This window comes from Anastrepha ludens, chromosome X (assembly GCF_028408465.1).
Source record: "Anastrepha ludens isolate Willacy chromosome X, idAnaLude1.1, whole genome shotgun sequence".
Classification (NCBI taxonomy): domain Eukaryota; kingdom Metazoa; phylum Arthropoda; class Insecta; order Diptera; family Tephritidae; genus Anastrepha; species Anastrepha ludens.
Genome location: NC_071503.1, coordinates 25,096,398 through 25,240,576, shown reverse-complemented (window position 1 = coordinate 25,240,576; position 144,179 = coordinate 25,096,398). Strand labels below are relative to the sequence as shown.

At 35.1% G+C, this 144,179-nt stretch overlaps 1 protein-coding gene across 1 annotated transcript; it reads right to left on the bottom strand.

Moving 5' to 3' along the window:
* Positions 1-30,470: 30,470 nt before the first annotated feature.
* LOC128869829 (uncharacterized) lies at positions 30,471-123,159 on the bottom strand. The gene is made up of 9 exons (XM_054112431.1): positions 122,923-123,159; positions 110,202-110,453; positions 94,268-94,519; positions 84,792-85,043; positions 67,347-67,598; positions 57,827-58,078; positions 40,544-40,795; positions 31,433-31,684; positions 30,471-30,641 (listed from the first exon to the last, which is right to left on the bottom strand). The coding sequence occupies exons 1-9, from the start codon at positions 123,157-123,159 to the stop codon at positions 30,471-30,473; spliced, it is 2,172 nt and encodes a 723-aa protein (XP_053968406.1).
* Positions 123,160-144,179: the final 21,020 nt, after the last annotated feature.

Below are 144,179 nucleotides of genomic sequence, written 5' to 3'. Positions count from 1 at the left end.
TTGCTCCGCGTCGTGTGCCATATAAGATGAGGCAAGCCATATCGTCCTTCCGCAGGACTCCACTGCCGTGACTACGTTATCCGCATCGCTAAATTGTATTAGTAAATATACATTAATACATTTCTTTACTAGTATGCACGACCTGGGTTTACCTTTGTCAGTGACATAGACCAATTTGTTCTCTCTGCTGCTCAAACCGCAAACCCGATCTTTTACGACCCATGGTTCTTGGATGAGCACGATGTCCTCTTCTCTTTCTGCGAGACGGAGGATGAGTGCGGCTGAGGCCGCCTTACTGTGGTGAAGATTGATTTGTACAATCGTCACCATCGCTATTATAGGTTATTGAAGGGCAGCCAACTACGGTTTGGTCTGCGTTCTCTTCATCGGATGTAGGGGGGAGAGACTCCTCATCCTCCATAGCATAGAGATCGGAGTATTCCCCCTCCATGTCCTCTAAGGTAACCCTTTCGAAGAGTTCGCCTACCATGCCGGAGTTGGAAACCACCTCATCGTTGTCTGTGACAACCTCGTTTGCTTCCGCAGATGAAGTTATATTTTCTGCGGAGGTGCTCTTGCTAGCTACATCCTGTCTGTAGACATGGAGAGTCAGCGTTTGGAAGCTGTAATTGATCTTCCATTTCCTGTTGGCAAGTGGGTCCAAAGATTCCTCACTGAGGATTATCACGGCCAGTCTCCTCTTGCCGTCCACTTCGCCAATCTTTGCTACCTTCCAGTCGCTGGTAGGTAGTTCGGGGTTGCCTAGCTTTATTAGATCCAGGACTTCCTCTGGATCAGAATGGAAGTCTGGTATCCAGGCTCTAGATCTTGGCCGGTTGGGAATGTCTTCTCGGCGGACCACATCAAGGCGGGCCCCCGGCCAAGGTTCCCCTATGCGATTAATCGCTAGGGTGTATAGGTCCACGGAACGTTGTTCAGCGCACCTTATTAATTTGACGCGGGATTGAAACCATCCCGCATCCGAGCAGCTGGGTGGAGGTCCTGGATTTTCTTTCAGGATGTCCCTATACACCTTCCAGAGGCTCCTATTGATTAAGTCCCAGTTTGCTTGAGAGATCGCACCATCATGGGAACTGCGATCAATCACTGCCCGTACATGGCTTCCTTTCGCTACTTCCGCGAAAGACCTCTTCGGTGTGACTTTGGTCATTTGAGTGGCGGACACCTTGGTTCTTTTGGCTTCAGCCGATGTCCCTTCACTCGATCTCTTCCGCTTGCCTTGTGCGGAGTCCATTTTGGCCTTCTCCCGGTGTTCGGTAATGAAGGCTTCAGCCCACGCCTTGGAGTCTGACTGTTCCTCCGTCAGATCCTCTTCTCTAGTGTCCTTCAGTCTCTCCAGGATTCTGAAGGCCGATCGCCTGGTACGATAGTACCTTTCTGACGCACTTATTTGCTTCCGGGGGTGGGTACTACCCGGGGCAGTGATAGTGCCAGAAGGGCAGACATCGGAAGCCATTGGCTTAGCCATGTGGTCCGATGTTGCCGACGTTGATGGGGGTGTTTCTCCTTTCGGAGTTCCCGTGTCACCTGGACTGACAGGGACAGCAAGGTCTGCTTGTCTTTTGACAGGGCAGCTCTTGCTTCCCAACGATTTTGTTGCGAGGGGGGGTCTATTGCTGGCACCAGACGTTGATGGAGTGTCATCCTCAACTTGTCTTAGGACAGGGTTGGGATTGTTGCCAGTGAAAGGTTTCGCTGCCGTAGAGGCAGTCCCTGAAGGGACGGAGCGGGAGTTAGGCCCTGGCTTGGCCACAGGCTTCACTCCGCTTACATTAGTGGTCTTCCTTATTGAAAGACCTGACCTTCCTGAGGGATTTGGTCTTTATTTGTGGGTGCCTTGGTTGTCCGAGGCTAGGTTTTTTTTAGAATTCATTTTATTTCATAATCGTCCGCACTGCTCGACGTGGCGAGCGTGGCGGACTAGGATTTTTTAGGGGGGAGAGGGGAAATGTCGACCATGGCAGTCCCCTCTACCATGGCAAGGTCATTCTACCTCCTGAGGTGACCCAGTTTCAGAAGGGCGCCGTTAAAATACAGCCGGATACCCCTGGCTGCAAACCATCCATTGGGCACGGTGACGCATAACACCCTGGATTAGGGGGTACAGGAGAGGAGATGATAGGATACCAGGTTAGGGATAGCAGTGGGGAGATCGTCGGTGCGGTACTCTCCGCATGGTGATTGACTGTCCTCCGCCGTTTTCCGGATGGTTGGCCAGCCAATACCCATGTGGAGCTTCCCTCTTAGTTCGTGGTGGGTTAACCCTCATGATATGGGGGCTAAACCAGCACTTAAGCCTCATCCCCGCGGCAAGGAGACCAACATGATGAGGTTCAAAATTGTTGCTTCAATGACGTTATTAATCAATCTCTTAACTGTTAATCGAGTGCCATTACATAGTTGTGGTTGATTTATGTTTCTCAACATAATAATCGGTGCTCCTATTTTCAAGTTTAGCATGTGTGGCGGTAATCCAGGTAAATCAAAGGAACTCAAAAATTCAGTGGGATAATTTACAATATCACCTTGATTTGTAACAGTGTCAACGGATCGATATCTTTGTTCTGGACTTGGTATGTTAGCCAAAACAGCCGCATTCATTTCATTCACATCTTTATTTTTGCCAGTCATGATGGCTCGTTCACTAAACCAATCATGATTTTTGTAATTTTGAGGCAAATTTGGGAAAATACTTTGAATTAACTGTTCTTTCGTTTGACTTATTTGACAAAAGTTTGGTTGTAAAGTTATTAAGCCAGTTAAATTATCAACAGGAACTTTGCCATTTCCAATATCCAATAATTGCTGTGAAAATTCAGCACCTGATGGATCCTTTTGCATTAGAACACGTACATTTGTAGTTAGTTTGAGTGTTTGAACATGTCTCCACAAATATGATGATTTCAAACATGCAGCCAATTCATCTGCTACAGTTACTCGAGGAATAACAGGCAGTGTTTGTCTAAAATCACCTGCCAGCAGCACTAAGGCACGACCAAACATTTCATTTTTACTACGTAAATCTCGTAATGTCCTATCAAGCGCTTTCAGTGACTTTTTATGTGCGGAGAAGGAGAAGATAACTGTTCTATTCCCCCCGCTTTAACCCAGCTATGTGTTCAGGTGCAAATGACTTTTTTGCGTGAAGTCTGATATAAAATAAGCTCTATTTGGTCTTCTTAAATTTATATAAACTTTTCCAGGCGAAGTAAAAAAACTGACATATACATATTTGCTTCAACCGTATATTTGTGAGTGCACAGGTAATACGTAAATATATAAATGATATTGGTAATATCTCATATTAGCATAACCTTTCTGCAAAAAATTAAGGAAACGATCACCAATCACGCCGGCAATGATACAATACATTTTTCACTATAACTGACTTCAGATTAACGTTTATATAATAAGCGTATATGTAACATTTTAAAATTTTTTTAGAATTTTTTTTTTTAATTTTTAATAATAAGTGGTCTTCCTCTTCCTATAGCTATTCCTTTTCCTCTTCCATCTCCAGCTCCATTTCCTTTCTTTATCTTGGAAACGGGCAGTAAAACTTACTTCACTTAAAAGCTTTCATCAACAGCTTCCATCTGATACCCATATTGTACAAACACATCCAAGGGTACCTTGGTCCACCTTTTCGCCTATATCTCGAGACCCTGGTCACTCAGAGACCTAAAAAATACTCTGTATTAAAGCACTCATCAGTAGCTTTGATTTGATACCCACAATGTAAAAACACACAACGTTTTGGCCTTCGGCAGCGCCACCTGGTGGCAAGTGGAATCAACAGGCATATTATACTAACCTTCACCGTATATATATATATATATACCAAATTTCATAATAATCGGCCCAGACACACACGACCCAAATGTATTCAATTCTAATGAATGCTATGTACAGTGCCGGACTTACACAAAATGCCGCCCTGTGCACCATGAAGAATGCCGCCCTAATTTTTTAAATTTGTGTGTGCGTGTTTGTATTGTAGTACAGAAAATCGTCGACTACACAATAAACAGGTGTAACAAAACAAATTTAAATGAACGTTCTGCACTGCAGTTTGTTGACGCTAATGTGTTAAATATTCGATATGCTATCTTCACATATGGAAACTCAGTGTATAACTCGTTCGTCCGCAGACGATTCAGCGAGTTACGTTCTATTTTTCGTTCAGAACAGTACGCGTGAAAGCGAATAATTTCGTCAGTGAATGAAATCTCAAGGTCTGAAGTATAAGCTTTTCTCAAATAACGCGATCTTTCACGAAGCTCTTTCAAATTTAAACCTCCAAAATCAGTAATCACTGCAAATTTCTCGTACTATATATCTTTTCATATGCTTGGCTTCTCTTTCTTAATTCTGAATCAACGTTGTCTAGTATGATATTGAAGGTATTTATTCGAAAATTATCGCTTCCGGTCAATTGATTCGTCAGCTTGTTACTTTCTTCTTCTTTTTCTCGAAACAGTCGTCTGGTATTCTTGACTCTCTGACATGTTTAACGCTTCTTTTTCATAAACTTCAAATTGTATTCGTGTATCTGCTACTACTTTTATCAGTCCACGATAGTCATTAATTACATCAATAATGTTGATTTCAACTTTCTGTAATCTCTTACTAACAGCGTGGAATCGTGATAGTAAAAAATGCCAAAGAATGTGCATGACTGTTATCTCAAGTCTCTCTAGTTGAATCCTCAGTCCTCTAGCTTCTTGTCTCGTTATAGCATTCTCAGTTACATCTTCCTCGAATAAGATCAGAGTTTCAATGATTTTGCCATAGTGTTCATAGAGTATTTTTACCGCATCCTGACGAGACGACCATCTTGTTGCTGACAAAGATTTCAATACGATTTATTTTTACACATTGGGCTTGTAGAATTGCCCAACGACTAGTAGATGCTGTGAAAAAATTGTATAATGCTTGAACTGTATCAAAGAAAGAAGCGGCTTCTGTACAACTTTCGACTGCGTGAACTCCAACTAAATTCAGCGAATGGGCTGCACAAGGAGCGAGTTTTGCAAGATCGTTGATTTTTTTATCTTTTGCTTGTAAGCCCGAATAAATGCCAGAAACGTTGCTTGCGTTATCGTACGACTGACTTCGACAGTTTGCTATATCAAGGACCAAAAATTCTAAAGCAGATGTTACGGCTATTAACAAATCTTCAGCTTTGTGTCCATAAACATTAAACACCTTTCTACAGGTGTTCTATATTTTTGTACATATCTGAGGACAAATGTCAGTTGATCAACGTGTGATATATCCGGTGTTGAGTCTACAATTACACTAAAATACTTGGCTATTTTGACTTCTTCAACTATAATAGATAATACTTCATCTACCAACAATTGTATAAGCCCTTCATAGATGGTTTTTGATAGATAGCTTGTACTTCCCGATTCTTTGTTGCCATATCTTCTTATATGTTCTTCTGAAAATGGATCAAATAATGCCAGCAATTCGATAAGCATCAGAAAATTGCCATTATTTGGTGAGCCGAATTTTTTATTACTTTCCCGGAATGGAAACCCACGTGAGGCTAAAGCTTTCGGAACAACAACAACTCTGACGGTATAGATTGCTAAGTTTAGACAGCTAGCTATAAGTAATTCTGAGTTATAATGAGCTTGTAGTTTTTGAAATGTAGTCAAACTCTGTCATAAAGATTCAAGGTGTTTTTTAAATTATGAAAACAAAAGGCGCGGGTATTGTAATAGCGGCTAATGTGGGCCAATCTTTTTTTACCGACTAATGTTTTATAAAATGGTAATCGTTGACAAAATATTTTGTTACATCAATACGGTTATCTATGTATTATTAAGAACATATGTTTAAAAAAAAGTATTTGAATGCTTTTACTGTATGCACCTGCTTTCTAACCTTGTTTTAGAAGGACTGTCGGTTTTTAACAATTTAATATACAAAGTCGAATGAGTGATGTATTTTTTCCTGCGCCACTTCGAAATATTTTTGTTATTGCGAATTAAATCAATTTTTATGCCCTAGAGAAGTCAATGAATAAAATCGCTCTGGCGGATATTGTGGGCCACATATTATATGTATAACAATAAATAACGATTATTTCTGCGTGCATGAAGGTTTCTGAAGATAGAATTGCACACAAACTTCTAATTACAACAATTATCATGAATCGACATTGTTTGATAAGTAGTTCTCAACAGTAATAACAGTTTTTGTCACTCGAATCATATTGTATATGTTTATATTATATTATATGAAAAAAAAATACTTAATTTTTCATACACACTAATGCATGCATTCAAGAGATTTTACGTAATTTAAGTAAAAATGTTATTTTATACATTAAAACCGTGACGTTTTTCAATAAAAGGTTTGCTTTCCCACAATTTCCGACACTGTCGGGTAATGTGGGCCAAAACACTTTTTTTTGGAACGTATAATTAACGTTCAGGAATTAACTTTTCTATTCTTACAATTATTTCTCGCATAGATGTATGATTAAACTTTCACTCACTGTTAGAAACTTTTTCGAGATCAGCTTCTTATTTTCTCCATAAACGTTTTCCCTAAAGTGGCCCCTAATACCCGCCGCTCCTGGAGTATAAATTTTTTTTTTTAATTTTCTTCTCCAAATTTTGCCGCCCTTCTAGAATCTGCCGCCCTGTGCGCAGGCACTGTTGGCACTTAGTGTAAATCCCCCACTGGCTATGTGCGGTACAAAAAATACGTGCGGCAAATAGTAAAAACACACTCACTTAATCGACGCATCGCACACACACGCGTTATCGGATTTCAACCAAACTTCACAGAAACCTTTGCCAAAGCAACACCAACAATGTGTGAAACTTTCATTGTTTTCCTTACACGCGTTGCTGAGATTACCCCGGACAAATGCACACTTTTTTTCGGCTTAATTTTTATATATATAGATTAAAGGTACATATTTAATTCGCATGAGCATACAGTTGCAGAAAGTACCATAAGTAGCTTATAAAAAAGTTCTGTGTCGGACATTTCAATACTAGGAGAAAGTTTCGAAACAATTATTTTATGCTCTCTGGTAGTAGGTAAATAGTTAATTAGTATATTACTTTACTTATGTAGTTCTTTAATTCATAAAAACTGCACAAAAATATATGCATATATCTGCAAGGTTAGAAACTTACTCTGAAATCGGAGTTTTGAAGGTTACTGTACTTACAATGAATGTTCGCTGGATTTCTTAAGAAGTTTTACCGTAATATTTTCTACTGTGGCAAGTTCACATATATACACACATCATTACATATACATATATGCGCATATGTATATAAATACACATATTTAAATTTACATATGCCATCTTTCTGTGTGCCTGGTAATGAATGAGTTCTCTATGAAGGATTTTGATTTCGTTGAAGGGAAACAGACAGACATATTAATATTTGCATGCGAATTGCTCAGCGCTGTTCATACCAACAGCACAATGCTGTGCCTATGAGTGCGCGCTGGATACCTTGGAAAATTTTTGCAAACCGTAATATATTTTCAGTGGCAAGTGCACACGGCCTCATATATACATATGTGTAAATTCACAAATTTAAATTTGCATATGCTATCTTCTTGTGTGCCTGCTAATGGAGCGTTTTCTATAGAGGATTTTGATTTGGCTCAACAAAGTTTTACAGAGCACCTTAGACAGACATAATATACAGAGATAATGAAGTTAAGAAGCCTCACGAGCTACGAATAGTGTGAATTGTCAAAAATGAACTCTAACCACCGCCGGGGTGTGGTGAAACTTTTAACAGAGCTGATTACAGCGATTTCTCGCTTTGCTCTGCACAGTTTTTGGCTTCTGTAGAAAATCAAATTGACGAATAGCCGACGGCATTTTGCAAAGAATTTGCTTGTGCATTTCTATGTTCCCTTGATAAGCGAATATTTATTCAATTTATATTTTCAAACAAACTTAAATGATTGATGAATGAAGAATATAATGACTTGAATATTTATTTTATGCGCCAACATTGAAAATCAAAGTAACTTTAATGTTTGTTGATTTAATTTAAAAAGAAGAATTTAATCAATATACATAATAAAACGATCTCACAGTTAGGTATGTGAGCGTTTTAGTAAATTTAAAACTATACAAATTTGATGAAAATTTTGACAAATTTTTTTTGTCGAAATTAATTTTAGACGATAATTCATAGAGCATACAAGTGTTTTGGTATATTGATATATGTGTATGTATACAATATATGTATATCAATATATACATAAAGGTTGTCAAAAAAGTCTTGCGGTATTTTTATTGAATTTTCAATTGTTCATAAAATTGGTTATAATAATGCGATTTAAGTCAAATATGCGCGGTTTTGTTCGATGACGAGTTCCCAACGAGATGCCAACTTCGTAATGCCCCTCTTATAGAAGCTCGCTTCCCTATTGTCAAAAAACTCGGAGAGCCAATTTTCACAGGACTCTCTTGTGGACAACTTCCGACTACCAAGCTCGTTCGCCATGGACAGAAATAGGTGGTAATCACTTGGTGCGAGATCCGGACTATACGGTGGATGCAAAAGAACCTCCCATCCGAGCTCCCGGAGCTTCTGGCGCGTCACCAAAGATGTGTGTGGCCTGGCGTTGTCCTGATGGAAGACAATTCGGCCTCTGTTGATCAAAGATGGCCTCTTCTGCATTCAAGCGGTCCAGTTGTTGGCAGTACAGGTCCGAATTGAGCGTTTGGCCATAGGGGAGCAGCTCATAGTGGATGATTCCCTGCCAATCCCACCAAACACACAGAAGAACCATCGTGGCCGTCAATCCAGGCTTGGCCACCATCTGGGCAGCTTCACCGCTTTTCGACCACGACCGTTTGCGCTTCACGTTGTCGTAAGTGACCCACTTTTCATCGCCAGTCACCATCCGCTTCAAAAACGGGTCGATTTTGTTGCGATTCAGAAGCGATTCGCATGCATCCATACGGGCAAAAATGTTTTTTTACGTCAAGTCGTGTGGCACCCATACATCGACCTTCTTTTTGAATCCAAGCTTCTTCAATTGGTTTATAACGGTTTGATGACTCATGCCCAGCTCTTGGCCGACGCTACGGCTGCTACTATGCCGGTCTCTTTCGATCAATTCAGCGATTTTATCGCAATTTTCGACGACAGGCCTTCCGGACCGTGGCGCATCTTCGATCACCTCTGCACCAGAACGAAAACGTTGAAACCATCGTTGTGCGGAGGAAATGGAAACTGTATCGGGTCCATAAACTGCACAAATTTTATTGGCAGCATGAGATGCATTTTTGCCTTTATCGTAGTAGTACTGTAAAATATGCCGTATTTTCTCTTTATTTTGCTCCATGTTGGCGACGCTATAGCTCACGAACGACTAAAAGCAAACAACAATTAATCAAACACGTGTTAGCACGTGAAAAGAGCTTTCCAAAAAGCTCTAGCGTGAACCGATGCGACGAATACAACTAGAACTACGCGCTTGCAAAGACAAGCTTGCGGAAATACCGCAAGACTTTTTTCAATCTATATATATTAAGTTAGTTATGTTTGTGCAAAATTTCAATTGCATCTTCAATTCTTATATTGTTACATATTTCCATCATGCCCGAAAGCGGCCCAAACCATCAAAGACCCGCCACCGGGGTTTCGCTTATGGCGCGTTTGCCGTGGTTGCCTAAGGGCCCGCCAATATTTCTGGCAACCATCTGGCCCGTCCGAAAATAAATGTTTCGGAATTCGTTAGTCCAAAATTTATATTTTCCGGCAAATGCTAAACGAGCCGTAATGTGACGTGCTAATAGTCTTGGTGCCGGTTCCCGCAAACAATATTTAAGTGTTCCGCCCTCGACCAAAATTTGATGTATTCGTCTATGGCTGACCTTACGACTTAAATGGTGTTTGATTTCCTTGCCAGACATTTCTTTTTGAGCAGCCATACGACGAATTTCTCGTTTGCATCTGCTGTCGATGTTAGTTGGCCTGCCGCTTCGTTTGAGTTGACCATATGTTTCTGGATTTTTAAGAAAGTTGCTGATGGTATTCCTACGCCGACTTACTCTAGTAACAATTTCACTTAGCTCTTTATTCAGACCACGCTCTTCTTTAGATAAATATCTTCCACGTGGCATTCTACAGATTAACCCATCAATAATTCAATTATTCTTTGTTCGAAAGAAGTACTTTATTTTATTTACATTTTTCTTTATGATATCAATGCAAATAACACAAAATTTTTAGATAACTTGCTCTCTGGGCTTGCCAAATCAATAGTTACTTATTTCATATGAAAACTAAATCTCGCAACACAAATTTATAATAACTGTACTAAGAATAATAACTAAAGATGAATTATGGCAGTGAATAGTTAAGTTGAATTGCAAATACAGACTTTGGCATACGAAACAAAAATGTACCATAGTAACGGTAAGAGAAAGATATCGGCTTAAAAAACTTTGCACATATACATACTTATTTCTGTGAGGTATTTGTGTTCTGAACTTCCAGCAAAACAATGCATATTTGTATAAGTTAACGCTACTTATGCTGAAAGTTCATCCACTACACGCGTTCCCGTTGCTCGACCCTTTCGCATACGCTATGTCTGTAATGCTGAAAACAGTGAAGCCCGTAAACGCAATTCCGACCCAGCTATTTCGATCAAACTAATGAGAACTCCATGTAAATGAAAAGTTCCTTCCTTCCGTATCGTAGTGCCGTAGATTTTATTTCACGATTATTAAAAAAATTCCGTAATTCCGACCCAGCTGATTGCTCTCTCACCACACAGTGTTGCCAAGCAGTACATTTCGAAATCATTTACAAAATAAACTTAGAAAAATGATAATTTTTGTTAAAATAGCTTAAAAATACTGTTGAATAATGTTAATTATAGATAAATGAACTATTTGCATTTGTTGGTTTTTGGCTTTGGTTGATTAAACAATGAAAAATTGTAACTGATAACGCGGATGTGTGAAAAAGTGTGTAAGAAAAAATATCAATGGCAACATTGTGTAGATACAACCAAACACATACAAACACAAACCGATGTATTGTGTAGATACAACCAAACACATACACACACAAACCGATGTATTGTGTGAATATTATATGTAATTAAAAGAACGCAGTTGTTCTCGGGGGTGAGTTTTTGTGCACGGTAAGGGCATGCGGTAAGGGATTCCGTGCGGTTCTCACTGTTTTCAGCATCATAAACCGTGGGAACGGCAACAAGTGAAATTCCGCGAATATGATCACGCTGCATAACAGGTAAATGAAGGAATGCATAGGCTAAGTTAGCTTTAAGAAATTTTGTAAAGTTCAGTTCAAATTTGAGAGCTGTGAAAAGAAGACGGAGTTTGCTCCGTAAAAAAATTATTTTTTTAAATAAATTAATGTGGTAATAATTAATTGGCGCCCAACGTGGTAGGAGTATTTGTAAAAAAGACAAACAAGTCAAAATTTTTGAGTGCCTAAGACGACCTCAACTAGCTCCCCGCACCTCAAATAGTTACAACGACTAAAATTTTTGCGTGCCTAAGACGAACTCAAGCAGCTCGCCGCACCACAAATGTGCCGAAACCTTTGAGAAACCAAAACAACTTCCTGCATAAGGACACCTGTACTGCAGTCATTCTGTAGCATCCGTTCGCAGACGCCCACACAATTTGGACTTCGATAGACCCCTAGTAGCTGTTAAACCTTCAAAAAGGACCTCCTACGAAAGCCTGTGCTGGATTATTGCTGTACTTATATACATTAAGATAGCGAATAAGAAAAGTGAATAAGAAATAAAAGTGAAAATATTGTGAAAAACAAAATTATAATTAAAAAATTAAAGGAGTATTTCAAAGTAAAGTAAATTAGAGGAAAATAATATTAATTTCCTGAGAAAGAAAAATTAACAAGGAATAGTAATAATTGCGGATTTTATATAAATTAAGATAGCGAATAAGAAATAAAAGTGCAAATATTGTGAAAACAAATATAATTAAAAAGTTGAAGGAATATTTCAAAGCAAAGTTAAGAAAAAAAGTAAACAGTTAAATTAAATTTTTATAAAACCTTTGTTAAATTTATATATATATAATGAGTAACCCTAACAATCTCATTAGGCCCGCAGTCCTTAACGCACCAAACAAATCAATCCCTCCAAATCCCAATACTATACCCGGCCTCAGTGAATTTATTACCAATATAGTAACAAACGTTCTTAGAAACACCGGAAGAGAAGCCATAGGGACGGACCAAATAATTAATCCTGACCATCTTAATAATTTAAACGAACTAGACAAAATACCGCGGCCGCCGTAGCCGAATGGGTTGGTGCGTGACTACCATTCGGATTTCAGAGAGAGGACGTTGGTTCGAATTTCGGTGAAACACCAAAATGCAGGAAAAGTTTTTTCTAATAGCGGTCGCCCCTCGGCAGGCATAGGCCAACCTCCGATTGTATTTCTGCTATGAAAAAGCTCCTCTTAAAAATATCTGCCGTTGGGAATCGGCTTGAAACTATAGGTGCCTCCATTTGTGGAACAACATCAAGACGCACCCCACAAATAGGAGGAGGAGCTCGGCTAAACACACAAAAAAAGGTGTACACGCCAATCTATACTATAAATGTCTGTACGTTGTCCGCGCATCACTACGAAACGACAACACCAAATGACTTAAAAATGTTTATACATTCATATTTTCACCCAATGAAGGTTATAGGCATGTTTTTATGATGGAACTCCCTTCCCACAGCCCATTGGCCGCGCCACCACTCTCATTCGTCACTAATAATCGAATATTTGCTTAGATTTAATCAAAAAATTCTTAGTTTTTCCTATTTCCCATTATTTATAGCACACTCTACACTTCATAATCCGCATAACCTGTTCAACTATGTCCCAAATGAAATGTTCAAAAACGGTTTGAGATAGGAAATTAATAAAAATAATTTTGCTTGGTATTTTTCTGATTGGTTATTTTGATTTTATTCAACGAGGCATAGCAACAGATGCAGGGTATTGTAATATTATGGTTATTAATAAAAACTTATTTTCTATGAAATTATTGTTTGTAATCCTTTTTTATACATATCCTAAATCCCTCAAAACTACTCCTACGCGAGCGGGGCTGCGGGTTAAAGCTAGTTATATATATACATATATATATAGACAAAATACCGAATATTGTCAGGTCTATAAGGGAACTTTCAAGAAAAGGAGATGAATTTAATTTATGGAGGAAATCGGTAGAAAGAATCCTTAAGATCTACGAACCATCTGTAAGGAACACCCAAATTCTATATCATTTTAAGTGTCATTCGAAACAAAATTATCGGCGAAGCTGAGGCTATTTTGGAGTCATACAATACTCCATTGAATTGGAAATCCATACTTAAATGTCTCACACTTCATTACGCGGATAATCGCGATATATCAACTTTAGAATATCAAATGACCCCCCTAGTACAAGGCAATCAATCTGTACAAGAATATTACCAAACAGTTTACGAACATCTATCACAAATACTAAATAAAATAGGATTTATGGACATATCCCATTAAGCAACCTGCCTCCTTACACAAACTTATAGGGATAAAGCCCTCGACACGTTCATACATGGACTAAGAGGAGACCTTCTAGGCCTACTCGGAATGCGAGAACCTGTTGACTTACCACAAGCACTCCACCTGTGTTTAAAACTTGAAAACCAAAATTACCGTACGAACTGTGCTTGTAATAACCAAAATAGAAAAAGTTTTCAGAACCAAGCACCACCAGTGCCACCAAGAAGGTTCAACCAGCATACTCCACAAAGACAACAAACATTTTACCCCTAGTTAGCCTACATCCTGCAACCGCAAAATAATACTATCCATAATAATAATTTCCAAAGACCCTTCTTTAACCAAATCAATAATAATCGTACACAATTCGCACCACCTCGAAATTTTGCACCGAAACCCCAGCAAAAACCAGAGCCAACACACCATACCCCGAAGACACTCCAACATTACCCGAATACGTCGACCCTATGAGAAAGTATAACATAGGAGAAGACAACCAACCGGATTTCAAGAACCAATTTCAGGACGTTGATTTTACAGACATTAATTTTTTAGAAACGATTTTCTGTTGTGACTATTCTTTCGGTCTGTCAAACACGCACGTGTTCCTCTTCAAATCGCTTTACGTATTAACTTAACTTTTATCAAAGTATATCAATACAAGTGTTATTGTGTAGTAATATTAAGAATGGCCCCCGAGGTTTGCGTTGCTTGCCTCGGGTCCCCAGTCAAAAAGGAAAAAACCAACATATACCCCAATAAACTTCCCTGACTTGCCGCAGTTGAAAAAAGAAAACCCTAAATTTCTCACAATTCGTGCTGCTGATGCAAATAAACCGATTTCCAAATACTCGTGTTTTGCTGTGCATAAAGCGCTAGAATCCATAAGTAAGGAAATAATCTCAATATCTGAGCTACGTGACGGTAACCTATTGCTTTTGGTTAAAAACTCCCAAATAGCACAAAAATTCATTTCCACTAAAAAACTATTGTAATTGGTGTATGTGATATTGTAGTGAGTTACCATGAAAACCTGAAGAGCTCAAAAGGCACAATTTTCGCACCATGCTTAAACAATGTGGACGAAAAAGAGATTATTGAAAATATGAGCGCACAAGGTGTCACAGACGTTTATAAATTCTCAAAACTGAAAAATAATGTATCACAATATACAGGAACCGTACTTCTCACATTCAACCTCTTCAAGCTCCCAGAAAAAGTCGAAGTATCGTGGCGTATTGCAAAAGTCAAACCTTATTACCCAAATCCCATGAGGTGTAAAACCTGTCAGCTTTTAGAGCACACAGCTAAACGCTGCAACAATGCACCCTCCTGTCAATCATGCAATTTTCCCCTCACCCACCACCATGTTCACGTATCTACTGTGCAAATTGTGCAGACGATCATCCATCCTCTTCTAAATCATGCCCAAAATATATGCAATCTAAAGAAATATTGAAAATCAAATGTCAAAACAAATGCTCAATGCGCGAAGCACTTAAACTCTATAAGGAACAGACACCGACCACACTCAGAGGCTCATTTGCTGCTGTTGTAAGCGAGTCCCAAAATCTGAGCAAGACCGAACAAAGCAAAACTAAACCCCCTGCCGCTTTAGCACCTAGCCCATCAAGCAAATCACCTAGCACAGCTTCGCTTAATGCTCACTCCGACACCTTAATACAACCGAACTCAACTTCATCCAACACCACAACAGAAAATAACAAGAACCCCCAAATAAGCAACTCTCAACCATCTATTGATTCACTCAATATTCCTTCTGGTACTTCATTCCAAATAAACTCAGATTAAAGCAGTCTTGTCTCAGAAAACAATAACGACCTCGTAAGCAAAACAATGCCGTCGTTTGTACCAAATGAACTCAATTTCAACTCTCACCCTCAATTTTCACCACATACACCACTTCTCTTAGACTCCACTCTCTCCCATATTCTCAAACAAGCTCAAAGTATACAAACTGCATACGTTCCACATTCACACACATCACAGCCATCCAACTCTTCAGCAATCAATCAAATACTAAGCCAAACTCAATTCGATGCTAATAACATCCACGATCAGACGATGTCAGACAATGGTCAGACAATGTCACACAGCGATCCTCAATATATGTAATCATTTCAATCAATTTAACTACAAAGCATTCTCAATGTTTAAGGTTTTACAGTGGAATCTGAAAGGTTTTTACAATAACTACACTGAACTAGAGCTTCTGATAAAAGAGCACTCTCCAAGCGTTATCGCGCTCCAAGAGACTCATTTAGCTGTCGACAAAACAGCATCCGTTCCGAAGCAATTTCAAAGCTATTTCCTAAATCTCCCCCATAACACTCAAAGTAAGCAAGGCATTGGACTAACTATCTCTATCTCTGTCTCTATTCTTCTCTATCTCTTTCTCTGATACTTTTCTCCCTCCCTTCTTGACTATCTACCACCTTTCCAGAGCTTTAAATACAATGGGCTCTTTAGCCTGAGTGTTTTAGGAGCCACCAAATCTCCTGGTGCTCCTTGGCTCGACCTTTTCAAATTCAAATTCAAGCAAGGCATTGCCGTGTTGATTAAGAAAAATATCCCACATAAATACGTCCACATACAGTCTAATATCGCTGTTCTTGCAATAGAAATAACACTCAGTTTTAAGTTCACAATTGAAAATTTATATTTACCACCTCAAGAGAACTTCACTCTTAAAGATTTAAGCAATATAGCCCGATCTATACGAACTCCAGTAATAATTGTTGGTGACTTTAATGCTTGGAGTCCTCTTTGGGGCACCCAAATTTGTAATAAGAGAGGTGAAATCGTAGAAGACTGGATTTTGTCCGAAAATTTTACAGTACTAAATGATAATAAACCTACACACTTCTCTACGCATTCCTCATTTAGCAACAAGATCTAACAATATGCTCTACAAACATAGCATCTAAGCTCTGCACCAATACCTTAGATGAGCTATACGGTAGCAATCACTACCCTATTGCAACAACTGTGCACGCAAGGACTATTCATAACATTACCGCATGCCCCCAAATTCTTGAAAGACAAAGCGGACTGGGAAAATTTTAGATGTAAGGCTACCCAACTTTCCAATGAATTAGATACCTCCAATAACATTAACCGTGAGGCATCATTAATCACGAAAATTATACGCAACGCAGCTCATCACTCTATTCCTCAAACGTGCAGGAAAATGCATAAAAACTGTGTGCCTTATTGGAACAATGAACTCTCCAAGCTAAGGAATGTAAAACAATTTTTCTGGGCCGAAATAAAAAAAAAATAGGTCAAACGAGTCACGTACAAAAAAGCCAATGCTATGTTTAGGAAGAAATCAAAGCAAGCGAAAAGAGAATGCTTAAATAAATTTTCCGAGAAAATTAATCACAAAACAAGTACAAAAAAAGCCTGGGCTGATATAAAAATGATCTCAGGCTCTTATAAACAAACAACTATAACCCTGGTGAACGGTCCGAATGGTCCTATACTTAACCTTAAAGAAATAGCTGATCATTTTTCCATGGTTTGGTCTAAATCTCGCAAGACTCGAATTTCCACTAAACTTTCATTTCTACAAAAAAAGAATATTTAGCGAAGTCTAACGGCATTCATACCTCCTCCACTGCCGTCTTTGAAAATGAAATTGACCTCATTGAGTTTGAATCAGCCCTTGCGTCGATGTCAGGTAAAACCCCAGGTGCAGACAGAATCTCATTTCCCATGCTACAAAAATTGCCTTCTATTTTAAAACTCAGAATAATAAGGTTATACAATAATATCTTGATGCAGGGAGTATATCCACATTGTTGGAAAAATGCTATTGTTCTACCTATACCAAAATCAAATAGTATATCACCGGAAGTACTGGGTTACAGACCGATTTCCCTGCTTTGTTGTCTAAGGAAACTCCTCGAGAAAATTGTTTCTAAACGTATATCTTGGTATGCGCTGAAACATAATTTAATAAATTCACAGCAAGTCGCATATAAACAAGGACAAGATACCATGGACGCTTTGCTCGTCTTTGATAATTATGTATCCTCCGCACTGTCAAACAGAAAACATGTTTCAACCTTAAGCCTGGACTTCGAAAAAGCCTTTGACCGTGTTGGTATACACATGGTTCTACGTCAAATTGAAAAATGGAATATAGGTTGCAACATATACAACTTTGTAAAAAGTTTTTTATCAAACCGCAAATTTAAAACTAAAGTACAATAAATTCAACCTTTTCTAACATTTACGATCTGTACAACGGTATACCACAAGGTTCTCCGCTCTCAGTAATTTTGTTTGTTATAGCATTTAACGAAATAAGCAACATAATATCCAATTATAAAAATGTCTCCCATATTTGTTACGCCGACGATGTTCTCATTTTCACTAAAGTAAACGATTTAAACGTTGTTAAAAACGACTTCCTTGATGTACTTTCTGCCATTTCGAGCTGGTCTAATTGCTCTGGTACTAACATAAACACAGTAAAATGCAAATTGTTTCACATCTGTCGTAAACACAAATGTGGTGGCATAAAATTGGAATATAATAATGTGGGTATTGTAAATACAAGGTGGCGCAAAAGTAACCTTGCGATGTTTTTTGGCTGTAATTTAAAAAAAAAATTAAAAACTTTGATTCTTCTTGTGAATTATTTTTATTTGGTCTTTTAATTTTTTTTACATCAAGTCGAGAATATGACGTCATGTAAATGGCCGCCGCCACAGTTGATTGCCATTTGATCCCTTTTTATGGCATTTTCCATCACTTTGGCCAAAACTTCCGGCGATAGGTCTTCACATTCTTGGCGGATATTGTCTTTAAGAGCTGCAAGAATCTGAGGCTTGTTGACATAAACCCGCGACTTCAAAAAGCCCCACAAAAAGAAGTCTGGAGCTGTCAAATCAGGCGATCTTGCTGGCCAGTGCAAATCGCCAAAACGGGAGATTAGGCGCCCGGGAAATGCATCCTTCAGCATATCGGTTGTGGCACGTGCAGTGTGTGCCGTTGCACCGTCCTGTTAGAACCACATGTTTTCCAATCCCAATTCATCAAGTTGCGACAAAAAGAACTCGTTGATCATTGCTCTGTAGCGCTCACCATTCACAGTAACCGTTTGGCCCGCGACGTCTTCGAAGAAAAAAGGTCCGATGACTCCTCCAGCGAAAACAGCACACCATACAGTGACTTTGAGCGAGTGTAATGACTCTTCGTGGGTTACACGCGGATTTTCAGTTCCCCAGAAGCGTAAGTTTTGCTTAGTTACGTACCCGCTAAGATGGAAATGGGCCTCACCACTCATGATTATTTTTGATGAAAAATCATCTTCCTCTTGGTGGTGATTAAGGATGGCTTGAGCGTATGTTAGACGCGATTGGCGGTCAGCAGCTAACAGCTGATGCACCGTCAGGACTTTGTACGGAAACATCTTCAAATATTGTACCAAAATTCGCTGTAAAGACCGTCGACGGATACCCATTTGCGTGGCACGTCGTCTGGTCGATGTCGACGGCGCTTCCATGACATCATCGGCGACAGCAGCAATATTCTCTGCAGAACGGCTACTCCGGGGTCTGACACGCCTGGCGGCATCTCGTGTTGTGCCAGTCTCTTCGAGGCGAGCGGCTAAACGTCGCAGTGTTTCACCAGTAGGCGTTGGACGGCGAGGAAATTTGCGACGAAATTCACGTTGTGCCAAAGTCACCGACCGATTATTGGTCAAATAAATAGTCAGCAATATTCCGCGCTCTGGAACAGTGTAGCGTAACGTTGTTTATTAACGTGTATTTCGCATGTGTTTACTATAAAAATGTCAAAACAGAACTGACATTAGGGGCCAATCGCAAAATGTATAGCAATTTCTGATAGGAAGATTACTTTAGCGCCACCTGTTACAAATAGTCTTAAGGTTTTGGGTATTATCTTTGATAAAAGATTAACTTTTAAGGAACACTGTTTGTATGTTAGAAATCAATTGGCTGCCAGGCTTAATGTTAAATACTTAAGCTCAAAAAACTGTTTAATTAACATCTCAACCTTAGTTAATGTAACGAAATCGTTTATATTGTCAAAGATAGAGTATGGTCTTCCGGTATATGGAAATTGTTCTAAGAGCCATATAAAACTTCTCTACGCTCCCTTTCACACCGCTGTCTGCCGTAGCATCAGAGCGTTTCCTAAATCTCCAACTAAATTTATACTTGCGGAAGCTGGCTTACTTACTATTGAGGAGAGAATTGAGCTAAACACCAAGAAGCTGATACCAAAGTTGTTCCTGTCTAATAATAGGACACTTCACGAAACGGTGATTGACACAATCAATCTAAAACGACCACTGCGACGAAAATCTGTAATCGCGTATTGCATCGAATATGCTAAAGAACTAGGAATTAATGGCCCGTCACTCAGGCATAATGATAATCACCCACCGTGGTTTTTACGACAGTCGTCCTTTATTCTAGATCTCAGTAAATATCCGAAGGAAAACACCTGCCCTAGAATTTACCAATAACTATTCCGTGAATGCTTGGCACCTTTACCTCCAGAATGGAGCCTTATTTTCACTGACGGATCAAAATCAGAAGATTACATATCATTCGCGGTTGTAAAATCTAGTGGTGAAACCATGTCAACGGGACACTTACTGCCATTTTCGTATGTCTATACAGCAGAAGCCATCGCGATATTGAAAGCAATTGACTGTGCACTTAGCTCTTCATCAAAAACCATAATTTGCACTGACAGTATGTCGACTATAGCATCCATTCTAAACATAAACAATAATAACCACATCATATCGTGTATCCGTGACAAGTTAATAGCAACCCATAACAAAATTAAAATAATGTGGGTACCAGGGCATAAAGGAATCGCAGGAAATGAACTAGCAGATCTGCGTGCCAAGCTCGCCGGAAAAGAACCTTTAATCTCTTTTCAGTTCCTCGACAAGGGGTACTTGCATAATTTAATTTCTTCACAACATCGTACAAAACAAATGATTGAATGGAAATCCTTCCGACACCACTACACGCAAATTAATGGTGATAGAAATGCACCCAAGTACCCATCATCATGCCGATGCAACGATATCAAAGCTTTCGTTCGACTACGCTTAGGGCATACTATAGCCACACATTCGTATAGGCTATCTGGTATCAGCCCCCCATCATGTCAGTATTGTCCTGCGTCAACACTCTCCATCACACACCTGCTCAACGAATGTCCACAGTTCACGTCAATCAGAAGCAACATATTCAACTGCAATAACGCCATTGATCTCTTAAAAACCACTACACCCGAAAACATTGAGAAAATTGCCAAATATCTAACCCTAACGGATCTTCGTAAAGTAATTTAACTCCCTGTAGCTATAGCTCTAAGTAACGTATTGTTAGCAATTTAACTGCTATCTCAACTCAGTAATTTCCTATACTTATTATATAATGTTTCATATTCACACATACTTTTTTCATACCGGTGAGCCGAAGGCCCTGGCTTTTCTTTTTTTTGCTGTGCAATAACAATTGTATTGTTGTTTCTCATTTTATAAATAAATAAATAAATTTTTTAGAATGAATGTCTCTTCGTTGCCATACATTGAGAGCAAAACGAGCGATGAGAGATTATAAAAACCTTGATAGATATTGGTTCTAACCAGAACTACGTTCAACCTCGTTTATAAAAAAAAATTAGAAATGAAACCCCCTTAAAGCCAATTCAATAGGAGGATATATCGATGTTACTCACCACACATTTGCAAACCTCTTTAACTTAAAAGAATCTAATATACAATTTTTTATTCTACCCAGTTTAAAATCATTTCACGCCATAATGGGAAACGACTCTTTAAAAGAATTAGGTGCAGTAATACACACCAAGGATAATTGTATGACTATTAAAAACTGTTTAAGAGTAAAACTAAAAAAACAGATTTCACAAGATGTGAATTCAATCCATACACGATCGGAACATTTGACCCCAACCCAACACTCAATGTTGAGAAAAATAACTGAAATATACAAATCTTTATTTAACGATCCAGATAAAAAACCACTGTAACAGGCGAAATTAAAACAATATCAGGAACCACAGTCTAAACAAAAAACTACCCCTATCCCATGTGCCTCAAAGACCATGTCGAAAAACAAATTGAGGAATATCTCCGCGACGGTATTATTCGACCATCTAGGTCTCCATACAACTCGCCTGTATGGGTAGTACCAAAAAAATTAGATGCGTCGGGAGAGAAAAAATACCGAATGGTGATAGACTATAGGAAACTAAACTCAGTAACAATAGCCGATAAATACCCAATCCCCGAAATGAATGGAGTACTCTCAGAACTCGGAAAGAATAAATTCTTCTCAGTATCAGATATAGAGAATACAGCTTTTTCGGTGAATAATGGGAAATATGTATTCACCCGATTACCTTTCGGTCTCAAAAATGCTCCTTCTATTTTCTAAAGAGCTCTTGAGGACATTTTAAGGTATCACATAGGAAAAAGATGTTATGTTTACATCGATGATGTTATATTCAGTAAAAATTCAGCTTGACAAATGTGAATTCTTAAAAACAGAAGTAGAATTTTTAGGTTTTATTATTTCGGAAAACGGTTTCAAAACAAACCCTAAAAAAGTAGTCAATAATAAATTTTCCAGCCCCCAAAACCTTGAAAGACTTAAGACCATTTTTAGGTCTGTCAGATTTTTATCCCCGCTTCATCAGGGATTATTCCAAACTCGCGAAACGCCTGACAGCCCTTTTAAGAGGGGAGGATGGACGTGTGTCCAAGAATCGATCCAAAAATATTCAAATCACATTAAATGAAGAAGCCCTAATTGCATTAGACAAAGTCAAACTTTCTTTGACTACCGAATATATAATACTAAACTATTCCGATTTTACAAAACCATTTCAAATAACCACAGACGCATCTAACTATGCAATAGGAGCATTCCTATCTTAAAATGACAGGCCCATCGTTTTCATATCTCGTACATTAAGCGAAATAGAAGAAAACTACGCTACAAACGAAAAAGAGATGTTAGCCATCGTCATTAAACTATTTACGTAATTATCTATATTTGTCAAGAGAAGTTCAAATCTTTACGGACCATTAGCCTTTAACTTACGCCCTCAGCACTAAGAATAATAACAATAAAATGAAGTGATGGAAGACCATCCTTGAAGAGTATAATTATGAATTATACTACAAACCAGGAAAGGCAAACGTCGTAGCAGGCGCCCCATCCAGACTACCACAAATCAACCATCTAGCAAATTCAAAAAATGACAATAATTCACTAATCGAAACTATCCACAGCGACATTAGTTCTTCCCATCATTTGATACCAATAGCCCAAGAACCAATAAATGTGTTCAAGAAACAAATTTTTCTTAAAATATTATAGAAGAAACGTCTTCTTATCAATTTCAAATTATATTTCCAACTTATCGTAGGCATATCATTACTGAAACTGAATTCAAGCAACAAAATTTAATAAATCTTTTGAAAAGATATCTAAATCCATCGGTTATTAATGGCCTTCATATTGACGAGAACACCTTCCAAGCATCCAAGAAATTTAGTCAATTTATTTTAGCAACTGCATAGTAAGATTCGCACGAAACATAGTAAAAGGCTTACCTACCGAAAAAGAATACAATAATGAAATAATTAAAGAACACAAACGCGCTCATAGAAATGGTCGCAAACACAAAGCACAAATTCTAAGAACTTTTTACTTCCCACAGATGCAAGTGAAAATCGATAGAATCATTAAATAGTGAAAAATATGCAAAGAACAGAAATACGAACGACATCCTACGAAACCACTATTACAATCAACTCCTATTCCTCAATATCCAGGACAAATAGTTCACCTCGACATTTACCACACTCACAAAAAGGTATATTAATACTACGAGTAACACCCATAGATAAATTCTCCAAGTATGCCCAAGCAAAAATAGCTAACTCTAGAGCAACCCAAGATATAATACAACCCTTCAGAGAAATCCCTTTAAACTACGGAATCCCCGAAAAGATAGTCATTGATATCGAAAAATCTTTGGGATCACACCCAATAACACATTTGATACAAGATCAATTTAATATAAAAGTTTTTAAAGCACGCCCATTTACCAGTAGTGTCAATGAACAACTATTGGGGAAATCATGAGATGCATAAAAGCCGAGAAAATCCATACCTCATTTCAAGACTTATTAGAAAAATCCATGCACAACTACTACACAATTCATTCCACCACAAATCAAAAACCAGTCTAGTTATTCTTCGGAAGAAGAGTATCAACAATCCTATGCAATTCAAAAAAGATAGAAATGAAAATATTAATAGATTAAAAGCAAAATAAGAAAAGGATCTTAACTATCACAATAAAAATACACAAGTTTTTAAAGACTTTAACCCAGGAGATATTATATTTGTAAAAACCAACAAAAGAATAGGAAACAATCTTTCATGTAGATACAAAGAAGAAACGGTAAAAGAAAACAAAAATAGTACAATTATCACTCAATCAGGCAGAGCAATTCATAAAAGACTAATTACGTAATCATAAAAATTTACATAAAACAAAATAGTTATAATTATAATCCTTATAACAAAAACTAACAGTTTTCTGATTTTTATAAAGGGTGGTTAAGTTTCAAGGGCCGGTGTTTATTTTGAATAAAATATAATTTTTTTAGGAAATTATTGTCATTTCTCTTTATTATGAAAATATTGGTATGGCTGAATTACGCATAAAACAAAATTTCGGCCAAATGACCGCCGCGGCTTCGGCGGCACACCTCCATCCGATGGTCCAAATTTTCGATGACGCTGAGGCATAATTGAGGTTCTATGCCGTTAATGTGCCGAATTATCTCATCCTTTAGCTCTTGAATTGTTGCTGGCTTATCGACGTACACCTTTTCTTTCAAATAACTCCAAAGAAAGAAGTCAAGTCAGATGATCTTGGCGGCCAATTGACATCGCTGCGTCGTGAGATTATTCTGCCATCAAATTTTTCGCCCAAACGAGCCATTGTTTCGTTAGCTGTGTGACAAGTGGCACCGACCTGTTGAAACCACATATCGTCCACATCCATATCTTCCAATTCGGGTCATAAAAAGTTCGTTATCATCTCACGATAACGAACACTATTCACAGTAACTGCCTAACCGGCCTCATTTTGGAAAAAATACGGTTCAATGATGCCGCCGGCCCATAAACCGCACCAAACAGTCACTCTTTGAGGGTGCATTGGTTTTTCGGCAATCACTCTTGGATTATCATTTGCCCAAATGCGGCAATTCTGCTTATTGACGAATCCACGGAGGTGAAAATGTGCCGCATCTCTGAAGATGATTTTCTTCGATATGCATTTTGATTTGAACGTCCGTTTTCATAATAGGCCTGAATAACTTTAACGCATTGCTCCATTGTGTATCTTTCCATGGCTCAAATTGAGTTAGTCTGAAATTGAAAAATTTTAAATGAAATGCAGGAAACAGCTTGACGTTTAGGTGTGGTTCACATTCAACATCGGCCCTTAAAATTTAACCACCCTTTAGAAACAATATGACAAACAGCAAGGACATCCTACTAATACTAACCATATTCATCATGACGACCACTAGCTTAACAGACATGGAAATACTAAACTTCTCGAAAAATCATGTTATAACGATCAATGACGAACAATCTAAAATACAGGGGACATTCCAGATAATACACCATATTGACCTGGACCAATACGACAATTTTTTAAAAGACGTACTAACCTACCTCAACAAGAACATTAGTAATACTTTCAAACATAAAACCAAAACCGGAATTTAGAAATAAGAGAGCAATAAATGCATTAGGTACGGCATGGAAGTACAATGCTGGTACTTCTGATCGCGAAGATTTTGAAATGAATAAAGATCTAAACTAGGGACGGGCAGCAGAGTGGCACGCTCGCAGCAGAGCGTGCTAGCAAAGTACCAGATAAGGGGGCGACAAACTTACATCAGAAGGGTAAGCAATAGGCGTGTACGTTTATTAATCTCTTCTGAGCAACGCATATGTGTTTCTAAAGAAGGGAGTGAAGCTTTACCAATGGCAAAGTTACCAGATAAGGGGACTTCATTCCATGTTAGGGGATTTTGAAGTGTTGGGATTTGCTGGATCGTTCATATTAAATAATAAAATGCTTTTGGTTTTTTTTTTATTGGAAACGCTTCTTATATTAATTTCTATTTTATTTACATTTATAATTTTTGTAATCAAGAAGCATAGGCGACTTTATAATCAAGAAGTTTGAACATTCGCATGTCAAAGTTTCATAGTTGCTAAACTATGTGGAGAAAAATTTGTACTGACAAATCGGTGTATATTTTTCTGAATGAAAAAATTGTCTTCGTTTACATATAAGTATGTATGTATATCGTATGTTTTTATGTTAATGCATTTTTATAAAGAAATGCTGGTCACAACAGCAAACAGTAATCTCAACCAGCCATGTTTTATTTAAACAATGCATGTTATACATTTAATGTTGTTAAAAAGGACAATTTAGTTACCTGACATTGGTGGGAAAACATGTTTCCATTAAAAAAATACGGGATGTTTTCAAAAATCATTGGGGAAATTATCTTAGTAGAGTGGATATTCTTGGTGACTACTTACTTGCTCTCATATTCAAATCACACGCATATGGCAATGCGCACAGTATGACAAAGTACACAAAAATGATTAGAGAAATTTGTTTGATACCATGGAAAACAGCGGATTTTTTTCTAAAAAAAATTGGAGGAAACGTGTTAAAAGTGGGCCTACCTGGTGGCTACAAGGTCTCATGTTCGGCTACATGCAGATTACATTGTGTATTGTATGACAAAGTACATACACATTTTTTAATTTTAAATAAATAGTTCTTATTTCGAAATATCTTTTTCAACATTTAAAATAAACTATTTTCGAATGAAAGCTTTTCATAACTAGTATAATAATGTTTGCTCAAAAGATTAAAGGATAAATATATGTTAAAATTTATTATTGTTTTTTTGTTAGTAACTCTATATTGGGAGACACCTCTTGCGCTGCAGCTAAACGCAATATATTTCTTAAATTAGTATCGGATAGTCGATTTCTTAACCTAACCTTATTAAGTTTTTTAAGGTGGGCATCAACTCTTCGGATAAAAACCGCTAATTGGGCTATGTCGGATATATCTGTGCTTTCGTCAATTGCCAATGAAATCGCTGTGAATGATTTTATATATATATATATAATTGGCGCGTACACCCTTTTCGGGTGTTTGGCCGAGCTCCTCCTCCTATTTGTGGTGTGCATCTTGATGTTGTTACACAAATGGAGGGACCTACAGTTTCAAGCCGATTCCGAACGGCAGATATTTTTAAGAGGAGCTTTTTCATGGCAGAAATCCACTCGGAGGTTTGCCATTGCCTGCCGAGGGGCGACCGCTATTAGAAAAATGTTTTTCCTAATTTTGTTGTTTTCACCGAGATTCGAGCCAACGTTCTCTTTGTAAATTCCGAATGGTAGTTCACACCAACCCATTTGGCTGCGGCGGCCGCCCTTTTAATTGCGATTCTGTAATATCCGCCATTTCATCTACTCGTCTGCTTATAGTTCTACGAGATAAGCACATACCCTCATATTTCGGTTATTCTGAAGGGGACAAAATTCCTACTGCTTTTAATATACAAGACTTCACCAATTCGCCATCCGAAAATGCACCATTCTCACGAACAAGGTTTAACGCGATTTCATAAGTTGCACGCTTTGCATCTACAACGTAATCTTCGCTTTCCTAAGAAATTTAAAAAAATTTTAATAAGTTAGGCTTAAGAAGTTGTATATACTTTTCCTTTCTTCTCCTACATATTTATCATAGGGCATTGTGATTCTCCGTTTACATATTTGCATAAAAAAGTTACATTCCACTTCGGATTAAAATTTAACAATGTTCTTTTATTTGAGGTCATGCTGAACCAATTGTTTAATCGATGAAATATTTTATTTAACTTTGTTTATGTAAATTAAAAATTAAAACAGAGTAACATATTACACATTAGAAATAAATGTAAGTTTTTGTCGGCAGTTGAACACTGTGCACTTTGTTTTGACGTTCGCCGTTTCAAATTTTTAAATAGAATTTTCAACACTGCATCCACACCATACAAATACACTTAATATTAGTGGTTTTTTATGCGACAATAATATGTAACTTACGGTCTCAAAAAATATCGTCGAAATCTGAAGAAAACACGAAAAAACTGATTTTATTTATGAAATGTCAAAATTTATGAGCAAGAGTTGCCGTAGTTGTTAAATGTGGGAATCAATTTTGGACATTGTTGATTTTATTATTGATGATTTATATACATATGTATATACTCTTGGTTGTTTATTTTTATATGTAGTTGTGCATATCAGATTGTATTGGATTTAGATGGACGAAATTAGTTGTCAATCACGTCCACTTTTCATGAAAAATAAAAGAAAATATGGTATCATTCAGTAGCTAAAAATTCTGAAACATTTAACAAACTTCGGTAGCTGAGGAGAGTTTGCAGTTTTATAAAGTAATTTGCTAAAAAATTTGAAAATCTGGATTTCTTAGCTCAATTTAAAAAACATTAATTTAAAAAAAATATATCCGAACTCAAAAACCATTTAAGAAATCATAAGATAAGTGTGCGTAATTTACAGATTCGTCAGTATATGCAGTGATCAATATTATTGAAGATTTAACTGTCATTACTTTCCAATATGTAAGATTTTAATTTAATCTCATATTAAATATTTTCAGAGGCCTTAATCTTCTTTACATCTAGCAATTAAAAAACAGTATTACGAGAACTTTTGAAATGTTTTATTGCATGTTTATTGTTGTTTTTTATCTTAAATCATTATTATAATAGGAAGTGTAATATGTATTTAATTTAGTTATTGAAGAAAAATCTACCAAAAAACCTAATTTTTTAGAAATTTGTTGATATGAAGTTTAAAGTTGGCATCCCTGGTAAGAATTCATGAATAATTGCTCTCTCATTCAGGATACAAACATAGGCACAACTTGCTCAATTTTTCTGTTTCTTCCCTGTGCTTTGTTATCCCCCTTCACCTAGAACTTTTAGCACGCAGAAGCACACGCTGCTGCACAGTGCAAACGTGCTGAGTCTGCCCGTCACTAATCTAAAAAAACTAAAGGAAAATAATAATGATCAAGTAATGATTTATGAAGTTTTCAATGAAAGAATTAACAACATTACAACATTAGGAAATCAATTACTAAATTCGATAAGAAACGACAATTATGTAATAAGTACCTCTGAATCTGGAAAGTAAAATAGGAATTAATAAACATTAAGTACGTAATTAAATGAGCTATAATTGGAATTATGAATACAATGTTGTTGAATAAAAAAGAAATTGAGACAGCAATCATCAAATTAAAAGAAGAAAGAATGCCATTTGCATCAGTAGAAGAAGCATTAGGATATGCAAAAGTTAACGTAATAATTAACGTAATCGTGAATTTTATATTTGGTAAAAATACCACTAACAAACAATATTACTTATAAGAATATTATAATAAGACCAGTTAAGAGAAATAAAGAAATTACTAAACTTGATTTTGAAAAAATTCTAAAAGACAAAAATTATATATGTATATATAATAAAGAATAAATGTATGAAATAAAAAGTAATAAAAATTTGTGAGAGAAATAACATAATTGATATTAGTAACAGCACCTGCATCCTCAAATACTAAGTAGTAGAAAATCATTTTGCACAATAAGTAATAATCAATACATACCAACAATCGAGGAAATACAGCCCGGAATAGTCTTACTAAACGACTTCAATGGAACACTAAAAACGGAAAAAGAGCAGTGAACAATTACTGGTACTTATCTAATCAAGTTTCACAACACATCATTGAGCATCAATAACGAAACATTCACCAATATCGAAATGTCTACGATCATACAGCCAACACCGCAAGAAAGGGAACGCATCAACATTTTATCATTAAAGCCCTCAACGAACTACATATTAACAACACGAAAAAGATAAATCTGTTAAGAACAGATTCGACAATAAACAAGAGTGCAATGCTAGGACTAGCAATAATCTACACAGCAATAAAATAACCTTCAAATTTTGGATAAAACCCACATCAAAAATAATCATCCAAGAAGTACCAACGGAAACATTCAAATAAGTCTACATAACGTCCAGCACCTTACGGAATCGCCCAGATGCATCAATTAACACAAATAATAACCAACTATTTCTAATAAGACGATCGAGGACAATCGTTTTTAAGAAAGGAGGAGTTAACGCTACTGAATGCTGAAAGTTCATCCACTACACGCGTTTCCGTTGCTCGACCTTCTCGCTGACATTGTGTCTGCAATAAACCATGTGAACGGCAACAAGCGAAATTCCGCGAATATGATCACGCGGCTAAGTTAGCTTTAAGAAATTTCGTAAAGTTCAGTTCAAATTTGAGAGTTGTGAAATAAAGACGGAGCTTGCTCCGTAAAAAACTATTTTTAACCCTCTCATGCCCGAATTAAAATGGGCTCGGCTAAAATTTTTTTGAGTATATATATAAGATAGGATTAACATCAATATTAACTGTTCAAAATTTCAAGGTCCTAGGTGTCCTGGTTCAAGAGCTACAGGATGTTGCGTATATGCAACATTGGGCAATGGTGGTATATATTTAAAAACAAGTTTATTTCTTTTACAAATGCCGTTAATTTATACTTTATGTATGATAAGACACGAAACAGTTTTTTTGGGGATTGGAACACAAGTGCACATTACATTTGCGGCATTTACAGCTTGGAAACCCGTGCATACTCTACATCTGCCTCTTGTTCCTCATTCCGGCCAATGATTATAACCGCCAAGTCGTAGTGATTTTGGTGGGTCTTCAATATAAGCTCTTTTATAGGGATTTGATTCACATCCTGTAGAAGCAGCTGGTGATGATGGAGCTGGTGATGCTGGAGAAGATGGTGCAGTTCCTGAATTCATTATCAAAAGGAGTGATGATGGACGACCTCTCTTTTTGGCGACAGCTGTAGTTTGACTTGCGTTCAAAAGTTCGGCAGCAACATCCAATTGAAAATTTATAAGCGGCATATACTTTGATTCGCCGTTTGTATGTGCAATGTCTCTGCGGTACAACAACCAACTGTTTACTAAACTCGAATTTATGCACCAGTATACTATACGCATGTACCATTTATTTGAGCGGTGGTTGATTTTGTACAATTCAAGCAGCATGTCTGCAAGATCAACCCCTCCCATGTGTTTGTTGTACCATTACATAATTTGAAACCAGTTGTACGCTCTTATTATCATACCAACGGCAAGCAATCAAGTTGTGCGTTGCTTCAAATCTGAAATCGCTTGATCCACGTCCTCGCTTTTGAAGGATTTTCTCACTGCTTAGATCACAATTTTTCAATCGGTTGCTTCGAATTGTACCAACGGCCAGTATGCCTTTTTATTTTAGAGCACACATCAAGCTTATTGCAGAAAACCAATTGTCAAAAAACAGTTTGAAATTTTGGTTTACTGGCATATTGGATGATAAAAAAAGCACAATATCTGGTGATATTCCCAGGCCATAAGTCTTGCACGTTCCTTCTCCAATGTACAGATTAAAATCATATAGAATCCCGGACACACCAGCTCTCGTAAACATTTTGAAACCCCACTTGTGGGGCTTCAATGGCAGATACTGCTTCAAATTCCACTTCAAACTATTGAAAACTATTTTTGCCAGTACCTCCTGTGCAACGATTTCATTTTCATTCAAATCTTCAACATCTTTGCTTCCAATAATTTGGTCAATCAAACCAACTTCCACATTTTCAGCTCTGTTATCTAAATATTTCAATGTTTTCTCTATAATTTCCTCCATATTTTGATCTTCTTCTTCATCAATTTCATCGTCAGCCGAATCATCCCAATCAAATTTGGCAAATCTTTCAATCTCAGCTTGAGTCAGACCTTTTGGGCGCATCTTAGAAAGTCTATACTGAAATAAATTATATTTTTCGAAAGTTACCACAATACACTAATGTTGCATATACGCAACACGAAAATAACAAAATTATTACAGACAAACTAAATAATATTTTGATGTAGGGTTTTTTTCTAAATACTCTCTTACCTTTCTATATTTATGTAGTAATGTTGGTTTCAGGATGAAATAATTATTTTAATTATTTTTTTCCACTTTTTTAAAACACTGTTTTTTCGCAAAATCAATTTTTCAACTTCTCGCTCACAAATATAGCTACAGAGTGAAAGCGTGTACAGCTGACTGCCAAACAACTTGCTGTTTGCTCTCTCAACACAGTAAGCTATAATTTAAAAGAAAATTCAAAACAATAACTAGAAAATAACGGGAGTTAGAGGCTCGGAAACACAATGTTGCGTATATGCAACATCGGGCATGAGAGGGTTAAATAAATTAATGTAGTAATAAAACTCTCTGTAGATTTTCTTTCATTTTGTAAATATAGCGTAATATATAATTTTTCTCGTTTGTCTCTACGAAGTAGCATATGCGATCCATTTTTAGCTTCCTTATCGGTTACTTCGTCTTATATGCAATCAGGGTATCTCGAATACATGCAATCAGCGGGCTTACGTTAATTGGGTTCTGTATCGCCATTATTGTTGAGAGGCTATCGGTGCATATGGTATATTTTCATTTTGTCGTTACCGCCCATTTTGTTGCTTCTTTTACAGCATAGGCTTCAGCTGAGAAAATAGAGCAGAAGGGTGAGCACATTAGTTCGTCTTCCAAAAAAGAGGAATGTAGAGCCTATGGGAGGTGTTTGCTAGTTTTTAAGCACTTTGGTTTTATATCAAGATCGAGATGCGCTGTCTTTTGAACAACACGATGGATAGCTGATTGCTTTTTTATATGCCGTTTTCGCATAAGCGCTTGTGTTACTTTGTTGTGTATCCTGCAACAATGAGTATAAAAAAGTTTAGGTATCAGTCGTAATGTGCTCAATTCGAGTCTTTCTTGGATATGTGGCATGCCAGTTTCTGCAAGTACAGGGTGAACGATATGAAGTGTTACCTATTGAAAACACCATAACTTTTTTGGTGAAGTTAGTTTTTATTGATTTCAAAGGCAAAATTGTTCAAAAATGATTACAGTTTTAACATATCGCACTTGTTACGTTAAAGCGTAACAACTCAAAATCTGAACATTTTCAGTAGAGACGAAAAACTGTTTCCGTAAATATTAATAATATATTACAAGGAAAAAAATATGTAATTGCGCGAAAATATCATTAAAAACAATATAACGGTTGTTTCATTCTTATTTGTTTAGTAGTTGCTCTAAAATAACAAATTTTTGAGTTGTTACTCTTTTCCTGAAATTTTTTTATACACTTAGTGGTGTTATTTTGAGTTGTCTCTGTTTAACTGAAAATTCACACTAGAATTGATAAATATTATTTATAACATACAGGAATGCCAATTTATTGATGTTTAATAAAAATTACACTGGATCACAAATTTCAACTTTTCAACTGGCTGTAAACCAGTGTTATTAACATTTATTCATTTTCAGTAATTCGAAACAAAAGTTATTGCTTATTAAAAAAAATATCAATGAATTAAACTTAAATTAAGTGTCTATTAAGTTTTTATAGTACGTCTCATAAAAACTCTTTGGAATAATGTTCTTTTGAACCAGGTCTCCTATATCTCGTTTTTTAACTTCTGATAAAGGCAAATTTTCCAAATAAATATAATTTTTTTAGGAAATTATTGTCATTTCTCTTTATTATGAAAATATTGGTATGGCTGAATTACGCATAAACAAAATTTCGGCCAAATGACCGCCGCGGCTTCGGCGGCACACCTCCATCCGATGGTCCAAATTTTCGATGACGCTGAGGCATAATTGAGGTTCTATGCCGTTAATGTGCCGAATTATCTCATCCTTTAGCTCTTGAATTTTTGCTAGCTTATCGACGTACACCTTTTCTTTCAAATAACTCCAAAGAAAGAAGTCAAGTCAGATGATCTTGGCGGCCAATTGACATCGCTGCGTCGTGAGATTATTCGGCCATCAAATTTTTCGCCCAAACGAGCCATTGTTTCGTTAGCTGTGTGACAAGTGGCACCGTCCTGTTGAAACCACATATCGTCCACATCCATATCTTACAATTCGGGTCATAAAAAGCTCGTTATCATCTCACGATAACGAACACTATTCACAGTAACTGCCTAACCGGCCTCATTTTGGAAAAAATACGGTTCAATGATGCCGCCGGCCCATAAACCGCACCAAACAGTCACTCTTTGAGGGTGCATTGGTTTTTCGGCAATCACTCTTGGATTATCATTTGCCCAAATGCGGCAATTCTGCTTATTGACGAATCCACTGAGGTGAAAATGTGCCGCATCTCTGAAGATGATTTTCTTCGATATGCATTTTGATTTGAACGTCCGTTTTCATAATAGGCCTGAATAACTTTAACGCATTGCTCCATTGTGTATCTTTCCATGGCTCAAATTGAGTTAGTCTGAAATTGAAAAATTTTAAATGAAATGCAGGAAACAGCTTGACGTTTAGGTGTGGTTCACATTCAACATCGGCCCTTAAAATTTAACCACCCTTTAGAAACAATATGACAAACAGCAAGGACATCCTACTAATACTAACCATATTCATCATGACGACCACTAGCTTAACAGACATGGAAATACTAAACTTCTCGAAAAATCATGTTATAACGATCAATGACGGACAATCTAAAATACAGGGGACATTCCAGATAATACACCATATTGACCTGGACCAATACGACAATTTTTTAAAAGACGTACTAACCTACCTCAACAAGAACATTAGTAATACTTTCAAACATAAAACCAAAACCGGAATTTAGAAATAAGAGAGCAATAAATGCATTAGGTACGGCATGGAAGTACAATGCTGGTACTTCTGATCGCGAAGGTTTTGAAATGAATAAAGATCTAAACTAGGGACGGGCAGCAGAGTGGCACGCTCGCAGCAGAGCGTGCTAGCAAAGTACCAGATGAGGGGGCGACAAACTTACATCAGAAGGGTAAGCAATAGGCGTGTACGTTTATTAATCTCTTCTGAGCAACGCATATGTGTTTCTAAAAAAGGGAGTGAAGCTTTGCCAATAGCAAAGTTACCAGATAAGGTGACTTCATTCCATGTTAAGGGATTTTGAAGTGTTCATATTAAATAATAAAATGATTTTGCTTTTGTTTTTATTGGAAACGCTTCTTTGAATATTAATTTCCATTTTATTTACATTTATAATTTTTGTAATCAAGAAGCATAGGCGACTTTATAATCAAGAAGTTTGAACATTCGCATGTCAAAGTTTCATAGTTGCTAAACTATGTGGAGAAAAATTTGTACTGACAAATCGGTGTATATTTTTCTGAATGAAAAAATTGTCTTCGTTTACATATAAGTATGTATGTATATCGTATGTTTTTATGTTAATGCATTTTTATAAAGAAATGCTGGTCACAACAGCAAACAGTAATCTCAACCAGCCATGTTTTATTTAAACAATGCATGTTATACATTTAATGTTGTTAAAAAGGACAATTTAGTTACCTGACATTGGTGGGAAAACATGTTTCCATTAAAAAAATACGGGATGTTTTCAAAAATCATTGGGGAAATTATCTTAGTAGAGTGGATATTCTTGGTGACTACTTACTTGCTCTCATATTCAAATCACACGCATATGGCAATGCGCACAGTATGACAAAGTACACAAAAATGATTAGAGAAATTTGTTTGATACCATGGAAAACAGCGGATTTTTTTCTAAAAAAAATTGGAGGAAACGTGTTAAAAGTGGGCCTACCTGGTGGCTACAAGGTCTCATGTTCGGCTACATGCAGATTACATTGTGTATTGTATGACAAAGTACATACACATTTTTTAATTTTAAATAAATAGTTCTTATTTCGAAATATCTTTTTCAACATTTAAAATAAACTATTTTCGAATGAAAGCTTTTCATAACTAGTATAATAATGTTTGCTCAAAAGATTAAAGGATAAATATATGTTAAAATTTATTATTGTTTTTTTGTTAGTAACTCTATATTGGGAGACACCTCTTGCGCTGCAGCTAAACGCAATATATTTCTTAAATTAGTATCGGATAGTCGATTTCTTAACCTAACCTTATTAAGTTTTTTAAGGTGGGCATCAACTCCTCGGATAAAAACCGCTAATTGGGCTATGTCGGATATATCTGTGCTTTCGTCAATTGCCAATGAAATCGCTGTGAATGATTTTATATATATATATAATTGGCGCGTACACCCTTTTCGGGTGTTTGGCCGAGCTCCTCCTCCTATTTGTGGTGTGCGTCTTGATGTTGTTACACAAATGGAGGGACCTACAGTTTCAAGCCGATTCCGAACGGCAGATATTTTTAAGAGGAGCTTTTTCATGGCAGAAATCCACTCGGAGGTTTGCCATTGCCTGCCGAGGGGCGACCGCTATTAGAAAAATGTTTTTCCTAATTTTGTTGTTTTCACCGAGATTCGAGCCAACGTTCTCTTTGTAAATTCCGAATGGTAGTTCACACCAACCCATTTGGCTGCGGCGGCCGCCCTTTTAATTGCGATTCTGTAATATCCGCCATTTCATCTACTCGTCTGCTTATAGTTCTACGAGATAAGCACATACCCTCATATTTCGGTTATTCTGAAGGGGACAAAATTCCTACTGCTTTTAATATACAAGACTTCACCAATTCGCCATCCGAAAATGCACCATTCTCACGAACAAGGTTTAACGCGATTTCATAAGTTGCACGCTTTGCATCTACAACGTAATCTTCGCTTTCCTAAGAAATTTAAAAAAATTTTAATAAGTTAGGCTTAAGAATTTGTATATACTTTTCCTTTCTTCTCCTACATATTTATCATAGGGCATTGTGATTCTCCGTTTACATATTTGCATAAAAAAGTTACATTCCACTTCGGATTAAAATTTAACAATGTTCTTTTATTTGAGGTCATGCTGAACCAATTGTTTAATCGATGAAATATTTTATTTAACTTTGTTTATGTAAATTAAAAATTAAAACAGAGTAATATATTACACATTAGAAATAAATGTAAGTTTTTGTCGGCAGTTGAACACTGTGCACTTTGTTTTGACGTTCGCCGTTTCAAATTTTTAAATAGAATTTTCAACACTGCATCCACACCATACAAATACACTTAATATTAGTGGTTTTTTATGCGACAATAATATGTAACTTACGGTCTCAAAAAATATCGTCGAAATGTGAAGAAAACACGAAAAAACTGATTTTATTTATGAAATGTCAAAACTTATGAGTAAGAGTTGCCGTAGTTGTTAAATGTGGGAATCAATTTTGGACATTGTTGATTTTATTATTGATGATTTATATACATATGTATATACTCTTGGTTGTTTATTTTTATATGCAGTTGTGCATATCAGATTGTATTGGATTTAGATGGACGAAATTAGTTGTCAATCACGTCCACTTTTCATGAAAAATAAAAGAAAATATGGTATCATTCAGTAGCTAAAAATTCTGAAACATTTAACAAACTTCGGTAGCTGAGGAGAGTTTGCAGTTTTATAAAGTAATTTACTAAAAAAATTTGAAAATCTGGATTTCTTAGCTCAATTTAAAAAACATTAATTTAAAAAAAATATATCCGAACTCAAAAACCATTTAAGAAATCATAAGATAAGTGTGCGTAATTTACAGATTCGTCAGTATATGCAGTGATCAATATTATTGAAGATTTAACTGTCATTACTTTCCAATATGTAAGATTTTAATTTAATCTCATATTAAATATTTTCAGAGGCCTTAATCTTCTTTACATCTAGCAATTAAAAAACAGTATTACGCGAACTTTTGAAATGTTTTATTGCATGTTTATTGTTGTTTTTTATCTTAAATCATTATTATAATAGGAAGTGTAATATGTATTTAATTTAGTTATTGAAGAAAAATCTACCAAAAAACCTAATTTTTTAGAAATTTGTTGATATGAAGTTTAAAGTTGGCATCCCAGGTAAGAATTCATGAATAATTGCTCTCTCATTCAGGATACAAACATAGGCACAACTTGCTCAATTTTTCTGTTTCTTCCCTGTGCTTTGTTATCCCCCTTCACCTAGAACTTTTAGCACGCAGAAGCACACGCTGCTGCACAGTGCAAACGTGCTGAGTCTGCCCGTCACTAATCTAAAAAAACTAAAGGAAAATAATAATGATCAAGTAATGATTTATGAAGTTTTCAATGAAAGAATTAACAACATTACAACATTAGGAAATCAATTACTAAATTCGATAAGAAAAGACAATTATGTAATAAGTGAAATACCTCTGAATCTGGAAAGTAAAATAGGAATTAATAAACATTAAGTACGTAATTAAATGGGCTATAATTGGAATTATGAATACAATGTTGTTGAATAAAAAAGAAATTGAGACAGCAATCATCAAATTAAAAGAAGAAAGAATGCCATTTGCATCAGTAGAAGAAGCATTAGGATATGCAAAAGTTAACGTAGTAATTAACGTAATCGTGAATTTTATATTTGGTAAAAATACCACTAACAAACAATATTACTTATAAGAATATTATAATAAGACCAGTTAAGAGAAATAAAGAAATTACTAAACTTGATTTTGAAAAAATTCTAAAAGACAAAAATGATATATGTATATAGAATAAAGAATAAATGTATGAAATAAAAAGTAATAAAAATTTGTGAGAGAAATAACATAATTGATATTAGTAACAGCACCTGCATCCTCAAATACTAAGTAGTAGAAAATCATTTTGCACAATAAGTAATAATCAATACATACCAACAATCGAGGAAATACAGCCCGGAATAGTCTTACTAAACGACTTCAATGGAACACTAAAAACGGAAAAAGAGCAGTGAACAATTACTGGTACTTATCTAATCAAGTTTCACAACACATCATTGAGCATCAATAACGAAACATTCACCAATATCGAAATGTCTACGATCATACAGCCAACACCGCAAGAAAGGGAACGCATCAACATTTTATCATTAAAGCCCTCAACGAACTACATATTAACAACACGAAAAAGATAAATCTGTTAAGAACAGATTCGACAATAAACAAGAGTGCAATGCTAGGACTAGCAATAATCTACACAGCAATAAAATAACCTTCAAATTTTGGATAAAACCCACATCAAAAATAATCATCCAAGAAGTACCAACGGAAACATTCAAATAAGTCTACATAACGTCCAGCACCTTACGGAATCGCCCAGATGCGTCAATTAACACAAATAATAACCAACTATTTCTAATAAGTCGATCGAGGACAATCGTTTTTAAGAAAGGAGGAGTTAACGCTACTGAATGCTGAAAGTTCATCCACTACACGCGTTTCCGTTGCTCGACCTTCTCGCTGACATTGTGTCTGCAATAAACCATGTGAACGGCAACAAGCGAAATTCCGCGAATATGATCACGCGGTTAAGTTAGCTTTAAGAAATTTCGTAAAGTTCAGTTCAAATTTGAGAGTTGTGAAATAAAGACGGAGCTTGCTCCGTAAAAAACTATTTTTAACCCTCTCATGCCCGAATTAAAATGGGCTCGGCTAAAATTTTTTTGAGTAGATATATAAGATAGGATTAACATCAATATTAACTGTTCAAAATTTCAAGGTCCTAGGTGCCCTGGTTCAAGAGCTACAGGATGTTGCGTATATGCAACATTGGGCAATGGTGGTATATATTTAAAAACAAGTTTATTTCTTTTACAAATGCCGTTAATTTATATTTTATGTATGATAAGACACGAAACAGTTTTTTTGGGGATTGGAACACAAGTGCACATTACATTTGCGGCATTTACAGCTTGGAAACCCGTGCATACTCTACATCTGCCTCTTGTTCCTCATTCCGGCCAATGATTATAACCGCCAAGTCGTAGTGATTTTGGTGGGTCTTCAATATAAGCTCTTTTATAGGGATTTGATTCACATCCTGTAGAAGCAGCTGGTGATGATGGAGCTGGTGATGCTGGAGAAGATGGTGCAGTTCCTGAATTCATTATCAAAAGGAGTGATGATGGACGACCTCTCTTTTTGGCGACAGCTGTAGTTTGACTTGCGTTCAAAAGTTCGGCAGCAACATCCAATTGAAAATTTATAAGCGGCATATACTTTGATTCGCCGTTTGTATGTGCAATGTCTCTGCGGTACAACAACCAACTGTTTACTAAACTCGAATTTATGCACCAGTATACTATACGCATGTACCATTTATTTGAGCGGTGGTTGATTTTGTACAATTCAAGCAGCATGTCTGCAAGATCAACCCCTCCCATGTGTTTGTTGTACCATTACATAATTTGAAACCAGTTGTACGCTCTTATTATCATACCAACGGCAAGCAATCAAGTTGTGCGTTGCTTCAAATCTGAAATCGCTTGATCCACGTCCTCGCTTTTGAAGGATTTTCTCACTGCTTAGATCACAATTTTTCAATCGGTTGCTTCGAATTGTACCAACGGCCAGTATGCCTTTTTATTTTAGAGCACACATCAAGCTTATTGCAGAAAACCAATTGTCAAAAAACAGTTTGAAATTTTGGTTTACTGGCATATTGGATGATAAAAAAAGCACAATATCTGGTGATATTCCCAGGCCATAAGTCTTGCACGTTCCTTCTCCAATGTACAGATTAAAATCATATAGAATCCCGGACACACCAGCTCTCGTAAACATTTTGAAACCCCACTTGTGGGGCTTCAATGGCAGATACTGCTTCAAATTCCACTTCAAACTATTGAAAACTATTTTTGCCAGTACCTCCTGTGCAACGATTTCATTTTCATTCAAATCTTCAACATCTTTGCTTCCAATAATTTGGTCAATCAAACCAACTTCCACATTTTCAGCTCTGTTATCTAAATATTTCAATGTTTTCTCTATAATTTCCTCCATATTTTGATCTTCTTCTTCATCAATTTCATCGTCAGCCGAATCATCCCAATCAAATTTGGCAAATCTTTCAATCTCAGCTTGAGTCAGACCTTTTGGGCGCATCTTAGAAAGTCTATACTGAAATAAATTATATTTTTCGAAAGTTACCACAATACACTAATGTTGCATATACGCAACACGAAAATAACAAAATTATTACAGACAAACTAAATAATATTTTGATGTAGGGTTTTTTTCTAAATACTCTCTTACCTTTCTATATTTATGTAGTAATGTTGGTTTCAGGATGAAATAATTATTTTAATTATTTTTTTCCACTTTTTTAAAACACTGTTTTTTCGCAAAATCAATTTTTCAACTTCTCGCTCACAAATATAGCTACAGAGTGAAAGCGTGTACAGCTGACTGCCAAACAACTTGCTGTTTGCTCTCTCAACACAGTAAGCTATAATTTAAAAGAAAATTCAAAACAATAACTAGAAAATAACGGGAGTTAGAGGCTCGGAAACACAATGTTGCGTATATGCAACATCGGGCATGAGAGGGTTAAATAAATTAATGTAGTAATAAAACTCTCTGTAGATTTTCTTTCATTTTGTAAATATAGCGTAATATATAATTTTTCTCGTTTGTCTCTACGAAGTAGCATATGCGATCCATTTTTAGCTTCCTTATCGGTTACTTCGTCTTATATGCAATCAGGGTATCTCGAATACATGCAATCAGCGGGCTTACGTTAATTGGGTTCTGTATCGCCATTATTGTTGAGAGGCTATCGGTGCATATGGTATATTTTCATTTTGTCGTTACCGCCCATTTTGTTGCTTCTTTTACAGCATAGGCTTCAGCTGAGAAAATAGAGCAGAAGGGTGAGCACATTAGTTCGTCTTCCAAAAAAGAGGAATGTAGAGCCTATGGGAGGTGTTTGCTAGTTTTTAAGCACTTTGGTTTTATATCAAGATCGAGATGCGCTGTCTTTTGAACAACACGATGGATAGCTGATTGCTTTTTTATATGCCGTTTTCGCATAAGCGCTTGTGTTACTTTGTTGTGTATCCTACAACAATGAGTATAAAAAAGTTTAGGTATCAGTCGTAATGTGCTCAATTCGAGTCTTTCTTGGATATGTGGCATGCCAGGTTCTGCAAGTACAGGGTGAACGATATGAAGTGTTACCTATTGAAAACACCATAACTTTTTTTTGTGAAGTTAGTTTTTATTGATTTCAAAGGCAAAATTGTTCAAAAATGATTACAGTTTTAACATATCGCACTTGTTACGTTAAAGCGTAACAACTCAAAATCTGAACATTTTCAGTAGAGACGAAAAACTGTTTCCGTAAATATTAATAATATATTACAAGGAAAAAAATATGTAATTGCGCGAAAATATCATTAAAAACAATATAACGGTTGTTTCATTCTTATTTGTTTAGTAGTTGCTCTAAAATAACAAATTTTTGAGTTGTTTCTCTTTTCCTGAAATTTTTTTATACACTTAGTGGTGTTATTTTGAGTTGTCTCTGTTTAACTGAAAATTCACACTAGAATTGATAAATATTATTTATAACATACAGGAATGCCAATTTATTGATGTTTAATAAAAATTACACTGGATCACAAATTTCAACTTTTCAACTGGCTGTAAACCAGTGTTATTAACATTTATTCATTTTCAGTAATTCGAAACAAAAGTTATTGCTTATTAAAAAAAATATCAATGAATTAAACTTAAATTAAGTGTCTATTAAGTTTTTATAGTACGTCTCATAAAAACTCTTTGGAATAATGTTCTTTTGGACCAGGTCTCCTATATCTCGTTTTTTAACTTCTGATAAAGGCAAATTTTCCAAATAAATATAATTTTTTTAGGAAATTATTGTCATTTCTCTTTATTATGAAAATATTGGTATGGCTGAATTACGCATAAACAAAATTTCGGCCAAATGACCGCCGCGGCTTCGGCGGCACACCTCCATCCGATGGTCCAAATTTTCGATGACGCTGAGGCATAATTGAGGTTCTATGCCGTTAATGTGCCGAATTATCTCATCCTTTAGCTCTTGAATTTTTGCTGGCTTATCGACGTACACCTTTTCTTTCAAATAACTCCAAAGCAAGAAGTCAAGTCAGATGATCTTGGCGGCCAATTGACATCGCTGCGTCGTGAGATTATTCGGCCATCAAATTTTTCGCCCAAACGAGCCATTGTTTCGTTAGCTGTGTGACAAGTGGCACCGTCCTGTTGAAACCACATATCGTCCACATCCATATCTTCCAATTCGGGTCATAAAAAGCTCGTTATCATCTCACGATAACGAACACTATTCACAGTAACTGCCTAACCGGCCTCATTTTGGAAAAAATACGGTCCAATGATGCCGTCGGCCCATAAACCGCACCAAACAGTCACTCTTTGTGGGTGCATTGGTTTTTCGGCAATCACTCTTGGATTATCATTCGCCCAAATGCGACAATTCTGCTTATTGACGAATCCACTGAGGTGAAAATGTGCCGCATCTCTGAAGATGATTTTCTTCGATATGCATTTTGATTTGAACGTCCGTTTTCATAATAGGCCTGAATAACTTTAACGCATTGCTCCATTGTGTATCTTTCCATGGCTCAAATTGAGTTAGTCTGAAATTGAAAAATCTTAAATGAATCGGCCCTTAAAATTTAACTACCCTTTAGAAACAATATGACAAACAGCAAGGACATCCTACTAATACTAACCATATTCATCATGACGACCACTAGCTTAACAGACATGGAAATACTAAACTTCTCGAAAAATCATGTTATAACGATCAATGACGGACAATCTAAAATACAGGGGACATTCCAGATAATACACCATATTGACCTGGACCAATACGACAATTTTTTAAAAGACGTACTAACCTACCTCAACAAGAACATTAGTAATACTTTCAAACATAAAACCAAAACCGGAATTTAGAAATAAGAGAGCAATAAATGCATTAGGTACGGCATGGAAGTACAATGCTGGTACTTCTGATCGCGAAGATTTTGAAATGAATAAAGATCTAAACTAGGGACGGGCAGCAGAGTGGCACGCTCGCAGCAGAGCGTGCTAGCAAAGTACCAGATGAGGGGGCGACAAACTTACATCAGAAGGGTAAGCAATAGGCGTGTACGTTTATTAATCTCTTCTGAGCAACGCATATGTGTTTCTAAAACAGGGAGTGAAGCTTTGCCAATAGCAAAGTTACCAGATAAGGTGACTTCATTCCATGTTAAGGGATTTTGAAGTGTTGGGATTTGCTGGATCGTTCATATTAAATAATAAAATGCTTTTGCTTTTTTTTTATTGGAAACGCTTCTTTGAATATTAATTTCCATTTTATTTACATTTATAATTTTTGTAATCAAGAAGCATAGGCGACTTTGTAATCAAGAAGTTTGAACATTCGCATGTCAAAGTTTCATAGTTGCTAAACTATGTGGAGAAAAATTTGTACTGACAAATCGGTGTATATTTTTCTGAATGAAAAAATTGTCTTCGTTTACATATAAGTATGTATGTATATCGTATGTTTTTATGTTAATGCATTTTTATAAAGAAATGCTGGTCACAACAGCAAACAGTAATCTCAACCAGCCATGTTTTATTTAAACAATGCATGTTATACATTTAATGTTGTTAAAAAGGACAATTTAGTTACCTGACATTGGTGGGAAAACATGTTTCCATTAAAAAAATACGGGATGTTTTCAAAAATCATTGGGGAAATTATCTTAGTAGAGTGGATATTCTTGGTGACTACTTACTTGCTCTCATATTCAAATCACACGCATATGGCAATGCGCACAGTATGACAAAGTACACAAAAATGATTAGAGAAATTTGTTTGATACCATGGAAAACAGCGGATTTTTTTCTAAAAAAAATTGGAGGAAACGTGTTAAAAGTGGGCCTACCTGGTGGCTACAAGGTCTCATGTTCGGCTACATGCAGATTACATTGTGTATTGTATGACAAAGTACATACACATTTTTTAATTTTAAATAAATAGTTCTTATTTCGAAATATCTTTTTCAACATTTAAAATAAACTATTTTCGAATGAAAGCTTTTCATAACTAGTATAATAATGTTTGCTCAAAAGATTAAAGGATAAATATATGTTAAAATTTATTATTGTTTTTTTGTTAGTAACTCTATATTGGGAGACACCTCTTGCGCTGCAGCTAAACGCAATATATTTCTTAAATTAGTATCGGATAGTCGATTTCTTAACCTAACCTTATTAAGTTTTTTAAGGTGGGCATCAACTCCTCGGATAAAAACCGCTAATTGGGCTATGTCGGATATATCTGTGCTTTCGTCAATTGCCAATGAAATCGCTGTGAATGATTTTATATATATATATAATTGGCGCGTACACCCTTTTCGGGTGTTTGGCCGAGCTCCTCCTCCTATTTGTGGTGTGCGTCTTGATGTTGTTACACAAATGGAGGGACCTACAGTTTCAAGCCGATTCCGAACGGCAGATATTTTTAAGAGGAGCTTTTTCATGGCAGAAATCCACTCGGAGGTTTGCCATTGCCTGCCGAGGGGCGACCGCTATTAGAAAAATGTTTTTCCTAATTTTGTTGTTTTCACCGAGATTCGAGCCAACGTTCTCTTTGTAAATTCCGAATGGTAGTTCACACCAACCCATTTGGCTGCGGCGGCCGCCCTTTTAATTGCGATTCTGTAATATCCGCCATTTCATCTACTCGTCTGCTTATAGTTCTACGAGATAAGCACATACCCTCATATTTCGGTTATTCTGAAGGGGACAAAATTCCTACTGCTTTTAATATACAAGACTTCACCAATTCGCTATCCGAAAATGCACCATTCTCACGAACAAGGTTTAACGCGATTTCATAAGTTGCACGCTTTGCATTTACAACGTAATCTTCGCTTTCCTAAGAAATTTAAAAAAATTTTAATAATTTAGGCTTAAGAATTTGTATATACTTTTCCTTTCTTCTCCTACATATTTATCATAGGGCATTGTGATTCTCCGTTTACATATTTGCATAAAAAAGTTACATTCCACTTCGGATTAAAATTTAACAATGTTCTTTTATTTGAGGTCATGCTGAACCAATTGTTTAATCGATGAAATATTTTATTTAACTTTGTTTATGTAAATTAAAAATTAAAACAGAGTAATATATTACACATTAGAAATAAATGTAAGTTTTTGTCGGCAGTTGAACACTGTGCACTTTGTTTTGACGTTCGCCGTTTCAAATTTTTAAATAGAATTTTCAACACTGCATCCACACCATACAAATACACTTAATATTAGTGGTTTTTTATGCGACAATAATATGTAACTTACGGTCTCAAAAAATATCGTCGAAATCTGAAGAAAACACGAAAAAACTGATTTTATTTATGAAATGTCAAAGCTTATGAGTAAGAGTTGCCGTAGTTGTTAAATGTGGGAATCAATTTTGGACATTGTTGATTTTATTATTGATGATTTATATACATATGTATATACTCTTGGTTGTTTATTTTTATATGCAGTTGTGCATATCAGAGTGTATTGGATTTAGATGGACGAAATTAGTTGTCAATCACGTCCACTTTTCATGAAAAATAAAAGAAAATATGGTATCATTCAGTAGCTAAAAATTCTGAAACATTTAACAAACTTCGGTAGCTGAGGAGAGTTTGCAGTTTTATAAAGTAATTTGCTAAAAAATTTGAAAGTCTGTATTTCTTAGCTCAATTTAAGAAACATTAATTTAAAAAAAATATATCCGAACTCAAAAACCATTTAAGAAATCATAAGATAAGTGTGCGTAATTTACAGATTCGTCAGTATATGCAGTGATCAATATTATTGAAGATTTAACTGTCATTACTTTCCAATATGTAAGATTTTAATTTAATCTCATATTAAATATTTTCAGAGGCCTTAATCTTCTTTACATCTAGCAATTAAAAAACAGTATTACGCGAACTTTTGAAATGTTTTATTGCATGTTTATTGTTGTTTTTTATCTTAAATCATTATTATAATAGGAAGTGTAATATGTATTTAATTTAGTTATTGAAGAAAAATCTACCAAAAAACCTAATTTTTTAGAAATTTGTTGATATGAAGTTTAAAGTTGGCATCCCTGGTAAGAATTCATGAATAATTGCTCTCTCATTCAGGATACAAACATAGGCACAACTTGCTCAATTTTTCTGTTTCTTCCCTGTGCTTTGTTATCCCCCTTCAGCTAGAACTTTTAGCACGCAGAAGCACACGCTGCTGCACAGTGCAAACGTGCTGAGTTTGCCCGTCACTAATCTAAAAACACTAAAGGAAAATAATAATGATCAAGTAATGATTTATGAAGTTTTCAATGAAAGAATTAACAACATTACAACATTAGGAAATCAATTACTAAATTCGATAAGAAAAGACAATTATGTAATAAGTGAAATACCTCTGAATCTGGAAAGTAAAATAGGAATTAATAAACATTAAGTACGTAATTAAATGGGCTATAATTGGAATTATGAATACAATGTTGTTGAATAAAAAAGAAATTGAGACAGCAATCATCAATTTAAAAGAAGAAATAATGCCATTTGCATCAGTAGAAGAAGCATTAGGATATGCAAAAGTTAACGTAATAATTAACGTAATCGTGAATTTTATATTTGGTAAAAATACCACTAACAAACAATATTACTTATAAGAATATTATAATAAGACCAGTTAAGAGAAATAAAGAAATTACTAAACTTGATTTTGAAAAAATACTAAAAGACAAAAATGATATATGTATATAGAATAAAGAATAAATGTATGAAATTAAAAGTATTGTAATAAAAATTTGTGAGAGAAATAACATAATTGATATTAGTAACAGCACCTGCATCCTCAAATACTAAGTAGTAGAAAATCATTTTGCACAATAAGTAATAATCAATACATACCAACAATCGAGGAAATACAGCCCGGAATAGTCTTACTAAACGACTTCAATGGAACACTAAAAACGGAAAAAGAGCAGTGAACAATTACTGGTACTTATCTAATCAAGTTTCACAACACATCATTGAGCATCAATAACGAAACATTCACCAATATCGAAATGTCTACGATCATACAGCCAACACCGCAAGAAAGGGAACGCATCAACATTTTATCATTAAAGCCCTCAACGAACTACATATTAACAACACGAAAAAGATAAATCTGTTAAGAACAGATTCGACAATAAACAAGAGTGCAATGCTAGGACTAGCAATAATCTACACAGCAATAAAATAACCTTCAAATTTTGGAAAAAACCCACATCAAAAATAATCATCCAAGAAGTACCAACGGAAACATTCAAATAAGTCTACATAACGTCCAGCACCTTACCGAATCGCCCAGATGCATCAATTAACACAAATAATAACCAACTAGGAAACGTCGTTAGTTATTCATATCTTCGACTACGTGACCTACCCTATTTCTAATAAGACGATCGAGGACAATCGTTTTTAAGAAAGGAGGAGTTAACGCTACTGAATGCTGAAAGTTCATCCACTACACGCGTTTCCGTTGCTCGACCTTCTCGCTGACATTGTGTCTGCAATAAACCATGTGAACGGCAACAAGCGAAATTCCGCGAATATGATCACGCGGCTAAGTTAGCTTTAAGAAATTTTGTAAAGTTCAGTTCAAATTTGAGAGTTGTGAAATAAAGACGGAGCTTGCTCCGTAAAAAACTATTTTTAAATAAATTAATGTAGTAATAAAACTCTTTCTGTAGATTTTCTTTCATTTTGTAAATATAGCGTAATATATATTGTAATTTTTCTCGTTTGTCTCTACGAAGTAGCATATGCGATCCATTTTTAGCTTCCTTATCGGTTACTTCGTCTTATATGCAATCAGGGTATCTCGAATACATGCAATCAGCGGGCTTACGTTAATTGGGTTCTGTATCGCCATTATTGTTGAGAGGCTATCGGTGCATATGGTATATTTTCATTTTGTCGTTACCGCCCATTTTGTTGTTTCTTTTACAGCATAGGCTTCAGCTGAGAAAATAGAGCAGAAGGGTGAGCACATTAATTCGTCTTCCAAAAAAGAGGAATGTAGAGCCTATGGGAGGTGTTTGCTAATTTTTAAGCACTTTGGTTTTATATCAAGATCGAGATGCGCTGTCTTTTGAACAACACGATGGATAGCTGATTGCTTTTTTATATGCCGTTTTCGCATAAGCGCTTGTGTTACTTTGTTGTGTATCCTACAACAATGAGTATAAAAAAGTTTAGGTATCAGTCGTAATGTGCTCAATTCGAGTCTTTCTTGGATATGTGGCATGCCAGTTTCTGCAAGTACAGGGTGAACGATATGAAGTGTTACCTATTGAAAACACCATAACTTTTTTTTGTGAAATTAGTTTTTATTGATTTCAAAGGCAAAATTGTTCAAAAATGATTACAGTTTTAACATATCGCACTTGTTACGTTAAAGCGTAACAACTCAAAATCTGAACATTTTCAGTAGAGACGAAAAACTGTTTCCGTAAATATTAATAATATATTACAAGGAAAAAAATATGTAATTGCCCGAAAATATCATTAAAAACAATATAACGGTTGTTTCATTCTTATTTGTTTAGTAGTTGCTCTAAAATAACAAATTTTTGAGTTGTTACTCTTTTCCTGAAATTTTTTTATACACTTAGTGGTGTTATTTTGAGTTGTCTCTGTTTAACTGAAAATTCTCACTAGAATTGATAAATATTATTTATAACTTACAGGAATGCCAATTTATTGATGTTTAATAAAAATTACACTGGATCACAAATTTCAACTTTTCAACTGGCTGTAAACCAGTGTTATTAACATTTATTCATTTCCAGTAATTCGAAACAAAAGTTATTGCTTATTAAAAAAAAATATCAATGAATTAAATTTAAATTAAGTGTCTATTAAGTTTTTATAGTACGTCTCATAAAAACTCTTTGGAATAATGTTCTTTTGGACCAGGTCTCCTATATCTCGTTTTTTAACTTCTGATAAAGGCAAATTTTCCAAATAAATATAATTTTTTTAGGAAATTATTGTCATTTCTCTTTATTATGAAAATATTGGTATGGCTGAATTACGCATAAAACAAAATTTCGGCCAAATGACCGCCGCGGCTTCAGCAGCACACCTCCATCCGATGGTCCAAATTTTCGATGACGCTGAGGCATAATTGAGGTTCTATGCCGTTAATGTGCCGAATTATCTCATCCTTTAGCTCTTGAATTTTTGCTGGCTTATCGACGTACACCTTTTCTTTCAAATAACTCCAAAGAAAGAAGTCAAGTCAGATGATCTTGGCGGCCAATTGACATCGCTGCGTCGTGAGATTATTCGGCCATCAAATTTTTCGCCCAAACGAGCCATTGTTTCGTTAGCTGTGTGACAAGTGGCACCGTCCTGTTGAAACCACATATCGTCCACATCCATATCTTCCAATTCGGGTCATAAAAAGTTCGTTATCATCTCACGATAACGAACACTATTCACAGTAACTGCCTAACCGGCCTCATTTTGGAAAAAATACGGTCCAATGATGCCGCCGGCCCATAAACCGCACCAAACAGTCACTCTTTGTGGGTGCATTGGTTTTTCGGCAATCACTCTTGGATTATCATTCGCCCAAATGCGGCAATTCTGCTTATTGACGAATCCACTGAGGTGAAAATGTGCCGCATCTCTGAAGATGATTTTTTTCGATATGCATTTTGATTTGAACGTCCGTTTTCATAATAGGCCTGAATAACTTTAACGCATTGCTCCATTGTGTATCTTTCCATGGCTCAAATTGAGTTAGTCTGAAATTGAAAAATTTTAAATGAAATGCAGGAAACAGCTTGACGTTTAGGTGTGGTTCACATTCAACATCGGCCCTTAAAATTTAACCACCCTTTAGAAACAATATGACAAACAGCAAGGACATCCTACTAATACTAACCATATTCATCATGACGACCACTAGCTTAACAGACATGGAAATACTAAACTTCTCGAAAAATCATGTTATAACGATCAATGACGGACAATCTAAAATACAGGGGACATTCCAGATAATACACCATATTGACCTGGACCAATACGACAATTTTTTAAAAGACGTACTAACCTACCTCAACAAGAATATTAGTAATACTTTCAAACATAAAACCAAAACCGGAATTTAGAAATAAGAGAGCAATAAATGCATTAGGTACGGCATGGAAGTACATTGCTGGTACTCCTGATCGCGAAGATTTTGAAATGAAAAAAGATCTAAACTAGGGACGGGCAGCAGAGTGGCACGCTCGCAGCAGAGCGTGCTAGCAAAGTACCAGATAAGGGGGCGACAAACTTACATCAGAAGGGTAAGCAATAGGCGTGTACGTTTATTAATCTCTTCTGAGCAACGCATATGTGTTTCTAAAGAAGGGAGTGAAGCTTTACCAATGGCAAAGTTACCAGATAAGGGGACTTCATTCCATGTTAGGGGATTTTGAAGTGTTGGGATTTGCTAGATCGTTCATATTAAATAATAAAATGCTTTTGGTTTTTTTTTATTGGAAACGCTTCTTTGAATATTAACATCATCTTTGCAAATTTCTATTTTATTTACATTTATAATTTTTGTAATCAAGAAGCATAGGCGACTTTATAATCAAGAAGTTTGAACATTCGCATGTCAAAGTTTCATAGTTGCTAAACTATGTGGAGAAAAATTTGTACTGACAAATCGGTGTATATTTTTCTGAATGAAAAAATTGTCTTCGTTTACATATAAGTATGTATGTATATCGTATGTTTTTATGTTAATGCATTTTTATAAAGAAATGCTGGTCACAACAGCAAACAGTAATCTCAACCAGCCATGTTTTATTTAAACAATGCATGTTATACATTTAATGTTGTTAAAAAGGACAATTTAGTTACCTGACATTGGTGGGAAAACATGTTTCCATTAAAAAAATACGGGATGTTTTCAAAAATCATTGGGGAAATTATCTTAGTAGAGTGGATATTCTTGGTGACTACTTACTTGCTCTCATATTCAAATCACACGCATATGGCAATGCGCACAGTATGACAAAGTACACAAAAATGATTAGAGAAATTTGTTTGATACCATGGAAAACAGCGGATTTTTTTCTAAAAAAAATTGGAGGAAACGTGTTAAAAGTGGGCCTACCTGGTGGCTACAAGGTCTCATGTTCGGCTACATGCAGATTACATTGTGTATTGTATGACAAAGTACATACACATTTTTTAATTTTAAATAAATAGTTCTTATTTCGAAATATCTTTTTCAACATTTAAAATAAAATATTTTCGAATGAAAGCTTTTCATAACTAGTAAAATAATGTTTGCTCAAAAGAATAAAGGATAAATATATGTTAAAATTTATTATTGTTTTTTTGTTAGTAACTCTATATGAAATCGCTGTGATTGATTTTATATATATATATATATAATTGGCGCGTACACCCTTTTCGGGTGTTTGGCCGAGCTCCTCCTCCTATTTATGGTGTGCGTCTTGATGTTGTTACACAAATGGAGGGACCTACAGTTTCAAGCCGATTCCGAACGGCAGATATTTTTAAGAGGAGCTTTTTCATGGCAGAAATCCACTCGGAGGTTTGCCATTGCCTGCCGAGGGGCGACCGCTATTAGAAAAATGTTTTTCCTAATTTTGTTGTTTTCACCGAGATTCGAGCCAACGTTCTCTTTGTGAATTCCGAATGGTAGTTCACACCAACCCATTCGGCTGCGGCGGCCGCCCTTTTAATTGCGATTCTGTAATATCCGCCATTTCATCTACTCGTCTGCTTATAGTTCTACGAGATAAGCACATACCCTCATATTTCGGTTATTCTGAAGGGGACAAAATTCCTATTGCTTTTAATATACAAGACTTCACAAATTCGCCATCCGAAAATGCACCATTCTCACGAACAAGGTTTAACGCGATTTCATAATAGGACTATGAATAAGTTCGTGCGGTTTTTTCGAAATTTGAAACTTTATTGACGTAAAATGGTTACAAATTTAATATTCAAAATATTGTCCATCGCTTACTACTACTTTTTCCCATCTTTCTGGCAATTCACGGATTCCCTTTGTGAAAAATTCGGTCGGTTTTGCCGCAATCCACGAATCGATCCATTTTTTGACTTCATCGTAATTACGGAAGTGCTGGTCAGCCAGGCCATGTTGCATCGATCGGAAGAGATAGTAATCGGATGGCGCAAGGTCTGGACTATACGGCGGGTGGGGTAGGACATCCCATTTGAGCGTTTCTAAGTATGTTTTGACCACTTGTGCAACATGTGGCCGAGCATTGTCATGTTGCAAAATAACTTTGTCGTGTCTATCGGCGTATTGCGGCCGTTTTTCTCGCAGTGCTCGGCTCAAACGCATCAATTGTCGTCGGTAGACATCCCCCGTAATCGTTTCATTCGGTTTCAGTAGTTCATAATACACAACACCCAGCTGGTCCCACCAGATACACAGCATAACCTTCAGGCCATGAATATTCTGCGCCGACGTCGATGTTGAAGCATGGCCAGGGTATCCATACGTTGCCCGACGTTTTGGATTGTCGTAATGGACCCACTTTTCATCGCCAGTCACAATTCGATGCAAAAAACCCTTTCTTTTGTGCCGTTGAAGCAGTTGTTCGCATGCCATAAAACGGCGTTCAACGTCTCTTGGCTTCAATTCATACGGCACCCAATGGCCTACCTTTCGGATCATTCCCATGGCTTTTAAACGTTTGGAAATGGTTGATTGATCAACTCCCAAAGTTTTTGCAACCTCTTCTTGCGTTTGAGCCGGATCTTGATCGAGCAATTCCTCCAATTCGGTATCCATGAACTTTGGCGGCGCACCCTCGCGTTCTTCGTCTTCCAAGCCAAAATCACCACTTTTAAAGCGTGCAAACCACTTCTGGCACGTTCGCTCAGATAGAGCATGCTCACCATAAACTTCCACCAAGATACGATGACTTTCGGCTGCTTTTTTCTTCATATTAAAATAATGAAGAAGAATTCCCCGCAAAAACACATTATTTGGAACGAAATTCGACATTTTCAAGTGTGGTAAAAATATTGTTGTTTACGCTTCAAATAAAAAACTTATACTGACGTTTGTGCCTTACGACAGTAGCTCTCCAATGAATGTTTGGAAATGTGGATCGATGGAATAATAATCAAGTTACGCCATCTGTTGTAAAACCGCACGAACTTATTCATAGTCCTATTAAGTTGCACGCTTTGCATCTACAACGTAATCTTCGCTTTCCTAAGAAATTTAAAAAAATTTTAATAATTTAGATGTATGTTTTTGTCGGCAGTTGAACACTGTGCACTTTGTTTTGACGTTCGCCGTTTCAAATTTTTAAATAATATAGAATTTTCAACACTGCATCCACACCATACAAATACACTTAATATTAGTGGTTTTTTATGCGACAATAATATGTAACTTACGGTCTCAAAAAATATCGTCGAAATGTGAAGAAAACACGAAAAAACTGATTTTATTTATGAAATGTCAAAACTTATGAGTAAGAGTTGCCGTAGTTGTTAAATGTGGGAATCAATTTTGGAGATTGTTGATTTTATTATTGACTATTTATATACATATGTAGATACTCTTGGTTGTTTATTTTTATATGCAGTTGTGCATATCAGATTGTATTGGATTTAGATGGACGAAATTAGTTGTCAATCACGTCCACTTTTCATGAAAAATAAAAGAAAATATGGTATCATTCAGTGGCTAAAAATTCTGAAACATTTAACAAACTTCGGTAGCTGAGGAGAGTTTGCAGTTTTATAAAGTAATTTGCTAAAAAATTTGAAAATCTGGACTTCTTAGCTCAATTTAAAAAAACATTAATTAAAAAAAAATATATCCGAACTCAAAAACCATTTAAGAAATCATAAGATAAGTGTGCGTAATTTACAGATTCGTCAGTATATGCAGTGATCAATATTATTGAAGATTTAACTGTCATTACTTTCCAATATGTAAGATTTTAATTTAATCTCATATTAAATATTTTCAGAGGCCTTAATCTTCTTTACATCTAGCAATTAAAAAACAGTATTACGCGAACTTTTGAAATGTTTTATTGCATGTTTATTGTTGTTTTTTATCTTAAATCATTATTATAATAGGAAGTGTAATATGTATTTAATTTAGTTATTGAAGAAAAATCTACCAAAAAACCTAATTTTTTAGAAATTTGTTGATATGAAGTTTAAAGTTGGCATCCCTGGTAAGAATTCATGAATAATTGCTCTCTCATTCAGGATACAAACATAGGCACAACTTGCTCAATTTTTCTGTTTCTTCCCTGTGCTTTGTTATCCCCCTTCACCTAGAACTTTTAGCACGCAGAAGCACACGCTGCTGCACAGTGCAAACGTGCTGAGTCTGCCCGTCACTAATCTAAAAAAACTAAAGGAAAATAATAATGATCAAGTAATGATTTATGAAGTTTTCAATGAAAGAATTAACAACATTACAACATTAGGAAATCAATTACTAAATTCGATAAGAAAAGACAATTATGTAATAAGTACCTCTGAATCTGGAAAGTAAAATAGGAATTAATAAACATTAAGTACGTAATTAAATGAGCTATAATTGGAATTATGAATACAATGTTGTTGAATAAAAAAGAAATTGAGACAGCAATCATCAAATTAAAAGAAGAAAGAATGCCATTTGCATCAGTAGAAGAAGCATTAGGATATGCAAAAGTTAACGTAATAATTAACGTAATCGTGAATTTTATATTTGGTAAAAATACCACTAACAAACAATATTACTTATAAGAATATTATAATAAGATCAGTTAAGAGAAATAAAGAAATTACTAAACTTGATTTTGAAAAAATACTAAAAGACAAAAATGATATATGTATATAGAATAAAGAATAAATGTATGAAATAAAAAGTAATAAAAATTTGTGAGAGAAATAACATAATTGATATTAGTAACAACACCTGCATCCTCAAATACTAAGTAGTAGAAAATCATTTTGCACAATAAGTAATAATCAATACATACCAACAATCGAGGAAATACAGCCCGGAATAGTCTTACTAAACGACTTCAATGGAACACTAAAAACGGAAAAAGAGCAGTGAACAATTACTGGTACTTATCTAATCAAGTTTCACAACACATCATTGAGCATCAATAACGAAACATTCACCAATATCGAAATGTCTACGATCATACAGCCAACACCGCAAGAAAGGGAACGCATCAACATTTTATCATTAAAGCCCTCAACGAACTACATATTAACAACACGAAAAAGATAAATCTGTTAAGAACAGATTCGACAATAAACAAGAGTGCAATGCTAGGACTAGCAATAATCTACACAGCAATAAAATAACCTTCAAATTTTGGATAAAACCCACATCAAAAATAATCATCCAAGAAGTACCAACGGAAACATTCAAATAAGTCTACATAACGTCCAGCACCTTACCGAATCGCCCAGATGCATCAATTAACACAAATAATAACCAACTAGGAAACGTCGTTAGTTATTCATATCTTCGACTACATGACCTACCCTATTTCTAATAAGACGATCGAGGACAATCGTTTTTAAGAAAGGAGGAGTTAACGCTACTGAATGCTGAAAGTTCATCCACTACACGCGTTTCCGTTGCTCGACCTTCTCGCTGACATTGTGTCTGCAATAAACCATGTGAACGGCAACAAGCGAAATTCCGCGAATATGATCACGCGGCTAAGTTAGCTTTAAGAAATTTTGTAAAGTTCAGTTCAAATTTGAGAGTTGTGAAATAAAGACGGAGCTTGCTCCGTAAAAAACTATTTTTAACCCTCTCATGCCCGAATTAAAATGGGCTCGGCTAAAATTTTTTTGAGTAGATATATAAGATAGGATTAACATCAATATTAACTGTTCAAAATTTCAAGGTCCTAGGTGCCCTGGTTCAAGAGCTACAGGATGTTGCGTATATGCAACATTGGGCAATGGTGGTATATATTTAAAAACAAGTTTATTTCTTTTACAAATGCCGTTAATTTATATTTTATGTATGATAAGACACGAAACAGTTTTTTTGGGGATTGGAACACAAGTGCACATTACATTTGCGGCATTTACAGCTTGGAAACCCGTGCATACTCTACATCTGCCTCTTGTTCCTCATTCCGGCCAATGATTATAACCGCCAAGTCGTAGTGATTTTGGTGGGTCTTCAATATAAGCTCTTTTATAGGGATTTGATTCACATCCTGTAGAAGCAGCTGGTGATGATGGAGCTGGTGATGCTGGAGAAGATGGTGCAGTTCCTGAATTCATTATCAAAAGGAGTGATGATGGACGACCTCTCCGTTTGGCGACAGCTGTAGTTTGACTTGCGTTCAAAAGTTCGGCAGCAACATCCAATTGAAAATTTATAAGCGGCATATACTTTGATTCGCCGTTTGTATGTGCAATGTCTCTGCGGTACAACAACCAATTGTTTACTAAACTCGAATTTATGCACCAGTATACTATACGCATGTACCATTTATTTGAGCGGTGGTTGATTTTGTACAATTCAAGCAGCATGTCTGCAAGATCAACCCCTCCCATGTGTTTGTTGTACCATTACATAATTTGAAACCAGTTGTACGCTCTTATTATCATACCAACGGCAAGCAATCAAGTTGTGCGTTGCTTCAAATCTGAAATCGCTTGATCCACGTCCTCGCTTTTGAAGGATTTTCTCACTGCTTAGATCACAATTTTTCAATCGGTTGCTTCGAATTGTACCAACGGCCAGTATGCCTTTTTATTTTAGAGCACACATCAAGCTTATTGCAGAAAACCAATTGTCACAAAACAGTTTGAAATTTTGGTTTACTGGCATATTGGATGATAAAAAAAGCACAATATCTGGTGATATTCCCAGGCCATAAGTCTTGCACGTTCCTTCTCCAATGTACAGATTAAAATCATATAGAATCCCGGACACACCAGCTCTCGTAAACATTTTGGAACCCCACTTGTGGGGCTTCAATGGCAGATACTGCTTCAAATTCCACTTCCAACTATTGAAAACTATTTTTGCCAGTACCTCCTGTGCAACGATTTCATTTTCATTCAAATCTTCAACATCTTTGCTTCCAATAATTTGGTCAGTCAAACCAACTTCCACATTTTCAGCTCTGTTATCTAAATATTTCAATGTTTTCTCTATAATTTCCTCCATATTTTGATCTTCTTCTTCATCAATTTCATCGTCAGCCGAATCATCCCAATCAAATTTGGCAAATCTTTCAATCTCAGCTTGAGTCAGACCTTTTGGGCGCATCTTAGAAAGTCTATACTGAAATAAATTATATTTTTCGAAAGTTACCACAATACACTAATGTTGCATATACGCAACACGAAAATAACAAAATTATTACAGACAAACTAAATAATATTTTGATGTAGGGTTTTTTTTCTAAATACTCTCTTACCTTTCTATATTCAGGTAGTAATGTTGGTTTCAGGATGAAATAATTATTTTAATTATTTTTTTCCACTTTTTTAAAACACTGTTTTTTCGCAAAATCAATTTTTCAACTTCTCGCTCACAAATATAGCTACAGAGTGAAAGCGTGTACAGCTGACTGCCAAACAACTTGCTGTTTGCTCTCTCAACACAGTAAGCTATAATTTAAAAGAAAATTCAAAACAATAACTAGAAAATAACGGGAGTTAGAGGCTCGGAAACACAATGTTGCGTATATGCAACATCGGGCATGAGAGGGTTAAATAAATTAATGTAGTAATAAAACTCTCTGTAGATTTTCTTTCATTTTGTAAATATAGCGTAATATATAATTTTTCTCGTTTGTCTCTACGAAGTAGCATATGCGATCCATTTTTAGCTTCCTTATCGGTTACTTCGTCTTATATGCAATCAGGGTATCTCGAATACATGCAATCAGCGGGTTTACGTTAATTGGGTTCTGTATCGCCATTATTGTTGAGAGGCTATCGGTGCATATGGTATATTTTCATTTTGTCGTTACCGCCCATTTTGTTGCTTCTTTTACAGCATAGGCTTCAGCTGAGAAAATAGAGCAGAAGGCTGAGCACATTAGTTCGTCTTCCAAAAAAGAGGAATGTAGAGCCTATGGGAGGTGTTTGCTAGTTTTTAAGCACTTTGGTTTTATATCAAGATCGAGATGCGCTGTCTTTTGAACAACACGATGGATAGCTGATTGCTTTTTTATATGCCGTTTTCGCATAAGCGCTTGTGTTACTTTGTTGTGTATCCTACAACAATGAGTATAAAAAAGTTTAGGTATCAGTCGTAATGTGCTCAATTCGAGTCTTTCTTGGATATGTGGCATGCCAGTTTCTGCAAGTACAGGGTGAACGATATGAAGTGTTACCTATTGAAAACACCATAACTTTTTTTTGTGAAATTAGCTTTTATTGATTTCAAAGGCAAAATTGTTCAAAAATGATTACAGTTTTAACATATCGCACTTGTTACGTTAAAGCGTAACAACTCAAAATCTGAACATTTTCAGTAGAGACGAAAAACTGTTTCCGTAAATATTAATAATATATTACAAGGAAAAAAATATGTAATTGCCCGAAAATATCATTAAAAACAATATAACGGTTGTTTCATTCTTATTTGTTTAGTAGTTGCTCTAAAATAACAAATTTTTGAGTTGTTACTCTTTTCCTGAAATTTTTTTATACACTTAGTGGTGTTATTTTGAGTTGTCTCTGTTTAACTGAAAATTCTCACTAGAATTGATAAATATTATTTATAACTTACAGGAATGCCAATTTATTGATGTTTAATAAAAATTACACTGGATCACAAATTTCAACTTTTCAACTGGCTGTAAACCAGTGTTATTAACATTTATTCATTTCCAGTAATTCGAAACAAAAGTTATTGCTTATTAAAAAAAATATCAATGAATTAAACTTAAATTAAGTGTCTATTAAGTTTTTATAGTACGTCTCATAAAAACTCTTTGGAATAATGTTCTTTTGGACCAGGTCTCCTATATCTCGTTTTTTAACTTCTGATAAAGCAAATTTTCCAAATAAATATAATTTTTTTAGGAAATTATTGTCATTTCTCTTTATTATGAAAATATTGGTATGGCTGAATTACGCATAAAACAAAATTTCGGCCAAATGACCGCCGCGGCTTCGGCAGCACACCTCCATCCGATGGTCCAAATTTTCGATGACGCTGAGGCATAATTGAGGTTCTATGCCGTTAATGTGCCGAATTATCTCATCCTTTAGCTCTTGAATTTTTGCTGGCTTATCGACGTACACCTTTTCTTTCAAATAACTCCAAAGAAAGAAGTCAAGTCAGATGATCTTGGCGGCCAATTGACATCGCTGCGTCGTGAGATTATTCGGCCATCAAATTTTTCGCCCAAACGAGCCATTGTTTCGTTAGCTGTGTGACAAGTGGCACCGTCCTGTTGAAACCACATATCGTCCACATCCATATCTTCCAATTCGGGTCATAAAAAGCTCGTTATCATCTCACGATAACGAACACTATTCACAGTAACTGCCTAACCGGCCTCATTTTGGAAAAAATACGGTTCAATGATGCCGCCGGCCCATAAACCGCACCAAACAGTCACTCTTTGTGGGTGCATTGGTTTTTCGGCAATCACTCTTGGATTATCATTCGCCCAAATGCGGCAATTCTGCTTATTGACGAATCCACTGAGGTGAAAATGTGCCGCATCTCTGAAGATGATTTTCTTCGATATGCATTTTGATTTGAACGTCCGTTTTCATAATAGGCCTGAATAACTTTATCGCATTGCTCCATTGTGTATCTTTCCATGGCTCAAATTAGGTTAGTCTGAAATTGAAAAATTTTAAATGAAATGCAGGAAACAGCTTGACGTTTAGGTGTGGTTCACATTCAACATCGGCCCTTAAAATTTAACCACCCTTTAGAAACAATATGACAAACAGCAAGGACATCCTACTAATACTAACCATATTCATCATGACGACCACTAGCTTAACAGACATGGAAATACTAAACTTCTCGAAAAATCATGTTATAACGATCAATGACGGACAATCTAAAATACAGGGGACATTCCAGATAATACACCATATTGACCTGGACCAATACGACAATTTTTTAAAAGACGTACTAACCTACCTCAACAAGAATATTAGTAATACTTTCAAACATAAAACCAAAACCGGAATTTAGAAATAAGAGAGCAATAAATGCATTAGGTACGGCATGGAAGTACATTGCTGGTACTCCTGATCGCGAAGATTTTGAAATGAATAAAGATCTAAACTAGGGACGGGCAGCAGAGTGGCACGCTCGCAGCAGAGCGTGCTAGCAAAGTACCAGATGAGGGGGCGACAAACTTACATCAGAAGGGTAAGCAATAGGCGTGTACGTTTATTAATCTCTTCTGAGCAACGCATATGTGTTTCTAAAAAAGGGAGTGAAGCTTTGCCAATGGCAAAGTTACCAGATAAGGGGACTTCATTCCATGTTAGGGGATTTTGAAGTGTTGGGATTTGCTAGATCGTTCATATTAAATAATAAAATGCTTTTGGTTTTTTTTTATTGCAAACGCTTCTTTGAATATTAACATCATCTTTGCAAATTTCTATTTTATTTACATTTATAATTTTTGTAATCAAGAAGCATAGGCGACTTTATAATCAAGAAGTTTGAACATTCGCATGTCAAAGTTTCATAGTTGCTAAACTATGTGGAGAACAATTTGTACTGACAAATCGGTGCATATTTTTCTGAATGAAAAAATTGTCTTCGTTTACGTATAAGTGTGTATGTATATCGTATGTTTTTATGTTAAGGGGTTATACGCAGTTATGACTTTCAAAAAAATCGATTTTTTTTATTGCATTTTTGTAATGTACATGTATTGAAAAGTATACGCACGAAATTTGAAGTAGATCTAAGCAATACTTTCGGAGTTATACCTAAATATGTAGAGATGCCTCGACACGTTTTAAGGTAGGTATTGAAACTTTAAACGTGTTTTTTTCAAAACGGCATTTTTCAAGTCGGTGTACACGATATCTCGAAAACGGCTTGTTTGATCGGTCAACCGTTTTAACTCAATCTTTAAAGATACATTTTCTAGCAATTAATCGTCCCTTTTGTAAATCTGATACTTATTTTCCAGTTTATAATCAATTTACGGCCAAATTTTAACGTAAAAATCGAGATCATTTCTTTTAAAAGCTGCCATTTTGTGAAAATTCACTATTTTGATTAGCCGAACGATTAATTACTAGATAATCTAATATACAATATTAACAAAATTTGTTTGGTTTTTTGATTTCAGATAATCCAATCCTGAGTTACGATGTACACCGTAAATCGTCTTTTTTTAAAGGAGGTTCCAGAAATCGCCTGCAGCGCGCTCTATAATCAACATTTTCATAAGTAAAAAATTTTGTTACGTTCTTGAAGGATGCTTTTATAACCGTCAAAAATTTTCAAATTTAAATATTCTGAACTTTCTTCAGCAGAAATCCTTGACAACCCGTCTTTTATTTGCTTCATAACTGCGTATAACCCCTTAATGCATTTTTATAAAGAAATGCTGGTCACAACAGCAAACAGTAATCTCAACCAGCCATGTTTTATTTAAACAATGCATGTTATACATTTAATGTTGTTAAAAAGGACAATTTAGTTACCTGACATTGGTGGGAAAACATGTTTCCATTAAAAAAATACGGGATGTTTTCAAAAATCATTGGGGAAATTATCTTAGTAGAGTGGATATTCTTGGTGACTACTTACTTGCTCTCATATTCAAATCACACGCATATGGCAATGCGCACAGTATGACAAAGTACACAAAAATGATTAGAGAAATTTGTTTGATACCATGGAAAACAGCGGATTTTTTTCTAAAAAAAATTGGAGGAAACGTGTTAAAAGTGGGCCTACCTGGTGGCTACAAGGTCTCATGTTCGGCTACATGCAGATTACATTGTGTATTGTATGACAAAGTACATACACATTTTTTAATTTTAAATAAATAGTTCTTATTTCGAAATATCTTTTTCAACATTTAAAATAAAATATTTTCGAATGAAAGCTTTTCATAACTAGTAAAATAATGTTTGCTCAAAAGAATAAAGGATAAATATATGTTAAAATTTATTATTGTTTTTTTGTTAGTAACTCTATATGAAATCGCTGTGATTGATTTTATATATATATATATATAATTGGCGCGTACACCCTTTTCGGGTGTTTGGCCGAGCTCCTCCTCCTATTTATGGTGTGCGTCTTGATGTTGTTACACAAATGGAGGGACCTACAGTTTCAAGCCGATTCCGAACGGCAGATATTTTTAAGAGGAGCTTTTTCATGGCAGAAATCCACTCGGAGGTTTGCCATTGCCTGCCGAGGGGCGACCGCTATTAGAAAAATGTTTTTCCTAATTTTGTTGTTTTCACCGAGATTCGAGCCAACGTTCTCTTTGTGAATTCCGAATGGTAGTTCACACCAACCCATTCGGCTGCGGCGGCCGCCCTTTTAATTGCGATTCTGTAATATCCGCCATTTCATCTACTCGTCTGCTTATAGTTCTACGAGATAAGCACATACCCTCATATTTCGGTTATTCTGAAGGGGACAAAATTCCTATTGCTTTTAATATACAAGACTTCACCAATTCGCCATCCGAAAATGCACCATTCTCACGAACAAGGTTTAACGCGATTTCATAAGTTGCACGCTTTGCATCTACAACGTAATCTTCGCTTTCCTAAGAAATTTAAAAAAATTTTAATAATTTAGATGTATGTTTTTGTCGGCAGTTGAACACTGTGCACTTTGTTTTGACGTTCGCCGTTTCAAATTTTTAAATAATATAGAATTTTCAACACTGCATCCACACCATACAAATACACTTAATATTAGTGGTTTTTTATGCGACAATAATATGTAACTTACGGTCTCAAAAAATATCGTCGAAATGTGAAGAAAACACGAAAAAACTGATTTTATTTATGAAATGTCAAAACTTATGAGTAAGAGTTGCCGTAGTTGTTAAATGTGGGAATCAATTTTGGAGATTGTTGATTTTATTATTGACTATTTATATACATATGTAGATACTCTTGGTTGTTTATTTTTATATGCAGTTGTGCATATCAGATTGTATTGGATTTAGATGGACGAAATTAGTTGTCAATCACGTCCACTTTTCATGAAAAATAAAAGAAAATATGGTATCATTCAGTGGCTAAAAATTCTGAAACATTTAACAAACTTCGGTAGCTGAGGAGAGTTTGCAGTTTTATAAAGTAATTTGCTAAAAAATTTGAAAATCTGGACTTCTTAGCTCAATTTAAAAAAACATTAATTAAAAAAAAATATATCCGAACTCAAAAACCATTTAAGAAATCATAAGATAAGTGTGCGTAATTTACAGATTCGTCAGTATATGCAGTGATCAATATTATTGAAGATTTAACTGTCATTACTTTCCAATATGTAAGATTTTAATTTAATCTCATATTAAATATTTTCAGAGGCCTTAATCTTCTTTACATCTAGCAATTAAAAAACAGTATTACGCGAACTTTTGAAATGTTTTATTGCATGTTTATTGTTGTTTTTTATCTTAAATCATTATTATAATAGGAAGTGTAATATGTATTTAATTTAGTTATTGAAGAAAAATCTACCAAAAAACCTAATTTTTTAGAAATTTGTTGATATGAAGTTTAAAGTTGGCATCCCTGGTAAGAATTCATGAATAATTGCTCTCTCATTCAGGATACAAACATAGGCACAACTTGCTCAATTTTTCTGTTTCTTCCCTGTGCTTTGTTATCCCCCTTCACCTAGAACTTTTAGCACGCAGAAGCACACGCTGCTGCACAGTGCAAACGTGCTGAGTCTGCCCGTCACTAATCTAAAAAAACTAAAGGAAAATAATAATGATCAAGTAATGATTTATGAAGTTTTCAATGAAAGAATTAACAACATTACAACATTAGGAAATCAATTACTAAATTCGATAAGAAAAGACAATTATGTAATAAGTACCTCTGAATCTGGAAAGTAAAATAGGAATTAATAAACATTAAGTACGTAATTAAATGAGCTATAATTGGAATTATGAATACAATGTTGTTGAATAAAAAAGAAATTGAGACAGCAATCATCAAATTAAAAGAAGAAAGAATGCCATTTGCATCAGTAGAAGAAGCATTAGGATATGCAAAAGTTAACGTAATAATTAACGTAATCGTGAATTTTATATTTGGTAAAAATACCACTAACAAACAATATTACTTATAAGAATATTATAATAAGATCAGTTAAGAGAAATAAAGAAATTACTAAACTTGATTTTGAAAAAATACTAAAAGACAAAAATGATATATGTATATAGAATAAAGAATAAATGTATGAAATAAAAAGTAATAAAAATTTGTGAGAGAAATAACATAATTGATATTAGTAACAACACCTGCATCCTCAAATACTAAGTAGTAGAAAATCATTTTGCACAATAAGTAATAATCAATACATACCAACAATCGAGGAAATACAGCCCGGAATAGTCTTACTAAACGACTTCAATGGAACACTAAAAACGGAAAAAGAGCAGTGAACAATTACTGGTACTTATCTAATCAAGTTTCACAACACATCATTGAGCATCAATAACGAAACATTCACCAATATCGAAATGTCTACGATCATACAGCCAACACCGCAAGAAAGGGAACGCATCAACATTTTATCATTAAAGCCCTCAACGAACTACATATTAACAACACGAAAAAGATAAATCTGTTAAGAACAGATTCGACAATAAACAAGAGTGCAATGCTAGGACTAGCAATAATCTACACAGCAATAAAATAACCTTCAAATTTTGGATAAAACCCACATCAAAAATAATCATCCAAGAAGTACCAACGGAAACATTCAAATAAGTCTACATAACGTCCAGCACCTTACCGAATCGCCCAGATGCATCAATTAACACAAATAATAACCAACTAGGAAACGTCGTTAGTTATTCATATCTTCGACTACATGACCTACCCTATTTCTAATAAGACGATCGAGGACAATCGTTTTTAAGAAAGGAGGAGTTAACGCTACTGAATGCTGAAAGTTCATCCACTACACGCGTTTCCGTTGCTCGACCTTCTCGCTGACATTGTGTCTGCAATAAACCATGTGAACGGCAACAAGCGAAATTCCGCGAATATGATCACGCGGCTAAGTTAGCTTTAAGAAATTTTGTAAAGTTCAGTTCAAATTTGAGAGTTGTGAAATAAAGACGGAGCTTGCTCCGTAAAAAACTATTTTTAACCCTCTCATGCCCGAATTAAAATGGGCTCGGCTAAAATTTTTTTGAGTAGATATATAAGATAGGATTAACATCAATATTAACTGTTCAAAATTTCAAGGTCCTAGGTGCCCTGGTTCAAGAGCTACAGGATGTTGCGTATATGCAACATTGGGCAATGGTGGTATATATTTAAAAACAAGTTTATTTCTTTTACAAATGCCGTTAATTTATATTTTATGTATGATAAGACACGAAACAGTTTTTTTGGGGATTGGAACACAAGTGCACATTACATTTGCGGCATTTACAGCTTGGAAACCCGTGCATACTCTACATCTGCCTCTTGTTCCTCATTCCGGCCAATGATTATAACCGCCAAGTCGTAGTGATTTTGGTGGGTCTTCAATATAAGCTCTTTTATAGGGATTTGATTCACATCCTGTAGAAGCAGCTGGTGATGATGGAGCTGGTGATGCTGGAGAAGATGGTGCAGTTCCTGAATTCATTATCAAAAGGAGTGATGATGGACGACCTCTCCGTTTGGCGACAGCTGTAGTTTGACTTGCGTTCAAAAGTTCGGCAGCAACATCCAATTGAAAATTTATAAGCGGCATATACTTTGATTCGCCGTTTGTATGTGCAATGTCTCTGCGGTACAACAACCAATTGTTTACTAAACTCGAATTTATGCACCAGTATACTATACGCATGTACCATTTATTTGAGCGGTGGTTGATTTTGTACAATTCAAGCAGCATGTCTGCAAGATCAACCCCTCCCATGTGTTTGTTGTACCATTACATAATTTGAAACCAGTTGTACGCTCTTATTATCATACCAACGGCAAGCAATCAAGTTGTGCGTTGCTTCAAATCTGAAATCGCTTGATCCACGTCCTCGCTTTTGAAGGATTTTCTCACTGCTTAGATCACAATTTTTCAATCGGTTGCTTCGAATTGTACCAACGGCCAGTATGCCTTTTTATTTTAGAGCACACATCAAGCTTATTGCAGAAAACCAATTGTCACAAAACAGTTTGAAATTTTGGTTTACTGGCATATTGGATGATAAAAAAAGCACAATATCTGGTGATATTCCCAGGCCATAAGTCTTGCACGTTCCTTCTCCAATGTACAGATTAAAATCATATAGAATCCCGGACACACCAGCTCTCGTAAACATTTTGGAACCCCACTTGTGGGGCTTCAATGGCAGATACTGCTTCAAATTCCACTTCCAACTATTGAAAACTATTTTTGCCAGTACCTCCTGTGCAACGATTTCATTTTCATTCAAATCTTCAACATCTTTGCTTCCAATAATTTGGTCAATCAAACCAACTTCCACATTTTCAGCTCTGTTATCTAAATATTTCAATGTTTTCTCTATAATTTCCTCCATATTTTGATCTTCTTCTTCATCAATTTCATCGTCAGCCGAATCATCCCAATCAAATTTGGCAAATCTTTCAATCTCAGCTTGAGTCAGACCTTTTGGGCGCATCTTAGAAAGTCTATACTGAAATAAATTATATTTTTCGAAAGTTACCACAATACACTAATGTTGCATATACGCAACACGAAAATAACAAAATTATTACAGACAAACTAAATAATATTTTGATGTAGGGTTTTTTTTCTAAATACTCTCTTACCTTTCTATATTCAGGTAGTAATGTTGGTTTCAGGATGAAATAATTATTTTAATTATTTTTTTCCACTTTTTTAAAACACTGTTTTTTCGCAAAATCAATTTTTCAACTTCTCGCTCACAAATATAGCTACAGAGTGAAAGCGTGTACAGCTGACTGCCAAACAACTTGCTGTTTGCTCTCTCAACACAGTAAGCTATAATTTAAAAGAAAATTCAAAACAATAACTAGAAAATAACGGGAGTTAGAGGCTCGGAAACACAATGTTGCGTATATGCAACATCGGGCATGAGAGGGTTAAATAAATTAATGTAGTAATAAAACTCTCTGTAGATTTTCTTTCATTTTGTAAATATAGCGTAATATATAATTTTTCTCGTTTGTCTCTACGAAGTAGCATATGCGATCCATTTTTAGCTTCCTTATCGGTTACTTCGTCTTATATGCAATCAGGGTATCTCGAATACATGCAATCAGCGGGTTTACGTTAATTGGGTTCTGTATCGCCATTATTGTTGAGAGGCTATCGGTGCATATGGTATATTTTCATTTTGTCGTTACCGCCCATTTTGTTGCTTCTTTTACAGCATAGGCTTCAGCTGAGAAAATAGAGCAGAAGGCTGAGCACATTAGTTCGTCTTCCAAAAAAGAGGAATGTAGAGCCTATGGGAGGTGTTTGCTAGTTTTTAAGCACTTTGGTTTTATATCAAGATCGAGATGCGCTGTCTTTTGAACAACACGATGGATAGCTGATTGCTTTTTTATATGCCGTTTTCGCATAAGCGCTTGTGTTACTTTGTTGTGTATCCTACAACAATGAGTATAAAAAAGTTTAGGTATCAGTCGTAATGTGCTCAATTCGAGTCTTTCTTGGATATGTGGCATGCCAGTTTCTGCAAGTACAGGGTGAACGATATGAAGTGTTACCTATTGAAAACACCATAACTTTTTTTTGTGAAATTAGCTTTTATTGATTTCAAAGGCAAAATTGTTCAAAAATGATTACAGTTTTAACATATCGCACTTGTTACGTTAAAGCGTAACAACTCAAAATCTGAACATTTTCAGTAGAGACGAAAAACTGTTTCCGTAAATATTAATAATATATTACAAGGAAAAAAATATGTAATTGCCCGAAAATATCATTAAAAACAATATAACGGTTGTTTCATTCTTATTTGTTTAGTAGTTGCTCTAAAATAACAAATTTTTGAGTTGTTACTCTTTTCCTGAAATTTTTTTATACACTTAGTGGTGTTATTTTGAGTTGTCTCTGTTTAACTGAAAATTCTCACTAGAATTGATAAATATTATTTATAACTTACAGGAATGCCAATTTATTGATGTTTAATAAAAATTACACTGGATCACAAATTTCAACTTTTCAACTGGCTGTAAACCAGTGTTATTAACATTTATTCATTTCCAGTAATTCGAAACAAAAGTTATTGCTTATTAAAAAAAATATCAATGAATTAAACTTAAATTAAGTGTCTATTAAGTTTTTATAGTACGTCTCATAAAAACTCTTTGGAATAATGTTCTTTTGGACCAGGTCTCCTATATCTCGTTTTTTAACTTCTGATAAAGCAAATTTTCCAAATAAATATAATTTTTTTAGGAAATTATTGTCATTTCTCTTTATTATGAAAATATTGGTATGGCTGAATTACGCATAAAACAAAATTTCGGCCAAATGACCGCCGCGGCTTCGGCAGCACACCTCCATCCGATGGTCCAAATTTTCGATGACGCTGAGGCATAATTGAGGTTCTATGCCGTTAATGTGCCGAATTATCTCATCCTTTAGCTCTTGAATTTTTGCTGGCTTATCGACGTACACCTTTTCTTTCAAATAACTCCAAAGAAAGAAGTCAAGTCAGATGATCTTGGCGGCCAATTGACATCGCTGCGTCGTGAGATTATTCGGCCATCAAATTTTTCGCCCAAACGAGCCATTGTTTCGTTAGCTGTGTGACAAGTGGCACCGTCCTGTTGAAACCACATATCGTCCACATCCATATCTTCCAATTCGGGTCATAAAAAGCTCGTTATCATCTCACGATAACGAACACTATTCACAGTAACTGCCTAACCGGCCTCATTTTGGAAAAAATACGGTTCAATGATGCCGCCGGCCCATAAACCGCACCAAACAGTCACTCTTTGTGGGTGCATTGGTTTTTCGGCAATCACTCTTGGATTATCATTCGCCCAAATGCGGCAATTCTGCTTATTGACGAATCCACTGAGGTGAAAATGTGCCGCATCTCTGAAGATGATTTTCTTCGATATGCATTTTGATTTGAACGTCCGTTTTCATAATAGGCCTGAATAACTTTATCGCATTGCTCCATTGTGTATCTTTCCATGGCTCAAATTAGGTTAGTCTGAAATTGAAAAATTTTAAATGAAATGCAGGAAACAGCTTGACGTTTAGGTGTGGTTCACATTCAACATCGGCCCTTAAAATTTAACCACCCTTTAGAAACAATATGACAAACAGCAAGGACATCCTACTAATACTAACCATATTCATCATGACGACCACTAGCTTAACAGACATGGAAATACTAAACTTCTCGAAAAATCATGTTATAACGATCAATGACGGACAATCTAAAATACAGGGGACATTCCAGATAATACACCATATTGACCTGGACCAATACGACAATTTTTTAAAAGACGTACTAACCTACCTCAACAAGAATATTAGTAATACTTTCAAACATAAAACCAAAACCGGAATTTAGAAATAAGAGAGCAATAAATGCATTAGGTACGGCATGGAAGTACATTGCTGGTACTCCTGATCGCGAAGATTTTGAAATGAATAAAGATCTAAACTAGGGACGGGCAGCAGAGTGGCACGCTCGCAGCAGAGCGTGCTAGCAAAGTACCAGATGAGGGGGCGACAAACTTACATCAGAAGGGTAAGCAATAGGCGTGTACGTTTATTAATCTCTTCTGAGCAACGCATATGTGTTTCTAAAAAAGGGAGTGAAGCTTTGCCAATGGCAAAGTTACCAGATAAGGGGACTTCATTCCATGTTAGGGGATTTTGAAGTGTTGGGATTTGCTAGATCGTTCATATTAAATAATAAAATGCTTTTGGTTTTTTTTTATTGCAAACGCTTCTTTGAATATTAACATCATCTTTGCAAATTTCTATTTTATTTACATTTATAATTTTTGTAATCAAGAAGCATAGGCGACTTTATAATCAAGAAGTTTGAACATTCGCATGTCAAAGTTTCATAGTTGCTAAACTATGTGGAGAACAATTTGTACTGACAAATCGGTGCATATTTTTCTGAATGAAAAAATTGTCTTCGTTTACGTATAAGTGTGTATGTATATCGTATGTTTTTATGTTAAGGGGTTATACGCAGTTATGACTTTCAAAAAAATCGATTTTTTTTATTGCATTTTTGTAATGTACATGTATTGAAAAGTATACGCACGAAATTTGAAGTAGATCTAAGCAATACTTTCGGAGTTATACCTAAATATGTAGAGATGCCTCGACACGTTTTAAGGTAGGTATTGAAACTTTAAACGTGTTTTTTTCAAAACGGCATTTTTCAAGTCGGTGTACACGATATCTCGAAAACGGCTTGTTTGATCGGTCAACCGTTTTAACTCAATCTTTAAAGATACATTTTCTAGCAATTAATCGTCCCTTTTGTAAATCTGATACTTATTTTCCAGTTTATAATCAATTTACGGCCAAATTTTAACGTAAAAATCGAGATCATTTCTTTTAAAAGCTGCCATTTTGTGAAAATTCACTATTTTGATTAGCCGAACGATTAATTACTAGATAATCTAATATACAATATTAACAAAATTTGTTTGGTTTTTTGATTTCAGATAATCCAATCCTGAGTTACGATGTACACCGTAAATCGTCTTTTTTTAAAGGAGGTTCCAGAAATCGCCTGCAGCGCGCTCTATAATCAACATTTTCATAAGTAAAAAATTTTGTTACGTTCTTGAAGGATGCTTTTATAACCGTCAAAAATTTTCAAATTTAAATATTCTGAACTTTCTTCAGCAGAAATCCTTGACAACCCGTCTTTTATTTGCTTCATAACTGCGTATAACCCCTTAATGCATTTTTATAAAGAAATGCTGGTCACAACAGCAAACAGTAATCTCAACCAGCCATGTTTTATTTAAACAATGCATGTTATACATTTAATGTTGTTAAAAAGGACAATTTAGTTACCTGACATTGGTGGGAAAACATGTTTCCATTAAAAAAATACGGGATGTTTTCAAAAATCATTGGGGAAATTATCTTAGTAGAGTGGATATTCTTGGTGACTACTTACTTGCTCTCATATTCAAATCACACGCATATGGCAATGCGCACAGTATGACAAAGTACACAAAAATGATTAGAGAAATTTGTTTGATACCATGGAAAACAGCGGATTTTTTTCTAAAAAAAATTGGAGGAAACGTGTTAAAAGTGGGCCTACCTGGTGGCTACAAGGTCTCATGTTCGGCTACATGCAGATTACATTGTGTATTCTATGACAAAGTACATACACATTTTTTAATTTTAAATAAATAGTTCTTATTTCGAAATATCTTTTTCAACATTTAAAATAAACTATTTTCGAATGAAAGCTTTTCATAACTAGTATAATAATGTTTGCTCAAAAGATTAAAGGATAAATATATGTTAAAATTTATTATTGTTTTTTTTGTTAGTGACTCTATATTGGGAGACACCTCTTGCGCTGCAGCTAAACGCAATATATTTCTTAAATTAGTATCGGATAGTCGATTTCTTAACCTAACCTTATTAAGTTTTTTAAGGTGGGCATCAACTCCTCGGATAAAAACCGCTAATTGGGCTATGTCGGATATATCTGTGCTTTCGTCAATTGCCAATGAAATCGCTGTGAATGATTTTATATATATATATAATTGGCGCGTACACCCTTTTCGGGTGTTTGGCCGAGCTCCTCCTCCTATTTGTGGTGTGCGTCTTGATGTTGTTACACAAATGGAGGGACCTACAGTTTCAAGCCGATTCCGAACGGCAGATATTTTTAAGAGGAGCTTTTTCATGGCAGAAATCCACTCGGAGGTTTGCCATTGCCTGCCGAGGGGCGACCGCTATTAGAAAAATGTTTTTCCTAATTTTGTTGTTTTCACCGAGATTCGAGCCAACGTTCTCTTTGTAAATTCCGAATGGTAGTTCACACCAACCCATTTGGCTGCGGCGGCCGCCCTTTTAATTGCGATTCTGTAATATCCGCCATTTCATCTACTCGTCTGCTTATAGTTCTACGAGATAAGCACATACCCTCATATTTCGGTTATTCTGAAGGGCACAAAATTCCTACTGCTTTTAATATACAAGACTTCACCAATTCGCCATCCGAAAATGCACCATTCTCACGAACAAGGTTTAACGCGATTTCATAAGTTGCACGCTTTGCATCTACAACGTAATCTTCGCTTTCCTAAGAAATTTAAAAAAATTTTAATAATTTAGGCTTAAGAATTTGTATATACTTTTCCTTTCTTCTCCTACATATTTATCATAGGGCATTGTGATTCTCCGTTTACATATTTGCATAAAAAAGTTACATTCCACTTCGGATTAAAATTTAACAATGTTCTTTTATTTGAGGTCATGCTGAACCAATTGTTTAATCGATGAAATATTTTATTTAACTTTGTTTATGTAAATTAAAAATTAAAACAGAGTAATATATTACACATTAGAAATAAATGTAAGTTTTTGTCGGCAGTTGAACACTGTGCACTTTGTTTTGACGTTCGCCGTTTCAAATTTTTAAATAGAATTTTCAACACTGCATCCGGTTTTTTATGCGACAATAATATGTAACTTACGGTCTCAAAAAATATCGTCGAAATCTGAAGAAAACACGAAAAAACTGATTTTATTTATGAAATGTCAAAACTTATGAGTAAGAGTTGCCGTAGTTGTTAAATGTGGGAATCAATTTTGGACATTGTTGATTTTATTATTGATGATTTATATACATATGTATATACTCTTGGTTGTTTATTTTTATATGCAGTTGTGCATATCAGATTGTATTGGATTTAGATGGACGAAATTAGTTGTCAATCACGTCCACTTTTCATGAAAAATAAAAGAAAATATGGTATCATTCAGTAGCTAAAAATTCTGAAACATTTAACAAACTTCGGTAGCTGAGGAGAGTTTGCAGTTTTATAAAGTAATTTGCTAAAAAATTTGAAAATCTGGATTTCTTAGCTTAATTTAAAAAACATTAATTTAAAAAAAATATATCCGAACTCAAAAACCATTTAAGAAATCATAAGATAAGTGTGCGTAATTTACAGATTCGTCAGTATATGCAGTGATCAATATTATTGAAGATTTAACTGTCATTACTTTCCAATATGTAAGATTTTAATTTAATCTCATATTAAATATTTTCAGAGGCCTTAATCTTCTTTACATCTAGCAATTAAAAAACAGTATTACGCGAACTTTTGAAATGTTTTATTGCATGTTTATTGTTGTTTTTTATCTTAAATCATTATTATAATAGGAAGTGTAATATGTATTTAATTTAGTTATTGAAGAAAAATCTACCAAAAAACCTAATTTTTTAGAAATTTGTTGATATGAAGTTTAAAGTTGCCATCCCTGGTAAGAATTCATGAATAATTGCTCTCTCATTCAGGATACAAACATAGGCACAACTTGCTCAATTTTTCTGTTTCTTCCCTGTGCTTTGTTATCCCCCTTCACCTAGAACTTTTAGCACGCAGAAGCACACGCTGCTGCACAGTGCAAACGTGCTGAGTTTGCCCGTCACTAATCTAAAAACACTAAAGGAAAATAATAATGATCAAGTAATGATTTATGAAGTTTTCAATGAAAGAATTAACAACATTACAACATTAGGACAAATTCGATAAGAAAAGACAATTATGTAATAAGTGAAATACCTCTGAATCTGGAAAGTAAAATAGGAATTAATAAACATTAAGTACGTAATTAAATGGGCTATAATTGGAATTATGAATACAATGTTGTTGAATAAAAAAGAAATTGAGACAGCAATCATCAATTTAAAAGAAGAAAGAATGCCATTTGCATCAGTAGAAGAAGCATTAGGATATGCAAAAGTTAACGTAATAATTAACGTAATCGTGAATTTTATATTTGGTAAAAATACCACTAACAAACAATATTACTTATAAGAATATTATAATAAGACCAGTTAAGAGAAATAAAGAAATTACTAAACTTGATTTTGAAAAAATACTAAAAGACAAAAATGATATATGTATATAGAATAAAGAATAAATGTATGAAATTAAAAGTATTGTAATAAAAATTTGTGAGAGAAATAACATAATTGATATTAGTAACAGCACCTGCATCCTCAAATACTAAGTAGTAGAAAATCATTTTGCACAATAAGTAATAATCAATACATACCAACAATCGAGGAAATACAGCCCGGAATAGTCTTACTAAACGACTTCAATGGAACACTAAAAACGGAAAAAGAGCAGTGAACAATTACTGGTACTTATCTAATCAAGTTTCACAACACATCATTGAGCATCAATAACGAAACATTCACCAATATCGAAATGTCTACGATCATACAGCCAACACCGCAAGAAAGGGAACGCATCAACATTTTATCATTAAAGCCCTCAACGAACTACATATTAACAACACGAAAAAGATAAATCTGTTAGAACAGATTCGACAATAAACAAGAGTGCAATGCTAGGACTAGCAATAATCTACACAGCAATAAAATAACCTTCAAATTTTGGATAAAACCCACATCAAAAATAATCATCCAAGAAGTACCAACGGAAACATTCAAATAAGTCTACATAACGTCCAGCACCTTACCGAATCGCCCAGATGCATCAATTAACACAAATAATAACCAACTAGGAAACGTCGTTAGTTATTCATATCTTCGACTACGTGACCTACCCTATTTCTAATAAGACGATCGAGGACAATCGTTTTTAAGAAAGGAGGAGTTAACGCTACTGAATGCTGAAAGTTCATCCACTACACGCGTTTCCGTTGCTCGACCTTCTCGCTGACATTGTGTCTGCAATAAACCATGTGAACGGCAACAAGCGAAATTCCGCGAATATGATCACGCGGCTAAGTTAGCTTTAAGAAATTTTGTAAAGTTCAGTTCAAATTTGAGAGTTGTGAAATAAAGACGGAGCTTGCTCCGTAAAAAACTATTTTTAAATAAATTAATGTAGTAATAAAACTCTTTCTGTAGATTTTCTTTCATTTTGTAAATATAGCGTAATATATATTGTAATTTTTCTCGTTTGTCTCTACGAAGTAGCATATGCGATCCATTTTTAGCTTCCTTATCGGTTACTTCGTCTTATATGCAATCAGGGTATCTCGAATACATGCAATCAGTGGGCTTACGTTAATTGGGTTCTGTATCGCCATTATTGTTGAGAGGCTATCGGTGCATATGGTATATTTTCATTTTGTCGTTACCGCCCATTTTGTTGTTTCTTTTACAGCATAGGCTTCAGCTGAGAAAATAGAGCAGAAGGGTGAGCACATTAATTCGTCTTCCAAAAAAGAGGAATGTAGAGCCTATGGGAGGTGTTTGCCAATTTTTAAGCACTTTGGTTTTATATCAAGATCGAGATGCGCTGTCTTTTGAACAACACGATGGATAGCTGATTGCTTTTTTATATGCCGTTTTCGCATAAGCGCTTGTGTTACTTTGTTGTGTATCCTACAACAATGAGTATAAAAAAGTTTAGGTATCAGTCGTAATGTGCTCAATTCGAGTCTTTCTTGGATATGTGGCATGCCAGTTTCTGCAAGTACAGGGTGAACGATATGAAGTGTTACCTATTGAAAACACCATAACTTTTTTTTGTGAAATTAGTTTTTATTGATTTCAAAGGCAAAATTGTTCAAAAATGATTACAGTTTTAACATATCGCACTTGTTACGTTAAAGCGTAACAACTCAAAATCTGAACATTTTCAGTAGAGACGAAAAACTGTTTCCGTAAATATTAATAATATATTACAAGGAAAAAAAGATGTAATTGCGCGAAAATATCATTAAAAACAATATAACGGTTGTTTCATTCTTATTTGTTTAGTAGTTGCTCTAAAATAACAAATTTTTGAGTTGTTACTCTTTTCCTGAAATTTTTTTATACACTTAGTGGTGTTATTTTGAGTTGCCTCTGTTTAACTGAAAATTCACACTAGAATTGATAAATATTATTTATAACATACAGGAATGCCAATTTATTGATATTTAATAAAAATTACACTGGATCCCAAATTTCAACTTTTCAACTGGCTGTAAACCAGTGTTATTAACATTTATTCATTTTCAGTAATTCGAAACAAAAGTTATTGCTTATTAAAAAAAATATCAATGAATTAAACTTAAATTAAGTGTCTATTAAGTTTTTATAGTACGTCTCATAAAAACTCTTTGGAATAATGTTCTTTTGAACCAGGTCTCCTATATCTCGTTTTTTAACTTCTGATAAAGGCAAATTTTCCAAATAAATATAATTTTTTTAGGAAATTATTGTCATTTCTCTTTATTATGAAAATATTGGCTGAATTACGCATAAACAAAATTTCGGCCAAATGACCGCCGCGGCTTCGGCGGCACACCTCCATCCGATGGTCCAAATTTTCGATGACGCTGAGGCATAATTGAGGTTCTATGCCGTTAATGTGCCGAATTATCTCATCCTTTAGCTCTTGAATTTTTGCTGGCTTATCGACGTACACCTTTTCTTTCAAATAACTCCAAAGAAAGAAGTCAAGTCAGATGATCTTGGCGGCCAATTGACATCGCTGCGTCGTGAGATTATTCGGCTATCAAATTTTTCGCCCAAAACGAGCCATTGTTTCGTTAGCTGTGTGACAAGTGGCACCGTCCTGTTGAAACCACATATCGTCCACATCCATATCTTCCAATTCGGGTCATAAAAAGTTCGTTATCATCTCACGATAACGAACACTATTCACAGTAACTGCCTAACCGGCCTCATTTTGGAAAAAATACGGTCCAATGATGCCGCCGGCCCATAAACCGCACCAAACAGTCACTCTTTGTGGGTGCATTGGTTTTTCGGCAATCACTCTTGGATTATCATTCGCCCAAATGCGGCAATTCTGCTTATTGACGAATCCACTGAGGTGAAATTGTGCCGCATCTCTGAAGATGATTTTCTTCGATATGCATTTTGATTTGAACGTCCGTTTTCATAATAGGCCTGAATAACTTTAACGCGTTGCTTCATTGTGTATCTTTCCATGGCTCAAATTGAGTTAGTCTGAAATTGAAAAATTTTAAATGAAATGCAGGAAACAGCTTGACGTTTAGGTATGGTTCACATTCAACATCGGCCCTTAAAATTTAACCACCCTTTAGAAACAATATGACAAACAGCAAGGACATCCTACTAATACTAACCATATTCATCATGACGACCACTAGCTTAACAGACATGGAAATACTAAACTTCTCGAAAAATCATGTTATAACGATCAATGACGAACAATCTAAAATACAGGGGACATTCCAGATAATACACCATATTGACCTGGACCAATACGACAATTTTTTAAAAGACGTACTAACCTACCTCAACAAGAATATTAGTAATACTTTCAAACATAAAACCAAAACCGGAATTTAGAAATAAGAGAGCAATAAATGCATTAGGTACGGCATGGAAGTACATTGCTGGTACTCCTGATCGCGAAGATTTTCAAATGAATAAAGATCTAAACTAGGGACGGGCAGCAGAGTGGCACGCTCGCAGCTGAGCTTGCTAGCAAAGTACCAGATGAGGGGGCGACAAACTTACATCAGAAGGGTAAGCAATAGGCGTGTACGTTTATTAATCTCTTCTGAGCAACGCATATGTGTTTCTAAAAAAGGGAGTGAAGCTTTGCCAATGGCAAAGTTACCAGATAAGGGGACTTCATTCCATGTTAGGGGGTTTGAAGTGTTGGGATTTGCTAGATCGTTCATATTAAATAATAAAATGCTTTTGGTTTTTTTTTATTGGAAACGCTTCTTTGAATATTAACATCATCTTTGCAAATTTCTATTTTATTTACATTTATAATTTTTGTAATCAAGAAGCATAGGCGACTTTATAATCAAGAAGTTTGAACATTCGCATGTCAAAGTTTCATAGTTGCTAAACTATGTGGAGAAAAATTTGTACTGACAAATCGGTGTATATTTTTCTGAATGAAAAAATTGTCTTCGTTTACGTATAAGTGTGTATGTATATCGTATGTTTTTATGTTAAGGGGTTATACGCAGTTATGACTTTCAAAAAAATCGATTTTTTTATTGCATTTTTGTAATGTACATGTATTGAAAAGTATACGCACGAAATTTGAAGTAGATCTAAGCAATACTTTCGGAGTTATACCTAAATATGTAGAGATGCCTCGACACGTTTTAAGGTAGGTATTGAAACTTTAAACGTGTTTTTTTCAAAACGGCATTTTTCAAGTCGGTGTACACGATATCTCGAAAACGGCTTGTTTGATCGGTCAACCGTTTTAACTCAATCTTTAAAGATACATTTTCTAGCAATTAATCGTCCCTTTTGTAAATCTGATACTTATTTTCCAGTTTATAATCAATTTACGGCCAAATTTTAACGTAAAAATCGAGATCATTTCTTTTAAAAGCTGCCATTTTGTGAAAATTCACTATTTTGATTAGCCGAACGATTAATTACTAGATAATCTAATATACAATATTAACAAAATTTGTTTGGTTTTTTGATTTCAGATAATCCAATCCTGAGTTACGATGTACACCGTAAATCGTCTTTTTTTAAAGGAGGTTCCAGAAATCGCCTGCAGCGCGCTCTATAATCAACATTTTCATAAGTAAAAAATTTTGTTACGTTCTTGAAGGATGCTTTTATAACCGTCAAAAATTTTCAAATTTAAATATTCTGAACTTTCTTCAGCAGAAATCCTTGACAACCCGTCTTTTATTTGCTTCATAACTGCGTATAACCCCTTAATGCATTTTTATAAAGAAATGCTGGTCACAACAGCAAACAGTAATCTCAACCAGCCATGTTTTATTTAAACAATGCATGTTATACATTTAATGTTGTTAAAAAGGACAATTTAGTTACCTGACATTGGTGGGAAAACATGTTTCCATTAAAAAAATACGGGATGTTTTCAAAAATCATGGTGACTACTTACTTGCTCTCATATTCAAATCACACGCATATGGCAATGCGCACAGTATGACAAAGTACACAAAAATGATTAGAGAAATTTGTTTGATACCATGGAAAACAGCGGATTTTTTTCTAAAAAAAATTGGAGGAAACGTGTTAAAAGTGGGCCTACCTGGTGGCTACAAGGTCTCATGTTCGGCTACATGCAGATTACATTGTGTATTGTATGACAAAGTACATACACATTTTTTAATTTTAAATAAATAGTTCTTATTTCGAAATATCTTTTTAAACATTTAAAATAAAATATTTTCGAATGAAAGCTTTTCATAACTAGTAAAATAATGTTTGCTCAAAAGAATAAAGGATAAATATATGTTAAAATTTATTATTGTTTTTTTGTTAGTAACTCTATATGAAATCGCTGTGATTGATTTTATATATATATATATATAATTGGCGCGTACACCCTTTTCGGGTGTTTGGCCGAGCTCCTCCTCCTATTTATGGTGTGCGTCTTGATGTTGTTACACAAATGGAGGGACCTACAGTTTCAAGCCGATTCCGAACGGCAGATATTTTTAAGAGGAGCTTTTTCATGGCAGAAATCCACTCGGAGGTTTGCCATTGCCTGCCGAGGGGCGACCGCTATTAGAAAAATGTTTTTCCTAATTTTGTTGTTTTCACCGAGATTCGAGCCAACGTTCTCTTTGTGAATTCCGAATGGTAGTTCACACCAACCCATTCGGCTGCGGCGGCCGCCCATTTAATTGCGATTCTGTAATATCCGCCATTTCATCTACTCGTCTGCTTATAGTTCTACGAGATAAGCACATACCCTCATATTTCGGTTATTCTGAAGGGGACAAAATTCCTACTGCTTTTAATATACAAGACTTCACCAATTCGCCATCCGAAAATGCACCATTCTCACGAACAAGGTTTAACGCGATTTCATAAGTTGCACGCTTTGCATCTACAACGTAATCTTCGCTTTCCTAAGAAATTTAAAAAAATTTTAATAATTTAGATGTATGTTTTTGTCGGCAGTTGAACACTGTGCACTTTGTTTTGACGTTCGCCGTTTCAAATTTTTAAATAGAATTTTCAACACTGCATCCACACCATACAAATACACTTAATATTAGTGGTTTTTTATGCGACATATAATATGTAACTTACGGTCTCAAAAAATATCGTCGAAATGTGAAGAAAACACGAAAAAACTGATTTTATTTATGAAATGTCAAAACTTATGAGTAAGAGTTGCCGTAGTTGTTAAATGTGGGAATCAATTTTGGACATTGTTGATTTTATTATTGATGATTTATATACATATGTAGATACTCTTGGTTGTTTATTTTTATATGCAGTTGTGCATATCAGATTGTATTGGATTTAGATGGACGAAATTAGTTGTCAATCACGTCCACTTTTCATGAAAAATAAAAGAAAATATGGTATCATTCAGTAGCTAAAAATTCTGAAACATTTAACAAACTTCGGTAGCTGAGGAGAGTTTGCAGTTTTATAAAGTAATTTGCTAAAAAATTTGAAAATCTGGATTTCTTAGCTCAATTTAAAAAACATTAATTTAAAAAAAATATATCCGAACTCAAAAACCATTTAAGAAATCATAAGATAAGTGTGCGTAATTTACAGATTCGTCAGTATATGCAGTGATCAATATTATTGAAGATTTAACTGTCATTACTTTCCAATATGTAAGATTTTAATTTAATCTCATATTAAATATTTTCAGAGGCCTTAATCTTCTTTACATCTAGCAATTAAAAAACAGTATTACGCGAACTTTTGAAATGTTTTATTGCATGTTTATTGTTGTTTTTTATCTTAAATCATTATTATAATAGGAAGTGGAATATGTATTTAATTTAGTTATTGAAGAAAAATCTACCAAAAAACCTAATTTTTTAGAAATTTGTTGATATGAAGTTTAAAGTTGCCATCCCTGGTAAGAATTCATGAATAATTGCTCTCTCATTCAGGATACAAACATAGGCACAACTTGCTCAATTTTTCTGTTTCTTCCCTGTGCTTTGTTATCCCCCTTCACCTAGAACTTTTAGCACGCAGAAGCACACGCTGCTGCACAGTGCAAACGTGCTGAGTCTGCCCGTCACTAATCTAAAAAAACTAAAGGAAAATAATAATGATCAAGTAATGATTTATGAAGTTTTCAATGAAAGAATTAACAACATTACAACATTAGGAAATCAATTACTAAATTCGATAAGAAAAGACAATTATGTAATAAGTACCTCTGAATCTGGAAAGTAAAATAGGAATTAATAAACATTAAGTACGTAATTAAATGAGCTATAATTGGAATTATGAATACAATGTTGTTGAATAAAAAAGAAATTGAGACAGCAATCATCAAATTAAAAGAAGAAAGAATGCCATTTGCATCAGTAGAAGAAGCATTAGGATATGCAAAAGTTAACGTAATAATTAACGTAATCGTGAATTTTATATTTGGTAAAAATACCACTAACAAACAATATTACTTATAAGAATATTATAATAAGATCAGTTAAGAGAAATAAAGAAATTACTAAACTTGATTTTGAAAAAATTCTAAAAGACAAAAATGATATATGTATATAGAATAAAGAATAAATGTATGAAATAAAAAGTAATAAAAATTTGTGAGAGAAATAACATAATTGATATTAGTAACAACACCTGCATCCTCAAATACTAAGTAGTAGAAAATCATTTTGCACAATAAGTAATAATCAATACATACCAACAATCGAGGAAATACAGCCCGGAATAGTCTTACTAAACGACTTCAATGGAACACTAAAAACGGAAAAAGAGCAGTGAACAATTACTGGTACTTATCTAATCAAGTTTCACAACACATCATTGAGCATCAATAACGAAACATTCACCAATATCGAAATGTCTACGATCATACAGCCAACACCGCAAGAAAGGGAACGCATCAACATTTTATCATTAAAGCCCTCAACGAACTACATATTAACAACACGAAAAAGATAAATCTGTTAAGAACAGATTCGACAATAAACAAGAGTGCAATGCCAGGACTAGCAATAATCTACACAGCAATAAAATAACCTTCAAATTTTGGATAAAACCCACATCAAAAATAATCATCCAAGAAGTACCAACGGAAACATTCAAATAAGTCTACATAACGTCCAGCACCTTACCGAATCGCCCAGATGCATCAATTAACACAAATAATAACCAACTAGGAAACGTCGTTAGTTATTCATATCTTCGACTACATGACCTACCCTATTTCTAATAAGACGATCGAGGACAATCGTTTTTAAGAAAGGAGGAGTTAACGCTACTGAATGCTGAAAGTTCATCCACTACACGCGTTTCCGTTGCTCGACCTTCTCGCTGACATTGTGTCTGCAATAAACCATGTGAACGGCAACAAGCGAAATTCCGCGAATATGATCACGCGGCTAAGTTAGCTTTAAGAAACTTTGTAAAGTTCAGTTCAAATTTGAGAGTTGTGAAATAAAGACGGAGCTTGCTCCGTAAAAAACTATTTTTAACCCTCTCATGCCCGAATTAAAATGGGCTCGGCTAAAATTTTTTTGAGTAGATATATAAGATAGGATTAACATCAATATTAACTGTTCCAAATTTCAAGGTCCTAGGTGCCCTGGTTCAAGAGCTACAGGATGTTGCGTATATGCAACATTGGGCAATGGTGGTATATATTTAAAAACAAGTTTATTTCTTTTACAAATGCCGTTAATTTATATTTTATGTATGATAAGACACGAAACAGTTTTTTTGGGGATTGGAACACAAGTGCACATTACATTTGCGGCATTTACAGCTTGGAAACCCGTGCATACTCTACATCTGCCTCTTGTTCCTCATTCCGGCCAATGATTATAACCGCCAAGTCGTAGTGATTTTGGTGGGTCTTCAATATAAGCTCTTTTATAGGGATTTGATTCAGATCCTGTAGAAGCAGCTGGTGATGATGGAGCTGGTGATGCTGGAGAAGATGGTGCAGTTCCTGAATTCATTATCAAAAGGAGTGATGATGGACGACCTCTCCTTTTGGCGACAGCTGTAGTTTGACTTGCGTTCAAAAGTTCGGCAGCAACATCCAATTGAAAATTTATAAGCGGCATATACTTTGATTCGCCATTTGTATGTGCAATGTCTCTGCGGTACAACAACCAACTGTTTACTAAACTCGAATTTATGCACCAGTATACTATACGCATGTACCATTTATTTGAGCGGTGGTTGATTTTGTACAATTCAAGCAGCATGTCTGCAAGATCAACCCCTCCCATGTGTTTGTTGTACCATTACATAATTTGAAACCAGTTGTACGCTCTTATTATCATACCAACGGCAAGCAATCAAGTTGTGCCTTGCTTCAAATCTGAAATCGCTTGATCCACGTCCTCGCTTTTGAAGGATTTTCTCACTGCTTAGATCACAATTTTTCAATCGGTTGCTTCGAATTGTACCAACGGCCAGTATGCCTTTTTATTTTAGAGCACACATCAAGCTTATTGCAGAAAACCAATTGTCACAAAACAGTTTGAAATTTTGGTTTACTGGCATATTGGATGATAAAAAAAGCACAATATCTGGTGATATTCCCAGGCCATAAGTCTTGCACGTTCCTTCTCCAATGTACAGATTAAAATCATATAGAATCCCGGACACACCAGCTCTCGTAAACATTTTGGAACCCCACTTGTGGGGCTTCAATGGCAGATACTGCTTCAAATTCCACTTCCAACTATTGAAAACTATTTTTGCCAGTACCTCCTGTGCAACGATTTCATTTTCATTCAAATCTTCAACATCTTTGCTTCCAATAATTTGGTCAATCAAACCAACTTCCACATTTTCAGCTCTGTTATCTAAATATTTCAATGTTTTCTCTATAATTTCCTCCATATTTTGATCTTCTTCTTCATCAATTTCATCGTCAGCCGAATCATCCCAATCAAAGTTGGCAAATCTTTCAATCTCAGCTTGAGTCAGACCTTTTGGGCGCATCTTAGAAAGTCTATACTGAAATAAATTATATTTTTCGAAAGTTACCACAATACACTAATGTTGCATATACGCAACACGAAAATAACAAAATTATTACAGACAAACTAAATAATATTTTGATGTAGGGTTTTTTTCTAAATTCTCTCTTACCTTTCTATATTTATGTAGTAATGTTGGTTTCAGGATGAAATAATTATTTTAATTATTTTTTTCCACTTTTTTAAAACACTGTTTTTTCGCAAAATCAATTTTTCAACTTCTCGCTCACAAATATAGCTACAGAGTGAAAGCGTGTACAGCTGACTGCCAAACAACTTGCTGTTTGCTCTCTCAACACAGTAAGCTATAATTTAAAAGAAAATTCAAAACAATAACTAGAAAATAACGGGAGTTAGAGGCTCGGAAACACAATGTTGCGTATATGCAACATCGGGCATGAGAGGGTTAAATAAATTAATGTAGTAATAAAACTCTCCGTAGATTTTCTTTCATTTTGTAAATATAGCGTAATATATAATTTTTCTCGTTTGTCTCTACGAAGTAGCATATGCGATCCATTTTTAGCTTCCTTATCGGTTACTTCGTCTTATATGCAATCAGGGTATCTCGAATACATGCAATCAGCGGGCTTACGTTAATTGGGTTCTGTATCGCCATTATTGTTGAGAGGCTATCGGTGCATATGGTATATTTTCATTTTGTCGTTACCGCCCATTTTGTTGCTTCTTTTACAGCATAGGCTTCAGCTGAGAAAATAGAGCAGAAGGGTGAGCACATTAGTTCGTCTTCCAAAAAAGAGGAATGTAGAGCCTATGGGAGGTGTTTGCTAGTTTTTAAGCACTTTGGTTTTATATCAAGATCGAGATGCGCTGTCTTTTGAACAACACGATGGATAGCTGATTGCTTTTTTATATGCCGTTTTCGCATAAGCGCTTGTGTTACTTTGTTGTGTATCCTACAACAATGAGTATAAAAAAGTTTAGGTATCAGTCGTAATGTGCTCAATTCGAGTCTTTCTTGGATATGTGGCATGCCAGTTTCTGCAAGTACAGGGTGAACGATATGAAGTGTTACCTATTGAAAACACCATAACTTTTTTTTGTGAAGTTAGTTTTTATTGATTTCAAAGGCAAAATTGTTCAAAAATGATTACAGTTTTAACATATCGCACTTGTTACGTTAAAGCGTAACAACTCAAAATCTGAACATTTTCAGTAGAGACGAAAAACTGTTTCCGTAAATATTAATAATATATTACAAGGAAAAAAAGATGTAATTGCGCGAAAATATCATTAAAAACAATATAACGGTTGTTTCATTCTTATTTGTTTAGTAGTTGCTCTAAAATAACAAATTTTTGAGTTGTTACTCTTTTCCTGAAATTTTTTTATACACTTAGTGGTGTTATTTTGAGTTGTCTCTGTTTAACTGAAAATTCACACTAGAATTGATAAATATTATTTATAACATACAGGAATGCCAATTTATTGATATTTAATAAAAATTACACTGGATCCCAAATTTCAACTTTTCAACTGGCTGTAAACCAGTGTTATTAACATTTATTCATTTTCAGTAATTCGAAACAAAAGTTATTGCTTATTAAAAAAAATATCAATGAATTAAACTTAAATTAAGTGTCTATTAAGTTTTTATAGTACGTCTCATAAAAACTCTTTGGAATAATGTTCTTTTGAACCAGGTCTCCTATATCTCGTTTTTTAACTTCTGATAAAGGCAAATTTTCCAAATAAATATAATTTTTTTAGGAAATTATTGTCATTTCTCTTTATTATGAAAATATTGGCTGAATTACGCATAAACAAAATTTCGGCCAAATGACCGCCGCGGCTTCGGCGGCACACCTCCATCCGATGGTCCAAATTTTCGATGACGCTGAGGCATAATTGAGGTTCTATGCCGTTAATGTGCCGAATTATCTCATCCTTTAGCTCTTGAATTTTTGCTGGCTTATCGACGTACACCTTTTCTTTCAAATAACTCCAAAGAAAGAAGTCAAGTCAGATGATCTTGGCGGCCAATTGACATCGCTACGTCGTGAGATTATTCGGCTATCAAATTTTTCGCCCAAAACGAGCCATTGTTTCGTTAGCTGTGTGACAAGTGGCACCGTCCTGTTGAAACCACATATCGTCCACATCCATATCTTCCAATTCGGGTCATAAAAAGTTCGTTATCATCTCACGATAACGAACACTATTCACAGTAACTGCCTAACCGGCCTCATTTTGGAAAAAATACGGTCCAATGATGCCGCCGGCCCATAAACCGCACCAAACAGTCACTCTTTGTGCGTGCATTGGTTTTTCGGCAATCACTCTTGGATTATCATTCGCCCAAATGCAGCAATTCTGCTTATTGACGAATCCACTGAGGTGAAAATGTGCCGCATCTCTGAAGATGATTTTTTTCGATATGCATTTTGATTTGAACGTCCGTTTTCATAATAGGCCTGAATAACTTTAACGCGTTGCTCCATTATGTATCTTTCCATGGCTCAAATTGAGTTAGTCTGAAATTGAAAAATTTTAAATGAAATGCAGGAAACAGCTTGACGTTTAGGTGTGGTTCACATTCAACATCGGCCCTTAAAATTTAACCACCCTTTAGAAACAATATGACAAACAGCAAGGACATCCTACTAATACTAACCATATTCATCATGACGACCACTAGCTTAACAGACATGGAAATACTAAACTTCTCGAAAAATCATGTTATAACGATCAATGACGAACAATCTAAAATACAGGGGACATTCCAGATAATACACCATATTGACCTGGACCAATACGACAATTTTTTAAAAGACGTACTAACCTACCTCAACAAGAATATTAGTAATACTTTCAAACATAAAACCAAAACCGGAATTTAGAAATAAGAGAGCAATAAATGCATTAGGTACGGCATGGAAGTACAATGCTGGTACTCCTGATCGCGAAGATTTTGAAATGAATAAAGATCTAAACTAGGGACGGGCAGCAGAGTGGCACGCTCGCAGCAGAGCGTGCTAGCAAAGTACCAGATAAGGGGGCGACAAACTTACATCAGAAGGGTAAGCAATAGGCGTGTACGTTTATTAATCTCTTCTGAGCAACGCATATGTGTTTCTAAAAAAGGGAGTGAAGCTTTGCCAATGGCAAAGTTACCAGATAAGGGGACTTCATTCCATGTTAGGGGATTTTGAAGTGTTGGGATTTGCTAGATCGTTCATATTAAATAATAAAATGCTTTTGGTTTTTTTTTATTGGAAACGCTTCTTTGAATATTAACATCATCTTTGCAAATTTCTATTTTATTTACATTTATAATTTTTGTAATCAAGAAGCATAGGCGACTTTATAATCAAGAAGTTTGAACATTCGCATGTCAAAGTTTCATAGTTGCTAAACTATGTGGAGAACAATTTGTACTGACAAATCGGTGTATATTTTTCTGAATGAAAAAATTGTCTTCGTTTACGTATAAGTGTGTATGTATATCGTATGTTTTTATGTTAAGGGGTTATACGCAGTTATGACTTTCAAAAAAATCGATTTTTTTATTGCATTTTTGTAATGTACATGTATTGAAAAGTATACGCACGAAATTTGAAGTAGATCTAAGCAATACTTTCGGAGTTATACCTAAATATGTAGAGATGCCTCGACACGTTTTAAGGTAGGTATTGAAACTTTAAACGTGTTTTTTTCAAAACGGCATTTTTCAAGTCGGTGTACACGATATCTCGAAAACGGCTTGTTTGATCGGTCAACCGTTTTAACTCAATCTTTAAAGATACATTTTCTAGCAATTAATCGTCCCTTTTGTAAATCTGATACTTATTTTCCAGTTTATAATCAATTTACGGCCAAATTTTAACGTAAAAATCGAGATCATTTCTTTTAAAAGCTGCCATTTTGTGAAAATTCACTATTTTGATTAGCCGAACGATTAATTACTAGATAATCTAATATACAATATTAACAAAATTTGTTTGGTTTTTTGATTTCAGATAATCCAATCCTGAGTTACGATGTACACCGTAAATCGTCTTTTTTTAAAGGAGGTTCCAGAAATCGCCTGCAGCGCGCTCTATAATCAACATTTTCATAAGTAAAAAATTTTGTTACGTTCTTGAAGGATGCTTTTATAACCGTCAAAAATTTTCAAATTTAAATATTCTGAACTTTCTTCAGCAGAAATCCTTGACAACCCGTCTTTTATTTGCTTCATAACTGCGTATAACCCCTTAATGCATTTTTATAAAGAAATGCTGGTCACAACAGCAAACAGTAATCTCAACCAGCCATGTTTTATTTAAACAATGCATGTTATACATTTAATGTTGTTAAAAAGGACAATTTAGTTACCTGACATTGGTGGGAAAACATGTTTCCATTAAAAAAATGCGGGATGTTTTCAAAAATCATGGTGACTACTTACTTGCTCTCATATTCAAATCACACGCATATGGCAATGCGCACAGTATGACAAAGTACACAAAAATGATTAGAGAAATTTGTTTGATACCATGGAAAACAGCGGATTTTTTTCTAAAAAAAATTGGAGGAAACGTGTTAAAAGTGGGCCTACCTGGTGGCTACAAGGTCTCATGTTCGGCTACATGCAGATTACATTGTGTATTCTATGACAAAGTACATACACATTTTTTAATTTTAAATAAATAGTTCTTATTTCGAAATATCTTTTTCAACATTTAAAATAAAATATTTTCGAATGAAAGCTTTTCATAACTAGTAAAATAATGTTTGCTCAAAAGAATAAAGGATAAATATATGTTAAAATTTATTATTGTTTTTTTGTTAGTAACTCTATATGAAATCGCTGTGATTGATTTTATATATATATATATATAATTGGCGCGTACACCCTTTTCGGGTGTTTGGCCGAGCTCCTCCTCCTATTTGTGGTGTGCGTCTTGATGTTGTTACACAAATGGAGGGACCTACAGTTTCAAGCCGATTCCGAACGGCAGATATTTTTAAGAGGAGCTTTTTCATGGCAGAAATCCACTCGGAGGTTTGCCATTGCCTGCCGAGGGGCGACCGCTATTAGAAAAATGTTTTTCCTAATTTTGTTGTTTTCACCGAGATTCGAGCCAACGTTCTCTTTGTGAATTCCGAATGGTAGTTCACACCAACCCATTCGGCTGCGGCGGCCGCCCTTTTAATTGCGATTCTGTAATATCCGCCATTTCATCTACTCGTCTGCTTATAGTTCTACGAGATAAGCACATACCCTCATATTTCGGTTATTCTGAAGGGGACAAAATTCCTACTGCTTTTAATATACAAGACTTCACCAATTCGCCATCCGAAAATGCACCATTCTCACGAACAAGGTTTAACGCGATTTCATAAGTTGCACGCTTTGCATCTACAACGTAATCTTCGCTTTCCTAAGAAATTTAAAAAAATTTTAATAATTTAGATGTATGTTTTTGTCGGCAGTTGAACACTGTGCACTTTGTTTTGACGTTCGCCGTTTCAAATTTTTAAATAGAATTTTCAACACTGCATCCACACCATACAAATACACTTAATATTAGTGGTTTTTTATGCGACATATAATATGTAACTTACGGTCTCAAAAAATATCGTCGAAATGTGAAGAAAACACGAAAAAACTGATTTTATTTATGAAATGTCAAAACTTATGAGTAAGAGTTGCCGTAGTTGTTAAATGTGGGAATCAATTTTGGACATTGTTGATTTTATTATTGATGATTTATATACATATGTAGATACTCTTGGTTGTTTATTTTTATATGCAGTTGTGCATATCAGATTGTATTGGATTTAGATGGACGAAATTAGTTGTCAATCACGTCCACTTTTCATGAAAAATAAAAGAAAATATGGTATCATTCAGTAGCTAAAAATTCTGAAACATTTAACAAACTTCGGTAGCTGAGGAGAGTTTGCAGTTTTATAAAGTAATTTGCTAAAAAATTTGAAAATCTGGATTTCTTAGCTCAATTTAAAAAACATTAATTTAAAAAAAATATATCCGAACTCAAAAACCATTTAAGAAATCATAAGATAAGTGTGCGTAATTTACAGATTCGTCAGTATATGCAGTGATCAATATTATTGAAGATTTAACTGTCATTACTTTCCAATATGTAAGATTTTAATTTAATCTCATATTAAATATTTTCAGAGGCCTTAATCTTCTTTACATCTAGCAATTAAAAAACAGTATTACGCGAACTTTTGAAATGTTTTATTGCATGTTTATTGTTGTTTTTTATCTTAAATCATTATTATAATAGGAAGTGTAATATGTATTTAATTTAGTTATTGAAGAAAAATCTACCAAAAAACCTAATTTTTTAGAAATTTGTTGATATGAAGTTTAAAGTTGCCATCCCTGGTAAGAATTCATGAATAATTGCTCTCTCATTCAGGATACAAACATACGCACAACTTGCTCAATTTTTCTGCTTCTTCCCTGTGCTTTGTTATCCCCCTTCACCTAGAACTTTTAGCACGCAGAAGCACACGCTGCTGCACAGTGCAAACGTGCTGAGTCTGCCCGTCACTAATCTAAAAAAACTAAAGGAAAATAATAATGATCAAGTAATGATTTATGAAGTTTTCAATGAAAGAATTAACAACATTACAACATTAGGAAATCAATTACTAAATTCGATAAGAAAAGACAATTATGTAATAAGTACCTCTGAATCTGGAAAGTAAAATAGGAATTAATAAACATTAAGTACGTAATTAAATGAGCTATGATTGGAATTATGAATACAATGTTGTTGAATAAAAAAGAAATTGAGACAGCAATCATCAAATTAAAAGAAGAAAGAATGCCATTTGCATCAGTAGAAGAAGCATTAGGATATGCAAAAGTTAACGTAATAATTAACGTAATCGTGAATTTTATATTTGGTAAAAATACCACTAACAAACAATATTACTTATAAGAATATTATAATAAGATCAGTTAAGAGAAATAAAGAAATTACTAAACTTGATTTTGAAAAAATTCTAAAAGACAAAAATGATATATGTATATAGAATAAAGAATAAATGTATGAAATAAAAAGTAATAAAAATTTGTGAGAGAAATAACATAATTGATATTAGTAACAACACCTGCATCCTCAAATACTAAGTAGTAGAAAATCATTTTGCACAATAAGTAATAATCAATACATACCAACAATCGAGGAAATACAGCCCGGAATAGTCTTACTAAACGACTTCAATGGAACACTAAAAACGGAAAAAGAGCAGTGAACAATTACTGGTACTTATCTAATCAAGTTTCACAACACATCATTGAGCATCAATAACGAAACATTCACCAATATCGAAATGTCTACGATCATACAGCCAACACCGCAAGAAAGGGAACGCATCAACATTTTATCATTAAAGCCCTCAACGAACTACATATTAACAACACGAAAAAGATAAATCTGTTAAGAACAGATTCGACAATAAACAAGAGTGCAATGCCAGGACTAGCAATAATCTACACAGCAATAAAATAACCTTCAAATTTTGGATAAAACCCACATCAAAAATAATCATCCAAGAAGTACCAACGGAAACATTCAAATAAGTCTACATAACGTCCAGCACCTTACCGAATCGCCCAGATGCATCAATTAACACAAATAATAACCAACTAGGAAACGTCGTTAGTTATTCATATCTTCGACTACATGACCTACCCTATTTCTAATAAGACGATCGAGGACAATCGTTTTTAAGAAAGGAGGAGTTAACGCTACTGAATGCTGAAAGTTCATCCACTACACGCGTTTCCGTTGCTCGACCTTCTCGCTGACATTGTGTCTGCAATAAACCATGTGAACGGCAACAAGCGAAATTCCGCGAATATGATCACGCGGCTAAGTTAGCTTTAAGAAATTTTGTAAAGTTCAGTTCAAATTTGAGAGTTGTGAAATAAAGACGGAGCTTGCTCCGTAAAAAACTATTTTTAACCCTCTCATGCCCGAATTAAAATGGGCTCGGCTAAAATTTTTTTGAGTAGATATATAAGATAGGATTAACATCAATATTAACTGTTCCAAATTTCAAGGTCCTAGGTGCCCTGGTTCAAGAGCTACAGGATGTTGCGTATATGCAACATTGGGCAATGGTGGTATATATTTAAAAACAAGTTTATTTCTTTTACAAATGCCGTTAATTTATATTTTATGTATGATAAGACACGAAACAGTTTTTTTGGGGATTGGAACACAAGTGCACATTACATTTGCGGCATTTACAGCTTGGAAACCCGTGCATACTCTACATCTGCCTCTTGTTCCTCATTCCGGCCAATGATTATAACCGCCAAGTCGTAGTGATTTTGGTGGGTCTTCAATATAAGCTCTTTTATAGGGATTTGATTCAGATCCTGTAGAAGCAGCTGGTGATGATGGAGCTGGTGATGCTGGAGAAGATGGTGCAGTTCCTGAATTCATTATCAAAAGGAGTGATGATGGACGACCTCTCCTTTTGGCGACAGCTGTAGTTTGACTTGCGTTCAAAAGTTCGGCAGCAACATCCAATTGAAAATTTATAAGCGGCATATACTTTGATTCGCCATTTGTATGTGCAATGTCTCTGCGGTACAACAACCAACTGTTTACTAAACTCGAATTTATGCACCAGTATACTATACGCATGTACCATTTATTTGAGCGGTGGTTGATTTTGTACAATTCAAGCAGCATGTCTGCAAGATCAACCCCTCCCATGTGTTTGTTGTACCATTACATAATTTGAAACCAGTTGTACGCTCTTATTATCATACCAACGGCAAGCAATCAAGTTGTGCGTTGCTTCAAATCTGAAATCGCTTGATCCACGTCCTCGCTTTTGAAGGATTTTCTCACTGCTTAGATCACAATTTTTCAATCGGTTGCTTCGAATTGTACCAACGGCCAGTATGCCTTTTTATTTTAGAGCACACATCAAGCTTATTGCAGAAAACCAATTGTCAAAAAACAGTTTGAAATTTTGGTTTACTGGCATATTGGATGATAAAAAAAGCACAATATCTGGTGATATTCCCAGGCCATAAGTCTTGCACGTTCCTTCTCCAATGTACAGATTAAAATCATATAGAATCCCGGACACACCAGCTCTCGTAAACATTTTGGAACCCCACTTGTGGAACTTCAATGGCAGATACTGCTTCAAATTCCACTTCAAACTATTGAAAACTATTTTTGCCAGTACCTCCTGTGCAACGATTTCATTTTCATTCAAATCTTCAACATCTTTGCTTCCAATAATTTGGTCAATCAAACCAACTTCCACATTTTCAGCTCTGTTATCTAAATATTTCAATGTTTTCTCTATAATTTCCTCCATATTTTGATCTTCTTCTTCATCAATTTCATCGTCAGCCGAATCATCCCAATCAAAGTTGGCAAATCTTTCAATCTCAGCTTGAGTCAGACCTTTTGGGCGCATCTTAGAAAGTCTATACTGAAATAAATTATATTTTTCGAAAGTTACCACAATACACTAATGTTGCATATACGCAACACGAAAATAACAAAATTATTACAGACAAACTAAATAATATTTTGATGTAGGGTTTTTTTCTAAATTCTCTCTTACCTTTCTATATTTATGTAGTAATGTTGGTTTCAGGATGAAATAATTATTTTAATTATTTTTTTCCACTTTTTTAAAACACTGTTTTTTCGCAAAATCAATTTTTCAACTTCTCGCTCACAAATATAGCTACAGAGTGAAAGCGTGTACAGCTGACTGCCAAACAACTTGCTGTTTGCTCTCTCAACACAGTAAGCTATAATTTAAAAGAAAATTCAAAACAATAACTAGAAAATAACGGGAGTTAGAGGCCCGGAAACACAATGTTGCGTATATGCAACATCGGGCATGAGAGGGTTAAATAAATTAATGTAGTAATAAAACTCTCTGTAGATTTTCTTTCATTTTGTAAATATAGCGTAATATATAATTTTTCTCGTTTGTCTCTACGAAGTAGCATATGCGATCCATTTTTAGCTTCCTTATCGGTTACTTCGTCTTATATGCAATCAGGGTATCTCGAATACATGCAATCAGCGGGCTTACGTTAATTGGGTTCTGTATCGCCATTATTGTTGAGAGGCTATCGGTGCATATGGTATATTTTCATTTTGTCGTTACCGCCCATTTTGTTGCTTCTTTTACAGCATAGGCTTCAGCTGAGAAAATAGAGCAGAAGGCTGAGCACATTAGTTCGTCTTCCAAAAAAGAGGAATGTAGAGCCTATGGGAGGTGTTTGCTAGTTTTTAAGCACTTTGGTTTTATATCAAGATCGAGATGCGCTGTCTTTTGAACAACACGATGGATAGCTGATTGCTTTTTTATATGCCGTTTTCGCATAAGCGCTTGTGTTACTTTGTTGTGTATCCTACAACAATGAGTATAAAAAAGTTTAGGTATCAGTCGTAATGTGCTCAATTCGAGTCTTTCTTGGATATGTGGCATGCCAGTTTCTGCAAGTACAGGGTGAACGATATGAAGTGTTACCTATTGAAAACACCATAACTTTTTTTTGTGAAGTTAGTTTTTATTGATTTCAAAGGCAAAATTGTTCAAAAATGATTACAGTTTTAACATATCGCACTTGTTACGTTAAAGCGTAACAACTCAAAATCTGAACATTTTCAGTAGAGACGAAAAACTGTTTCCGTAAATATTAATAATATATTACAAGGAAAAAAAGATGTAATTGCGCGAAAATATCATTAAAAACAATATAACGGTTGTTTCATTCTTATTTGTTTAGTAGTTGCTCTAAAATAACAAATTTTTGAGTTGTTACTCTTTTCCTGAAATTTTTTTATACACTTAGAATTGATTTTCTCACTAGAATTGATAAATATTATTTATAACATACAGGAATGCCAATTTATTGATGTTTAATAAAAATTACACTGGATCATAAATTTCAACTTTTCAACTGGCTGTAAACCAGTGTTATTAACATTTATTCATTTGCAGTAATTCGAAACAAAACTTATTGCTTATTAAAAAAAAATATCAATGAATTAAACTTAAATTAAGTGTCTATTAAGTTTTTATAGTAAGTCTCATAAAAACTCTTTGGAATAATGTTCTTTTGGACCAGGTCTCCTATATCTCGTTTTTTAACTTCTGATAAAGGCAAATTTTCCAAATAAATATAATTTTTTTAGGAAATTATTGTCATTTCTCTTTATTATGAAAATATTGGTATGGCTGAATTACGCATAAAACAAAATTTCGGCCAAATGACCGCCGCGGCTTCGGCGGCACACCTCCATCCGATGGTCCAAATTTTCGATGACGCTGAGGCATAATTGAGGTTCTATGCCGTTAATGTGCCGAATTATCTCATCCTTTAGCTCTTGAATTTTTGCTGGCTTATCGACGTACACCTTTTCTTTCAAATAACTCCAAAGAAAGAAGTCAAGTCAGATGATCTTGGCGGCCAATTGACATCGCTGCGTCGTGAGATTATTCGGCTATCAAATTTTTCGCCCAAAACGAGCCATTGTTTCGTTAGCTGTGTGACAAGTGGCACCGTCCTGTTGAAACCACATATCGTCCACATCCATATCTTCCAATTCGGGTCATAAAAAGTTCGTTATCATCTCACGATAACGAACACTATTCACAGTAACTGCCTAACCGGCCTCATTTTGGAAAAAATACGGTCCAATGATGCCGCCGGCCCATAAACCGCACCAAACAGTCACTCTTTGTGGGTGCATTGGTTTTTCGGCAATCACTCTTGGATTATCATTCGCCCAAATGCGGCAATTCTGCTTATTGACGAATCCACTGAGGTGAAATTGTGCCGCATCTCTGAAGATGATTTTCTTCGATATGCATTTTGATTTGAACGTCCGTTTTCATAATAGGCCTGAATAACTTTAACGCATTGCTTCATTGTGTATCTTTCCATGGCTCAAATTGAGTTAGTCTGAAATTGAAAAATTTTAAATGAAATGCAGGAAACAGCTTGACGTTTAGGTGTGGTTCACATTCAACATCGGCCCTTAAAATTTAACCACCCTTTAGAAACAATATGACAAACAGCAAGGACATCCTACTAATACTAACCATATTCATCATGACGACCACTAGCTTAACAGACATGGAAATACTAAACTTCTCGAAAAATCATGTTATAACGATCAATGACGAACAATCTAAAATACAGGGGACATTCAAGATAATACACCATATTGACCTGGACCAATACGACAATTTTTTAAAAGACGTACTAACCTACCTCAACAAGAACATTAGTAATACTTTCAAACATAAAACCAAAACCGGAATTTAGAAATAAGAGAGCAATAAATGCATTAGGTACGGCATGGAAGTACAATGCTGGTACTCCTGATCGCGAAGATTTTGAAATGAATAAAGATCTAAACTAGGGACGGGCAGCAGAGTGGGGGGCGACAAACTTACATCAGAAGGGTAAGCAATAGGCGTGTACGTTTATTAATCTCTTCTGAGTAACGCATATGTGTTTCTAAAAAAGGGAGTGAAGCTTTGCCAATAGCAAAGTTACCAGATAAGGGGACTTCATTCCATGTTAGGGGATTTTGAAGTGTTGGGATTTGCTAGATCGTTCATATTAAATAATAAAATGCTTTTGGTTTTTTTTTATTGGAAACGCTTCTTTGAATATTAACATCATCTTTGCAAATTTCTATTTTATTTACATTTATAATTTTTGTAATCAAGAAGCATAGGCGACTTTATAATCAAGAAGTTTGAACGTTCGCATGTCAAAGTTTCATAGTTGCTAAACTATGTGGAGAAAAATTTGTATTGACAAATCGGTGTATATTTTTCTGAATGAAAAAATTGTCTTCGTTTACATATAAGTATGTATGTATATCGTATGTTTTTATGTTAATGCATTTTTATAAAGAAATGCTGGTCACAACAGCAAACAGTAATCTCAACCAGCCATGTTTTATTTAAACAATGCATGTTATACATTTAATGTTGTTAAAAAGGACAATTTAGTTACCTGACATTGGTGGGAAAACATGTTTCCATTAAAAAAATACGGGATGTTTTCAAAAATCATTGGGGAAATTATCTTAGTAGAGTGGATATTCTTGGTGACTACTTACTTGCTCTCATATTCAAATCACACGCATATGGCAATGCGCACAGTATGACAAAGTACACAAAAATGATTAGAGAAATTTGTTTGATACCATGGAAAACAGCGGATTTTTTTCTAAAAAAAATTGGAGGAAACGTGTTAAAAGTGGGCCTACCTGGTGGCTACAAGGTCTCATGTTCGGCTACATGCAGATTACATTGTGTATTGTATGACAAAGTACATACACATTTTTTAATTTTAAATAAATAGTTCTTATTTCGAAATATCTTTTTCAACATTTAAAATAAAATATTTTCGAATGAAAGCTTTTCATAACTAGTAAAATAATGTTTGCTCAAAAGAATAAAGGATAAATATATGTTAAAATTTATTATTGTTTTTTTGTTAGTAACTCTATATGAAATCGCTGTGATTGATTTTATATATATATATATATAATTGGCGCGTACACCCTTTTCGGGTGTTTGGCCGAGCTCCTCCTCCTATTTGTGGTGTGCGTCTTGATGTTGTTACACAAATGGAGGGACCTACAGTTTCAAGCCGATTCCGAACGGCAGATATTTTTAAGAGGAGCTTTTTCATGGCAGAAATCCACTCGGAGGTTTGCCATTGCCTGCCGAGGGGCGACCGCTATTAGAAAAAAAAATCCTAATTTTGTTGTTTTCACCGAGATTCGAGCCAACGTTCTCTTTGTGAATTCCGAATGGTAGTTCACACCAACCCATTCGGCTGCGGCGGCCGCCCTTTTAATTGCGATTCTGTAATATCCGCCATTTCATCTACTCGTCTGCTTATAGTTCTACGAGATAAGCACATACCCTCATATTTCGGTTATTCTGAAGGGGACAAAATTCCTACTGCTTTTAATATACAAGACTTCACCAATTCGCCATCCGAAAATGCACCATTCTCACGAACAAGGTTTAACGCGATTTCATAAGTTGCACGCTTTGCATCTACAACGTAATCTTCGCTTTCCTAAGAAATTTAAAAAAATTTTAATAATTTAGATGTATGTTTTTGTCGGCAGTTGAACACTGTGCACTTTGTTTTGACGTTCGCCGTTTCAAATTTTTAAATAGAATTTTCAACACTGCATCCACACCATACAAATACACTTAATATTAGTGGTTTTTTATGCGACAATAATATGTAACTTACGGTCTCAAAAAATATCGTCGAAATGTGAAGAAAACACGAAAAAACTGATTTTATTTATGAAATGTCAAAACTTATGAGTAAGAGTTGCCGTAGTTGTTAAATGTGGGAATCAATTTTGGACATTGTTGATTTTATTATTGATGATTTATATACATATGTAGATACTCTTGGTTGTTTATTTTTATATGCAGTTGTGCATATCAGATTGTATTGGATTTAGATGGACGAAATTAGTTGTCAATCACGTCCACTTTTCATGAAAAATAAAAGAAAATATGGTATCATTCAGTAGCTAAAAATTCTGAAACATTTAACAAACTTCGGTAGCTGAGGAGAGTTTGCAGTTTTATAAAGTAATTTGCTAAAAAATTTGAAAATCTGGATTTCTTAGCTCAATTTAAAAAACATTAATTTAAAAAAAATATATCCGAACTCAAAAACCATTTAAGAAATCATAAGATAAGTGTGCGTAATTTACAGATTCGTCAGTATATGCAGTGATCAATATTATTGAAGATTTAACTGTCATTACTTTCCAATATGTAAGATTTTAATTTAATCTCATATTAAATATTTTCAGAGGCCTTAATCTTCTTTACATCTAGCAATTAAAAAACAGTATTACGCGAACTTTTGAAATGTTTTATTGCATGTTTATTGTTGTTTTTTATCTTAAATCATTATTATAATAGGAAGTGTAATATGTATTTAATTTAGTTATTGAAGAAAAATCTACCAAAAAACCTAATTTTTTAGAAATTTGTTGATATGAAGTTTAAAGTTGCCATCCCTGGTAAGAATTCATGAATAATTGCTCTCTCATTCAGGATACAAACATAGGCACAACTTGCTCATTTTTTCTGTTTCTTCCCTGTGCTTTGTTATCCCCCTTCACCTAGAACTTTTAGAACGCAGAAGCACACGCTGCTGCACAGTGCAAACGTGCTGAGTTTGCCCGTCACTAATCTAAAAAAACTAAAGGAAAATAATAATGATCAAGTAATGATTTATGAAGTTTTCAATGAAAGAATTAACAACAGTACAACATTAGGACAAATTCGATAAGAAAAGACAATTATGTAATAAGTGAAATACCTCTGAATCTGGAAAGTAAAATAGGAATTAATAAACATTAAGTACGTAATTAAATGGGCTATAATTGGAATTATGAATACAATGTTGTTGAATAAAAAAGAAATTGAGACAGCAATCATCAATTTAAAAGAAGAAAGAATGCCATTTGCATCAGTAGAAGAAGCATTAGGATATGCAAAAGTTAACGTAATAATTAACGTAATCGTGAATTTTATATTTGGTAAAAATACCACTAACAAACAATATTACTTATAAGAATATTATAATAAGACCAGTTAAGAGAAATAAAGAAATTACTAAACTTGATTTTGAAAAAATTCTAAAAGACAAAAATGATATATGTATATAGAATAAAGAATAAATGTATGAAATTAAAAGTATTGTAATAAAAATTTGTGAGAGAAATAACATAATTGATATTAGTAACAGCACCTGCATCCTCAAATACTAAGTAGTAGAAAATCATTTTGCACAATAAGTAATAATCAATACATACCAACAATCGAGGAAATACAGCCCCATCAAAAATAATCATCCAAGAAGTACCAACGGAAACATTCAAATAAGTCTACATAACGTCCAGCACCTTACCGAATCGCCCAGATGCATCAATTAACACAAATAATAACCAACTAGGAAACGTCGTTAGTTATTCATATCTTCGACTACGTGACCTACCCTATTTCTAATAAGACGATCGAGGACAATCGTTTTTAAGAAAGGAGGAGTTAACGCTACTGAATGCTGAAAGTTCATCCATTACACGCGTTTCCGTTGCTCGACCTTCTCGCTGACATTGTGTCTGCAATAAACCATGTGAACGGCAACAAGCGAAATTCCGCGAATATGATCACGCGGATAAGTTAGCTTTAAGAAATTTTGTAAAGTTCAGTTCAAATTTGAGAGTTGTGAAATAAAGACGGAGCTTGCTCCGTAAAAAACTATTTTTAAATAAATTAATGTAGTAATAAAACTCTTTCTGTAGATTTTCTTTCATTTTGTAAATATAGCGTAATATATATTGTAATTTTTCTCGTTTGTCTCTACGAAGTAGCATATGCGATCCATTTTTAGCTTCCTTATCGGTTACTTCGTCTTATATGCAATCAGGGTATCTCGAATACATGCAATCAGCGGGCTTACGTTAATTGGGTTCTGTATCGCCATTATTGTTGAGAGGCTATCGGTGCATATGGTATATTTTCATTTTGTCGTTACCGCCCATTTTGTTGCTTCTTTTACAGCATAGGCTTCAGCTGAGAAAATAGAGCAGAAGGCTGAGCACATTAGTTCGTCTTCCAAAAAAGAGGAATGTAGAGCCTATGGGAGGTGTTTGCTAGTTTTTAAGCACTTTGGTTTTATATCAAGATCGAGATGCGCTGTCTTTTGAACAACACGATGGATAGCTGATTGCTTTTTTATATGCCGTTTTCGCATAAGCGCTTGTGTTACTTTGTTGTGTATCCTACAACAATGAGTATAAAAAAGTTTAGGTATCAGTCGTAATGTGCTCAATTCGAGTCTTTCTTGGATATGTGGCATGCCAGTTTCTGCAAGTACAGGGTGAACGATATGAAGTATTACCTATTGAAAACACCATAACTTTTTTGGTGAAGTTAGTTTTTATTGATTTCAAAGGCAAAATTGTTCAAAAATGATTACAGTTTTAACATATCGCACTTGTTACGTTAAAGCGTAACAACTCAAAATCTGAACATTTTCAGTAGAGACGAAAAACTGTTTCCGTAAATATTAATAATATATTACAAGGAAAAAAATATGTAATTGCGCGAAAATATCATTAAAAACAATATAACGGTTGTTTCATTCTTATTTGTTTAGTAGTTGCTCTAAAATAACAAATTTTTGAGTTGTTACTCTTTTCCTGAAATTTTTTTATACACTTAGAATTGATTTTCTCACTAGAATTGATAAATATTATTTATAACTTACAGGAATGCCAATTTATTGATGTTTAATAAAAATTACACTGGATCACAAATTTCAACTTTTCAACTGGCTGTAAACCAGTGTTATTAACATTTATTCATTTCCAGTAATTCGAAACAAAAGTTATTGCTTATTAAAAAAAAATATCAATGAATTAAATTTAAATTAAGTGTCTATTAAGTTTTTATAGTACGTCTCATAAAAACTCTTTGGAATAATGTTCTTTTGAACCATGTCTCCTATATCTCGTTTTTTAACTTCTGATAAAGGCAAGTTTTCCAAATAAATATAATTTTTTTAGGAAATGATTGTCATTTCTCTTTATTATGAAAATATTGGTATGGCTGAATTACGCATAAAACAAAATTTCGGCCAAATGACCGCCGCGGCTTCGGCGGCACACCTCCATCCGATGGTCCAAATTTTCGATGACGCTGAGGCATAATTGAGGTTCTATGCCGTTAATGTGCCGAATTATCTCATCCTTTAGCTCTTGAATTTTTGCTGGCTTATCGACGTACACCTTTTCTTTCAAATAACTCCAAAGAAAGAAGTCAAGTCAGATGATCTTGGCGGCCAATTGACATCGCTGCGTCGTGAGATTATTCGGCCATCAAATTTTTCGCCCAAACGAGCCATTGTTTCGTTAGCTGTGTGACAAGTGGCACCGTCCTGTTGAAACCACATATCGTCCACATCCATATCTTCCAATTCGGGTCATAAAAAGTTCGTTATCATCTCACGATAACGAACACTATTCACAGTAACTGCCTAACCGGCCTCATTTTGGAAAAAATACGGTCCAATGATGCCGCCGGCCCATAAACCGCACCAAACAGTCACTCTTTGTGGGTGCATTGGTTTTTCGGCAATCACTCTTGGATTATCATTCGCCCAAATGCGGCAATTCTGCTTATTGACGAATCCACTGAGGTGAAAATGTGCCGCATCTCTGAAGATGATTTTCTTCGATATGCATTTTGATTTGAACGTCCGTTTTCATAATAGGCCTGAATAACTTTAACGCATCGCTCCATTGTGCATCTTTCCATGGCTCAAATTGAATTAGTCTGAAATTGAAAAATCTTCAATGAAATACAGGAAAAAGCTTGACGTTTAGGTGTGGTTCACATTCAACATCGGCCCTTAAAATTTAACCACCCTTTAGAAACAATATGACAAACAGCAAGGACATCCTACTAATACTAACCATATTCATCATGACGACCACTAGCTTAACAGACATGGAAATACTAAACTTCTCGAAAAATCATGTTATAACGATCAATGACGGACAATCTAAAATACAGGGGACATTCCAGATAATACACCATATTGACCTGGACCAATACGACAATTTTTTAAAAGACGTACTAACCTACCTCAACAAGAATATTAGTAATACTTTCAAACATAAAACCAAAACCGGAATTTAGAAATAAGAGAGCAATAAATGCATTAGGTACGGCATGGAAGTACATTGCTGGTACTCCTGATCGCGAAGATTTTGAAATGAATAAAGATCTAAACTAGGGACGGGCAGCAGAGTGGCACGCTCGCAGCAGAGCGTGCTAGCAAAGTACCAGATGAGGGGGCGACAAACTTACATCAGAAGGGTAAGCAATAGGCGTGTACGTTTATTAATCTCTTCTGAGCAACGCATATGTGTTTCTAAAAAAGGGAGTGAAGCTTTGCCAATGGCAAAGTTACCAGGTAAGGGGACTTCATTCCATGTTAGGGGATTTTGAAGTGTTGGGATTTGCTAGATCGTTCATATTAAATAATAAAATGCTTTTGGTTTTTTTTTATTGGAAACGATTCTTTGAATATTAACATCATCTTTGCAAATTTCTATTTTATTTACATTTATAATTTTTGTAATCAAGAAGCATAGGCGACTTTATAATCAAGAAGTTTGAACATTCGCATGTCAAAGTTTCATAGTTGCTAAACTATGTGGAGAACAATTTGTACTGACAAATCGGTGTATATTTTTCTGAATGAAAAAATTGTCTTCGTTTACGTATAAGTGTGTATGTATATCGTATGTTTTTATGTTAAGGGGTCATACGCAGTTATGACTTTCAAAACAATCGATTTTTTTTATTGCATTTTTGTAATGTACATGTATTGAAAAGTATACGCACGAAATTTGAAGTAGATCTAAGCAATACTTTCGGAGTTATACCTAAATATGTAGAGATGCCTCGACACGTTTTAAGGTAGGTATTGAAACTTTAAACGTGTTTTTTTCAAAACGGCATTTTTCAAGTCGGTGTACACGATATCTCGAAAACGGCTTGTTTGATCGGTCAACCGTTTTAACTCAATCTTTAAAGATACATTTTCTAGCAATTAATCGTCCCTTTTGTAAATCTGATACTTATTTTCCAGTTTATAATCAATTTACGGCCAAATTTTAACGTAAAAATCGAGATCATTTCTTTTAAAAGCTGCCATTTTGTGAAAATTCACTATTTTGATTGGCCGAACGATTAATTACTAGATAATCTAATATACAATATTAACAAAATTTGTTTGGTTTTTTGATTTCAGATAATCCAATCCTGAGTTACGATGTACACCGTAAATCGTCTTTTTTTAAAGGAGGTTCCAGAAATCGCCTGCAGCGCGCTCTATAATCAACATTTTCATAAGTAAAAAATTTTGTTACGTTCTTGAAGGATGCTTTTATAACCGTCAAAAATTTTCAAATTTAAATATTCTGAACTTTCTTCAGCAGAAATCCTTGACAACCCGTCTTTTATTTGCTTCATAACTGCGTATAACCCCTTAATGCATTTTTATAAAGAAATGCTGGTCACAACAGCAAACAGTAATCTCAACCAGCCATGTTTTATTTAAACAATGCATGTTATACATTTAATGTTGTTAAAAAGGACAATTTAGTTACCTGACATTGGTGGGAAAACATGTTTCCATTAAAAAAATACGGGATGTTTTCAAAAATCATTGGGGAAATTATCTTAGTAGAGTGGATATTCTTGGTGACTACTTACTTGCTCTCATATTCAAATCACACGCATATGGCAATGCGCACAGTATGACAAAGTACACAAAAATGATTAGAGAAATTTGTTTGATACCATGGAAAACAGCGGATTTTTTTCTAAAAAAAATTGGAGGAAACGTGTTAAAAGTGGGCCTACCTGGTGGCTACAAGGTCTCATGTTCGGCTACATGCAGATTACATTGTGTATTGTATGACAAAGTACATACACATTTTTTAATTTTAAATAAATAGTTCTTATTTCGAAATATCTTTTTCAACATTTAAAATAAACTATTTTCGAATGAAAGCTTTTCATAACTAGTAAAATAATGTTTGCTCAAAAGAATAAAGGATAAATATATGTTAAAATTTATTATTGTTTTTTTGTTAGTTACTCTATATGAAATCGCTGTGATTGATTTTATATATATATATATATAATTGGCGCGTACACCCTTTTCGGGTGTTTGGCCGAGCTCCTCCTCCTATTTGTGGTGTGCGTCTTGATGTTGTTACACAAATGGAGGGACCTACAGTTTCAAGCCGATTCCGAACGGCAGATATTTTTAAGAGGAGCTTTTTCATGGCAGAAATCCACTCGGAGGTTTGCCATTGCCTGCCGAGGGGCGACCGCTATTAGAAAAATGTTTTTCCTAATTTTGTTGTTTTCACCGAGATTCGAGCCAACGTTCTCTTTGTGAATTCCGAATGGTAGTTCACACCAACCCATTCGGCTGCGGCGGCCGCCCTTTTAATTGCGATTCTGTAATATCCGCCATTTCATCTACTCGTCTGCTTATAGTTCTACGAGATAAGCACATACCCTCATATTTCGGTTATTCTGAAGGGGACAAAATTCCTACTGCTTTTAATATACAAGACTTCACCAATTCGCCATCCGAAAATGCACCATTCTCACGAACAAGGTTTAACGCGATTTCATAAGTTGCACGCTTTGCATCTACAACGTAATCTTCGCTTTCCTAAGAAATTTAAAAAAATTTTAATAATTTAGATGTATGTTTTTGTCGGCAGTTGAACACTGTGCACTTTGTTTTGACGTTCGCCGTTTCAAATTTTTAAATAGAATTTTCAACACTGCATCCACACCATACAAATACACTTAATATTAGTGGTTTTTTATGCGACAATAATATGTAACTTACGGTCTCAAAAAATATCGTCGAAATGTGAAGAAAACACGAAAAAACTGATTTTATTTATGAAATGTCAAAACTTATGAGTAAGAGTTGCCGTAGTTGTTAAATGTGGGAATCAATTTTGGACATTGTTGATTTTATTATTGATGATTTATATACATATGTATATACTCTTGGTTGTTTATTTTTATATGCAGTTGTGCATATCAGATTGTATTGGATTTAGATGGACGAAATTAGTTGTCAATCACGTCCACTTTTCATGAAAAATAAAAGAAAATATGGTATCATTCAGTAGCTAAAAATTCTGAAACATTTAACAAACTTCGGTAGCTGAGGAGAGTTTGCAGTTTTATAAAGTAATTTGCTAAAAAATTTGAAAATCTGGATTTCTTAGCTCAATTTAAAAAACATTAATTTAAAAAAAATATATCCGAACTCAAAAACCATTTAAGAAATCATAAGATAAGTGTGCGTAATTTACAGATTCGTCAGTATATGCAGTGATCAATATTATTGAAGATTTAACTGTCATTACTTTCCAATATGTAAGATTTTAATTTAATCTCATGTTAAATATTTTCAGAGGCCTTAATCTTCTTTACATCTAGCAATTAAAGAACAGTATTACGCGAACTTTTGAAATGTTTTATTGCATGTTTATTGTTGTTTTTTATCTTAAATCATTATTATAATAGGAAGTGTAATATGTATTTAATTTAGTTATTGAAGAAAAATCTACCAAAAAACCTAATTTTTTAGAAATTTGTTGATATGAAGTTTAAAGTTGGCATCCCTGGTAAGAATTCATGAATAATTGCTCTCTCATTCAGGATACAAACATAGGCACAACTTGCTCAATTTTTCTGTTTCTTCCCTGTGCTTTGTTATCCCCCTTCACCTAGAACTTTTAGAACGCAGAAGCACACGCTGCTGCACAGTGCAAACGTGCTGAGTCTGCCCGTCACTAATCTAAAAAAACTAAAGGAAAATAATAATGATCAAGTAATGATTTATGAAGTTTTCAATGAAAGAATTAACAACATTACAACATTAGGAAATCAATTACTAAATTCGATAAGAAAAGACAATTATGTAATAAGTACCTCTGAATCTGGAAAGTAAAATAGGAATTAATAAACATTAAGTACGTAATTAAATGAGCTATAATTGGAATTATGAATACAATGTTGTTGAATAAAAAAGAAATTGAGACAGCAATCATCAAATTAAAAGAAGAAAGAATGCCATTTGCATCAGTAGAAAAAGCATTAGGATATGCAAAAGTTAACGCAATAATTAACGTAATCGTGAATTTTATATTTGGTAAAAATACCACTAACAAACAATATTACTTATAAGAATATTATAATAAGACCAGTTAAGAGAAATAAAGAAATTACTAAACTTGATTTTGAAAAAATTCTAAAAGACAAAAATGATATATGTATATAGAATAAAGAATAAATGTATGAAATAAAAAGTAATAAAAATTTGTGAGAGAAATAACATAATTGATATTAGTAACAGCACCTGCATCCTCAAATACTAAGTAGTAGAAAATCATTTTGCACAATAAGTAATAATCAATACATACCAACAATCGAGGAAATACAGCCCGAAATAGTCTTACTAAACGACTTCAATGGAACACTAAAAACGGAAAAAGAGCAGTGAACAATTACTGGTACTTATCTAATCAAGTTTCACAACACATCATTGAGCATCAATAACGAAACATTCACCAATATCGAAATGTCTACGATCATACAGCCAACACCGCAAGAAAGGGAACGCATCAACATTTTATCATTAAAGCCCTCAACGAACTACATATTAACAACACGAAAAAGATAAATCTGTTAAGAACAGATTCGACAATAAACAAGAGTGCAATGCTAGGACTAGCAATAATCTACACAGCAATAAAATAACCTTCAAATTTTGGATAAAACCCACATCAAAAATAATCATCCAAGAAGTACCAACGGAAACATTCAAATAAGTCTACATAACGTCCAGCACCTTACCGAATCGCCCAGATGCATCAATTAACACAAATAATAACCAACTAGGAAACGTCGTTAGTTATTCATATCTTCGACTACATGACCTACCCTATTTCTAGTAAGACGATCGAGGACAATCGTTTTTAAGAAAGGAGGAGTTAACGCTACTGAATGCTGAAAGTTCATCCACTACACGCGTTTCCGTTGCTCGACCTTCTCGCTGACATTGTGTCTGCAATAAACCATGTGAACGGCAACAAGCGAAATTCCGCGAATATGATCACGCGGCTAAGTTAGCTTTAAGAAATTTTGTAAAGTTCAGTTCAAATTTGAGAGTTGTGAAATAAAGACGGAGCTTGCTCCGTAAAAAACTATTTTTAACCCTCTCATGCCCGAATTAAAATGGGCTCGGCTAAAATTTTTTTGAGTAGATATATAAGATAGGATTAACATCAATATTAACTGTTCCAAATTTCAAGGTCCTAGGTGCCCTGGTTCAAGAGCTACAGGATGTTGCGTATATGCAACATTGGGCAATGGTGGTATATATTTAAAAACAAGTTTATTTCTTTTACAAATGCCGTTAATTTATATTTTATGTATGATAAGACACGAAACAGTTTTTTTGGGGATTGGAACACAAGTGCACATTACATTTGCGGCATTTACAGCTTGGAAACCCGTGCATACTCTACATCTGCCTCTTGTTCCTCATTCCGGCCAATGATTATAACCGCCAAGTCGTAGTGATTTTGGTGGGTCTTCAATATAAGCTCTTTTATAGGGATTTGATTCACATCCTGTAGAAGCAGCTGGTGATGATGGAGCTGGTGATGCTGGAGAAGATGGTGCAGTTCCTGAATTCATTATCAAAAGGAGTGATGATGGACGACCTCTCTTTTTGGCGACAGCTGTAGTTTGACTTGCGTTCAAAAGTTCGGCAGCAACATCCAATTGAGAATTTATAAGCGGCATATACTTTGATTCGCCGTTTGTATGTGCAATGTCTCTGCGGTACAACAACCAACTGTTTACTAAACTCGAATTTATGCACCAGTATACTATACGCATGTACCATTTATTTGAGCGGTGGTTGATTTTGTACAATTCAAGCAGCATGTCTGCAAGATCAACCCCTCCCATGTGTTTGTTGTACCATTACATAATTTGAAACCAGTTGTACGCTCTTATTATCATACCAACGGCAAGCAATCAAGTTGTGCGTTGCTTCAAATCTGAAATCGCTTGATCCACGTCCTCGCTTTTGAAGGATTTTCTCACTGCTTAGATCACAATTTTTCAATCGGTTGCTTCGAATTGTACCAACGGCCAGTATGCCTTTTTATTTTAGAGCACACATCAAGCTTATTGCAGAAAACCAATTGTCAAAAAACAGTTTGAAATTTTGGTTTACTGGCATATTGGATGATAAAAAAAGCACAATATCTGGTGATATTCCCAGGCCATAAGTCTTGCACGTTCCTTCTCCAATGTACAGATTAAAATCATATAGAATCCCGGACACACCAACTCTCGTAAACATTTTGGAACCCCACTTGTGGGGCTTCAATGGCAGATACTGCTTCAAATTCCACTTCAAACTATTGAAAACTATTTTTGCCAGTACCTCCTGTGCAACGATTTCATTTTCATTCAAATCTTCAACATCTTTGCTTCCAATAATTTGGTCAATCAAACCAACTTCCACATTTTCAGCTCTGTTATCTAAATATTTCAATGTTTTCTCTATAATTTCCTCCATATTTTGATCTTCTTCTTCATCAATTTCATCGTCAGCCGAATCATCCCAATCAAAGTTGGCAAATCTTTCAATCTCAGCTTGAGTCAGACCTTTTGGGCGCATATTAGAAAGTCTATACTGAAATAAATTATATTTTTCGAAAGTTACCACAATACACTAATGTTGCATATACGCAACACGAAAATAACAAAATTATTACAGACAAACTAAATAATATTTTGATGTAGGGTTTTTTTCTAAATACTCTCTTACCTTTCTATATTTATGTAGTAATGTTGGTTTCAGGATGAAATAATTATTTTAATTATTTTTTTCCACTTTTTTAAAACACTGTTTTTTCGCAAAATCAATTTTTCAACTTCTCGCTCACAAATATAGCTACAGAGTGAAAGCGTGTACAGCTGACTGCCAAACAACAACAGTAAGCTATAATTTAAAAGAAAATTCAAAACAATAACTAGAAAATAACGGGAGTTAGAGGCTCGGAAACACAATGTTGCGTATATGCAACATCGGGCATGAGAGGGTTAAATAAATTAATGTAGTAATAAAACTCTCCGTAGATTTTCTTTCATTTTGTAAATATAGCGTAATATATAATTTTTCTCGTTTGTCTCTACGAAGTAGCATATGCGATCCATTTTTAGCTTCCTTATCGGTTACTTCGTCTTATATGCAATCAGGGTATCTCGAATACATGCAATCAGCGGGCTTACGTTAATTGGGTTCTGTATCGCCATTATTGTTGAGAGGCTATCGGTGCATATGGTATATTTTCATTTTGTCGTTACCGCCCATTTTGTTGCTTCTTCTACAGCATAGGCTTCAGCTGAGAAAATAGAGCAGAAGGCTGAGCACATTAGTTCGTCTTCCAAAAAAGAGGAATGTAGAGCCTATGGGAGGTGTTTGCTAGTTTTTAAGCACTTTGGTTTTATATCAAGATCGAGATGCGCTGTCTTTTGAACAACACGATGGATAGCTGATTGCTTTTTTATATGCCGTTTTCGCATAAGCGCTTGTGTTACTTTGTTGTGTATCCTACAACAATGAGTATAAAAAAGTTTAGGTATCAGTCGTAATGTGCTCAATTCGAGTCTTTCTTGGATATGTGGTATGCCAGTTTCTGCAAGTACAGGGTGAACGATATGAAGTGTTACCTATTGAAAACACCATAACTTTTTTTTGTGAAGTTAGTTTTTATTGATTTCAAAGGCAAAATTGTTCAAAAATGATTACAGTTTTAACATATCGCACTTGTTACGTTAAAGCGTAACAACTCAAAATCTGAACATTTTCAGTAGAGACGAAAAACTGTTTCCGTAAATATTAATAATATATTACAAGGAAAAAAATATGTAATTGCGCGAAAATATCATTAAAAACAATAAAACGGTTGTTTCATTCTTATTTGTTTAGTAGTTGCTCTAAAATAACAAATTTTTGAGTTGTTACTCTTTTCCTGAAATTTTTTTATACACTTAGTGGTGTTATTTTGAGTTGTCTCTGTTTAACTGAAAATTCTCACTAGAATTGATAAATATTATTTATAACATACAGGAATGCCAATTTATTGATGTTTAATAAAAATTACACTGGATCACAAATTTCAACTTTTCAACTGGCTGTAAACCAGTGTTATTAACATTTATTCATTTCCAGTAATTCGAAACAAAAGTTATTGCTTATTAAAAAAAATATCAATGAATTAAACTTAAATTAAGTGTCTATTAAGTTTTTATAGTACGTCTCATAAAAACTCTTTGGAATAATGTTCTTTTGAACCAGGTCTCCTATATCTCGTTTTTTAACTTCTGATAAAGGCAAATTTTCCAAATAAATATAATTTTTTTAGGAAATTATTGTCATTTCTCTTTATTATGAAAATATTGGCTGAATTACGCATAAACAAAATTTCGGCCAAATGACCGCCGCGGCTTCGGCGGCACACCTCCATCCGATGGTCCAAATTTTCGATGACGCTGAGGCATAATTGAGGTTCTATGCCGTTAATGTGCCGAATTATCTCATCCTTTAGCTCTTGAATTTTTGCTGGCTTATCGACGTACACCTTTTCTTTCAAATAACTCCAAAGAAAGAAGTCAAGTCAGATCATCTTGACGGCCAATTGACATCGCTGCGTCGTGAGATTATTCGGCCATCAAATTTTTCGCCCAAACGAGCTATTGTTTCGTTAGCTGTGTGACAAGTGGCACCGTCCTGTTGAAACCACATATCGTCCACATCCATATCTTCCAATTCGGGTCATAAAAAGTTCGTTATCATCTCACGATAACGAACACTATTCACAGTAACTGCCTAACCGGCCTCATTTTGGAAAAAATACGGTTCAATGATGCCGCCGGCCCATAAACCGCACCAAACAGTCACTCTTTGAGGGTGCATTGGTTTTTCGGCAATCACTCTTGGATTACACTAGTCTACAAGGAAAAGTATCCGAAATAATTTAAACTAATATCTGCTTCTCTGTCCATGCAAAATTCGGATTGATAACTAAAATTAATTTATTAGTTTGAGTTTTCGAGATATCCTAACCTAAAAGTGCAAAAAACCCCATTTTTGCCCATATTTGAGGTTATGTAGCCTTGCAGATGTTTTCTTTCACCAAAATTAAAGGATGGCATCTTTAAATACAATCCTTCTTTTTTCAAATGGCGTTTTGTTTGCTCAAATATCATTTTTTTTCGTAGAGATATCGCATTTTGAAATTTTCATGTTTCGAAATTTTCCTACACCTGAAAATCGATTAAGATAACATAGACATGATATAGTCGATTACTAATTTTCTTGGGTTTGAGGGCCTGAAATATATGGATTAATAGTATGTAAATTTGGAGTTTGTGGGTAAGCCTGCTTGCGGCATGATAGGGGTGGTTACTAGGGGTTAGGGCTGTGTGTGACTCGGTACCCAAAGGTTAGATAGTGTAGGGGTGTGGTGAGTCAGCACACTTATGGTGTGAGACAAAATTTTAAGAAAAATAAGACTCAATTCAAGAAAATTAGTAATCGACTATATCATGTCTATGTTATCTTAATTGATTTTCAGGTGTAGGAAAATTTCGAAACATGAAAATTTCAAAATGCGATATCTCTGCGAAAAAAAATGATATTTGAGCAAACAAAACGCCATTTGAAAAAAGAAGGATTGTATTTAAAGATGCCATCCTTTAATTTTGGTGAAAGAAAACATCTGCAAGGCTACATAACCTCAAATATGGGCAAAAATGGGGTTTTTTGCACTTTTAGGTTAGGATATCTCGAAAACTCAAACTAATAGAGCAATTCTGAGGCCAGATTTGGATTCAGCGCATCATAAACCTTCGGAAATATATAGTCTGGTTTCTGGGTCTGAATGTTGGTTAAATTTTGTCGGCCTGTGTTATCATTTGCCCAAATGCGGCAATTCTGCTTATTGACGAATCCACTGAGGTGAAAATGTGCCGCATCTCTGAAGATGATTTTCTTCGATATGCATTTTGATTTGAACGTCCGTTTTCATAATAGGCCTGAATAACTTTAACGCATTGCTCCATTGTGTATCTTTCCATGGCTCAAATTGAGTTAGTCTGAAATTGAAAAATTTTAAATGAAATGCAGGAAACAGCTTGACGTTTAGGTGTGGTTCACATTCAACATCGGCCCTTAAAATTTAACCACCCTTTAGAAACAATATGACAAACAGCAAGGACATCCTACTAATACTAACCATATTCATCATGACGACCACTAGCTTAACAGACATGGAAATACTAAACTTCTCGAAAAATCATGTTATAACGATCAATGACGGACAATCTAAAATACAGGGGACTTTCCAGATAATACACCATATTGACCTGGACCAATACGACAATTTTTTAAAAGACGTACTAACCTACCTCAACAAGAATATTAGTAATACTTTCAAACATAAAACCAAAACCGGAATTTAGAAATAAGAGAGCAATAAATGCATTAGGTACGGCATGGAAGTACATTGCTGGTACTCCTGATCGCGAAGATTTTGAAATGAATAAAGATCTAAACTAGGGACGGGCAGCAGAGTGGCACGCTCGCAGCAGAGCGTGCTAGCAAAGTACCAGATGAGGGGGCGACAAACTTACATCAGAAGGGTAAGCAATAGGCGTGTACGTTTATTAATCTCTTCTGAGCAACGCATATGTGTTTCTAAAAAAGGGAGTGAAGCTTTGCCAATGGCAAAGTTACCAGGTAAGGGGACTTCATTCCATGTTAGGGGATTTTGAAGTGTTGGGATTTGCTAGATCGTTCATATTAAATAATAAAATGCTTTTGGTTTTTTTTTATTGGAAACGCTTCTTTGAATATTAACATCATCTTTGCAAATTTCTATTTTATTTACATTTATAATTTTTGTAATCAAGAAGCATAGGCGACTTTATAATCAAGAAGTTTGAACATTCGCATGTCAAAGTTTCATAGTTGCTAAACTATGTGGAGAACAATTTGTACTGACAAATCGGTGTATATTTTTCTGAATGAAAAAATTGTCTTCGTTTACGTATAAGTGTGTATGTATCAGTGGCGGATCCACGGGGGGGGTTTTCGGGTCCGGACCCCCCCCATTGGAATCATGCTCTAAAATTTTATGTTTCAATTCTGTATGAGTCAAGTTAAAAAAAACAATATTTTTGTATATGCATTAGCAGTTTATTAGATTTTTTTCCAGTTTTAATTTATTTTATAATAAAAACAATTGTAATACGACGGACGCAATTCAAAATTTTGAATAATTACACAGGCCTGCGTAATTTCATTTTTGTCCAATTTCTAAAACGGCTACGAGTGTCTCTTGAAGTTTTTTTTGTGCTGAAAACGAATTTGATCTTGAAAATGCTCCAGCACGTCAGGACTTTTGGCAATTTGTGGTTAAATAGTCAAGAAATGCCGATTTTGGACATCTTTATGAATTTTTTTTGAGTAAGGTAAATTTTTTTTTTTTTTTCCACAACGGAATCGCAAGGTAATACTCTGTAGCTTTAAAATCCATTTTTTAAAAGACTTCTAGGATGAATGAAAAAAGAGTTATACTATTTTGAATTTAAGACTTTTAGACATGCAAATTCATTTTCTTAACGCCCTCTTTAATGGCGCAACAGATGCTTAAAAAACTATGTATGTTCGACATTGGTGTCGCTGATTACGAATCTGATGTTAGTTTTTTAAAATTAAAAATGGCTGATCCAATATGGCGGACGATCTTTCGAAAATTTAATGTAATTCGCTTGAAACTTGTTATTGGATCTGCCATTTTGAATTTTAAAAAACTAACATCAGATTTGTAATCATCGACACCAATGTCGAACATACATAGCCAATCCAATTGAGAACCTTTAAGAGTCAACAAAGACAGAAATATCGAAAGATAATATTACAAATAAAGAACAACTGAGCGAAAGACTGCAAAATATTTGGAAAAATGACGACCAAATAAAAACAAACTGCTTAAAATGCGTTGAAAGCATACCCAAAAGGATTCCGGTTTTAATTGCTGCACGAGGTTTTCACGCAAAATATTGATTTTTTGATTTTTTTTTGATATTTTTTTAATAAAAGACTTGTTTGAATATTGTTTTTGTCGTATTATAGAAATTTAATAAACAACATATTAAAAATATACTATTCTTTGATTATTATCAGTTAAATGGCTGAAACTTGAATTTTTCATAGAGATTCTATTAATTTGAGCACCAACTGTACACTGACTGTTCTTGGATACAAATTTTTAACTTTACCTGTTTTTCCTTCTTTTTTATTTTTGGTTCTGATTCTGGATCAAGGCGCTCGAAATAAGAAAATAATGTTCTCTTCATGTTAGGAGGCGTATTAACAATCACATTAACTAATATACTTGTCAACAAATGCTCGACACAATGTATTCTGCTCGTTGAAAGAAACAAAAGAATAGAAGCATGTTCATGCATGTTTAAAGATAGCCTAGTTATTCACCAAAAAAACTTAGGGAAAAATCACTCGGCGCCGTCATCGCGATTTCGTTGGCGCGCTATTTAAAATTTCGAGTTAACAGTACACAGGGTGTCGCCGTTACGATAAGGAAAAGCTGCAACGGCTCTTTCATGGTAACTTTTTTGCCATTATATAGCAACACATGTTGTTAGAGAAAAGCGCAATTAAATATATAATATTATATATAAACACGACCGTTTCGTTTGAAGAACTTTATTGGAGTGAATTGAGTCAAAGTAAGCATTAATACAAGAAGAAGAAGTAAAGAAGTTACAAACAGGGTTGATATTTTTTTTCGTACTTAAACTATACATGGTTGAATTGCAAGTTGGCTCCAACACATGTTATAATATATTGTATCTTAAATAGGCGTAATTATTTATGAAGGTGTCCCACGATGTATAAAAACCGCCAATTATTCTTGTAATTTTGAATCAAAGTCCTTTACTATTTTTAGAATTTTTTTTACAAGATATCTAGAGCTATTCGTTTTTTCATCGGCTAGTCACGACATGCAGCGCGAATAATGCCATATTTTATTCACGAAATTGATTTTTAATAAAAGCACCCTTCTAAAATACCCCGGACCCCCCCCCCCCCTCCCCCCCCTTTATGAAATCCTGGATCCGCCACTGGTATGTATATCGTATGTTTTTATGTTAAGGGGTTATACGCAGTTATGACTTTCAAAAAAATCGATTTTTTTTATTGCACTTTTGTAATGTACATGTATTGAAAAGTATACGCACGAAATTTGAAGTAGATCTAAGCAATACTTTCGGAGTTATACCTAAATATGTAGAGATGCCTCGACACGTTTTAAGGTAGGTATTGAAACTTTAAACGTGTTTTTTTCAAAACGGCATTTTTCAAGTCGGTGTACACGATATCTCGAAAACGGCTTGTTTGATCGGTCAACCGTTTTAACTCAATCTTTAAAGATACATTTTCTAGCAATTAATCGTCCCTTTTGTAAATCTGATACTTATTTTCCAGTTTATAATCAATTTACGGCCAAATTTTAACGTAAAAATCGAGATCATTTCTTTAAAAAGCTGCCATTTTGTGAAAATTCTCTATTTTGATTAGCCGAACGATTAATTACTAGATAATCTAATATACAATATTAACAAAATTTGTTTGGTTTTTTGATTTCAGATAATCCAATCCTGAGTTACGATGTACACCGTAAATCGTCTTTTTTTAAAGGAGGTTCCAGAAATCGCCTGCAGCGCGCTCTATAATCAACATTTTCATAAGTAAAAAATTTTGTTACGTTCTTGAAGGATGCTTTTATAACCGTCAAAAATTTTCAAATTTAAATATTCTGAACTTTCTTCAGCAGAAATCCTTGACAACCCGTCTTTTATTTGCTTCATAACTGCGTATAACCCCTTAATGCATTTTTATAAAGAAATGCTGGTCACAACAGCAAACAGTAATCTCAACCAGCCATGTTTTATTTAAACAATGCATGTTATACATTTAATGTTGTTAAAAAGGACAATTTAGTTACCTGACATTGGTGGGAAAACATGTTTCCATTAAAAAAATACGGGATGTTTTCAAAAATCATTGGGGAAATTATCTTAGTAGAGTGGATATTCTTGGTGACTACTTACTTGCTCTCATATTCAAATCACACGCATATGGCAATGCGCACAGTATGACAAAGTACACAAAAATGATTAGAGAAATTTGTTTGATACCATGGAAAACAGCGGATTTTTTTCTAAAAAAAATTGGAGGAAACGTGTTAAAAGTGGGCCTACCTGGTGGCTACAAGGTCTCATGTTCGGCTACATGCAGATTACATTGTGTATTGTATGACAAAGTACATACACATTTTTTAATTTTAAATAAATAGTTCTTATTTCGAAATATCTTTTTCAACATTTAAAATAAACTATTTTCGAATGAAAGCTTTTCATAACTAGTATAATAATGTTTGCTCAAAAGATTAAAGGATAAATATATGTTAAAATTTATTATTGTTTTTTTGTTAGTAACTCTATATTGGGAGACACCTCTTGCGCTGCAGCTAAACGCAATATATTTCTTAAATTAGTATCGGATAGTCGATTTCTTAACCTAACCTTATTAAGTTTTTTAAGGTGGGCATCAACTCCTCGGATAAAAACCGCTAATTGGGCTATGTCGGATATATCTGTGCTTTCGTCAATTGCCAATGAAATCGCTGTGAATGATTTTATATATATATATAATTGGCGCGTACACCCTTTTCGGGTGTTTGGCCGAGCTCCTCCTCCTATTTGTGGTGTGCGTCTTGATGTTGTTACACAAATGGAGGGACCTACAGTTTCAAGCCGATTCCGAACGGCAGATATTTTTAAGAGGAGCTTTTTCATGGCAGAAATCCACTCGGAGGTTTGCCATTGCCTGCCGAGGGGCGACCGCTATTAGAAAAATGTTTTTCCTAATTTTGTTGTTTTCACCGAGATTCGAGCCAACGTTCTCTTTGTGAATTCCGAATGGTAGTTCACACCAACCCATTCGGCTGCGGCGGCCGCCCTTTTAATTGCGATTCTGTAATATCCGCCATTTCATCTACTCGTCTGCTTATAGTTCTACGAGATAAGCACATACCCTCATATTTCGGTTATTCTGAAGGGGACAAAATTCCTACTGCTTTTAATATACAAGACTTCACCAATTCGCCATCCGAAAATGCACCATTCTCACGAACAAGGTTTAACGCGATTTCATAAGTTGCACGCTTTGCATCTACAACGTAATCTTCGCTTTCCTAAGAAATTTAAAAAAATTTTAATAATTTAGATGTATGTTTTTGTCGGCAGTTGAACACTGTGCACTTTGTTTTGACGTTCGCCGTTTCAAATTTTTAAATAGAATTTTCAACACTGCATCCACACCATACAAATACACTTAATATTAGTGGTTTTTTATGCGACAATAATATGTAACTTACGGTCTCAAAAAATATCGTCGAAATGTGAAGAAAACACGAAAAAACTGATTTTATTTATGAAATGTCAAAACTTATGAGTAAGAGTTGCCGTAGTTGTTAAATGTGGGAATCAATTTTGGACATTGTTGATTTTATTATTGATGATTTATATACATATGTATATACTCTTGGTTGTTTATTTTTATATGCAGTTGTGCATATCAGATTGTATTGGATTTAGATGGACAAAATTAGTTGTCAATCACGTCCACTTTTCATGAAAAATAAAAGAAAATATGGTATCATTCAGTAGCTAAAAATTCTGAAACATTTAACAAACTTCGGTAGCTGAGGAGAGTTTGCAGTTTTATAAAGTAATTTGCTAAAAAATTTGAAAATCTGGATTTCTTAGCTCAATTTAAAAAACATTAATTTAAAAAAAATATATCCGAACTCAAAAACCATTTAAGAAATCATAAGATAAGTGTGCGTAATTTACAGATTCGTCAGTATATGCAGTGATCAATATTATTGAAGATTTAACTGTCATTACTTTCCAATATGTAAGATTTTAATTTAATCTCATGTTAAATATTTTCAGAGGCCTTAATCTTCTTTACATCTAGCAATTAAAGAACAGTATTACGCGAACTTTTGAAATGTTTTATTGCATGTTTATTGTTGTTTTTTATCTTAAATCATTATTATAATAGGAAGTGTAATATGTAATTATTTAATTTAGTTATTGAAGAAAAATCTACCAAAAAACCTAATTTTTTAGAAATTTGTTGATATGAAGTTTAAAGTTGCCATCCCTGGTAAGAATTCATGAATAATTGCTCTCTCATTCAGGATACAAACATAGGCACAACTTGCTCAATTTTTCTGTTTCTTCCCTGTGCTTTGTTATCCCCCTTCACCTAGAACTTTTAGAACGCAGAAGCACACGCTGCTGCACAGTGCAAACGTGCTGAGTCTGCCCGTCACTAATCTAAAAAAACTAAAGGAAAATAATAATGATCAAGTAATGATTTATGAAGTTTTCAATGAAAGAATTAACAACATTACAACATTAGGAAATCAATTACTAAATTCGATAAGAAAAGACAATTATGTAATAAGTACCTCTGAATCTGGAAAGTAAAATAGGAATTAATAAACATTAAGTACGTAATTAAATGAGCTATAATTGGAATTATGAATACAATGTTGTTGAATAAAAAAGAAATTGAGACAGCAATCATCAAATTAAAAGAAGAAAGAATGCCATTTGCATCAGTAGAAAAAGCATTAGGATATGCAAAAGTTAACGTAATAATTAACGTAATCGTGAATTTTATATTTGGTAAAAATACCACTAACAAACAATATTACTTATAAGAATATTATAATAAGACCAGTTAAGAGAAATAAAGAAATTACTAAACTTGATTTTGAAAAAATTCTAAAAGACAAAAATGATATATGTATATAGAATAAAGAATAAATGGGTGAAATAAAAAGTAATAAAAATTTGTGAGAGAAATAACATAATTGATATTAGTAACAGCACCTGCATCCTCAAATACTAAGTAGTAGAAAATCATTTTGCACAATAAGTAATAATCAATACATACCAACAATCGAGGAAATACAGCCCGGAATAGTCTTACTAAACGACTTCAATGGAACACTAAAAACGGAAAAAGAGCAGTGAACAATTACTGGTACTTATCTAATCAAGTTTCACAACACATCATTGAGCATCAATAACGAAACATTCACCAATATCGAAATGTCTACGATCATACAGCCAACACCGCAAGAAAGGGAACGCATCAACATTTTATCATTAAAGCCCTCAACGAACTACATATTAACAACACGAAAAAGATAAATCTGTTAGAACAGATTCGACAATAAACAAGAGTGCAATGCTAGGACTAGCAATAATCTACACAGCAATAAAATAACCTTCAAATTTTGGATAAAACCCACATCAAAAATAATCATCCAAGAAGTACCAACGGAAACATTCAAATAAGTCTACATAACGTCCAGCACCTTACCGAATCGCCCAGATGCATCAATTAACACAAATAATAACCAACTAGGAAACGTCGTTAGTTATTCATATCTTCGACTACATGACCTACCCTATTTCTAGTAAGACGATCGAGGACAATCGTTTTTAAGAAAGGAGGAGTTAACGCTACTGAATGCTGAAAGTTCATCCACTACACGCGTTTCCGTTGCTCGACCTTCTCGCTGACATTGTGTCTGCAATAAACCATGTGAACGGCAACAAGCGAAATTCCGCGAATATGATCACGCGGCTAAGTTAGCTTTAAGAAATTTTGTAAAGTTCAGTTCAAATTTGAGAGTTGTGAAATAAAGACGGAGCTTGCTCCGTAAAAAACTATTTTTAACCCTCTCATGCCCGAATTAAAATGGGCTCGGCTAAAATTTTTTTGAGTAGATATATAAGATAGGATTAACATCAATATTAACTGTTCCAAATTTCAAGGTCCTAGGTGCCCTGGTTCAAGAGCTACAGGATGTTGCGTATATGCAACATTGGGCAATGGTGGTATATATTTAAAAACAAGTTTATTTCTTTTACAAATGCCGTTAATTTATATTTTATGTATGATAAGACACGAAACAGTTTTTTTGGGGATTGGAACACAAGTGCACATTACATTTGCGGCATTTACAGCTTGGAAACCCGTGCATACTCTACATCTGCCTCTTGTTCCTCATTCCGGCCAATGATTATAACCGCCAAGTCGTAGTGATGTTGGTGGGTCTTCAATATAAGCTCTTTTATAGGGATTTGATTCAGATCCTGTGGAAGCAGCTGGTGATGATGGAGCTGGTGATGCTGGAGAAGATGGTGCAGTTCCTGAATTCATTATCAAAAGGAGTGATGATGGACGACCTCTCTTTTTGGCGACAGCTGTAGTTTGACTTGCGTTCAAAAGTTCGGCAGCAACATCCAATTGAAAATTTATAAGCGGCATATACTTTGATTCGCCGTTTGTATGTGCAATGTCTCTGCGGTACAACAACCAACTGTTTACTAAACTCGAATTTATGCACCAGTATACTATACGCATGTACCATTTATTTGAGCGGTGGTTGATTTTGTACAATTCAAGCAGCATGTCTTCAAGATCAACCCCTCCCATGTGTTTGTTGTACCATTACATAATTTGAAACCAGTTGTACGCTCTTATTATCATACCAACGGCAAGCAATCAAGTTGTGCGTTGCTTCAAATCTGAAATCGCTTGATCCACGTCCTCGCTTTTGAAGGATTTTCTCACTGCTTAGATCACAATTTTTCAATCGGTTGCTTCGAATTGTACCAACGGCCAGTATGCCTTTTTATTTTAGAGCACACATCAAGCTTATTGCAGAAAACCAATTGTCAAAAAACAGTTTGAAATTTTGGTTTACTGGCATATTGGATGATAAAAAAAGCACAATATCTGGTGATATTCCCAGGCCATAAGTCTTGCACGTTCCTTCTCCAATGTACAGATTAAAATCATATAGAATCCCGGACACACCAGCTCTCGTAAACATTTTGGAACCCCACTTGTGGGGCTTCAATGGCAGATACTGCTTCAAATTCCACTTCAAACTATTGAAAACTATTTTTGCCAGTACCTCCTGTGCAACGATTTCATTTTCATTCAAATCTTCAACATCTTTGCTTCCAATAATTTGGTCAATCAAACCAACTTCCACATTTTCAGCTCTGTTATCTAAATATTTCAATGTTTTCTCTATAATTTCCTCCATATTTTGATCTTCTTCTTCATCAATTTCATCGTCAGCCGAATCATCCCAATCAAAGTTGGCAAATCTTTCAATCTCAGCTTGAGTCAGACCTTTTGGGCGCATATTAGAAAGTCTATACTGAAATAAATTATATTTTTCGAAAGTTACCACAATACACTAATGTTGCATATACGCAACACGAAAATAACAAAATTATTACAGACAAACTAAATAATATTTTGATGTAGGGTTTTTTTCTAAATACTCTCTTACCTTTCTATATTTATGTAGTAATGTTGGTTTCAGGATGAAATAATTATTTTAATTATTTTTTTCCACTTTTTTAAAACACTGTTTTTTCGCAAAATCAATTTTTCAACTTCTCGCTCACAAATATAGCTACAGAGTGAAAGCGTGTACAGCTGACTGCCAAACAACAACAGTAAGCTATAATTTAAAAGAAAATTCAAAACAATAACTAGAAAATAACGGGAGTTAGAGGCTCGGAAACACAATGTTGCGTATATGCAACATCGGGCATGAGAGGGTTAAATAAATTAATGTAGTAATAAAACTCTCCGTAGATTTTCTTTCATTTTGTAAATATAGCGTAATATATAATTTTTCTCGTTTGTCTCTACGAAGTAGCATATGCGATCCATTTTTAGCTTCCTTATCGGTTACTTCGTCTTATATGCAATCAGGGTATCTCGAATACATGCAATCAGCGGGCTTACGTTAATTGGGTTCTGTATCGCCATTATTGTTGAGAGGCTATCGGTGCATATGGTATATTTTCATTTTGTCGTTACCGCCCATTTTGTTGCTTCTTCTACAGCATAGGCTTCAGCTGAGAAAATAGAGCAGAAGGCTGAGCACATTAGTTCGTCTTCCAAAAAAGAGGAATGTAGAGCCTATGGGAGGTGTTTGCTAGTTTTTAAGCACTTTGGTTTTATATCAAGATCGAGATGCGCTGTCTTTTGAACAACACGATGGATAGCTGATTGCTTTTTTATATGCCGTTTTCGCATAAGCGCTTGTGTTACTTTGTTGTGTATCCTACAACAATGAGTATAAAAAAGTTTAGGTATCAGTCGTAATGTGCTCAATTCGAGTCTTTCTTGGATATGTGGTATGCCAGTTTCTGCAAGTACAGGGTGAACGATATGAAGTGTTACCTATTGAAAACACCATAACTTTTTTTTGTGAAGTTAGTTTTTATTGATTTCAAAGGCAAAATTGTTCAAAAATGATTACAGTTTTAACATATCGCACTTGTTACGTTAAAGCGTAACAACTCAAAATCTGAACATTTTCAGTAGAGACGAAAAACTGTTTCCGTAAATATTAATAATATATTACAAGGAAAAAAATATGTAATATAATTGCGCGAAAATATCATTAAAAACAATAAAACGGTTGTTTCATTCTTATTTGTTTAGTAGTTGCTCTAAAATAACAAATTTTTGAGTTGTTACTCTTTTCCTGAAATTTTTTTATACACTTAGTGGTGTTATTTTGAGTTGTCTCTGTTTAACTGAAAATTCACACTAGAATTGATAAATATTATTTATAACATACAGGAATGCCAATTTATTGATATTTAATAAAAATTACACTGGATCACAAATTTCAACTTTTCAACTGGCTGTAAACCAGTGTTATTAACATTTATTCATTTTCAGTAATTCGAAACAAAAGTTATTGCTTATTAAAAAAAATATCAATGAATTAAACTTAAATTAAGTGTCTATTAAGTTTTTATAGTACGTCTCATAAAAACTCTTTGGAATAATGTTCTTTTGAACCAGGTCTCCTATATCTCGTTTTTTAACTTCTGATAAAGGCAAATTTTCCAAATAAATATAATTTTTTTAGGAAATTATTGTCATTTCTCTTTATTATGAAAATATTGGCTGAATTACGCATAAACAAAATTTCGGCCAAATGACCGCCGCGGCTTCGGCGGCACACCTCCATCCGATGGTCCAAATTTTCGATGACGCTGAGGCATAATTGAGGTTCTATGCCGTTAATGTGCCGAATTATCTCATCCTTTAGCTCTTGAATTTTTGCTGGCTTATCGACGTACACCTTTTCTTTCAAATAACTCCAAAGAAAGAAGTCAAGTCAGATCATCTTGATGGCCAATTGACATCGCTGCGTCGTGAGATTATTCGGCCATCAAATTTTTCGCCCAAACGAGCTATTGTTTCGTTAGCTGTGTGACAAGTGGCACCGTCCTGTTGAAACCACATATCGTCCACATCCATATCTTCCAATTCGGGTCATAAAAAGTTCGTTATCATCTCACGATAACGAACACTATTCACAGTAACTGCCTAACCGGCCTCATTTTGGAAAAAATACGGTTCAATGATGCCGCCGGCCCATAAACCGCACCAAACAGTCACTCTTTGAGGGTGCATTGGTTTTTCGGCAATCACTCTTGGATTACACTAGTCTACAAGGAAAAGTATCCGAAATAATTTAAACTAATATCTGCTTCTCTGTCCATGCAAAATTCGGATTGATAACTAAAATTAATTTATTAGTTTGAGTTTTCGAGATATCCTAACCTAAAAGTGCAAAAAACCCCATTTTTGCCCATATTTGAGGTTATGTAGCCTTGCAGATGTTTTCTTTCACCAAAATTAAAGGATGGCATCTTTAAATACAATCCTTCTTTTTTCAAATGGCGTTTTGTTTGCTCAAATATCATTTTTTTTCGTAGAGATATCGCATTTTGAAATTTTCATGTTTCGAAATTTTCCTACACCTGAAAATCGATTAAGATAACATAGACATGATATAGTCGATTACTAATTTTCTTGGGTTTGAGGGCCTGAAATATATGGATTAATAGTATGTAAATTTGGAGTTTGTGGGTAAGCCTGCTTGCGGCATGATAGGGGTGGTTACTAGGGGTTAGGGCTGTGTGTGACTCGGTACCCAAAGGTTAGATAGTGTAGGGGTGTGGTGAGTCAGCACACTTATGGTGTGAGACAAAATTTTAAGAAAAATAAGACTCAATTCAAGAAAATTAGTAATCGACTATATCATGTCTATGTTATCTTAATTGATTTTCAGGTGTAGGAAAATTTCGAAACATGAAAATTTCAAAATGCGATATCTCTGCGAAAAAAAATGATATTTGAGCAAACAAAACGCCATTTGAAAAAAGAAGGATTGTATTTAAAGATGCCATCCTTTAATTTTGGTGAAAGAAAACATCTGCAAGGCTACATAACCTCAAATATGGGCAAAAATGGGGTTTTTCGCACTTTTAGGTTAGGATATCTCGAAAACTCAAACTAATAGAGCAATTCTGAGGCCAGATTTGGATTCAGCGCATCATAAACCTTCGGAAATATATAGTCTGGTTTCTGGGTCTGAATGTTGGTTAAATTTTATCGGCCTGTGTTATCATTTGCCCAAATGCGGCAATTCTGCTTATTGACGAATCCACTGAGGTGAAAATGTGCCGCATCTCTGAAGATGATTTTCTTCGATATGCATTTTGATTTGAACGTCCGTTTTCATAATAGGCCTGAATAACTTTAACGCATTGCTCCATTGTGTATCTTTCCATGGCTCAAATTGAGTTAGTCTGAAATTGAAAAATTTTAAATGAAATGCAGGAAACAGCTTGACGTTTAGGTGTGGTTCACATTCAACATCGGCCCTTAAAATTTAACCACCCTTTAGAAACAATATGACAAACAGCAAGGACATCCTACTAATACTAACCATATTCATCATGACGACCACTAGCTTAACAGACATGGAAATACTAAACTTCTCGAAAAATCATGTTATAACGATCAATGACGGACAATCTAAAATACAGGGGACTTTCCAGATAATACACCATATTGACCTGGACCAATACGACAATTTTTTAAAAGACGTACTAACCTACCTCAACAAGAATATTAGTAATACTTTCAAACATAAAACCAAAACCGGAATTTAGAAATAAGAGAGCAATAAATGCATTAGGTACGGCATGGAAGTACATTGCTGGTACTCCTGATCGCGAAGATTTTGAAATGAATAAAGATCTAAACTAGGGACGGGCAGCAGAGTGGCACGCTCGCAGCAGAGCGTGCTAGCAAAGTACCAGATGAGGGGGCGACAAACTTACATCAGAAGGGTAAGCAATAGGCGTGTACGTTTATTAATCTCTTCTGAGCAACGCATATGTGTTTCTAAAAAAGGGAGTGAAGCTTTGCCAATGGCAAAGTTACCAGGTAAGGGGACTTCATTCCATGTTAGGGGATTTTGAAGTGTTGGGATTTGCTAGATCGTTCATATTAAATAATAAAATGCTTTTGGTTTTTTTTTATTGGAAACGATTCTTTGAATATTAACATCATCTTTGCAAATTTCTATTTTATTTACATTTATAATTTTTGTAATCAAGAAGCATAGGCGACTTTATAATCAAGAAGTTTGAACATTCGCATGTCAAAGTTTCATAGTTGCTAAACTATGTGGAGAACAATTTGTACTGACAAATCGGTGTATATTTTTCTGAATGAAAAAATTGTCTTCGTTTACGTATAAGTGTGTATGTATCAGTGGCGGATCCACGGGGGGGGTTTTCGGGTCCGGACCCCCCCCCATTGGAATCATGCTCTAAAATTTTATGTTTCAATTCTGTATGAGTCAAGTTAAAAAAAACAATATTTTTGTATATGCATTAGCAGTTTATTAGATTTTTTTCCAGTTTTAATTTATTTTATAATAAAAACAATTGTAATACGACGGACGCAATTCAAAATTTTGAATAATTACACAGGCCTGCGTAATTTCATTTTTGTCCAATTTCTAAAACGGCTACGAGTGTCTCTTGAAGTTTTTTTTGTGCTGAAAACGAATTTGATCTTGAAAATGCTCCAGCACGTCAGGACTTTTGGCAATTTGTGGTTAAATAGTCAAGAAATGCCGATTTTGGACATCTTTATGAATTTTTTTTGAGTAAGGTAAATTTTTTTTTTTTTTTTCCACAACGGAATCGCAAGGTAATACTCTGTAGCTTTAAAATCCATTTTTTAAAAGACTTCTAGGATGAATGAAAAAAAAGTTATACTATTTTGAATTTAAGACTTTTAGACATGCAAATTCATTTTCTTAACGCCCTCTTTAATGGCGCAACAGATGCTTAAAAAACTATGTATGTTCGACATTGGTGTCGCTGATTACGAATCTGATGTTAGTTTTTTAAAATTAAAAATGGCTGATCCAATATGGCGGACGATCTTTCGAAAATTTAATGTAATTCGCTTGAAACTTGTTATTGGATCTGCCATTTTGAATTTTAAAAAACTAACATCAGATTTGTAATCATCGACACCAATGTCGAACATACATAGCCAATCCAATTGAGAACCTTTAAGAGTCAACAAAGACAGAAATATCGAAAGATAATATTACAAATAAAGAACAACTGAGCGAAAGACTGCAAAATATTTGGAAAAATGACGACCAAATAAAAACAAACTGCTTAAAATGCGTTGAAAGCATACCCAAAAGGATTCCGGTTTTAATTGCTGCACGAGGTTTTCACGCAAAATATTGATTTTTTGATTTTTTTTTGATATTTTTTTAATAAAAGACTTGTTTGAATATTGTTTTTGTCGTATTATAGAAATTTAATAAACAACATATTAAAAATATACTATTCTTTGATTATTATCAGTTAAATGGCTGAAACTTGAATTTTTCATAGAGATTCTATTAATTTGAGCACCAACTGTACACTGACTGTTCTTGGATACAAATTTTTAACTTTACCTGTTTTTCCTTCTTTTTTATTTTTGGTTCTGATTCTGGATCAAGGCGCTCGAAATAAGAAAATAATGTTCTCTTCATGTTAGGAGGCGTATTAACAATCACATTAACTAATATACTTGTCAACAAATGCTCGACACAATGTATTCTGCTCGTTGAAAGAAACAAAAGAATAGAAGCATGTTCATGCATGTTTAAAGATAGCCTAGTTATTCACCAAAAAAACTTAGGGAAAAATCACTCGGCGCCGTCATCGCGATTTCGTTGGCGCGCTATTTAAAATTTCGAGTTAACAGTACACAGGGTGTCGCCGTTACGATAAGGAAAAGCTGCAACGGCTCTTTCATGGTAACTTTTTTGCCATTATATAGCAACACATGTTGTTAGAGAAAAGCGCAATTAAATATATAATATTATATATAAACACGACCGTTTCGTTTGAAGAACTTTATTGGAGTGAATTGAGTCAAAGTAAGCATTAATACAAGAAGAAGAAGTAAAGAAGTTACAAACAGGGTTGATATTTTTTTCGTACTTAAACTATACATGGTTGAATTGCAAGTTGGCTCCAACACATGTTATAATATATTGTATCTTAAATAGGCGTAATTATTTATGAAGGTGTCCCACGATGTATAAAAACCGCCAATTATTCTTGTAATTTTGAATCAAAGTCCTTTACTATTTTTAGAATTTTTTTTACAAGATATCTAGAGCTATTCGTTTTTTCATCGGCTAGTCACGACATGCAGCGCGAATAATGCCATATTTTATTCACGAAATTGATTTTTAATAAAAACACCCTTCTAAAATACCCCGGACGATGAGTTACGATGTACACCGTAAATCGTCTTTTTTTAAAGGAGGTTCCAGAAATCGCCTGCAGCGCGCTCTATAATCAACATTTTCATAAGTAAAAAATTTTGTTACGTTCTTGAAGGATGCTTTTATAACCGTCAACAATTTTCAAATTTAAATATTCTGAACTTTCTTCAGCAGAAATCCTTGACAACCCGTCTTTCATTTGCTTCATAACTGCGTATAACCCCTTAATGCATTTTTATAAAGAAATGCTGGTCACAACAGCAAACAGTAATCTCAACCAGCCATGTTTTATTTAAACAATGCATGTTATACATTTAATGTTGTTAAAAAGGACAATTTAGTTACCTGACATTGGTGGGAAAACATGTTTCCATTAAAAAAATACGGGATGTTTTCAAAAATCATTGGGGAAATTATCTTAGTAGAGTGGATATTCTTGGTGACTACTTACTTGCTCTCATATTCAAATCACACGCATATGGCAATGCGCACAGTATGACAAAGTACACAAAAATGATTAGAGAAATTTGTTTGATACCATGGAAAACAGCGGATTTTTTTCTAAAAAAAATTGGAGGAAACGTGTTAAAAGTGGGCCTACCTGGTGGCTACAAGGTCTCATGTTCGGCTACATGCAGATTACATTGTGTATTGTATGACAAAGTACATACACATTTTTTAATTTTAAATAAATAGTTCTTATTTCGAAATATCTTTTTCAACATTTAAAATAAACTATTTTCGAATGAAAGCTTTTCATAACTAGTATAATAATGTTTGCTCAAAAGATTAAAGGATAAATATATGTTAAAATTTATTATTGTTTTTTTGTTAGTAACTCTATATTGGGAGACACCTCTTGCGCTGCAGCTAAACGCAATATATTTCTTAAATTAGTATCGGATAGTCGATTTCTTAACCTAACCTTATTCAGTTTTTTAAGGTGGGCATCAACTCCTCGGATAAAAACCGCTAATTGGGCTATGTCGGATATATCTGTGCATTCGTCAATTGCCAATGAAATCGCTGTGAATGATTTTATATATATATATAATTGGCGCGTACACCCTTTTCGGGTGTTTGGCCGAGCTCCTCCTCCTATTTGTGGTGTGCGTCTTGATGTTGTTACACAAATGGAGGGACCTACAGTTTCAAGCCGATTCCGAACGGCAGATATTTTTAAGAGGAGCTTTTTCATGGCAGAAATCCACTCGGAGGTTTGCCATTGCCTGCCGAGGGGCGACCGCTATTAGAAAAATGTTTTTCCTAATTTTGTTGTTTTCACCGAGATTCGAGCCAACGTTCTCTTTGTGAATTCCGAATGGTAGTTCACACCAACCCATTCGGCTGCGGCGGCCGCCCTTTTAATTGCGATTCTGTAATATCCGCCATTTCATCTACTCGTCTGCTTATAGTTCTACGAGATAAGCACATACCCTCATATTTCGGTTATTCTGAAGGGGACAAAATTCCTACTGCTTTTAATATACAAGACTTCACCAATTCGCCATCCGAAAATGCACCATTCTCACGAACAAGGTTTAACGCGATTTCATAAGTTGCACGCTTTGCATCTACAACGTAATCTTCGCTTTCCTAAGAAATTTAAAAAAATTTTAATAATTTAGATGTATGTTTTTGTCGGCAGTTGAACACTGTGCACTTTGTTTTGACGTTCGCCGTTTCAAATTTTTAAATAGAATTTTCAACACTGCATCCACACCATACAAATACACTTAATATTAGTGGTTTTTTATGCGACAATAATATGTAACTTACGGTCTCAAAAAATATCGTCGAAATGTGAAGAAAACACGAAAAAACTGATTTTATTTATGAAATGTCAAAACTTATGAGTAAGAGTTGCCGTAGTTGTTAAATGTGGGAATCAATTTTGGACATTGTTGATTTTATTATTGATGATTTATATACATATGTATATACTCTTGGTTGTTTATTTTTATATGCAGTTGTGCATATCAGATTGTATTGGATTTAGATGGACGAAATTAGTTGTCAATCACGTCCACTTTTCATGAAAAATAAAAGAAAATATGGTATCATTCAGTAGCTAAAAATTCTGAAACATTTAACAAACTTCGGTAGCTGAGGAGAGTTTGCAGTTTTATAAAGTAATTTGCTAAAAAATTTGAAAATCTGGATTTCTTAGCTCAATTTAAAAAACATTAATTTAAAAAAAATATATCCGAACTAAAAACCATTTAAGAAATCATAAGATAAGTGTGCGTAATTTACAGATTCGTCAGTATATGCAGTGATCAATATTATTGAAGATTTAACTGTCATTACTTTCCAATATGTAAGATTTTAATTTAATCTCATGTTAAATATTTTCAGAGGCCTTAATCTTCTTTACATCTAGCAATTAAAGAACAGTATTACGCGAACTTTTGAAATGTTTTATTGCATGTTTATTGTTGTTTTTTATCTTAAATCATTATTATAATAGGAAGTGTAATATGTATTTAATTTAGTTATTGAAGAAAAATCTACCAAAAAACCTAATTTTTTAGAAATTTGTTGATATGAAGTTTAAAGTTGGCATCCCTGGTAAGAATTCATGAATAATTGCTCTCTCATTCAGGATACAAACATAGGCACAACTTGCTCAATTTTTCTGTTTCTTCCCTGTGCTTTGTTATCCAACTTCACCTAGAACTTTTAGAACGCAGAAGCACACGCTGCTGCACAGTGCAAACGTGCTGAGTCTGCCCGTCACTAATCTAAAAAAACTAAAGGAAAATAATAATGATCAAGTAATGATTTATGAAGTTTTCAATGAAAGAATTAACAACATTACAACATTAGGAAATCAATTACTAAATTCGATAAGAAAAGACAATTATGTAATAAGTACCTCTGAATCTGGAAAGTAAAATAGGAATTAATAAACATTAAGTACGTAATTAAATGAGCTATAATTGGAATTATGAATACAATGTTGTTGAATAAAAAAGAAATTGAGACAGCAATCATCAAATTAAAAGAAGAAAGAATGCCATTTGCATCAGTAGAAAAAGCATTAGGATATGCAAAAGTTAACGTAATAATTAACGTAATCGTGAATTTTATATTTGGTAAAAATACCACTAACAAACAATATTACTTATAAGAATATTATAATAAGACCAGTTAAGAGAAATAAAGAAATTACTAAACTTGATTTTGAAAAAATTCTAAAAGACAAAAATGATATATGTATATAGAATAAAGAATAAATGTATGAAATAAAAAGTAATAAAAATTTGTGAGAGAAATAACATAATTGATATTAGTAACAGCACCTGCCCTCGTCATGGTCGGTCTCCTTGCCGCGGGGATGAGGCTTAAGTGGCGAGTTAACCCCATTCTATGGAGATTAACTTACCACGAACTAAGAGGGCAGCTCCATATAGGAATTGGGTATCCACTCAACCACGGAACGGCGGAATTGGTGGCCACCCAAGTACTATGTGGAGAGTACCGTACCGACAACCTGGCAGGAGGTATAAAATGCATTTCCTTACAATGTGGAGGCTCAACAAGGATCTTTCTGCGCGAGGTAACCCACTTCTGGGAAATCCTCCCGTCGAGCAATCGACGGCTCGGGCATCGGATGTGCAGGCCCGAACCTCACACTCCCCTATGACCGGAACTGACACCCAGGGTTCCGGAGGAAGCGAACTACTAGTGGTGAAACATGGCACATTGGCTATGCCAATGGAGAGCCGAGTGAGTGTGAGTGATACACCGCCGTCGAAACGATCTGAAGCAACTGAACAAGTTGTGGAGGATGTGGAGATGGCGGACAATCTCTCAGTAGACTCAGACGGATCTCTGGTACCGAGTAAGTCTTTGACAACGGTTAAACCTGGTGCGAATCAGGTAAGTACCGGTAAAAAGACCGAAGTTATTGGAGATTCGAACGCAGGTGTTGGTCTAACCGCAAGGCAGATCAAACGAAGGAGACAGAAGGCGAGGCAAGCCGAAGCACTAGCTAAGGCAAGGACTCAAGCTCCGTCAACTTCGACACCTGTAACGGAAACGGGAAAGCGTGGCAGAACAGAGGATTCCTCTGTAGCGCTGCGCTCTTCCGGAAACGAAACGGGGTCTGTGCCAACGACCGGGAAGAGGAGAAAGGCAAAGAAGAGGAAAGTCGAGAGACGGAATTCGGAAATGCCTGCATCCTCGACCCAATCCAAGGCAGACAAACCTTTGCCTGACAAGGCAGAGGCTAAGGGACCTCAAATGTCGAATGACACTCTTCCGTCAACGTCTGGCGAATCATTCGCGAGAATGGCAGCAAAGGCAATGACGGTGGAGATACATACCGACAAACAAGATGGTCTACTGTCCAAAGGGCAACAAGACTATCTTGACAGCTATCTTTGGAAAGCTATCGGTGAGTCGAAAGACGCGCCGACGTTCGAGGGGAAAAGCGTGGTAGACGGCATCGTAAAGGTGCACTGTTCCAATGCTTTTTCCCGAGAATGGCTAGAAAAAGTTATAGCAAAGATTCCAGCCTGCGAAAACAGCAAGTTTATTCTTGTTGAGAGTAGCAAAGAAAGGCTGGTACGAGCGAGTGTCTGGATTCCGGGTCCTTCCTGTAATTCAGCAGAACTCCTCAAACGCATCCGTGTTCAGAATAAGGATCTTGACACGACTCTCTGGAGAGTATACTCGTGCACCAGGCAGAAATCCGCTACCACTTCGGAGGCGGGTTCCCACCTGGTACTGGGTATCGATCTTGGGTCCCTCAAGGTGCTTAAGTCGAAGTACGGTTGCCGTCCTCACCTACATCTGGGGCGGATCCAGTTCCGCGTCCAGGATAAGGTGGAGGACAAAGCGTAAATATACTCAGTCTCATGACTGAAGTAATATTTACACAGATTAATCTGCAGCATAGCAAAGCGTCTACGGCTCTCTTGTGCCGTAGGCATGCAAAACTGCAAACAAACCCACACATAATACTTATACAAGAACCATGGGTATGTCACAAGCGTATCTGTGGTCTAAGTGCTATGTCGTGGGGACAAATACTTCATTGTGAAGGGAATGTGAGACCGCGAGCATGTATTATCATGCCGAGGTTGATCGAACACACGATGTTAAAAGAGCTATGCTCCGGAGATATCGTTGCTGCAAAAATAAAGTACTTGAAAAGTGGGAACAGTGTCGAAGCTATTATAGTTTCGGCCTACCTACCCTACGACTCTTTACAGCCACCTCCTTCGAGGGAGCTAAGAGAAGTGGTCAAGTCCGCAGAATCCAATAATCTGGGGCTAATAGTGGGCTGTGACGCAAATTCACAGAACATTGTGTGGGGAAGCAGCAAATGCAACCCCAGAGGACTCAAGTTACTGGATTTTATCCTGTCATCCGATTTGGTCATTCAAAACACTGGTAACAAACCAACTTCTGTGACCAGAAGGAGACAAGAGGTGATTGATTTAACACTTACCAATAGGTCAGTTGGAAATCAAATAAACCGATGGCGAGTTTTGGAAGAGGACTCTCTTTCTGATCATCGTCTTATCGAATTCCGACTGGGAACTGACACGCTATCAATACCTTCCGGTAGGAATCCTCGAAATGTGGACTGGGACAGGTATGGTGAGCTTATAACAGAGCGATTACCAAACCTGAAAAAACTCAAATCAGCAGAAATGATTGAAGATGCTACTAAGAAATTAGAAGGTACTTTAATCAATTGCTTTGAGGAACTGTGTCCACTCAGGCAAGGCAGACAGGGGAAAGCGGTTCCTTGGTGGAACCCTGAACTGTCGAAGCTTCGTGTATGGTCCAGGAAACTTCTTAATAAGGCCTTGAAGACCAAAACAGAAGAGGACTGGGCCAATCATCGACTTACACAGAGAGAATATAAGAAAAAAGTACGGCAAGCCAAACTTGAATCCTATAGAAATTTCTGCAGTAACGTCGAAGAAATGAGGGAAACAGCGAGACTTTGTAAGGTCCTTCATTTAGACCGCTCAGTAAGGCTGGATTCCATTCGAAAACCTGATGGTTCGTACACCATTTCCAAATCGGAAACGTTTAATGCTCTACTCGAAACCCATTTTCCGGTTAGTAGAACTCTCTCTGAAGTTGAGAGTGGCATGAACAATAACGGTGGCAACGGTGGAACCTCTAGGTACAGCTGGTATATTGCTAGTCGGATAGTGACAAGGGAATCGATAAGGTTTTCTTATCTTCCTTTGAGAACTTTAAGTCCCCTGGACCTGACGGAATATATCCAGCAATGCTTAAATAAAGGAGGAGATAGGCTGATTGAGGCCCTGAAACGGATCTTCACAGCCTGTCTTGCATTTGGTTATATACCATCCCAATGGCGACGCGTAAGAGTAGTATTTATTCCGAAACCAGGAAAAGATGACTATTCCCTAGAAAAAAGTTTTAGACCAATCAGCTTGACATCGTTTATGTTGAAAAGTCTGAAACGAGTGGTGGAGAAAAATATTCGAGTGGGGGTATTGCCGAGAAGTCCACTTAGTAGAAATCAACACGCTTACCAGAGTGGAAAATCATGTGAATCAGCCTTACACGATCTTGTTAGCAAGATTGAAGCTGGGCTGGAAGCTGACGAATACACAATGGGCGTGTTCGTGGACATTGAGGGGGCTTTTGATAATGCCACTTTCGGCTCGATATGTTCTTCTGCCGAACGACACGGAGTTAATCAAGCCATTATAAAATGGATATACTCCATGCTCTCTGAGAGGCTGTTAACCGCTGGTGGGAGCGACGACGAGCAAATCACAGTCAGGGCCAAGCAAGGATGTCCCCAAGGGGGTGTTCTTTCTCCGCTGCTGTGGTGCTTCGTCGTAGACTCCCTATTAGCGGAGATGCAGGAACTCGGCTTTCACGTCCAAGCATATGCGGACGACGTCTGTGCGCTAACATCGGATAAATCCTTAAGGAGGCTTTGCACGAAAGTGCAGAGTATCCTTGACAAAATCGATGATTGGTGCATGAGACAAGGTCTTTCCGTTAATCCGAACAAAACAACCATAGTCTTGTTTACGAGAAAACGGAAATTGGATGGACTCAGTCTTCCAACACTGAAAGGTGTGACACTTGGTCTTTCCAACGAAGTTAAATATCTAGGAGTAATCTTGGATAAGAAGCTGACCTGGGAGACACACGTTTCACTGAAGGTGAATCGTGCATTGAAGATTTTTCAGCAATGCCGTAGAGCCTTTGGCAAAACTTGGGGTCTGAAACCTGCTGTGGTCCTATGGATATACACGGCACTTATCAGACCAATCATCACTTACGCTTCTGTGGTCTGGTGGCGACGGAGCATGGTTAAGTCCACAATCCGGGAACTATACAGGCTGCAAAGAAGTGTATGTTTATGCATCACGGGTGCCATGAGTACAACCTCTGGAGATGCCCTAAATGCTATGCTTGATTTGCTCCCCCTGGATCTTAAGATACAACAGGAAGCAATAAAAGCTATGTGTAGACTCCATAAATATGGGTTCTGGCACGAAGATGGAACTTCGGGACACAGAGAAATCTTTAAGTTGCTGTCGGAGCAGTATCCACTGTTTTTGGCACCTAAAGATGACCTGATACCCACAGTTTCGTTCGGAAGGAAATTTGATGTCAGATTTCCATTGCGTGAGCAATGGAGCAATCCAGAATGCATGCAGGGAGGTCTGACGGATATTTTCTTTACCGATGGGTCCAAGACTGAAATAGGGTCTGGAGCCGGATGGTACTTAAACGATAGTAATAAGTATCACTATGCTATGGGGGGAATGGCAACTGTTTTTCAAACAGAAGTTTTTGCCATCCTAAAAGTAGCCGAATGGATAATCGAGAGGAGATGGAGCGGGAAACAGATTGGAGTCTTCAGTGACAGTCAGGCTGCATTGAAGGCCCTGGAGAACGCGAAGCAAACCTCGAAGATTGTTCAAGAATGTAAGAAGAAGCTTAATTCTGTCGCAAGACAAAACAGGCTTGTACTTATATGGGTTCCGGGACACTCCGGTGTTCAAGGAAACGAAATTGCCGACGAATTGGCCAACCGTGGATCAGCGGTGCCCCCACAGGGGCCAGAGCCAATAATCGGAATCAGTCCCGCAGGAATCAAGAATTGGATCAACGATTATGTAGGCAATCTACATAAAGAGCGATGGTCCGGTCTAGAACGCTGCAGAACTGCAAAGTGTTTTGTGACAAGTCCGAACAGAAAACTGTCAAACTTTCTACTAAAACTTAGAAGGAAAGACATTCGGTTGATGGTCGGCATCATTACAGGACACAACCCATGGGGTCAGCATATGACCACCATTGGAATCATCGAGGACCCGGTATGCCTGTCCTGCTTGGAGGAGGCGGATAGCACTGAGCACTTTCTCTGTGAGTGTCCTGCCTTTGCTAGAGCGCGACTACGGGTATTGGGTTCCGATGTCATGGGAATGAGTAATATTCGTTCTCTAAAACTGGAGGATATTTACAGATTCGCCAAAGAATCTGGAAAATTCTCACAGGACTAACTATCTCTATCTCTGTCTCTATTCTTTCCTATCTCTTTCTCTGATACTTTTCTCCCTCCCTCCTTAACTATCTACCCCCTTTCCAGAGCTTTAAATACAATGGGCTTTTTAGCCTGAGTGTTTTAGGAGCCACCAAATCTCATGGTGCTCCTTGGCTCGACCTCTTCAAATTCAAATTCAAACAGCACCTGCATCCTCAAATACTAAGTAGTAGAAAATCATTTTGCACAATAAGTAATAATCAATACATACCAACAATCGAGGAAATACAGCGCGGAATAGTCTTACTAAACGACTTCAATGGAACACTAAAAACGGAAAAAGAGCAGTGAACAATTACTGGTACTTATCTAATCAAGTTTCACAACACATCATTGAGCGTCAATAACGAAACATTCACCAATATCGAAATGTCTACGATCATACAGCCAACACCGCAAGAAAGGGAACGCATCAACATTTTATCATTAAAGCCCTCAACGAACTACATATTAACAACACGAAAAAGATAAATCTGTTAGAACAGATTCGACAATAAACAAGAGTGCAATGCTAGGACTAGCACTAATCTACACAGCAATAAAATAACCTTCAAATTTTGGATAAAACCCACATCAAAAATAATCATCCAAGAAGTACCAACGGAAACATTCAAATAAGTCTACATAACGTCCAGCACCTTACCGAATCGCCCAGATGCATCAATTAACACAAATAATAACATAAAAAGCTATTTTTAAATAAATTAATGTAGTAATAAAACTCTTTCTGTAGATTTTCTTTCATTTTGTAAATATAGCGTAATATATAATTTTTCTCGTTTGTCTCTACGAAGTAGCATATGCGATCCATTTTTAGCTTCCTTATCGGTTACTTCGTCTTATATGCAATCAGGGTATCTCGAATACATGCAATCAGCGGGCTTACGTTAATTGGGTTCTGTATCGCCATTATTGTTGAGAGGCTATCGGTGCATATGGTATATTTTCATTTTGTCGTTACCGCCCATTTTGTTGCTTCTTCTACAGCATAGGCTTCAGCTGAGAAAATAGAGCAGAAGGCTGAGCACATTAATTCGCCTTCCAAAAAAGAGGAATGTAGAGCCTCTGGGAGGTGTTGTCTAATTTTTAAGCACCTTGGTTTTATATCAAGATCGAGATGCGCTGTCTTTTGAACAACACGATGGATAGCTGATTGCTTTTTTATATGCCGTTTTCGCATAAGCGCTTGTGTTACTTTGTTGTGTATCCTACAACAATGAGTATAAAAAAGTTTAGGTATCAGTCGTAATGTGCTCAATTCGAGTCTTTCTTGGATATGTGGCATGCCAGTTTCTGCAAGTACAGGGTGAACGATATGAAGTGTTACCTATTGAAAACACCATAACTTTTTTTGTGAAGTTAGTTTTTATTGATTTCAAAGGCAAAATTGTTCAAAAATGATTACAGTTCTAACATATCGCACTTGTTACGTTAAAGCGTAACAACTCAAAATCTGAACATTTTCAGGAGAGACGAAAAACTGTTTCCGTAAATATTAATAATATATTACAAGGAAAAAAATATGTAATTGCCCGAAAATATCATTAAAAACAATATAACGGTTGTTTCACTCTTATTTGTTTAGTAGTTGCTCTAAAATAACAAATTTTTGAGTTGTTACTCTTTTCCTGAAATTTTTTTATACACTTAGTGGTGTTATTTTGAGTTGTCTCTGTTTAACTGAAAATTCTCACTAGAATTGATAAATATTATTTATAACATACAGGCATGCCAATTTATTGATGTTTAATAAAAATTACACTGGATCACAAATTTCAACTTTTCAACTGGCTGTAAACCAGTGTTATTAACATTTATTCATTTGCAGTAATTCGAAACAAAAGTTATTGCTTATTAAAAAAAAATATCAATGAATTAAACTTAAATTAAGTGTCTATTAAGTTTTTATAGTAAGTCTCATAAAAACTCTTTGGAATAATGTTCTTTTGGACCAGGTCTCCTATATCTCGTTTTTTAACTTCTGATAAAGCAAATTTTCCAAATAAATATAATTTTTTTAGGAAATTATTGTCATTTCTCTTTATTATGAAAATATTGGTATGGCTGAATTACGCATAAAACAAAATTTCGGCCAAATGACCGCCGCGGCTTCGGCAGCACACCTCCATCCGATGGTCCAAATTTTCGATGACGCTGAGGCATAATTGAGGTTCTATGCCGTTAATGTGCCGAATTATCTCATCCTTTAGCTCTTGAATTTTTGCTGGCTTATCGACGTACACCTTTTCTTTCAAATAACTCCAAAGAAAGAAGTCAAGTCAGATGATCTTGGCGGCCAATTGACATCGCTGCGTCGTGAGATTATTCGGCTATCAAATTTTTCGCCCAAAACGAGCCATTGTTTCGTTAGCTGTGTGACAAGTGGCACCGTCCTGTTGAAACCACATATCGTCCACATCCATATCTTCCAATTCGGGTCATAAAAAGTTCGTTATCATCTCACGATAACGAACACTATTCACAGTAACTGCCTAACCGGCCTCATTTTGGAAAAAATACGGTCCAATGATGCCGCCGGCCCATAAACCGCACCAAACAGTCACTCTTTGTGGGTGCATTGGTTTTTCGGCAATCACTCTTGGATTATCATTCGCCCAAATGCGGCAATTCTGCTTATTGACGAATCCACTGAGGTGAAATTGTGCCGCATCTCTGAAGATGATTTTCTTCGATATGCATTTTGATTTGAACGTCCGTTTTCATAATAGGCCTGAATAACTTTAACGCGTTGCTTCATTGTGTATCTTTCCATGGCTCAAATTGAGTTAGTCTGAAATTGAAAAATTTTAAATGAAATGCAGGAAACAGCTTGACGTTTAGGTATGGTTCACATTCAACATCGGCCCTTAAAATTTAACCACCCTTTAGAAACAATATGACAAACAGCAAGGACATCCTACTAATACTAACCATATTCATCATGACGACCACTAGCTTAACAGACATGGAAATACTAAACTTCTCGAAAAATCATGTTATAACGATCAATGACGGACAATCTAAAATACAGGGGACATTCAAGATAATACACCATATTGACCTGGACCAATACGACAATTTTTTAAAAGACGTACTAACCTACCTCAACAAGAACATTAGTAATACTTTCAAACATAAAACCAAAACCGGAATTTAGAAATAAGAGAGCAATAAATGCATTAGGTACGGCATGGAAGTACAATGCTGGTACTCCTGATCGCGAAGATTTTGAAATGAATAAAGATCTAAACTAGGGACGGGCAGCAGAGTGGCACGCTCGCAGCAGAGCGTGCTAGCAAAGTACCAGATGAGGGGGCGACAAACTTACATCAGAAGGGTAAGCAATAGGCGTGTACGTTTATTAATCTCTTCTGAGCAACGCATATGTGTTTCTAAAAAAGGGAGTGAAGCTTTGCCAATAGCAAAGTTACCAGATAAGGGGACTTCATTCCATGTTAGGGGATTTTGAAGTGTTGGGATTTGCTAGATCGTTCATATTAAATAATAAAATGCTTTTGGTTTTTTTTTTTATTGGAAACGCTTCTTTGAATATTAACATCATCTTTGCAAATTTCTATTTTATTTACATTTATAATTTTTGTAATCAAGAAGCATAGGCGACTTTATAATCAAGAAGTTTGAACATTCGCATGTCAAAGTTTCGTAGTTGCTAAACTATGTGGAGAAAAATTTGTACTGACAAATCGGTGTATATTTTTCTGAATGAAAAAATTGTCTTCGTTTACATATAAGTATGTATGTATATCGTATGTTCTTATGTTAATGCATTTTTATAAAGAAATGCTGGTCACAACAGCAAACAGTAATCTCAACCAGCCATGTTTTATTTAAACAATGCATGTTATACATTTAATGTTGTTAAAAAGGACAATTTAGTTACCTGACATTGGTGGGAAAACATGTTTCCATTAAAAAAATACGGGATGTTTTCAAAAATCATTGGGGAAATTATCTTAGTAGAGTGGATATTCTTGGTGACTACTTACTTGCTCTCATATTCAAATCACACGCATATGGCAATGCGCACAGTATGACAAAGTACACAAAAATGATTAGAGAAATTTGTTTGATACCATGGAAAACAGCGGATTTTTTTCTAAAAAAAATTGGAGGAAACGTGTTAAAAGTGGGCCTACCTGGTGGCTACAAGGTCTCATGTTTGGCTACATGCAGATTACATTGTGTATTGTATGACAAAGTACATACACATTTTTTAATTTTCAATAAATAGTTCTTATTTCGAAATATCTTTTTCAACATTTAAAATAAACTATTTTCGAATGAAAGCTTTTCATAACTAGTAAAATAATGTTTGCTCAAAAGAATAAAGGATAAATATATGTTAAAATTTATTATTGTTTTTTTGTTAGTAACTCTATATTGGGAGACACCTCTTGCGCTGCAGCTAAACGCAATATATTTCTTAAATTAGTATCGGATAGTCGATTTCTTAACCTAACCTTATTAAGTTTTTTAAGGTGGGCATCAACTCCTCGGATAAAAATCGCTAGTTGGGCTATGTCGGATATATCTGTGCTTTCGTCAATTGCCAATGAAATCGCTGTGAATGATTTTATATATATATATATAATTGGCGCGTACACCCTTTTCGGGTGTTTGGCCGAGCTCCTCCTCCTATTTGTGGTGTGCATCTTGATGTTGTTACACAAATGGAGGGACCTACAGTTTCAAGCCGATTCCGAACGGCAGATATTTTTAAGAGGAGCTTTTTCATGGCAGAAATCCACTCGGAGGTTTGCCATTGCCTGCCGAGGGGCGACCGCTATTAGAAAAATGTTTTTCCTAATTTTGTTGTTTTCACCGAGATTCGAGCCAACGTTCTCTTTGTGAATTCCGAATGGTAGTTCACACCAACCCATTCGGCTGCGGAGGCCGCCCATTTAATTGCGATTCTGTAATATCCGCCATTTCATCTACTCGTCTGCTTATAGTTCTACGAGATAAGCACATACCCTCATATTTCGGTTATTCTGAAGGGGACAAAATTCCTACTGCTTTTAATATACAAGACTTCACCAATTCGCCATCCGAAAATGCACCATTCTCACGATCAAGGTTTAACGCGATTTCATAAGTTGCACGCTTTGCATCTACAACGTAATCTTCGCTTTCCTAAGAAATTTAAAAAAAATTTTAATAATTTAGGCTTAAGAATTTGTATATACTTTTCCTTTCTTCTCCTACATATTTATCATTGGGCATTGTGATTCTCCGTTTACATATTTGCATAAAAAAGTTACATTCCACTTCGGATTAAAATTTAACAATGTTCTTTTATTTGAGGTCATGCTGAACCAATTGTTTAATCGATGAAATATTTTATTTAACTTTGTTTATGTAAATTAAAAATTAAAACAGAGTAATATATTACACATTAGAGATAAATGTATGTTTTTGTCGGCAGTTGAACACTGTGCACTTTGTTTCGACGTTCGCCGTTTCAAATTTTTAAATGGAATTTTCAACTCTGCATCCACACCATACAAATACACTTAATATTAGTGGTTTTTTATGCGACAATAATATGTAACTTACGGTCTCAAAAAATATCGTCGAAAAGTGAAGAAACACGAAAAAACTGATTTTATTTATGAAATGTCAAAACTTATGAGTAAGAGTTGCCGTAGTTGTTAAATGTGGGAATCAATTTTGGACATTGTTGATTTTATTATTGATGATTTATATACATATGTATATACTCTTGGTTGTTTATTTTTATATGCAGTTGTGCATATCAGAGTGTATTGGATTTAGATGGACGAAATTAGTTGTCAATCACGTCCACTTTTCATGAAAAATAAAAGAAAATATGGTATCATTCAGTAGCTAAAAATTCTGAAACATTTAACAAACTTCGGTAGCTGAAGAGAGTTTGCAGTTTTATAAAGTAATTTGCTAAAAAATTTGAAAATCT

Bases quoted from the DNA above. Each gene is read 5' to 3' on its own strand.
- LOC128869829 (XM_054112431.1), bottom strand. From the start codon at position 123,159: ATGCGCCCAAAAGGTCTGACTCAAGCTGAGATTGAAAGATTTGCCAAC. The intron at 58,079-67,346 runs GTACTGGCAAAA...AATTTATTTCAG, and splicing joins ATGAAATCGTTGCACAGGAG to TATAGACTTTCTAAGATGCG. The intron at 40,796-57,826 runs GTACTGGCAAAA...AATTTATTTCAG, and splicing joins ATGAAATCGTTGCACAGGAG to TATAGACTTTCTAAGATGCG.